The 121896-nt window shown below is 35.3% G+C and overlaps 6 protein-coding genes across 14 annotated transcripts; 4 read left to right on the top strand and 2 right to left on the bottom strand.

Annotated features, from left to right (window-relative positions):
• The first annotated feature begins 201 nt into the window (after window positions 1-201).
• LOC100255737 (geranylgeranyl transferase type-2 subunit beta 1) lies at window positions 202-8344 on the top strand. Of its 2 annotated transcripts, XM_002275825.5 has the most exons (10): window positions 202-427; window positions 3679-3779; window positions 3870-4020; window positions 4123-4239; window positions 4614-4680; window positions 4784-4932; window positions 6920-7053; window positions 7176-7274; window positions 7399-7474; window positions 8044-8344. In XM_002275825.5, the coding sequence occupies exons 2-10, from the start codon at window positions 3714-3716 to the stop codon at window positions 8136-8138; spliced, it is 954 nt and encodes a 317-aa protein (XP_002275861.1). In that variant the 5' UTR covers window positions 202-427; window positions 3679-3713; the 3' UTR covers window positions 8139-8344. The 2 variants fall into 2 exon arrangements, with proteins under 2 accessions (XP_002275861.1, XP_010661194.1); XM_010662892.2 differs by lacking the exon at window positions 202-427 and having other exon boundaries at window positions 3851-4020.
• A 15630-nt stretch (window positions 8345-23974) lies between these two features.
• Window positions 23975-34680, top strand: LOC100259124 (probable methylenetetrahydrofolate reductase (NADH)). The gene is made up of 11 exons (XM_002272694.4): window positions 23975-24672; window positions 25201-25261; window positions 25334-25413; window positions 26091-26264; window positions 28525-28698; window positions 28814-28914; window positions 29047-29158; window positions 33071-33151; window positions 33253-33430; window positions 33833-34167; window positions 34279-34680. The coding sequence occupies exons 1-11, from the start codon at window positions 24268-24270 to the stop codon at window positions 34360-34362; spliced, it is 1785 nt and encodes a 594-aa protein (XP_002272730.1). The 5' UTR covers window positions 23975-24267; the 3' UTR covers window positions 34363-34680.
• A 1369-nt stretch (window positions 34681-36049) lies between these two features.
• Window positions 36050-58284, top strand: LOC100267748 (uncharacterized). Of its 7 annotated transcripts, XM_010662894.3 has the most exons (10): window positions 48750-49103; window positions 49869-49935; window positions 50710-50945; window positions 51034-51107; window positions 51235-51316; window positions 53619-53669; window positions 54995-55095; window positions 56541-56694; window positions 56795-57022; window positions 57966-58284. In XM_010662894.3, the coding sequence occupies exons 3-10, from the start codon at window positions 50811-50813 to the stop codon at window positions 58083-58085; spliced, it is 945 nt and encodes a 314-aa protein (XP_010661196.1). In that variant the 5' UTR covers window positions 48750-49103; window positions 49869-49935; window positions 50710-50810; the 3' UTR covers window positions 58086-58284. The 7 variants fall into 7 exon arrangements, with proteins under 7 accessions (XP_010661197.1, XP_059599278.1, XP_010661196.1 ...); XM_010662895.3 differs by lacking the exons at window positions 48750-49103; window positions 49869-49935 and adding an exon at window positions 36050-36366; XM_059743295.1 differs by lacking the exon at window positions 49869-49935 and having other exon boundaries at window positions 48743-49103; window positions 53619-53701.
• Window positions 58285-58676: 392 nt separating this feature from the next.
• On the bottom strand, window positions 58677-60037 carry LOC100232927 (photosystem I chlorophyll a/b-binding protein 3-1, chloroplastic). The gene is made up of 3 exons (XM_002273165.5): window positions 59709-60037; window positions 59536-59597; window positions 58677-59458 (listed from the first exon to the last, which is right to left on the bottom strand). Exons 1-3 carry the CDS (start codon window positions 59850-59852, stop codon window positions 58840-58842), a joined length of 825 nt encoding a protein of 274 aa, XP_002273201.1. The 5' UTR covers window positions 59853-60037; the 3' UTR covers window positions 58677-58839.
• Window positions 60038-80772: 20735 nt separating this feature from the next.
• On the top strand, window positions 80773-86361 carry LOC100262587 (pentatricopeptide repeat-containing protein At5g15010, mitochondrial). Of its 2 annotated transcripts, XM_002275916.4 has the most exons (3): window positions 80773-82846; window positions 85640-85712; window positions 85787-86361. In XM_002275916.4, the coding sequence occupies exon 1, from the start codon at window positions 81080-81082 to the stop codon at window positions 82778-82780; it is 1701 nt and encodes a 566-aa protein (XP_002275952.1). In that variant the 5' UTR covers window positions 80773-81079; the 3' UTR covers window positions 82781-82846; window positions 85640-85712; window positions 85787-86361. The 2 variants fall into 2 exon arrangements, with proteins under 2 accessions (XP_002275952.1, XP_059599153.1); XM_059743170.1 differs by having other exon boundaries at window positions 85640-86361.
• Window positions 84312-86654, bottom strand: LOC100257462 (endoglucanase 1-like). The gene is made up of 5 exons (XM_059743276.1): window positions 86553-86654; window positions 85939-86214; window positions 85734-85868; window positions 85389-85565; window positions 84312-84650 (listed from the first exon to the last, which is right to left on the bottom strand). The coding sequence occupies exons 1-5, from the start codon at window positions 86652-86654 to the stop codon at window positions 84312-84314; spliced, it is 1029 nt and encodes a 342-aa protein (XP_059599259.1).
• Between the last annotated feature and the right edge of the window lie 35242 nt (window positions 86655-121896).

Below are 121896 nucleotides of genomic sequence, written 5' to 3'. Positions count from 1 at the left end.
ATATCAAATATAAAAATAAAATAATATTAAAAATTTTAATTATATGTATTTTAAATTTCTTATAAATATTTTTTATTTTATATAATATATAAATTATATATTTATGATGTCACCGATTTGACCATGGTTAGTCCGTGGTCCGACTAGTAAATTGTCCATGAAATAACTCTTTTAGTTCAACGACGGTTCGATTATGAAAACATTTGTTTTTTGCTCTCATTTGTGTGCAAGAAATCAACCCACTTACGCTCTGAGACGGCCCAAAGCTCAGCCCATTGTCACCGACTCACTCCTAAATGCCTAAAACACACACTGGTCACGACTTTTACGCCATGTTTGCTTGCAGAAGGCCCGGTCTCACTTTTCACATAAGCGTTTAATCATTTCTTCTCCAAAAGCTGCTTTTTGATCGATCTCTCAGTTTAAGGTACTTCTGCGTTCTCCATTCCCAAATTATTGAATCGGCTTTTAGGTTAGATGGATGCTGAGAAAATGACGACAAAATGAAAGAAAGTGAGAGAGATAACACAGGAATCTAAGTGTGGTTTCTCTTATTTTTCTTCGTTTTCTTGTTAACCAAACAGAGGGCTCGGATTTCACTGAGTGAGTTTTGAATTATGGGGTTTCTTTTTGAACAACTGTGGAACTTTTGCGAGTTCGGACAACAGCTCGGACTGAAATTTTGTTCTTGTTATAGATGGGCAGTCTTTGTTATCTGGGAATGTTTTCTTGTATAAAAAGGAATTAAAAGTTTGAATTGTAAAATTTTCATCAGCGAGGATTTGGAAATACAGAAAAATGTCATTTTACCGTTTGACTTAGTTGACCCGAGGGTTGTTTTTTGGGAAGCAAAAGATTAGAAATAACATGGGTCATTGCCCCATTTTCTTGGAAATCGAACAGGGGGCTAGGGTTTCTCTTTGAATGCTTCTAACTTGTCAATGCTTTTTTTTTGAACATCTTTCCAACTTTGTTTGGTTTCCCATTCCTCTTAAGGTTTTTGGGTGCGAGGCTGTCGTTCATGTTCGTGAGTCATAATCGGAGCAAAAAGGATATAAATGCTTCCGTCTTCCTTGCAAAAAATACTTTGTTTCTATGGATGTCACCTTCTTTGAAGACAAATCATACTTTATCCGAACTTCTCTTCAAGGGGAGAAGAGTAGAAGATCAGTTTTGGTTTGTTCTACCTATGCCTGTGCCCGAGAGTCCCTTGCTTGTGAGTCTTATATCTTTGCTACCAAAGAGTCAAAAGAAGGAGAGTGTGCTTGAGAAAAATGTCAGTGTCAATTGTGAGAGGAAGAGTGTGCCTATTCCCAGTGAACCACTGCAGATGTACACTAGAAGGAAGAAAATGGCTAAAAATCTTCCTCAACATGGCCAATCCTCTACTCTTGACATGGTGGAATTGAACCGTAGTGAGTCACAATTTGATTCTTTCATCAATAAGTGTGATCTTGATGTGCCAATATCCTTTAGAAAGGGTTTTAGATCTTGTACTCAACACCATATTGCCAAGTTTATCTCTTATCATAGATTGAATTCAACTTTCAAGGCCTTTACCACTAACCTTTCCAATATGAATACTCTTAAAACTATTAAGGATGCTTTGGAAAGTCCAAAGTTGGAAGAGACAATGATGGGGGCTTTGCACAAGAATCAGACATGAGATCTTGTAGAACTACCCCATGGTAAGAAGGTAGTGGGTTGTAAATGGGTGTTTGCAACAAAATTCAAAGCAAATGGAAGTATCAATAGATATAAAGCCAAACTAGTGGCAACAAGGTTTACTCAAACCTATGGGATTGACTATTAGGAGACATTTGCATCAATGTCCAAGATGAATATAATGTGGGTGCTCTTGTCTCTTGCATCCAATTTGGAGTGGCCACTACGCAAGTTAGATATAAAGAATGCTTTCCTCCTTGGTGATCTTGAAGAGGAAGTGTACATGGAACTCCCTCTAGGCCTTGAAGAAACCTTCGGAAGAAAAATAGTTTGCAAACTAAAGAAATCACTATGGTTTGAAACAGTTTCCAAGGGCATGGTTTGTAAAATACACTAAATCAATTTGTAAGATAGGATATGTTCGAAGTCAAGGTGACCATACTTTGTTCTACAAGCATGTGGAGGGAGATAAATTTACAATCCTCATCATGTATGCTGATGACATAATATTAATTGGTAATGGCATGGTTGAAATGGAGCGGTTAAAGCGGCTACTTGCACAGAGTTTGAAATTAAAAGTTTAGTTAACCTTATATATTTCCTTGGAATTGAAGTTGCTAGATCAAGAAACAGAATTTTTTTTATCACATCGAAAATATATTTTAAACCTCTTGAAATATACTAGCATGTTGGGATGCAAGCCTAGTGATACATCAATAGATGCAGACCACAAAATTGGAACATCAACAGCATGTACTGCAGTTAATAAAAAAAGCTGTTAGAGGCTAGTTGGTAAGTTAAGTTACTTGTCACACACAAGATCCGATATTGCATTTATTGTGAGTGTTGTTAGTTAATTCATGCATGCTCCAAATGAAGAACACATGAATGCAATGGTGAAGATATTGAGGTATTAAAAGGGGATTGTTGGGGAGGGTCTTCTATTCTCTAAGAATGATATCTAGAGGTTGAAGCCTATTCCGATGCAAATTGGGTAGACTCTATAATTGATAGAAGATCTACTTCTGGGTATTGTCGGTTTATTGGAGGTAATTTGGTGACTTGGAGAAGCAAAAAACAAGTTTTGCCTAGATCAAGTGTGGAGGCAAAGTTTAGGTGTATGGAACAAGGAATTTGTGAACTAATGTGGCGAAGTTCTCAAATGAAGGAACTCAAAATAGCCAATGGAGGGTCTATGATGTTGTATTGTAACAATAAAGCAGCTGTTAGCATTGCTCACAATGCGGTTTAGCATGATAGAACAAAACACGTTGAGATAGATTGACGTTTCATCAAGGAGAAGCTGGGTAATGGTCTGATTTTTAAACCATTATTCTCAATGAAAGAACAATTAGCAGGCATTTTTACTAAAGACCTTCCAAGACAATTATTTCAATCCATGATTAGCGACCTGGGAGTGATAGATATATTTGAACCAGCTTGAGGGGGAGTGTTGAGGATATTATGCTTATTCTGTTGAGAGGACTATGTTATTTCCTGCTGTAAATGAGACTTAATTGTCGATACTTTGTTAATGTACTCTTAGAGATCAGAATGTTATTAGGTTAGGCTTGCTGCTAGCTGTTTTTCCTTATTGAGCTCTACTCAGTCATACTATTTTGTATTATTTTTAAAGTATTCTACTCATTCAGAAAAGTAAGAAAGAAATTTTCCAAAGCTCTCTTCAGCTTTCTTCAACATATATATATGTATGTATTTAAAAATTTTCATGCTTTGTCTTGTTTTGGTAGGTGAAAATGGATTATCCTCTTGAAAGCAAAATTGTGTCTTGTGTTGGTTTGGTTGGTGAGAAAGTTTAGAGTTTGTAATTAGTTGCCAATAAATTGGAGGAAATGCTCAGAAAGGGTAATCTACTCTAACATATGTGTTAATGTAAAATTGCTAAGTGAGAAGAATTTATGTGAATAAAAAAATCTCTTATTTGAATCCCTTTGTATTTCCCTGTTTCTTCTTCTGATAGATTATGGATGATCTAACAAACTCCAATTGTAGGTAACTTGTAATCTTGGAGTAAGATCAAATTCACAATGGAAGGACAAATAGGAGACTTGGAAGTTGAGAAACATGTTCAATACATTTTATCAGTTGAAAAGGTGCGTTTTGTTTTATTAGCAATCAATTATTCTTTTCTTTTTTGGTCATGCCATATTTAGTTGAATTTCAGATGATTTTGTTGTACTCAGAGGAAGGACAATTTTGAATCAGTGGTGATGGAACATCTAAGAATGAATGGGGCATACTGGGGACTGACTACTCTAGATCTTCTAGGAAAGCTGGACATGGTTGATGAAGATGAAATCATTTCGTGGGTAATGGAGTGCCAACATGAATCTGGTTTGTGAAGCTGCTATCATGGTTCCCTCATGGTATCTCTTTTTACTAAATTTTATTATAAAAGTGGATCACATGATAAGATCACACATTTTGTTTATGTAGGTGGTTTTGGGGGTAATGTTGGACATGATCCACATATATTGTATACTCTCAGTGCAGTACAAGTTTTAGCTCTTTTTGACAAGCTAAATGTTCTTGATATTGATAAGGTCTCAAATTGTATCCTTGGGTATATACAGTGGTGTGTTTTGAAATTTTATTCTAAATATGATGCTACGCAATGTTATTGTCTTTTTTACATTGCCAACAATTCTTACTAACAAAAGCTCGTGTCACTACTGTTATCCATCTTCAATTTTCAACTACTGGACTTTGTTGATGGAACTATGAGCAGGTCAACTTGCAGATCTTTTTTTTTTTTTTTTCCTTTTTTCCTTTTTTCTTTTTGCAGATCTTTTGCCCAAATATTGGCCATAAACAGACATTAACAAGCAGGTCTAAGAAATTTATATGTTGGTAAAATTGAAAATTTTGGTTTGCAATGTAAAACAGGGTAATTTCAGTCATTTTGTTGTTCTTGACCCTTGAGTTAGATATTGCGGGGCTGCAGAATGAAGATGGGTCATTTTCAGGTGACATGTGGGGCGAAATTGATACGCGGTATTTCTTTTGCCTCAGATCCTTTGTTATTGTGGCTCCATGCATCCTTTGAATTTAGTTTCCTTAAGTTGAGGAAGTCTTTAACTATATAAATTTTCTGTAGGTTCTCTTATATTGCAATCTGTTCTCTTTCTCTGTTACAACGTTTGGATAAAATTAATGTTGAGAAGGCAGTGAACTACATTGTGAGTTGCAAAAATCTGGATGGTGGATTTGGATGTACACCTGGTGCGGAGTCCCATGCAGGGCAAAGTATGTCATACATGTTACAATGGAGTTTTATTTTTCAAGTCTTCAATTTTTTTCTAGTATTGAACAATTCCAGCCTTTTTTTAGTGCTCCAGTGTCAGTTTTCTTTGTTTATTATCCTCTTAAGGGTAGGAAAATCTTTCCATATAAGCAATTGCTAAACTCTTGCTAACGTGTCAAATTGATTGCCACTTTAATGTTATCATCATTTCATCTTGGTAGCATAAATGCCTATCCAGGAAAAAAAAAAGTCAAAATCTGGGTAGCATAAACTTAGTCGAATGAATGTTCTGCAGATAATCGTTTTAGCTTCTTAATTAGATTTATTTTCCCTTAAACATCCTTCCATTTTTCAACTCTCAAAGTACCCTATAAGACTATATGTCTTTGTGGCAACCAGATTCCAAATCAGAATATATTTTTTCTTCTAGGATCAATATTCCCAGTGCCCAAAACATCCTTCCATTTTTCAACTCTCAAAGTACCCTTTAAGACTACATACCTGTGTGGCACCCAGATTCCAAATCAGAATACATTTCTTCTTCTAGGATCAATTTTCCAGTGCCCAACCAATACTGATTAATGTATTCCAAATCCGCTTTATGCATTTATACGAAGTCCTATTTCACAACCAAAGGATTTGCATTTCAACCAAACAAAAATGTGACATTTTCTGATAAGAAACGTGACTTTGATGAAACTATTGAAGAGCAACCTTCCTTGAATTTTGAAAAAAGTCTTGCAAAGTTACGTGTTATTTAAATTTAGTGGAAACTTCTTTACTCTTGGATGATACTGATGTATGCATCCCACTCCTTACAAGGAATTTGGTAATTTTCCCTGTGAACTTGCAGTAAGTAGTACCAAATTCTAACACCATTCTAACACATTTGCAAGAGCTATTCAGACTGTACCTGCACCCACTAATGATCTAAAATGGTGAGCTCTCCCAGTCGGAGAACCAACAAGCTGGAGTGAAAATTAGAAACCCAGTGTGAGCCTAAATAGTCTGTACGAAGTTGTTTAGTCAGCCAGATGCATGACTGATATTTTAATCATCTGAATCATGTAAAACATAATTGCACACAATAAGGGTAGGGGTTGTTGGCTTTTGGGAATGAGGTGCTTTCACTCCAAAGGCTGAAACATTATTTTGTATGTAATCTTTGGTCTTGGGTTAGGGTATTTATTGTTTTGAGCCCTTTTTCTCTTGTTAGCTTTTTTGAGTGGCTAGGCTCCAAGTAAGGGTAGGAGTTGTTGTTTCTTTCCCCTTGGTTTCGAGTCTGTGGGCTGCTTTTGTATACTCCTTGTATACCTAGAGGGCACGAGTTCGGTGTTTCCTCTTTCTGTTTATTATAATTCTCTTTAGCTATCAAAAAATAAATAAATTGCACACAATAGACTTTTTATATTAAGATCTGAGATGTTGCTCCTTTCTGAGGCAGGTTTTGGTTCTGGGATGTTTTTATTGCCTTTATTTTACTATTTTCTTCCCTTGTTTCCATTTGGGGTATCTTGCATAGTGCATACTTTGTGTATCCAGGTTGAGCTCCACTTTTGCACCTTTTCTAATGCTGTTATTAGTTGCTGCTTATTAAAGAAAATGAAGAACTTGTCAATCCAATGAATTAAGTTTGCAACTTCATTTGCTTATTTTTTGACCTTATCAAAATTAGCAAATTATCTGTTGATTTCTCATGTTACCCTTAGAATTCATTTTCATTGCTAATAAAGAACTTGCACAATGGAAAAAAATGGTCCCTAGAACCAACTGTTATTTAGAGTAATTTATTTGATTGTGCTACTACATCATGTCTATATGTTCAAGTGGTTGAGAAAAGTCATCAATGGTTTCAAAAGCATCTACATGTGTAATGTTATGTTTTCAAACTAATCAATAGGTTTGGCTTGAACATTACAAATTTCTACTGCCTGTCCAAACTAGACTATAAAATTTGCTGTAAGTTTTATTTTGCCCCCATGATTGCAGTATTCTGTTGTGTGAGTGCTCTTGCTTTGACGGGTTCTTTGCATCATGTCGACAAGGACCTCCTTGGGTGGTGGTTATGTGAACGACAAGTTAAATCTGGAGCACTAAATGGTCGTCCAGAGAAGCTTCCTGATGTATGATTCTTTTTTTCTTCCATATATTTATTTATTTGTTATTTATTTTAGAGAAGCCATAATTTCCTATAAAAATCATTTTTATAGTTTTCTTACTATAAGTTCCTATTGTATCACTTCAGGTCTGTTACTCATGGTGGGTGCTATCAAGCCTGATCATGATTGACAGAGCTCATTGGATTGACAAGGAAAAGCTCATTAAATTCATCTTAGATTGTCAGGTCAGTTCTAAACTAAGTGAGCTGTTATTTAGATTCAGATAACTTACACAGAAATCCTAGCCCTTATTTAGATTTAGTTTAACTTAAAAAGGTGGTTAAAATTCTCAGTTTGTGGAAAATGCAGGATAAGGAAAATGGAGGAATTTCAGATAGGCCTGACGATGCTGTTGATGTCTTCCATACATACTTTGGAGTCGCTGGTATCTAGCAAGCTCTCTCCCTCTCTCTCCCCTCCCCCCCAATACACCTTCCATCTTTGGTCTGTGCTAATTATTTATATAAATAAATGCCCATGGAAGTGTGAGACAGGAAGTGTCCATCGTGTTCCCTTGATTCATCTAGAGCTATTTGGACTTGACTTTGAATGTGATTCATCTAATATTTACTCATTCATAACTTTATAGGAGTGAGATAGTGTGGGGTTCCACCAGAGAGGTGGGTGGGAATTGGAGTGAAAAAGAAAAATTTTGAGATCAAGAAGTTGGACCTCAGATGAAATTTGCATTTAGCCTCTATTTTTTACCCTGCTATTTCAGCAATGGGTGGAGTTTACTCTTTCTATTTTTTGTTCCCATAGTCTAGTTCGTGGTCTGAAGCCCCCATCCTTGCTATTCCACATGCAGTGCTGGCAGGCAATGGTCTCAGACATCCTATTATGAAATGAGCTTGGTCTTGTGTCGAGGAATGGAGAAAAATAGATATATATTTGTTTGACATGCTGTTACAAATATGATTATTTTCCCCTCTTCTCTGTTTGGTGTTAATGCAGGACTTGCACATCTTGAATATCCGGGACTGAAAGCTGTAGATCCAGCTTATGCTTTGCCAGTTGATGTGGTGAATAGGATTTTCTTCAGCAGATAATATGAGTTAATATACGTCCCATTTTTTAGCAGTGGTAAACCTTCAAACTTCTGCTTTTTATATTTTAGGAAGGTAAATTATTCATGTTACCAAAATAAAACTCACTTGGTTCTTCAGATATGAAGTTATCATTGTCACATTAGTTGTTCCCTAACTAGTATTGATTAATATCTTTTACCTTTTTAATGGAGGTATAAGTTTCTTCATTTGGTCCTTGTTCAATGAGGTTCTTTGGTAGTTCCTACTTTAATGAAACTGGTTCTGTCTTACTTTCTACAGACTACACTTATTGAGATCTCCCTCATATGTTAGTTATAAGTAGTGACCATCTTTTCTCTAAGAGAAGTTTTGGGTGAAAGGTTGAATATTTTGTAACTTCTTCAAAGATCCAGCCATAAAAATTTCAATTGTGGGAGAGGAGTGTTTTACTGTGCCAACATCCAATGCAAATAGTGATTGTGCTTTTAGGAAATGATAATTCTTTCTTAGAACTTGGAACAAAACAACTTTTTTAAGTTTTTAAATTTTACATTGAAATCAGTATGAAAAACTGTTGAAAGAAATAGAAAGAAGTGGCATCTGGGTAAAAGAAACACCACTATTCATATTTATGCCACACACATTTCATGTGCCCACAAATCCATTTGAGGTTTATGGGTTTGTTTAGTGGTGAGTTCTTTTACAGGACACATAGAAAATGTTTTGTAGTCTGCTACACCAAAATGTTATCCACATTCAATGGCATGTTTGTGGCTCACAAAGTTATGCTTATTTGATATCTTATATCTATTTAGAGAATTTAAATTTTTTTAGAAAAATGTAAAAATCAAGAGGCAGATTGACCTTTAGCAGCTGCTGAAACCGGCCCAAAAAGGCTTCCATTCCCTAAGAATTATTCCAGAAAGTCATAAGGAGCTCTTATTCCATCCAGCCATGCACTGGATAGACAGACGAGGAAGTGGTTCACATTATTTCAACTCTTCTTTGAGACCTCCATAACCATTAGGGAATTAGCATGAATGAGAAGTCAGAGCAAACCTCCAATACGGAGCAAAGAAAACAAACCAATGCTGAAGCATAGGCAACCCTACCCTTGTAGATATTCAAAAGCTGGTGATCATGGATGCAATGGTTGCTAAATTTGAGGCTCTCCATATCACGGGAAAAGGGGTTGGCACTAATTTAGGGTTGGGCAGAAGATACGCTACTGAGGCTGATGAAGCTGTTGATTTATCTAAACTGCCAATGGTTGTCTGAGGGAGGGGAAAGAGAAACTGTTGGAAGATAATGAACTATTCATTTAGTGCCTAATGTCACAGGATGCTTCAAATGAGCCTCCTCATGGGTTTATATAGAGCCCAGGAAGCTTCTGGAGACTCCTGGAGCCATCTATACTAAGCCATTGGAGGGAAGAGTGTGGAAGGTTCTAGAGATGCCTAGAGATGTCCATACATCTCTACACTATGGTGAAAGGCATGAGAGGAGTCCAAGGCTTTCTAGAGAATTCTAGAGATCTCTTGTACATAGGGTTGTACATAGAATTGTGTAGGGTATTCTAGAATTTTCTTGATTTGTAAGGAACCCTCCAAGGTTCCAGAGAGTTTCATTGGTGCCTATAAATAGGTGAGGCCTCATTTGGCCAAGGCACCACCCAAATCACTTCCTAACCAAGCAAGTGAGTTCCTAAAGCACTTGTAAAGGTTTCCTTGAGTAATAAAGCTTCCATTCCTTAAGAATTGCCTACTACGCCTTCTTAAGCTTTCGAGTCGTGAGCATCTTAGCCTGGCAAGCTAAGCGTTGGGAGTAAGGCCGACTTAGTAAGATCAAGTGTCTTGACTTGTCTAAGTGCCGCACGAGCTTAGGAAACGACTAAGTTCGTGACACTAAGGTGAAAACAACGAGTCTTAAGAGGAAAGGAAAGCTCAAACATGTACCTCTCCACAAGCAATTTCAGAGAGGTGATCCAACAACAAAGTCAGGAAGGCATAGGAAAGGAAGAACACTGCTCCACGCATGATTAGGATGACCATTGGGGAGATTCTTAGAAAAATTTCACCTGCTAAACCTATAAGATTCTATCAAACAGTAGGTAAGCATGGATATAAAGCATCAGAAGGATGATAATGAAACAAGACAAGGATCAGACTCATCGTTCAGCATGGGGAGGATTCAAATGCTACTTCTGAAAATCCTGAACTCAAAACATGTGAATGAAGAAAAAAAAAATGTAGAGCCTGAAACTACAGGGAGCTGACTGTGTTGGCTGAAGAGTTTGCCAGGAGAGATTTGAGCCCTGAGATTACATTTCTCACTGATGAGCTGGAGCTGCTACATCACCCTAAGACCTGTGGGCATCTGAACACCCTCCTGCTCAGCACTAATTCTCAAATGTTAAAGCTACAAGCAGTAGTGTAGGCTCGGCTGGTTACAGAACTTAACTCTTCACCCAACTGATGGACTCAAGCAGCTCTTCAGCATTTGTATGCTCCCCTTTGAGCTATGAGAGGAGTTATTCACAACAGTCCTTCAATTACAGCATCCCTATGGTGGATCTTCGTCCCAATGAGGTTCCTAGTGACTATAGCTTGAGGGAAGTTTCAAGAGCTCTCTATCTCAGTTATGCAGAAGGGTAGAAATCTGAGCAGAGATAGACAATTTTAAAACATCCCTGGTGAGCAGATCTTAGGGAATTTGGCATTTGCATGAAACATTTTTCCTTGGGGGAGGCAGCAGAGACAAGTAGTGAAGAATAATTTTTTTTTTCCATTTTACTTGTTGCTCACTTGCACAACCTGGTTATCGTGTTAATACATATGAGATACGACAAACAAATAAGCATAATGCTGTCAACTAATCTATAGTAAAATAAAAGATGATGCAGCCATCAAAGCAGGAAGAGGGAAATATATTTCAGATGGCAGATCTGAATTAAAAAACAGAGCACAAGTCCTTAATGCATTAGCCATCTAGTGGATATGAACTTCTGGGACATGAGAAATCTTTAGGCTAATCCAAGACCTATTTCTTTTTGGCAGTGACTTTAAGGTAGGGCAATGAATGGTTGCAGGTCGTGATTTCAAGTTTGGCCAAATAGCAAGACAAACATAATCCTCAAAAAATTTCATGCCTACATCATCCTCATTATGTAACAAAATAAATTCCTCCTGCAACAAAAGAAGAAATCTAACTTTGTAGCACAGCAAAATGTTCAATTCCCTGACACAGATGTAACTCTCCACATCCATAAATAAAAATATAAATACACAAACAATTTATATTTTTTCAACACTTTTTCAACAGATTGATTGCAAAATGATAAATGACCGAGAGATCAAAAGCAAAAAGAAAGGCATATTAAGTTAACCCTTTCCACATCTAAATTTTATTCTACTAACATGTGGGCATAAAGCAGAAGGAAGCAGGCGATGTAGAAAAATTCTTTCTTCATCTGTGCTAATGCATGAGAATCAGGTTCAAAGAACTGCAAATAGAGTATAACACTTGTAGGAAATCGACTTAAATGATTAAGAAAAAAATATTGCATTACAAACCCAAAATATATGGTACATAGCATGCTTGAAGTAAAGAGCAGAAGTCCTTTTGACTAGCATGCCATCATCATCCTCATGATCTACAAATGAAGCTCTTTGTACCATTTATTCTAAGGTCTCAAGGGAGTTAAGATGTTGAATCCATTAGGCTATCGCACCTTAGGAGTTTCAAATATTTCAGAGAAACAAGGTGTGACAGCCACTAATACAAAGACATTAGTTGATGACTACCCTCAACTTTTAGCTGGTCAAGAGACGAAGGTGCCTAAGCCCCATCATTGTCCCTTTTTGCATTGACTTGGCAACAATTACACTTGCAATATAATAGTCAACCTAATAAAGTTTCCATAGATGAACAATGATAACACAAAGTAACAAGATCACTTTGGTAAACAATTAACAATCACTGATAATAACTCTAAAAGTACATAACACTAGCAATTGACTAAGATACCAATTTCAAACTTTGCTAATCTTTGAGGTTTTATAAAATAGGTGAAGGAAAAGGAATGACATAATTACTTTGTCTAACAACAACTCATTAACATTATTACAAGTACAATTTCGAACCAAAATGTTTAGCTAAAGTATAATTCATAACAATAAAGAGGATTGACGTACTAAGGGAAAATATGAAAAAATTTCTATTAATATGACTCACTAAATTGTGTACATGGTTGCTACTAAATATATACATGAGTAAGGCTAGGATCAATGCTAAAAACTAGGAAGAAAATTTGGGAAAACATTTGTAACATTTTATAGATAATTTATAGCTATAGAATAATCTAAATATAAGAACAAAATCAGCCTAATAAATCCCAACATTTTAGGCTATTCTACTAAATTTTGCTATAGAATAATCTAAATATAAGAACAAATCAGCCTAATAAATCCCACAATTTTAGGTTATTCAACTAAATTTGACTTCTTATCTTAGACAGCAAACTCCTCCAAGTCGTATGATCTAATTTGATTTCGAATTTTCAACACTCCCCATCAAGCTAGTTCCCATTGAAAATTCCCAGCTTGCCAAGGATTCCTTGGAATTATAGCTTCTATAAACCCTTTGTTAGCACATCTACTAATTGTTTTCAAGTTTACATGAATGGTGTCCAAATCGGCATGTTATCTATTTTTTCTTTAATGAAATGTCAATCAACTTCAATATGTTTCATTTTATCACGTTGCACTGAATTGTGAGCTATACTTATGGTAGCCTTGTTGTCGTAGTTCAACTTCATAGGTCTATCATTCTCCATCCTTAGTTCTTTTATGAGAGATTTTAAACATAGGAGTTCAAAAATTACCAAGGCCAATGATCTAAACTTAGCTTCTGCACTAGATCTCTCCAAAATTGATTGTTTTTGCTTCTTCATGTCACCAAATTGCCTCTAACAAATGTGTAGTACCTAGAAGTAGATTGTTTCTCATTGTTACAACCTGCTTAAATAGCATCTATGTACGCCTCTACCTCTAGGTTGCTAGTTTTTGAAAATAGAAGTCCTCTCCTCGGTGCTCCTTTGGGACATCTCAAAATTCTGATCACTGCATTCATATGTTGATTTGGTGAATGCATAAATTGATTGACAATTTCAAACGCAAAGACAATATTTGGTCTAGTATGGAACAAACAAATTAACTTGCCCACTAACATTTGGTAACTCTTTTTATTCACAATGGGGCTTATTTCCAATGTTCCCACTTTGTGATTGACATCAATTGGGTGTCCATTGGTTTCCACCTAAGCATTTCGATTTCCTTTAATAGGTTTAGAGTATACTTTCTTTGTGAAAAGAAGATTCCTTTCTTTGTGATAAGATCCTTTTCTTTGATCTAACTACCTCAATGCCTAGAAAGTATCCTAAGTCCCCTAAGTTCTTAATTTCGAATTCTTTAGCAAGGGAATCCTTCATATTTCTAATTTCAGCTAGGTTTTTTCTAGTCACAAATATATTATTTACATATACAATTAGAATAGTCACCTTACCTCCTTCATGTTTGTGAAACATTGTGTTGTTAGCTTAGCTTTGCAAATATTGATTGACTTGGTAAAATTTTCAAACCAAACATGTGGTGACTACTTCAATCCGTGGAGATAATCTTTAGACTTTCCTTCTCCTAAATTTTTCCTCAAATCTAGATGAAAATTCCATGTATACTTCTTCCTCTAAATCTCTATGAAGTAAAACATTCTTTACATCTCATTGGTGTAGAGGCCAGTCTTGAGTGGCAGCAAGTGAGAGTGGAACTAGAATAGTGCTCATCTTTGCAACTGGTGCAAAGGTTTCTTGGTAGTTGATCCTGTAAGTTTGTGTGAATCCTTTTGCAACTGGCCTGGCCTTGTATTAATCCATTGTCCCATTTGACTTGAATTTTACTATGAACACTCACTTGCATCCTATAACCTTCTTTCCACTTGGAAATTCCACAAAGTCCCATGTCCCATTTTTGTGTAGGGCTCTCATTTCTTCTTCAACTACTTCTATCCATTGTGGATCCAACAAAGCTTCCTAAATATAACTTAGGATAGTCACCTTAAAAAGATTAGCAGAAAAGACTTTAAAGGATGGGTTAAGCCGACTATAGGAAACAAAAATAAAGATATGGTTTTGAGTGCGAGTTAGGACCCCTTTTCTAAGAGCAATAGGAATATTCAAATAAGATTAAGATTCAAACAAATTCAAAACTTGGGAAATTTGGGGAAGTTGGTGAATTTGGGAGACTCACTCGAGTTTTTTAAGTTTTCCATGTTTTGTTTTGGGGGATTGGCAGTGAGAAGAATTGTTAGCTCCTTTATTCCTTCTCAAATATACTTTTATCTCTACTTGTTTTCCTAGTTTGTTCTCCAAATCTTCCCCTCTTATTTGATCTTCCTCGTTTAGTATTTCAGAATCCGAGGTTAAGTTAGGAATGGTAAGGCCAATGGAAGTGGAGTTTTAAAGAATGGTAATTGGTAGGACTTCCTAAAATCAATCTTTCTCTCTAAAACTCTCCCTTTGGAGTTTGGAGTAGTAAGGTTGGTTTTCAAAGAATGTGACATCCATTGTTACATAGAATTTTTGAGACTTTCGGTGAAAGCATTTGTATCCCTTTTAGGTCGGTGAGTACCCTCCAAAGATACATTTAAGGGCTTTTGGATCCAATTTACTTTTGGCATGGTTATAGTTACAAACAAAAGCAGCATGACAAAAAACCTTTGGTGTAAGGGAGGAAACAATGTGGCCAGCAATAGGGAATAATTTCCTAAGCATGTTCATGGATGTTTCAAATGCAAAAGTGCGGGATGACATTATGTTAATATGATATGAGACTGTCAAAATGGCTTCTCCCTAATATTGTTCAAGAACCCCCATTTGAAACATTAGAGACCTTAGTCACCTCAAGGAGATGCTTTTTTTTTTTTTGGCCACTTCATTTTCTTGAGGTGTTTTGACACATGATGACTGGCGTATAATCCCATTGACATCAAGATATTTTCCCAAACTCTTTGAAAAATATTATGTCCCATTGTCAGTTCTAAGGATCATAATTTTGGTTTGAAATTGATTTTAAATTGTTTTTGTAGAAGGTTTGGAAAACAGTTACAACATCTGATTTTTTCTTTAAAAAATAGGTTTAATACACCCGAGTATGATCATCAATAAAAGTAATGAATCACCTAGCTTAGATAGAGAGGTTACACAAAAGGGACCCCAAACATCACTATATATAAAGGAAAATAGATTAGATGGATAATAAGCATGGATAGGTTACTTAGCTCGATGATGCTCTGAAAAATCACACACTTCACATTGATAAGCAACACCACTTTTATTTAGAAATAGAGAAGGGAACAATTTTTGTAGGTAAGCAAAGCTTGGATGCCCTAGTGTAGAAGACCATAACATAATCTCATTGCAAAAGGAGCTTTCACAGTGTAATGCCTTTGGAATTTTCAAAGCCTCTTCCTCTAAAATAAATAAGCCTTCCAACTCATTAGCATTGCTAATCCTCTTCCTGAACACAACTTTTGAAATACACACCAAGTTGGAGAGAATTTAGTGTAACAATTTAGATCATGAGTGAGTTTATTGATGGATATTAAATTGTAAGACAAATTGGGAACATGCAAAACTAAACTTAGGATAATTTTTTTTTAGATAACAATAGTTCCTTTTCCAACAATAGATGAAAGAGACTCATTTGCTATTTTAACCTTTTGATGTCTCAAACATGGAGTATAAATGGAGAAAAGATTTGACAAACTTGTCATATGATCTAAAACCCCAAAGTCTATGATCCATGGGTTGGATATTTTTTTGTGTAGTTGACCGGAATTTCTCTATTGTACCAAAATACTTAGCCTTTTTACGTAGTAACTCTGGTCAAGAAAAACTAGAGAAAGAGTCACTACGACTTTTGTAGTATTCCGGGTATCGTTCTCAAGGACTGGCTTATGAAAATTGCCAATACTAGAATAAATGAATTGTTTTTGTTTAAATCCTTAAGTGAAAAACAATATGTGAATAATGTGAAACTAAGTAAAAGAAATTAAATTAATAAGAGAAAATGAATATTGATTTTAAATTCAATTGATTCAAGTTTGGGGTTTTCCACAATCCAACCTAGGGTATAAAAATGATAGAAAACAAAGGTATTTTAAGTAATATGATCTTAGGGTTTTGGGATCCTTGGCTACTCGCGATTAAGTTGGGTTCTATAATTCAAAATTGCATCCGAAACCTAATTTTTCCTTTTTAAAACAGATTCTTAAAACCATCAAATGAATGAGATTGATTATCAATTTAAGATTTGGCTTTTTAACCATTCCTACTCCTTATAGCTTTGTTTAGGGGCAAATAACGGTAGGTAAGATGAGGATAACTAATGATCAAGAATTACCAAAAATCACTAGTATCAAGTAATAACCTACCGTATCATTCCCTAAACGAACTCACAAGGATAGGATAAAAAAATTGATAAATTGTCACTCAACCAATAATTAATCTCATTGTTATAATAATTCACCCATTGTCCCTATAGGTTTCCTAGACCTTAGGTTTTCATGCTTCAAGCCCCAAGTTGGATCTTAACCTCTCATGGGGGTGATGTCACATTCACAATCCATAGTAGGGTAAAAATCCATAATTTGAATCAAAAGAAACTAAAAACAATATATTCAATAAAGAAGAAAAAGAAAACAAACCAAAGTTCTCGTCTTTTTCCTCCTTCAATGTCAAAAACTCCAGAAAAAAATCCAAGATCCCTAAAACCTAGAATTGAGAGAGTTTATATAATATCCTCAATTACCTAACATGTGGCACACTCTCATTGGCCACTTATTACAAAATAATTTCCTAAAAATGATTAAAAAATAAAAAAATGGTGATTTCTGGTCGTGTGGGGTCCACCTAGGGCAGATGGAGTGCTTTAGATGCAATTCCCGAGGTAGAAGAGGCGGAACATCAAAGTGGCAGTGGGTGAATTCGAAATTGGTGTCATTTCGAAGTGGATATCGAATTCATAAGTTGAATAGATGCAATTCCCGGGGTAGAGGAGGCGGAACATCAAAGTGGCAGTGGGTGAATTCGAAATTGGTGTCATTTCGAAGTGGATTTCGAATTCATAAGTTGAATTTCGAAATCATAAGTTGAATTTCGAAATCATTTCGAAATGACCCTCCAGCTTGGTGCAGTTGTCTTCAAATGGCCATAACTTCTTCATTTTAGCTCCGATTTGCAAACTGTTTGAAGCGTTGGACTCCTGACTTCCTGAGCTTCGAAATGATATATATTATGTATATAATGGACTCCATAAAGTGCTCCAAATTTGTCCTCAAAGTCAAAGTATATAATGTCATCAGATTTTTGAGTTCTAAATTTTCATGCAGCTAAATCTTGCTTCATGCCTCATTTCCCATGCTTCCTTGCCTTCTTTCTTACTCCATAATGGTCATTTATCATCCTCCAACCTCATGATATCCTTGTTTTGCCTTTCCTTACATTCAATGAATCTTGACTCACTTATTTCCTCATTTAGCCCTTTCTTGATCTTTCAAAATCTAAAGTCATTCAATTTGCACAATTTTCTTCCCTTGAACCTGAGATAAATCTCCAAAGTATAGATTAAACTCATGGCTAGGGCCTTAGCATTGATTTAGGTCAAGTTGGGTGATTTGAATGTCCTTTGGTGCACAAATCATATCGAATATGTGCCATTAGAGCACATATTTTGGCTCCGATCAGTAGTGTAAAGAGAAAATTACTAGCTTAAGCTACATTTTTGCATATGGAGAAGGGGTCATGAATTTTTGGAGAAACTTCAGTTGTTCCTTACTGAAAACTTGAGATTTTAGATATAGTAGGCTGTCCAATCTTCTATTGGTCAACCACTTGAAATCCTTTATATTTCCATTTGTTGGTTTGTTTCCTTTCCCCTATCCTTATAGCTTCCCATGGAGTTTTCAACACATATCCTTAGTGTGGCATGATTTATTGCAATGATCACACCACAACTTTTCCTTGTCATCATTCTTCTTACTAAAATTTCATTGGTTATTGACAAGTGCACTTTCTCATTTCAACGTCGAACCTTCTCTTATTCGATTTTATTTTGTCATCATAACCATAAACCAACTCTTTTCTCTTCTCTTCTTAATGCCGAGTAAACTTCTCTTATTGATGGAATAAGCTTTGTCTCCAAAAGTTTCCCTCTAACTTGATCAAATTTTGCATTCAAAATAGAACGAAAATCAAACACTCATTCTTTTCAAGTACCTTTTTATACATTGTACTATCCTCAATGTCTTTCAATCAAGGTCTTAATGTTTGGAGACCTCGGATTTCTTCATTCTCATACCTTGGATTGTTAGGGTGCATGAAAATCTATCTTAGACTCTCTAAATCTATTGCAATGGAAAACTTGGTTTTCAAAAAACAATATTGATACCACAAAAAACATAGATTTAGAGAATAATGTCACATACCTTTGATCCAAATGTTCTCAAATCGATTATAGTCGGTGTAGAATACTCCAAAGTCATAGTAGATCTCGAAAACACCATGATCTTCCATTTGATGACTCTTCCTTGAGTTTAGGTATTGAGATGATGGAGATCTCAGGGCTAGAGGCTAGGGTTTTCTCCTTAGACTGTAGGAAGAGAGTGGCAAAATTTAGAAACCCAACCCTTAAAGGGGTATTTATAAAATTCTTATTGGGTTTAAGTGACTTTTGAGCCAACCATGAGCCTAGGCTACTTAATTTAGCCCAAAAGGTTGCTAATTGATTGATTAACCAATAAGGCTTCAATTAATCAATTAGTTCAGTCTAGAGATACTGTTCACTTACCCTTGTACAACCTTGCGTAATCACCAAAACACTCTTATGCAAAAAAGTGAACTAAAAACCCATCTAACCCTCATAGTCCATGTTATTAAGGAATATGAGTTTGAGTAGGGACCTATAGGAAAGTACTAGCTCCCTCGGAATTCAATTATGAAGTTGACTTAACATCTCACTATAAAGAGTCAACTAAACTCTAATACCATATGTATGTTACAAGAAGACACCATGTGCTTGGGTTGTTGACTTGCTATTTACTATATACAATCTCCCAATGAACTGGTCGTCTATAGTCTAACAAGGTGAAAACTATTAGCCTTTCAAGACTACCTCAACAATATTTGAGTTACAAATCCTCCTTTTATGTGATTAAATGACATACTATAGCTCATTAAGAGCATATGTCAAATTCCACTAAAGGAATTATTACATGCCCATAGATTTCATGATCACAAGCCCTTAGGGTCACCCAAGGGGACTCACTGTCTCAAAGTTCATGAGATATTGTGGTACCTCTATTGAGAATATCTATTTTTATTGGCTTCAATTAACAATGATCCAATTCATAGTGAATATATGGTCTAACTTACAATCTTACACGTAAGTCAAAATCACTGCTAACTTTTGCACAAAGTTAATATTCTCTTAAGGTTAAGAGACTTGATTGAACATTTTCCAACTTTCGAGTTGGAATATCCATTGTTTGCTCATTTTTCACATTTTAATCATTGTGTTTCTTCATAAGAACTCCCACGACCCTCTATTATCATGAGGATGACCAAGTTCAGTTTGTTCGGAATCATGACTTCTCCGTAAGAACCACATCCATTAGCTCTGGCAAAGGACCAACCAAATTGCAATTTACTAATGATAACTTCTCGGTTGAGCTGAATTTTGCGATGCAATTCCAATGAGCCAATGAGAGATGACTAGTAGTCACTAAATTGATCCTTTTGAAGGTCATGGCTTATGGGCATTGAGAGCTATTTTCTACGAGAACACGAAGGCAAGTTGCAACCTTCTCCTCATCGCATGAGGACTGTCACCACAATCCAACTCTGTTCCTAGAACATAACCAGTTTTGATTTGAGCAAAACACGCTTCTTTCCAATAAGTTTTCCTTTCATCTCCATAAACTCTTTCAGTGCTCGCTTTGGTGATCAAGCACTTCGTTTGAGGTTCTGAAATGCAGGAACAACAAATCATAAGCACAATAGTTATACATTTTTCGCTTTTCCGATCTTAAGGTGTGCTTTATGTTTTGAGGTGCTCCTAGATGGTAGTTGTTGAGCTTCATGGGAATATCCATAGTCATTCTCCACATACTGCGCAATCTTTGGATCTGGGATGGTGTCGGAGCACTTGTTGTACATGCATGAGATTTGAAGCAAGAACCCATGTGTAGGCAATCATCAACCGTAGATCAATCAAAGTAATGCGAGCCATCTGATTTATCTTCATACAAGTCGAGTAATGATCTACTGGTGGAGTAGACGAATCTCCTTCCTCACTTCTCTCATTGTAGAAAAGTACCTCATCTGCAAGTTTGACAACACCAAACGACATAATGGTGTGGGCATCATGTCTGCAACCATACATTCTCCCATCAACCCTGCTTTTGTGCTCCGTGAAATCCAATTTCCACTAGGTTACCTTCCAAGATGACCAAATGAACTAGCCTCATAAGTGAACAAGAAACCAGTGTCTGAAACAAAGCTAGAGTGGCTCCACACAACAAAAATATGAGTTATGACAAAACTCTTCAACTTAACATGCTTGGGTTGCAAGTTGCTAACCATGTCCTCATGACCTAGTTGACACTAGTGATGCTGGAATGGCTTGCATTATCCCTTTATAACTGCTAAATGGTTTCTTCTTCACCATGCCCATAATTGAATTCCAACAAATCTCAAAAGGAACCTGCGAGGGGGAAGTTGTGGAAGCCTCAGTGTGTGGGCTACATGGCAGTATAGGCATCCAAATTTTTTTTTTCTATGTGAAAAGTGGTCTATACAAGGTTCTCTTAGGAACATCCCAATCAAGATGGCCAACCTAGCTAGCCGAGATACTCATATTCCCAAACACAAAAAAAAAAAAAAAAAAAAAAGGAATACAGAGGAGAGCATAGACCAAAACAGAGTATAAATAAACGAACCAAAGACCATTTCATAGTTTGTCAATGAGCTTGCAATCTGATTGGCGGTGGCCAAAATGGACTTTAAATATAAATTAAAAAAAACATGGTTGCAGGCATCTTACAGAGAAACCAAAATAGAGCAAAGAAACAAAGCATGATTTTAGATTCTATATAAATAAAAGGAACAAATAGAAAGTGTATGCAAATGATTTCAAGTATGCATGTTTTCTAATGCCCATACTCAATCATCAAAGACAAACACAAATATTTGCAAGAAACATAGCAAAATGGTGTGAAAATAGGAGAGTACAGAGTATACAACGACTATACCTACACGACTCCCTTTGAGCAAGGATTGCTTGGTTGCAAGCACTTGATTCCTTAGCTTCTTCAAACTTAGCAAAAGTCTCTATCTGCTTCCCCTCCCCAACTCTCCTTCCAATCGCCCTCCTATCTTACGTCCCCGAGCTCATTTTCTTCCCCTCCAAACCTCCACCAGCTCTACTACTTTGCACCTTCCTCTAACAGTTGCACCATGCTGAGGTAGTAGTGTCCTTGGCTACGCGTCCCATGCAACCTACTCACTTGTGGAAGTCACCCCCCACTCCCCTCTGTAGAGATGGTGTTTCACCATCTTGCCCCAAAAAGAACCAAGCTTCCTGGGCAGTAAGAAAGTGGTGACAAAAAATCCCATAAAATGCAATCAATAAAAGTAATTAAAAAACAAATGTCCATTGGTCCAAAAGAGGGGTCCACAATTTGGTTCTCAAAAAATTTGTGGGAGAACAGGAGGTAAGAAAAAAAGAAGAGAAAGAGTAAAAAAAAATAAAAAATAGATTTAAAGTCCATAGATTAGTTTTATATGTCACTCCAAACCCATTTCACTTATTATTATTATTTTTTTTTATGTAAAAGTTAAATAATTTAAAAATAAATAAATTTATAATTAATCTTAATTATATGCAATCTTCTTTGGTATTTTCTTAATGAAACCAAAAATGAGAAAAATATTTTTCTCAACATTTTTTTTCTTTTGTACTTTTCGATAACCAAACATAATTATAATATTTATATAAAAAAATTAAAATAAGGAAACAATTTTGAAGTAGTATATAGAAATAAGTTATTGACTTCAAATATTTTCTTTTCTTTTATTTTCTTTCCCATAATTTTTTTTAGAATCAATTATAGTCTTGATAATTTGAAAATATATAAATTTCTAATCAATTTTAATTATATTTAATTTTCTTTAATATAAGAAAATATGGTGAATCAATCATATTTTTTCTTTAAGTGAATCAAATACAATTACAATGATTTAGAAGCTTATATATTTTTAAATTATTTAATTTTTATATAAAAGAAAAAAATTCTTCATTGAATTTGAATAAATATATAAAAATAATTTATTAATTTTTATATTATTTTGCTTTTTTAAAAAAATAATTTTTTTATTTCATGTACACGATTGCAACAAATAGTCCACTTAGGCCGGTATTGAAAACAACATCATTAATAATGGTGTCACATTTACATCTTCACATCCCGATTATATTTATTTGTTCATATCTTTATAATTTTAATTTTATTTATTTGTATCTTTAATAGAGGATTATGTTAAAACATGGGTGGGTGTATTGTCTACAAGACGTTTTGTGCATAACTGATAGAGCAAAAGAAGTCATAAAGAAAGAGAAGTTAAGGCCATTTCCTCACATTAGTCAATGGATGTAGCTGTCCGAGGTTGGTGTGAATGCATCCAAACACCGCAAAGATCTACCCATTTTTTTGAAAATAGTCATTTCATAAATATTTTTATGAAAAATAAATAAGAAAATTATTATTTTTAAATAAAATTTAGAAGAGTTTACTAAAAAGATGTAAATTATTGTTCTATGAAAGATTAGCCATGATTTTTTTTTTTTTTTTTAATATTAACAGAAAAATATTAGTTGAAATCAAATTAATAATTAATAAAAATAAAAAAAACAAACCAGAGAGAAAGGGTGGGTTTGGGTTGGTGGGTGAAGCCTTGCCAAACATGTCATGTGTCAGTGTCCCACTCCCACCATAACCAAGAATGGCGAAAAAGGAAGGTTTGGGGTTGGTGACTGGGACCCACAAAACCTACCCGTGAAAGTCTACGTACACGTATGGCTTACTTCATCGTATGCCCATTCAACAATTTATTTTTTTTATTGCTGTGTGTACAAGGACTTCAATATAGTTGGAATGGAAGTGATATAATTAATATTTAAAATTTAATCGTGGGAACTTTATTATTTTAATTATTATAATTTTAAGTTATATTTGATTCTAACAAAATGCTAAAAACAAAAAATATTAAAATTAATTATTTTAATTTATTACAAAAGTATAAAAAAATTAGATTTACTTAAAATTAATTAAATATATATCTTGTATTTAATATTCTTAGATCTGATAATATTTTTATTTGAAGTATTTTTAGTTAAAAAGTTTTATCTAAAAACGTTTTTAAAAAAAATCATGTATCAAGTGCTTTTTTAAAAAGTGGTCTTTTAGGTTTTTAAAAATATTTCATAAATTTTATCAAAACGGTTTAATGTTTTTTTTTTTCCAAAAACACTTTTTAAGACTAAAAACGTTTTTTCATATAAAAAAAAAAGTTATAATTTTCAATGTAAAATTAAAAGCCCGTCTGATAATGATTTTAAGAAGCGTTTTTAATAATTTTAATATTTACAAATTTTTATCATTTAGGTGTTTGAAATATTAGAAACATTTTTTATAATCACTCCCAAATGCATTTTAAAATAACACCAAGATTTCATGGATCATGATCCATGACCTTTCATGATTTTTATTGTTATGTGAAATTTTCATTGTTGGTATTTAGAAAAACTTTATGTTATAGCGTCGGATTTGTAATCCGTATGGTAGTGACATCCAACAACCCCCAACAAAAACAGGACCATCGTTTTGTGTGTGGAAGTGCCAACCCAAAATCACATTTCTTCGTAATGTAATCACATTCCATTCCGCCCATATATAAATACAGTGGGAGTGTAAGATTCGTTCATATCTTGTATCTTTCATTTATCTCACCTTCCCCGTGTCGGTAGTGAAGGAGAGGAAAATGAAGGTGATTGAGAAGATCCGCGATGCGGCCACTGAGGAAGGAAAGGTGGTCTTCTCCTTCGAATTCTTTCCTCCCAAGACGGAGGATGGAGTCGACAACCTCTTCGAGAGGATGGATCGGATGGTGGCGCACGGCCCCGCCTTCTGCGACATCACCTGGGGAGCTGGTGGCTCCACGGCGGATCTCACTCTGGAGATCTCCAACAAGATGCAGAACATGATCTGCGTGGAGACAATGATGCATCTCACTTGTACCAACATGCCTGTGGAGAAGATCGACCATGCTCTCGACACCATCAAGTCCAATGGCATCCAGAATGTGCTCGCCCTCCGCGGCGACCCCCCTCATGGCCAGGACAAGTTCGTCCAGATCCAAGGCGGCTTCGCTTGTGCTCTAGATCTGGTTTGTGTTTGTTCTCTTGCAATTCCATTCTAACCGAGATCTACTAGTTTTGCGTCGTTGCTCCATTTCCTGACAGTTTAACATGAATCAATTTCTGGTTAATTGGTCGTTTAACATAGAATTTGTGGGTTAATGCAGTATCCCTAGTTTAATGGGAGTACATTGTGGGTTGATTGATAGTTTAACACAGTATGTACAAATCGGTTAAATGTGCATTGTTATCCATTATTTTATGCTATGTTTGGCTTTTGGAAATTAAGGGAAAAAAACAAAAAGAAAAAGAAAAATGATTTTATCATTCATGTATTTTCAAATTATTTCATTCTTATATAAAAAGTTAAAATAATTAACATAAATTGGAGGGACTTTAAATCTAGTTTTTCTACTTTTCTTCTTTATATCTATTTTTTTTTTCTGCCATTCCTCTCTATTTTCTTTCCCTTCCACTTTTTCTCAAATTTTCCGGAACCACACAGAGCCTCCAGATAGCTTATCACATTCTAAGAATGTGTTTGTTTGTTTACACAGGTGCAGCACATCCGGGCGAAATATGGAGATTACTTTGGAATAACTGTTGCGGGTTATCCAGGTTGCGATTTTGCTCTGTTTCTCTTTTCATTGGATCTGTTTTGCCATCATTATGACTGAATTTTCTTCTCAGAGGCACATCCTGATGTGATACTAAATGGTGTGGCTACTTCGGAAGCATACCAGAGTGATTTGGCTTATTTGAAGAGAAAGGTATTGTGCTTCTACCTATTAAATGTTTCATGCTTATGTCCTACATTAATCCGAAGAACCCGTGTTTTCAACTGCCTAATTTTAGAGTGTCTGTACTTTTTAGGTCGTGAAAACATTGGAATTGTTGTTTTGATGGGTTCTGCTTTGTTTGAACATGATTCTTAGCCCTTCTTTCTCTAGAAAATGCTTGTTAAACTTATGGCCTCTGGTAAGGGAGCTAAACCTCATTATTCCAGTTCAGAGCTTGGTGCGTCATCCATTGAAGGACCATGCTGTCCTGCATTTTCCTTTGATGTTTATGAATTCCGAAACATAATTTTAACTCACTACATTCTCTTATTCCTTGATTTTGGACATCATTGAGAAGCTGAAAATCTTTTTGCTCTGAGTAGATTGTAATCCCATCCATGACAAATAAGAGTTATATGAGAGAGGAAAGGCATGTAACCAGGTTTCTTACGTTTTTTTCTTTCAAATTAAGAGAACATGCCTCCATAAAAGATTATTTTATTATTCATGATAAACAATAAAAATTAAGAAATTTGCTGTTAAGGATGGATGGAATAAACACGAAAGACCTGGTTGCATCATTCTTGTGGAATTCCTTTGTTTTGGTTGTTCTTTTTTGTCTTGTTTTTACCTTTTCTTCATTTACTCATGTTGTATGCATTTGATAGGTTGATGCAGGAGCAGATCTTATTGTCACGCAATTATTCTATGATACTGATATTTTCCTCAAATTTGTGAATGACTGTCGGCAAATTGGAATAACCTGCCCCATTGTCCCAGGAATTATGCCCATTAATAACTACAAAGGATTCTTACGTATGACTGGTTTTTGCAAAACAAAGGTATGCAATTTCCTGTTGATTCACATTTCAGTATATTTGGGTTGAAAATCTTGCAAATGTTTAAGGATAATAGGTAGAGTGTATCATTTGTTTGAATGGACCATTTCTTAAGTCTTTAGTTCTTAAAACATTCAACAAACTTCAACTAGCCTGTTTTTGGTTGAATCTGTCAAACCAGGAGTTAAATAAGTTAGTTTCATAAACATTGTCCTACAATACATCATAATTAAGAGAATGATAAGAAGATGAAACTTGGATGAATCATGAATCAGTTAGTCGAAGAGAAACATGAGTAGCTTATTCATATGAAAGTTTCAAACTGCTCTGCCATGCTCATGGGAGATTTATGTCAACTTGCCAAGGACATGGCGCAGAATTTGCTAGCATCAGATTTGTTCAATGAGCTAGACCCTGAAGGTCCTATACTTCTTATCCTCACAAGTAGCCCATTCAATAGCAAGTGGATGCTTATCCCTAATAAAGAGCTGAATCCTGAATGCTTCTGAAAGTTAGCCAACTTCCTGAAGATCGTCATCAACACCAAATTGGGTATAAGGCAATCCTAATTATTTATAGTAGCTAGAATAGAGAAGCAGACGAGATTCCAACCATAAGGAACAGGTGCTACATGAGAATCCCATCCATTGCTATTAATGTCATATTATTTTTGTAGTTTTTCTTTCTCCAGAGGCTATTGACTTTCCCCAGTATGGTTTAAACCTCTCCTTTGCCTGGTTTATATCTCCTAAAAAGGGCAGCATCATTTTTTTTCCTTTTCTTTTTTCCCTTTTGGTCCTTAAGGGGATTTGAACCTTGAACTTCTATACCATTGCCACTGAGAAAAGGGCACCACCACTGGAAACATCTTGAAGGCACATATCTTGTTTGGGCACTACCACCTCTAGAGCTAGTCACCACAGACCAACCACTTTTGATTGTACAAGTTATATGTTTTATCACCACTTTGTGGATAATCATTAGATCTGAATATTTTAGATGCATGTGACTCGATTGTTCAAATACTATCTCTTAAAAAAAGGCATTCTTTTACCACTTTACAAAGAAAATATTTTCTTGCTAAGGAACAATGTTTAGGAGTTGTCCACACATAAAATCATAATTACTGATATGAGCTGTTTCTACAAATTTTTGTTGCAATAGAAGCAGAACTTATGTTGATTATTCAAGAGTCAAAGTTGATTTGTTATATATATATATAAGAAGATATCAATGAACTTCTATGAAATGGTTTTATGGGATTCTGCCAATTGATAAGTCCATTCCAATTCTATCAATCTATAGCACCATCTTGGCTGCCTTGCATTTTTTTGGGTAGTGAGTGGCAAATTTGAAGGACATTATGATACAATTTTTTATGAAAATTGTCTTTCAAAAAAAAAAAAAAAAAAAAAAAGAAAATTAAAAAATAATAATACATATGATGTAGCACCTGGAGATTGTTTTGATCCTTCTTTCTTTCTGGGATTGGGGTGGCGTGGTGGGGGGCAGTTTGGTGTTGGTGACACATCATTATCATGTAATTAGATGCCAATATCAGAAATTTGGAAGAATCCAAATTAATGTGATTCTAGCTCTAACCATTTTGTTTTGGGACCTCTATAATTAACTTGTATCTAGCACCTAGTCATATCTTTATTTTGGCAATTTGAGTTGAATATTTCATAACTGGTAATTTTGTTGGTAGATATGATGGTAATTTTTAATAGGTAATAAGCATTGAGTAGTAGTAAATTCTGTGGTGTAATGCAATAAAATGAGTTTGTGCATATATGGAGAAAGAAGCTTTTAATTATTCCTCTTACCATTTCTCTCCTAATGTCAAAAATATTTTTCTTGAGTATTTTACTTTTCCCTTTTTCATCTTTTGTTGGTTGTTTCCAAACCCAGAAGAATCATAATTGTGTCAGATTTTGATAGCTGAACTATGCAACATAATCTGTTAATTATCAACAGCTATCGAAATGTTCGGAAATTGCATAAAAAGTTAGGGAAGTACTTGAGTTAAAAGTCTGGTCTCAAGCATGCTTATTATCTATCTATCTATCTATCTATATATATATATATATATATATATATATATATATATATATATATATTAATTTTTCTTCTAGCAGAGACAAAATATTTATGTTTAGCTTTTCTGTTACCATAAGAAAAGTGGTCTCTCAAATATTTTTTTCATGGTGTGCAATTTATGTTAACATTTGATGTAATATTTGCATCTAATGACATGTTGTAGATACCATCTGAGGTTACTGCTGCCTTGGAGCCTATTAAGGACAATGATGAAGCTGTCAAAGCCTACGGAATTCACCTTGGAACGGAAATGTGCAAGAAGATTTTAGCTCATGGGATTAAGACAGTGCATCTTTATACACTGAACATGGAGAAATCAGCATTGGCTATATTAATGGTAATTTATTTATTTATTTATATCCTTGTCTATTTTGGCTTGAGAATGTGCAATCTTGTTTTCATGGTAGCTTCTGTGATCTAAGTTTGGCCTTACTATGGACTTGCCTTGGCAGAATCTTGGGTTAATTGAAGAATCCAAAATATCAAGGCCCTTCCCATGGAGACGCCCGACAAATGTCTTCCGTGTTAAAGAGGATGTTCGCCCAATATTTTGGTATGCAGAATCTATGAAAATCTAATATCTCTGTCTACAATTTAATTATTGATCTGGGTTGCCTCATTATAATCATATGAAAGTGTGTACATCTTTCTGAAATATCTATTCTTTTTGGATCAATGATTATAGGGCTAATCGTCCTAGAAGTTATATATCAAGGACCATAGGATGGGACCAATATCCACATGGACGATGGAGTGATTCTTGTAATCCATCATATGGAGGATTAACCGACTATCAGGTAGACTTATGGCTTCTCTTTTTAGACTTACTAAAAAGGTTCATCAAGTTCCTAGTCTCTTTGTTTAAGAGATATTTTTTGTGGTTATATTTTCTTTGGAATATAATCTGACATGTTTAATGGCTTGCCATGTTCTTCTTTCAAAATAAAAACTGAAAAAGAAAAATGAAAATTGTGCATCAGATGATTTGACTTCACATACTGCTTGTGTTTGGGCCTGTCAAAATGTAAAGGTTTTTTCCACCTGCATTGCCACTGTTCACTATGAAAAAAATGTGAGAGCATAGAAAACGGAAAAAGAAAGTTGATATGGAAGAAAGAAATAGAAATGACCAAGTTCCCAAAGAATGTGAATGCCTAATGTAATTTTGCTCTATATATTAAAATACCTCTTAGTTTTTGCACTACTTTGGTTTATCATAGAATATAACAAAACATTAATTGTCATACAATTACAAAAAAGCAAGGGGATTGTCTCTCTCCTTGTTTTAGCAATGGAGGCCTTGAGTTGCTTCATGTTGAAGGTGGTGGGTGGTTACAGCCAAGGCATTAAGGGATTTTGGTTAGGTTTGGTTTAGGTGTGTGAGGGGAGAACGAATCATGAGTTGGAGATTTCACATCTGCATTTTGATGATGATCTACCATTGTTTTATGATTCAAATGCCAACTTAGCATTGTAAAGGGGGACTTATGCTCAAGAAGAGGACCCTCTGTAGCTTGCTGGTGTAGTTAATTCCTCTCTGATGTCAATCTCAAATCAAGCTATGTTACAGCAGCTTCCAAGAGATCTTTTCTAGGAACAGGGTTGCTGTGATAGGAAAGTGCATTTAAGCAACTGTTTGTTCTGCCAAGGACAAAGGTGGTTTAGGCATCCAAAGTTTAGTAATCATAAATAAATTTTCTTAGGGAGTTGGCTGTGGAGATTTGCTGTTGATGGAGTTGGGTTGTGGATGAAGGTCATTGTGGGGAAAGTTGGTAAGGGACATGGTGTTGGGTCTTTGGAAAACTATTAGAGAAGTTCATAATGCTTTTCTCTCTTTGGTTCTGATTTTTATGGGATGGGCTTGAAGTAAAAAACAGTATCATATGTGGTGAGGAAATATTTCTCATAGGAAACGTTTCTAGATCTATTCTCCATTGGAATGAATCATGAAACTATGGTGGCGGACTATTGGAAAGTGTCATTGGAGCTCAACCTTCATTAGAAGCTCCCATGATTAGGAATAAGAGATGGTGTAAATGTTCCTGACTTGTGGTGCTGCTTGTTGGTGGGAAATATGTTGCATGGAAGATATATAAAGATGGTTGCCTTTTAGTGAAATCCTTGTGGAAGACTCTATGTCCAAATCTTAGCATCCCTTTCTCACCAATGATTTGGGTGTCACTCAGGCCTTCCGAAATTGGTTTCTTTGCCTCATAAGCTATTTGAGAGATGATACTCGCTTGGGACTAGCTTAGGAGAAGGTTTATTATTCTAGAAAATTGGTGTTGCTTATGCAAAAGGACAATGGATCAAACTATCGGTTGCTTAGGCATTGTGGAGGCTTGAAGGTTGTGATCTCTATTGCTCCCATTTTCCAGTATTCTTTGGCCACTGCCTAAGTCAATCAAGGAAACTTTGATTAATTTGCAAGGTAGGTTGGTTTTTAATGTGAAGAGAAACATATAGAATGTAGTTCCACTTGCTTATTTTGGTTTTCATGGAAGAAATGAAATAGATGAATCTTTAATGATTTAGAGCAGTTTGATTTGCAACTGAAAATCTGCTTATTTTAGATTTGCAATGGAAAAATCTGCTTGTGAAATCTCTGTTTGTGGGTTGAACTCCCTTTTACTGGGAACCTATTAGTTTAATCTCTTATTTGCCTATGAAAAAGAAAGTACAATTACAAGAAATACCTTAAAAACTTTAATGGTTTTTGTCAACAATTCCTTGATGCTTTAATAATAAAATTGTGTGCTTTTGTGTGTGTGTTTCATAGAATCCTAGGAATAAGCAATCCATTGAAAATAAGAATAAAGGCAAGAAGAATGAGTTATCCTTACCTATCAAAAAAGAAAAAAAGAATAAAAACGAAGAATGAGTTATCCTACAAAACAGGGAAAAAAAAATGTACAGTTAAGAAGGGGTATGTGTTTGTCCGAGTGTAGAATCACAGGAAATAAGTGATTAATTGAAAAAAAAGAATAGATACTAGAAGAATGAGTTATTCTTCAGGATAAAAAGAAATAGAGCTCATTCAAGAAGCAAAGTAGTTACACCGAAACCAATACTTGCATAGATGCCAACCTAAAACTCTAGAACAAAATGTAGTTCAAGGAGGCATAAAATCCCCATGAAACATTGCTAACATCTAAGCTGCCAGTTTAGCTAATGAATTTTCTACCTGGTTGGCTGATCCAGGAAACCAGGAGAAAGAACACCTCATAAACCTTGACATGTCTATAAATTTTCAAATTAGCATATCCTTCTTCCATGGACCTCTCTTAGGCTTAGAAACCAATTTGAGAATGATTGCTGAGTCCCATTCCATTAGCAGATTATTAGTCTCTCGCAAAGTCACTACCAACAACCCTTCTGATAGAGCTAAAATCTTTGCTTCACTATCTAGCCTTGAATTGACTGGTCTAGAAAAATGTGTGCTTTAAGTAACCTTCAATTTTTTATTTATGTTATGGACAAATCTCATTTAATACAAAGGATATATTTTTAAAAGTTCTGTAAAACCCCTAAAAGCCTGTAGAAGAATAATAAAATTCTTTTTAATTAATCATCTGCCCATCGAGTTTTCATTGTTTTGATTATGCTAATAATTCAACCTACTTGGTGTTGAGTACAATTTGCTGCTTGTTCAACGTTTTTTCATCCGGTTTCACTACAGGGCAATGCCCTAAGACTTGTAATTGAATGGTTTGGATTTTCCAAATGGTGCAAGTTTTGCCTAGATGGCTGATCAATGGATGGTAAAGTAAATGGATTAGTGGCATTATATGGAGTTTGGCCTTGTTGGGTTCACTTGTCAAGGCTCTTGATTCTTCTTGAGTACTTGTCTTTTATTTTATTCTATTCTTCGGATGAATGAAATAAAATTCACAAAGAGGAGGGAGGATGATGTCTCATGAGAGATGAGGGGAAATATGCAAAATTTGTGGTTGGGTAGGTTTTAAGAGAGATGGGGGTTCATATGGAAGGGTTTTCAAAGAGTACAAATAAGGAGTGGGTAATTTCTTAACATTTGTTCACTCTACAATCAGAGGTGGTGAGAGAATAAGATTTTTTTCCTGTTTTTGGTGTGGCGAATCTCCATAGGATTGGTATCTGATCTGTTATTTTGTTAGTAGACAATAAAGACAGAATTGCAGGCTATTGGGATTGATCCGTAACAGGGGCCACTGGAATCCAGTTCTATGATTGGAAGTTGGATATGGTGGAGTCTCTATTAGATGTTTCTTCATGCACTCTAAATTGTGTTGCAGAGTTATACTATCCTAAGTGTTACTGGGAATGGGGTAAGACTAGGAGGCATAAGTAATTTGTGTTTGTTTGATATTGCTGTAAACTATTTGGGATACTGTGTTGGAGCAGAGGGCTAAAATGCATTAAGAGGCACCCTTTTTTTTTATTTTTTTCAATTATCCTGATCTTTGATTGGGATATGCTTTTCTGGCTGCCAAATAGAACTCTATATATATATATATATATATATATATATATATATATATATATTTTCAAATTTAATTTTTTAAAATCAACTGTAGTAACTAGTAACCACAAGCTTGTTTAAATGACATCCCTCAAATAATTTTTGTTAAAAGTTCAAATCATTTTTTCAGTTGAAATGCTCTCCTTTTTGTTGATATCTTTCTTATTAATAGTGGTCTTATGTGACCTAAATTTGATTCTCTTAACAGTTTATGAGACCACGTGCTCGTGACAAGAAACTTCAAGACGAATGGGTTGTGCCCTTGAAAAGCATTGAAGATGTTCAAGAGGTGCGGTTTCCAACTTATAATTTATTCTCTTTATTTTTGAAAGACAATTAAATATAGTTTCACACATAAAATGTGCCTGTTTTGGAATTGTTGAATATCAGAGATTTATAAAGTTCTGCCTTGGAAAACTGAAAAGTAGTCCCTGGTCAGAATTAGATGGGCTTCAGCCAGAGTCAAAGATCATCAATGAACTTCTGGGCAACATCAATTCAAAGGGTTTCCTCACCATCAATAGCCAACCTGCAGTTAATGGGGAAAAATCTGACTCCCTGTCTGTTGGTAAGTGCAGGCTGTCCCATATGCATGCCCTCTAACTTATATTCTTGTAAAAAGTTATTTTTTATGAAAATTTGTGTTTATTATTTTCCTTCTACAGTGGAAAATGCCAAAATTTGTGATGATATACATCTTGCAAAGTTTTACATTAACTAAGAGAAGATACAAATTTCTGAGAATATGACAACAAATGGCTTAGTTCTCCATTCTATAGAGTAGTTTGAAGAACATGCCTTCAGTTCATGATTGTTATGTTCCTTGTATGGTATGTCAGGCTTGTCAAGATAATCGAGTGAAAAATTCTGTGTTAGAACATGATTCTAAGTGATGACACTAACAACATAATGACACTAACTACAGAATTTTGCTTTACTAATTTCTTGGCATAACTGATATGGTTTGCAGGATGGGGTGGGCCAGGTGGGTATGTTTATCAGAAGGCCTATCTGGAGTTCTTCTGCTCAAGGGAAAAGCTGAATGCTCTTGTTGACAAATGCAAGGGTCACACATCTCTGACATACATGGCTGTGAACAAAGAAGGGACCTGGATGTCTAATGTTGGCCCAGGTGAGGTGAATGCGGTGACATGGGGAGTATTCCCAGCAAGGGAGATCATCCAACCTACTGTTGTGGATCCTTCCAGCTTTATGGTGTGGAAGGACGAGGCATTTGAAATCTGGTCAAGAGGATGGGCTCTCTTATACCCAGAGGATGACCCATCCAGAAAATTGCTTGAAGAGGTTGGTTCTCGGGTTTTTTCTTATTCGTTTTATACTCTCTACTCTCTAGTCTCTCTGCCAAGGATGGAGTTCTCTAATGGTGAACAATATGGCACTCTCGTTATTTTACAGGTACAGAACAGCCATTTCTTGGTCAGCCTGGTGGATAATGATTACATCAACGGCGATTTGTTTGCCATTTTTATGGAGTTCTGAGACATGCACACTCCTCCCTCTCCCTTTGAGGCTTGCTAAAGACATTGAAATTGATTCGTTGTCTCAAGTTGGATTAGAATTTCATTTCCATGGGATTTTGTTGGTTATAACTTGAATCATAATTCTATAATCTTACTATTATGTAATAATTGTTATTCATTGAGCTTTGTATCCCCCCACCTCATGCTGCAAAATGCATTTGAAGTGGGAGCTGATTTACTGAAGCAATTGCATACTGCTGTATTCTGCAGTAGCGTAATTCTTACTGAGATATTTCTGGTCCAAGAATCCCATAATGAATGGTCATGATTTTCCCTATGTTTGGTTGTCTGAGAATTTTACAAAAGAAGACACAAGGAAAATAAAAAATAAATTTATTTAACGTTGCTTAACTAATTTTTTTTTAAAAACTTATTTTATTTTTCTTTCTTTTATATAAAATTAAATAATTACCAATTGTATAAATTTTAAATTACTTTTGACTATGTTTGATGATAAACTAAATATAAGAAAATTAATTTTCTTACATTGCGTTTATTTTCCAAAAAATTTAGACTATGTTTGGTTCTTTGAAAGTATTAAGAAAAAAAAAATACTAAGTAAAACGATTACTTTCTGTTTGGTTTTATTATGAAAAGTATAAAAGAAAATTAAATATAATTAAGGTTAGTTAGAAATTTATATATTTTAAAATCATTTAATCTTTATATAATTGAAGAAAATAAGTAAAATGAGTTTAAAAAAACATAAAAATAATTTATTAACTTTGAATTTATTTTTATTTTTCTTCACTTTTTCTTTCCTTTCACTTTTCCTCCTTATTTTCTTTCCTTTACTTTTCCCTCAAATTTTTAGGGAACCAAACATAGTCTTAAGGAAAAGAGAGAGAGAGAAATAAAAATAAAAGAAAATAGAAAGGGACTTAAATTGGACAAAATATTTTTCAACACATTTTTATCTTTCCTTAATTATAGGTCCTTCTAGTTGGGCCTGATAATTAGCCCAAGGTCTTCCTATTACCCATATTTAAACTCAAAGCCCAAAGAAAGAGTAAAAATTGGAATGAAGGATATTCCCTAAAATACCTTTGGCTATTAAATAGAAAAGCCATACATTTTTCTCATTCTTTTTTTCACTCTTTCACCTTCTTTCACCTATTTATTAATGGGGCCAAGTTGAATGATTTCCCAATCATTTTTTTTCTAACAAATTGAACATGAGAAATAAATGGTTAAAAACTATTATTGCCAAATACATTTTGATGTAAATAACTTTTAAATACCTCATCAAATATTATTCTTTTTTTTTAAAAACTTACATAATATATAATAAATACCTTGAAAAATTACATAATATATAATAAATATTATTATTTATTTCAAACTTACATTATTTCTCATATATATTAAACACCTCATAAAATATTAAGATTCTTTGTTTGTTCTAACTTGTAAATTAGACATCATCAATTTTTTTTTTCAAACTTATAGAATATATAATAAATATTTTTTAAATACCTTAGCGAATATTTTTTTGTTTCTTACTTACAAAATAATAAATATATGTAGACCCCTCTTTTGGACTGGAGGGTAGAGGTATTCTTTATAAAGGGGAATAAGAGACCTACAGTTGGAGGAATATTATGCAAAAGGTGGTTTTTTCTCTTTTTGGGTTGGTTAGGGAGAGAGAAGGTAGGCAAATGGTAGGGCGACACATAGAAAGGATATTCTATAGGCCATTGGTAGCTTGAGAGGAAAGAAAGAGGGGGAGATGAGTTGAGTATGGTAAAGGAGTTTTTTGAGATTCAAGGGTTTGAGTGAGAACTAAGAAAATGTGTGAAATAGAGATAGTGAATTGGTAGAGAGGGGATTTCGGCTTCAGTGAAGGCCATTCTAGAGAGAGTTAGAGAGAAAAAGGGGGCGTTTGGAACAACAAAGACGAGAAGAGAAAGAGAGTAGCAAAAGAGAAGTAGAGAAGTAGCTCGTCGTTCTTTTTCTTGCCCGAGTATGATTACAACATATCTTACATTTTCCTATTTTGGAATATTCTCTCCCGCTTCCTGCTAATTTTGGGTTCATCTTGATGCTTGAATGTGGACTTTAGATATTGTGCATATTTGTAAAATCTAAGACCGATTTTTATGCATTTTTGTCTGGTTCTAGTCTGACTCTTTTAGCTATGTTTATGAATAACTTGTGCATATCTCTGCTCATGAATAACTTGAATATGAATCCATCACTTACTTTGATTGTTAAAGATCATGCTCTTGCTTCCTTTTGATTCCACCTATATCAAGCCCATTGACACTTACGAAATGGAGCTAGGTTTAACCGTTTTTTTCTTGTTTTTGTATGCTTTGTTTCTATTTTTACTCTCTTCTCTGTTTATGTTTTTGCGTGCTTGGGGGTGTTGAGTATTTCATTGGGGATGACCATCTTGTTTGGGGGGCTTCTGAGAGAGCCTTATGCGAGCCACTTTGCATACAGTTGGAAATTTTAGGGTGCTTGTAAAACCATGTGAACCACTGCAATGGAGATAGATTTAGAAGGTGAAGAAAATGATGGTCATTAGTGTCGGGTTGGTTTAATAGATTCAGCTGCAAAAGGCATCGATAATGCACCATGGTCTTTGAGATTCAACATCATTTAGCTCCACTGGTACGTGTGATTCATCCCCAATTGGTGTACCTTTGATTTAGTCCTCAGACGGGAGTTATCAACAAAATTTATAAACCTAATTCACCATATACTAGGGTAGCATAGCTAGCATAGCATAGTGGTTCTAGGATTGTCCACAGAGATGGGTTTTCATTTCACACCTGATATTAATTTAAAGAATTGGATTGGTGCTTTTTCTTTTACAAGTTAGCTTTAGAAGAAAACATAATCTTTGGTTGAAAAAGGTTGGTTTTAAGCTAACCAAAAATAGTAATTGATTTTAATTACAAAGAAAATGTTTCTTGGATTTTCAGGTCACTAGGTTTAGGCTCCTTATACAAAAGGAAAGATTCCGAATCTTTTCCTCGCATTGGGGATTTAACCTATAGTTATCTTCCCAACCGGTGTGTTACAGCTGCTTCCCATTAATGGTTTCAACGCTAAATCCCTCTCACTGATGCATCTTGCAATGGCTCATACCTCTCACCTAACATTTTCTATTCAAGGTGATCCTTAACCTTGGATTACCCTTCAAAAGCTCGTAGGAGATAACTAATGGATGTCTCCAGGGAGTCTAAAAGCTTACCAAGTGTTGGCTATTCTAAATAATCCTACCTTTAAACCACCTCCCAGAGGCTCGCAAGAGATAACTAATGGATCTCTATGGATTGAGTCTGAAAAGTTTACCAAGTGTTGGCCCAGGCGATTATAAGGGATTTTAAGTTAACTAAAAATATAAAACCATTACCGAGTCATAACTTCCTCTTCATTAAAAACTGAAACAAGGAAAACTTCCACTTTTGTATTCGGGTCCTTTACCTAGCTTCCTTCCGTCCAAGAAACAAAAAGTCTAGCCACTCATCATTTGAGAAAACATCCTCAGAGGTTGTTTGGCTAGAAAGAAAAATACAATCAAAGTGAGTAGGTAAGATAGAGCAAAGCTCTGTATATTTCTTACTAAAAAATGTACAAGTGATCTCCAAGAATGTCTTCCGAGATTCTGAGATGATATTACAAAGAGATATCTTAAGATATATATAGAGAGATATTTTCAACCCCTCAATTAGATATCCTAAATATCTAAAAAGATCTTCAACTGATTACAAGGAGAGAATAGATAATTATACAAAATATCTTGAGGTAAAAATCTAACGAAGTCGATGCAAAAATATCTGAAGATTACATGAAGATTTCGCAATTGAGATATGGAGCTATGAAAATTTCGCAAGAGGAAAAGGAGATGCGAAAATTTTGCAAGTGGTAAAAAGTGGCTGCGAAATTTCCTTCTATCTTGCGAAAATTTCGCAAGTGGTTGCGAAATTCTTCAGTGTTAGATTCCTTCTCTGATTCTCTTCCTTGCACACTTGATTGATTTGGAAAAGGCTTTGAAGCTCTCCAAAACTTGGATTCTTCATGTAATTTAGCTTCAATCTTGCTTTGTCATGGATTATACCAAGTTCTCCCTCATTCTTGGCTTGTTTTAATGATAAAAAAGCTATCAAAAACATCAAAACTTGCCAAAAATTGATTAGCAACACTTGTAAGGGTCCTTAATGTGCCAATTGAGTTAAAAGGTAATAAATATTACTCAAAAGTGTTTAAAAGAGTTTATAAGAAGCTATAAAAGAGCACTTTTTGAGTAGTAATCACTCTCCCCAACCGACATATTGCTAGTCCCTTAGCAATGAAGGAGAGAAAAACAAAAATAAAAACAGTAAAATAATTTACAAAATCATGTTAATCACTCCAAAAAATCATAAGTGGCATGATTGTAAAGCATACTCTCACATGGAACATTAAAGAAGCAAAACTCATCCTTCAATAAGAGGATATCAAAAATCTTACCTGATCATAATTCATACAGAGTAGGCATTATACAAATTTAAGCAATAAGAGGATTTCCACTCTCCTAGGCTCAATCATTACTCTTCCACAAAGATCTATGTTTTAAGCTTATTAGTTTCCGAATATAGTACTCTGAACTAATCTCTCTCTCTCTCTCTCTCCCCCTCCCCCCCCCTCCCCCTCCCCCAACCTAGTTCTTTCTCAGACTGTAGCAAACTGACGACTTCCAATAGGCTAAGAACACACCTCTTTTATTTCACAATTTTTTTCTTGTAGGCATGCAATGCTTAAGGTATTGTTTTCTAAAGTGTCCATGTAACGGGGATCCATTGATGACTCCCAACCAATAAAGGTTTAGGGCATCAAGCTTTAAGGATCTTTTGACTACTAACTCCTTGGATTTTGCCCTGAACTTTTGAGATTGGAATTGAATACCCAAGCACCTATAATATGTTAAACTCCACCTTTTTACCCTTGCAATGAGCATTGAGGTCGGTGACTCCCAACCAATAAAGGCTCAGGGCACCGGGCTTTAAAGATTTTCACCATATATTCCTCGGACCTTGCTCGGGTTTCAAAGCAAGTATAACACTTTGTTTTTTTTTTTTTTTTTTTCAAAAGCTCACTGGCCTTTTATTAGATGTCTCAACACTATTAAAATGAGGTCAAAGGTACCAAGTCTACATTTTCCTAAGTTCAGGAGGTGAGATAGTTTTTCATCTTATAATCAGAACCTAATGTGTATAGTGTGTGGTAAGATTAAAGTGGAAGAAATAAGGTTGAATTCAATAGGAGTTTCAACAATTCATCAACTTTAGTAAGCATAATACAAACTCTAATATTTAAATAAAAAAGTAGGAATTCAATTTCTCCCATTTCATTTTGAGAATTTTTCCTTAATAACCATGGAAAGTAGAGTAAAAACTTTTAAAATTAAGAAAAAATTTTAAAATTAAGCAAAAAGTACTAAATTAACAAAATAACTTAGCATTATTAACAACTTCCTTCCTTTACTCTCCCCCCAACCAAGGTCAAATTGCCCTCAATGTGGCAAGAACGTAAATAAAGGGAGGAAGTGGTACCTCCTGAGTGACATGGAGTCTGAGTCGTGTAGGAGAAACCACATGATTAAAAAAAAACAAAAGATTAATGAGTAAGGGAGATAGAAAAGAAAATGCCAAGTATAAACCAAAATGATATGTATATATTACTTTGAGAAAGTACAATGAAATGATCATGTAATACATCCAATCCCAGAATATAAAATATCAACACAAGTAATAATGTTTACTAATATACTAAGTAAATACAAAATAAAGAAATGATCAAGGAGCGGTCTGGTGGAGATGATGGCTTTGTGGCTGCCTCGTGAGTGGCCTGGGACGGGACATCAGCTTTGATGGTCCCGGAATGTCAGTTTGAGGTAGTCTCAGATGCTGCTAAATCTAACCAAGGATAGCAATATGTTGGTCCTACTAAGCACGTATGTCTCTCATCTGCCGGAATAGAACATTGTGCATAGCGGTTAGTGTCTTGAACAACTGTATCATGGCACGAAACTTCGTGGCAGTTATGGTCATAGGGGCCTCCGATGTAGGAGGTGCAGTTGGTGGAATAGGAGATGTAGCAGGAGGATCAGTAGAGGTGGCCTAAGGCATGGATGGTGTAGCAGGGATGGGTGGATAAAACTCTGTGGGATGCTCGTCCTGCTGTGCCTGCTCTATCTGTGTTGGCATTGGAGATGCTGGCCTGGGTGAGGCTGCTTGAGGTGTTGATTTCGTTAGATTCTTACCTGCCAGTTGTGTCCATTGGTCGAGAGTGAAATGCTCTTGACAATGGTGGCGGCGCTCAAGATGGGGCTCAGTAGGATAGCCCATATGCTCCAATATATGGCAAAGCAGCCTCGGAAATAGTAATGGGATAGTGTCGGCTCGCTGTAGCTTCTTCCTGTAAACTTTCTCCTTAAAGTATAGGAGAATGGCCATAATAAGGTGATGTGGCCCAAAATAGAAGCCCTCAGATATCCTGAATAACGCGTCCAAGATGGGTCCTCGCCTCTGCACTGAATGCTGAAGAGGGAAAATGTTGGACCGCAACAATACATCTACCAGGAGCATCCTAGATGGAAGCTCCTTACGTAGAAGGTATGAATCTCCAGAGGTCCCTCTCGATAGAATGCAGACTATGTCTTGCTGAGATATAGGGGACCACTGTCTGAAATGTGTTGGATCCTCTGACTGAAATGGAATATGGAGAGTCTCAGCAATGTGCCTAGCCTCTAAGATCCCCTAGCGTCTGTCTATGCTGAAACGAATGGCTGTGGGACTTTGGGCGCCCTGAGTAGTCATGGACTAATAGAAATCCATTGCCACTATGGGGTAGAAAAACTCCTTGGGAGTCATCAGGCACTCAAGATGGTACCTTTGGAGCAGTCCAAATGAATCCCTAAGGTTCGGCTGCTGTCACATAGCCTCAATGTCGAAGTAAAGCTCAGAATGAAATGACCTAGCTCTACAATCTGAATTGCCCTCAATGGGCGGTGTAGTAACCATAGGCCTCTTGATGATGGCTTCCGGAGCAATGCCGGAAGGATGCTGAGAATCCCCTAGGCCTTGAGTATCAGGCTGCACATGCCTAGATGTCTCTCTGGGGCCTGAGGTCTTGGCTCTCTTTGGCGAAATTCGGTGTACTGATGGCTCTGAGGGTGGAGAAGTTGGCGGTCTCTGTGTTGAGTATCGACGCTGAGGAGGGTTAGAGGGCACTCCACCCTCAAAAGATGGAACAGTCGGGGCTTGAGAAGCCTGAGATGAATCCTGAGGGGCGGAGGCACTTGGCCGAGCCTCGCGAGATGCAGACGGGTTTGTATGGCCCCCTTTGATGCGCGCCATGGCTGAAATAGGCAAGAGACAGAGGTGTCTTCTTATTCTTGGTGGCTGCGGGGCGTGGGATGGCGAGGAAATTGCTTCGCAAGGTGGCGGTAAGCTTCTCGCAACAGAGGATGGGTCGTGCGAAATAAACAGAAGCTTTGGAGGTCTTAAAATAGGAATTTTAAGTGACCTTTAGTTTCCCTCTTGACTGTTGGAAGTTCGCATAAGTGACCGTTGGCATTTCGCAAGGCAAAAATGGGTTGCGAAATTGTTGGCAGCCCTTGCGAAAATTTTCGCAAGTGAATTTGGTGCTGCGAAAATTTCCCATTTGGACTTGGCTGGTGCGAAATTTTCCCATTTGAATTTGGCTGGTGCAAAATTTTCGCATTTGAATTTGGCTGGTGCAAAATTTTCGCATTTGGATTTGGTTGGTGCAAAATTTTTGCATTTGACTTTTTTTCCTGCGAAATGCTTTGTTTTCCTCTATTTTGGAATTCCCTTGTATTTGATCATCAAAAATTAAATTAAGTCATAATAAAATACTCCTCAAGCATGGAGTATTTGTTTGCTTGCTTGAATAAATCATCCATAGTTGTTGGAGGCTTCTTGGCGATAGATTCAAAGAAGGGTGTACTCAGGCAGATACTCCTTTTAAAGATTTGTAGGACGACATCCATGTTGTAAGATTCCACTTGGAGTACTATCTACCCGAACCGCTTCACAAATTCCCTCAGTGATTCATTTTCCTGCATTTTTATGTTTTTCAGGGTATTGATGTTTTGCTTATGCCATGTTGAGCACAAATATTATCCCACAAAGGCCTCCGATAGATCCTGAAAATTATTCACGGAATTCATCGAGAGGCGGTGGAACCATGAAAGAGTCTGGCCGTGGAGGCTAGCTGGAAAGACCTTGCACAATAGTGCGTCATTCCTTATGTCAAGGGTCATGAGTTGCCTATAATGTATGATATGGTCAAATGGATCGTTGGTTCCATCGTATGTGGAGAACTTTAGGACCATGAACCCTCTTGGGGGCTTGTAGTTGATGATGTAAGGGATGAAAGGCGTGAAGAGCATGTCATCCAGCAGCCTGCCAACAGAGTCGGGGGACCTTGGTTGGTCAGATCCCCCGCTAGTTGTTGTGTTAGCAGATGGGGGAGCCAGCTTGTCATGGCTAGTATAGTAGAGAGACCACGATATGCCTCCTAGAGCATTACTACATGTGGTTTTCCGCTCATACTAGGCACCTGAGGCCCTAGCCTAGCACGCATTGCACCTAACAACTGCGACCTTTTATCATGTCTTCTTTTTGTCGAGACACGAGTGGAATCGGAACTTTCATCTAGAGGCGCATGGTAGGCTGATGGGGATCTTTCTTCAGGCTGCATTCCTTGTTCCTCAGAGGGAAACTTTGCGTTCCCAAGATACGATACCTCATCATTTTGCTTGGAGTTCGTTCGCTGACTTTTAGGTTGTCGGCTACAAGGAGGGCCTGATGAAGACACCTACATACACAACACCTCATTCTCTTCCTTGAGTCTCTTTGCCTCATGGAGTAAGGCTAGCACTTGACGCTCGCTTTTTCACTGGCGTCTCTCCATACTTTCACGCCAGTCGAAGTAGCCCTCACTACCATGGTTGATGATTGGCTTCTTAAGGGTGTTGACATCTTTATTTCGTTCCCACATACAGCGCCAATGTTGATACCAGATCAACTGAGGATGGGTTCCTCTCTAGGTTGGGAGAATGAAGACTTGTGTCCAGCTACTAGAGTCTGATGCTCTCCCCTTTCCTGCACGAAAGATGCCCGGACGGGTTATTTGGACATACCCTCCGAAGCTTATGTCAAACACTTAAGTGAGTAAAAACCCTTTAAGAGAGAGTAGATAAGAGAACTCACAGTGTTGCCTCCCCCTGAATTCTACTTCAATGGGGTTTTTATAGGGCTCGATGGGGGAAAAGCACAGTAATGCTGAGCTGGCCCTTGACTTAATGTTGTAGTGATGATTATGCAGTAGTGACAAGGCAATCATCGCAACTGCAAGGTGGCTAGCGATTGTGTCAAGCAGCGTGTCATGACACAACTTGTCGTCCCTTCAATCCTGTTGAAGGTATGGTATTGGACGTGCTAGTCTACTGATGCAGAAGTAAGGATGGAAAGAGTCCCATCAGTCATTCCGGTGTCAAATAGCCATTGTCTTGCATATCAGAGAGGATTTGGGGCTGTCAAGAAGATGTGGTCTGAGCAGTGGCCCAAATGGTCCGGATATAATGTTTTTGAGTGCTTTGAAGGTTGCCCGATCAGTGATGAAAGGAGTGACACGTGGTCCAGCTAGGGTTCTACCATGTGGAAAGATGCGTAGAGGCACATGTGGGCAAATACGTGGGAGAAGGTCCCCACAGTTATCTCTTACCACACTATGGCTTCATGGGTTCACGTTCAATGGGCCAATTCCTAAGAACATTGGAGAATTAACTTCTTTAAAGGATCTGTATGGAGCTGGTAAGTCAAATTAGGCAATCCGAAGCTACTACACTAGGCTACTCAACAAATCTTCAACCTGCAAGTACTCAAGTATATGATTTGGAGACACGGGTGAGATTAATGGAGAAATGAGATTGATGGAAAAGGAAAGGAATATACTAGAAGCTATATGTTTTTTATATTCTCTAGATCGAATAACCATAATGAAGCTGATATTGGACCCCACTTGTAAAAACTTCAGCACTGTGACAAACCTTGAATAAAGATGTGTTTCTTAAAGACCTCAATGAATTCGTTGGTACCATTTCGAATGAGCAATGTTCTGATGACGACACCATGCATGATTGGAATGATACCGATAGTTGCTAGTGTTATATAGAATAGTATGATTCATGGAACAAGGCAAGTACAGGAAGATCCATAAAGGTTAAAAAGACAGTTTAGAACCTCTATTTTTTTAAAGGTGTAGACCCTTAATTTTGTCCTTTGACACTTGCATTTATCTTAAGGGTGTCACATGCACCCATTTTTTTTCCATATGGCACCGCCATGACCCCTTTTTAGGCTTGATCGGTGTTCAAGCCTTGTGTAGGTTCATCTGCGGTCCAATGTAGTGCGAGTGTGTAGTTCATTTTGGAGTGTTGTCATGGCCAATTCCCTAGTTGTTCACATCATGCTAAAGAAGGGAAGTGAGGTCTCCCCAAAACTTCAGTTCAGTTGGAGTTCATAGGAGCAGGTTTGAATACGGAGCACTTGGGCTTGTTTTGATCATATCTCTTTCATTCAAACTCAGAATTGCACACCATTTTTTTTAGATTCCTTATTCTTCAAGGAATATTGTATAAAAATTTGAGAATTTTTCTCAACCGGTTGATCGACTGGTTTGTCAAGTTTTTTTGAGGCGGTCGACTAGTTGCCAACCGGTCGACTGGTTCGTCGGGGCTACTAGTAAATGACACTGTTTTTGGCTCTTTTGATGCCCTGTTTCTGAATGGTTTGAGCCCGTGTGCTCCAGATAGGTTTGGGGAATAGTTTTAGGTCCGATTTGGGCCATTTTGTGGAGAGATTGTAACCCACGTTGAATCCATGTGGATTCTTGGTGAGTAAGGCATGTTAAAGTTACGAGGGGCAGCTGCCCACCTTGGGAAAAGGAGAACTAAATGTGTTGGGGGTTCCAAAGCTGAAGGGGTGGATTTCCAGAGCTAAAGGAGGAGGAAAATGGTGTGGTGCAGATGCTGAGAAAGAAAGTCTGAGAGGTTTTTGAAGGGGAACTAAGAAAGAGGGGGGGGGGGGGGGGGGAGAAAAAAAGAATCCTAAGAAAAGACACTACAGAAGGGGAACTAAGAGAAACGTGGGGAAAAAATTCCTAAGAATCTCTGAGGATTTGGGTGACCTGAAGAAAAATAGGAAGAAGGAAAAAAGAGAGGTTTGAGGGAAAAATTGGGGAAATTTTTTAAAGAAAAACAGAGATAATGAGAAAGGAAAGAAAAAAAAATCTTGAAAAAAAAAATGAGAGAGCCAATTTTTAATTAAAAAAGATTTGAAATCCTTCAACATCGGTACCCTTGTACACCCTTGTACAGTTACCATATTTCACTTATACACTTAGTGTAAATAGCTTGTACAATGCCATAAATTGGACATAACAACACCTGAACGTCTGCTCATACACGGGTTAACCATATTTGTGATGTCTTGGTTAATTGAATAGGGGAAAACTGAAGTCTAAATTTGTTCCCCAACTACTAGTCATCATATTATTCAAAAACAACTACTAGTCCATGAGTCTTACATAATAATCATACAAATAGATCAGTGAATGATGCACATGAAAAACCATTCTACTGACTTCCTACATGCAAAACATTTAATATTCACAAACAATTTTCCCTATTATTATTGTCCTACTCAAACATAAAGGAGTTTCAATCATACAATTAATGGGGTCTTAAACATAAAGATTTTTTTAACAAAGATGGATGTGACAATTCATCCCTAAAACTAATAAAAACACTCTCAATCCTCCACAAACCTGGGTTCCAATTCCACAAATTGTACTAACCCGAAAACCCCTACTAGTGTTGCAGTGGCTTTAGATCTTCAAGGGAATTCTTGCTTTTCAAATCCGTTTGACCTGAAGGAATTGTCAAGACATTGCATGATCTTCACACAATCTTCTTCCCTAAACTTTACCATTTCACTCTATGAACCATACTCAAATCCTCTCTTTGAATTTATTATATTGAACAATAGACCTAGGTCATAGCCACATACACATTTTTAAGATATCTAACATGGCAACTTCAATTGACCACATATGAAACCCAAAATTTACAAACATTTAGTATGGAAATTTGAAGGGTATATTTGTTTATTGATATTTTATATCCTCTCTCTCAATTATGCAACTTATATGGACAAAAGGTTAATTTTTCATTGGAAATGAGTGTGTGAGTTCTTCAAAAGCATTTGAAAACCTTCAAGATAGGTAGACGTGTACACCCTTGTACAGTTAGCACATTTGCCTTGTACACTTAGTGTAAATGCCTTGTACAGTTGTAGAAATTCCACATAGGTACAACTAAAAAAGTGCTTAAGAGTGGGTAAACAATGTTTCCATTCTCATGGATCAAGAAAAATGAGGAAAAATTTGACCCTAATTTTGGTTCATATTCATGATTAGTGGAGGAGCTAATAGAATGAATGAACATGGTGGACATCAAATAAAATGCATGCAATGGGTGTGTGGTCAAGCAATGTGTGTGAGGAATGTCCCCCATGATTGGAAATAGTAAATGAGTAAGTTTTTGAAAATCATTTCAAATCCCTTAAGATAGTCACCCTTGTACACTCTTGTACAATTAGTATATTTGCCTTGTACACTTAGTGTAAATGTCTTGTATAGTGGTAGAAATTCGACATAACTACAACTGAATAAGTGCATATAGGTGGGTTAACCACATTCCAATGTCATGGCTGAGCGAATAGGAGGAAAATGAAACCCAATTTAGGTACCTATTCATCATTACTACAGTAGCTCATCCAATGAATGTATACAAAGAGAAATGAAGAATGTATCCTTAGAAAAAGGGAAATGAGCAAGCCGGTTTTTCAAAAGGATTTGAAATTCTTCAACATAGGTACCCTTGTACACCCTTGTACAATAAGCACATTTATCTTGTACACTTGTTGTACATGCCTTGTACAGTGGCAAACATTTGACATAGCTACAACTAAACGCATGCATATGGGTGGGCTAACCATATTCCAGTGTGATGCCTAAGGGAAAAAAGGGAAATGAAACCCAATATAGGTTCCTATTCATCATTAGTGTGGGAAGTCATCCAATGAATATGTATGAAGTAATAAAATTGAATGGGATGAGTGCGTGATCAAGAAATGTGTCTGATGAATGTCCCTCATCCTTACAAAATGGAAATGATTTTAAATGGATTTGAAATTCTTTAATATAGGTACCTTTGTACACCCTTGTACAATTAGCACATTTACCTTGTACATTTAGTGTAAATGTCTTGTATCGAGGAAGAAATTCCACACTACTACTGAATATCTGCTCATACATAGGTTAATCATGTTTGTAATGTTTTGGTTCATAAAATAAGGAAAAACTGAAGTATTATTTTTTTCCCCAACTACTAGTCATAATATTATTAATTTTCAACTCAAACATAAAGGAGTTTCAATCACACAATTAATGGGGTTGTGCTTTGGATCGTAGTAGAATAATTTTCAAAAATATGAATGTCACAATTCATCCCTAAATCTAATAAAAACACACTCAATCCTCCATAAACCTAGGTTGGAATTCCATAAAATATACTTACCCCATATATCTACTCCAAAAGGCCATACACCCTATTTAACATATTTTCATCTTCATAGGATGTTGTTGGGTCACTGCTATCATCATGACCACACTTGTAGCCGCTTTAGATCTTCATCGAAGTTCTTCATTTTCTCCATTTTGTGTGGTGGACCAACCTCACAATCGTGACAACCATCTTCTCTGCTTTCAAGATACGTTTGATCCGAAGAATAGCTATTATGGAGGAATTGCATCATCATCGGAGAATCTTCTTCCCCAAGCTCACTGTCTCTCTCCGTCGACCATACCCATTTGTTCTCTCTGGACAATTAACCCAGCAAGCAGATTCTAAAGTCGGATTTCTAAGACAGATGACATGCCATTTTTTAGGAGATCTTCTCCATTTTTGAGTTGTTTACAATCCTTAGTTGCTGAAGGAACAAATTGGAAGACGTTGGAGTTGAGGGAGAGAAAGGGGTAGGGGGTGGTGATTGGCCTTTATTTCAAATTTTAAAGACTAGTGACATGACATTTTTTATTTAACAAGTATGAAACCCATTAATTTAAAAGCATTTGAGTTGGAAATTTGACGGGTATATTGATCTTTTCATATTTTATATTTTTTCCATCAATTATGGAATTTACATGAACTAAATCTTAATTTTTGGGCCCACTTAGGCCCAAAACACAATTTTCCTAAAGTTCAATAGGTATTTTAGTTTATCACTATTTTATATCCTTTAAATCAATTAGAGATGATATATGTATTTTTGATCAATTTTGCCTCAAAGCGCAATTCTCCTTTGAGAAAAAGTGGGCGACTGGCCAAAATCCTCAGAATTTATCAACGCGTCATTCCCAGAACACGCCAGAGCCACGCCCCCTAGTCCCTACCTTCCATGTGTTGTGTCATCAGCCGTGATGTCCACACTCGCAGGGAATTAAAGCTCAAACGTCTCCAGGTCTATTAAAAAATCCCAACTTCTGATCCAACCACCATCCTCCCCTTCTTCACCACCCAAAACATGGATGATTCATAGAAATTAAGCTCCATCCGAGGTAAACCCAGTTGCGTTTTTCAACTTTCTTGATTTCAGGGTTCAGATTTCTATTTCTCAAAATGTATTGCTGCAATTTGTACTCATATCTATCTGGGTTTCACAGTCCTTGAGTCTTGCCTTGTCATGGAGATTAATACCGTTTCATAGAGTCAGCAGAATTCTGTTCTGTTCTACCTTATTTTTATTTGAATCCGCACACATATGTATAATTTCCTGTTTCCATACCGTTAGTCGAAAAATCAGCAATTGGGATTTACTGTAATAGCTATGCTATTCAACTTCTGTAACTTGACATTTTAGTGGTTAACCTCCACTACTCATTATTACTGAGGATGAATGCATGCTTGTCTTTCTGGCACTTAAGGAACTTCCTTGAAATTGTTATGAATTGTTTAACTACTTCATTCCTCGAATGCACATGTGTTTATGTGCCTTTATGGCTGGTCTGGTTCTGTGCCAGAAATAAAATTTATTTTCTATTTAATAGGAATTAGTGACATTAGATAATGCAAATATGATTTTGATCAAATGAAAAGGCTTGGGCCTTTTTTTTTTTTTTTTTTTTTTTTTTTGTGAATGAAAAACCTTCTTTAAAGCTTGAGAATTGGTGACTACTTTCAGAATTAGTGACAATTGTGGTCAATTAAGCTCCTATCTCTCTTCATATGCAATAAAAAATGACAAAGAAAGACCCTATTGGCCTAAGTCAGAGTCTTGATAATTTTTCCCAAGAGAATAACAAGATGACATTTTACTGTAATAGATGCCACTCATTGTTGGGTGTCATAGAGACTCCAGAGGAAGATGGAAAACACAGATGACCCTTGGAGGTATACTGGATTTTCTCACTATGAAAATGTTGTTAGCCACCAAGATGTTGGATGATGGTATCAATGCATGGCAGGCTCACTGTAGATGGACAATTAGTTTTTTGAGGATGTGTTGTGATCAGGGTGCCTATTTTTAGTGAACCTATTTGCTCAATATTTAAGTTATGATTATGGGTGTGGTTTTAAATATTATTACCACTGTTGTTATTATTATCAAATACAAATTAAAATGATGAATTCAAATAATTCTTATATCATGCCTGCATGATAGTGATTAACAATTTTCCATGACATGATTAAATAACGATACACTAACCTGCTTTCGGTGCATACGTGTTTATATTGATGATAAAACCACTTGTGTGCTTCTTGTATTCTTCATGTGTACATGAGTTGTATCTCTTTTTTTGTTAGACTCTTATTCTAATACATTTATCTTAATTTCCCTATATAAAATAATAATAATAATAATAATAATAATAATAATAATAATATTCAAGGAATGTGGTTTTGTTTCACTGATTTTGATAAGAACTGCATTGAGCATGTGAATTTCTCAATTGAAGAAAGATGTGGGCCTGCCCACAAAACTGACGGACCAAAATGTGGTTTTTACCTAGCTATTTTGGTTCTTATAGGCAGGTATCAATGTATCCAAGATTTTTTCTAGATGTATTATTTTGGAAGGGCACTTGCTTTTCTTACCATTATCTGTTGTTAAAATGACTTTGATGGAGCAGTGATGCTAGGAAGTTAAATTAATGGGCTTGACAGGGTGATATCCTTGGAATATGAAGAAGAATTCTACATGGAGTTGCAAATTTTCACAGGGTAACCTATAAAAGGTGGAGAACTTAATTAATAAGGGAAGAAACATGTGTGACACCATGAAGCTCTTTGATTCTCATTGTCACCTCCAAGATCCAAGAATCTTGAACATGGCACCACAACTGATTGAAACAGCCCTTAATTCTGGCATAAGACATTTTGCTGTTAATGGAGTATCTGAGGTAGTATATCAGTTGAATATCATCATTAAAATTCTTCATCTGACAGATACAGATAGTTAGTTGACAAGTTTTGTTGTTGTTGTTGCAGAATGATTGGCATTTGGTGAAACAAATGAGTGACACCTATCAATGTGTAGTTCCATGCTTTGGGCTTCATCCTTGGTAAAATCAATTCTTCTTGTAATCATTTTCAGATAGACTACTAATAAGTAGGTACTTATTAGTAGAGTGAGTCACTTAGTCTGAGGAGGGTGGCAATGTGATGCTTCTGTTATGGTTGTATTTGCAGGTACGTTGCAGAGAGGACTCCCTTCTGGTTCAATACTTTGAAGGATTTCTTTCATGCTACTCCTGCTGCTACTGTTGGAGAGGTTTTTTTTTCTTCCTCGTCTGATTCTTATTATTTTTGAATTACCCAACTTGTATGCCTTTTATCATAAAGGAGAGATTGATGCAAAAGATTCGAATGTGAACCTTTCCTTTCAAAATCTTTACCTGGCTGATCCATCCATGTCACCTCTTTGTTAGTCATAAATCAATATTTAAACTAGTGGTCCTACTTTGAAAATTAGCCTGAGTGCAAGAGTTTGGTGGTGCATCCAAGATTTAGATTCTATGATCTTCATGTTCATATTCATCTCTTGTTTTCAGATCTTAGATCACACAACAAGACAAGGAAAAAAGTGACATTGTGACACAATGCTTTATGATATTACAACTATAAAGCAAGGTTGTAGAGGAATTAGGAACATAAAGTATACACATTTTAGGTATAAGTTGGGAGAATCATTAGCATCTCTTATTATAAAAAATTGATCAAAATACTCTTACTAGAAATAGGTGATAAAGAACTATTAGAAACTGTACTTTTATCCTTGTTGGAACAAACAAAATGTGGAAAAGAGAGAGGATACTTCATAAATCTGTCATGTGATGGGATGCTTGTGACTTGAGGTAGAGGATAAAGGGACAGAAGGACTAGGAGCAAAGGGCTGCATTATGTCATTTGTGTGGATGGCTAATAGAAAGGGCCTATTGCAGCTATATTTGCTACTGTTTGAATCATTCTCTTCCATAGACAACATGACCTCTGGAGCAGACTGATGAGTTGGACTTAAAATTGGTGGTTGAATAGAGTTGCTATGAGTGATTATTCCCCAGAAGGAACACCCATGTAGATATGGATGTAAATGCGAATTGAAGCTTTGGTGGTAAATTCAACTGTTTCCCTTTGCGTGGTTAGCCATTAGGTTAATTGTAATGTTCCCATCATATGAGTTTATCCAATGTCCATGAGTAGCTATGAATTACTTACCACCTTACTTTTCTCCCCTTTTGTTAGATATAAACATAAGCCCCTTGAATCTTAGAAGAAGGGACCTTTCCTAATGGTTTATCTGCTGGCTTGTTCTTATTTAGGATTCAAAATCATGCATAAATTTCTTTAAGGGAAACCCTCTTAGTCAAGAATCTTCCAATAATTTATATATCTTCATTATAAATCAAAGATAGATGGATACTTAAGGTAGATCAATCTCTTCTAACAAACACAGGCTGGAGAAGTAGACTGATAACAATTAATCCATTTGTTCACACTAACAATCAAGCAATAGTTCTTGCTTAGGAACAAAGCTCAGTAATAACATGCTGTACTTCCTTATTAGTCCTTGGAAACATAAAGGCATTGCTTTTCTCTGGTTGCATGTACCAAAGTATCCATCGCATGGATCTATTTCAAACTCCCATCTCTCATACAAAGGAGCAGATCCTTCTGCCTTGATGGTTTGACGCTATCAATTTAGTTAATTCTTTTACTTGTTCTTCTTCTTAACATAGCCAAGGTCCCTCTCTCCATAAGGCAATCATTCTGATTTACTTCATATTAAATATTCAGTCACCCTTAGTTTTACGGATGTCAGCTGAACATGCTCACACTCCAAACCAATTTTGACCACATTTGAATTCCAATTGATGGATGTAAAATGCTTGAATACTACTACTAGACATATTTCCCCTTGTATCAGGAATTACAAATCAGAAAAGGAATTACTCTCACCCAAAGTCACAAATTTATGACTGAACAAGAGAGATCCAAGCACTTTGACTGCATGAGGGCTACCAAACCTCAACCTGAAGGATGATAACTAATTCTTTTTACATTTAAGTAGTCTAAACAAGTTATAAGTAGGTTCACACTATGAAAAAGAAAAAGTAGCAGTTCCTAATCAGCAGTGCCAAAAAGCAGAAAGATGAGGAAATTGAGGAGAAAACTTGCAAATGCTTTCCAACCCCAAAATAAAAGCCTCTCAAGGAAAACCTGACCACATAGCAGTGATCTGTGGGCCAAAAAAATTTCTACAATAGGAAGGTGTACCCCCATGTTCAAAAAAGATCTTGTTTGGTTTTGGTTTTATTATTATTATTATTATTATTTTTAAGCAAGCATACAAATTCCACACAAACACACACACATAGAGCTTCCCTCTCTCTCTCTCTCTCACACACACACACACACACTCATGCACACACATGAAGAGAAAAGAGAAATTACAATTATGACCCTTGTTTATTAATCGGCTACACTCTTAACAACTAACATTTATAACATAAGTATGGACATATTGCATGATTAAAGTGAAGTCTAATGTAAAACTTACATATGAATTTTTTCAGATTGGTCTGGACAAGGGCTCACGTGGAAGGGAAATCAATTTTGTGAATCAGGTTTCACTAACTTTCCCAACCTTTTGTTAGTGGTATGAGTTTTTATGTTATTTTTCTTCATGATCTTGACACTTGAAACCACTTCGAGCTATGTGAACATTTCCATGTGTAATGCATTTGAAGCTCAAATTATTCTGTCTTATCTATTTGTAATTTTATGCACCCTGATTTCTAGATTGTTGAGAAATTTTATTGTAGTATGCATAACTGCATTTGGTGTTAACAATAGTTCCATTTGGTGCACCTCTAGTCAATTGCGTGAAAATTGTTACATTTAGCTTTTCCAACATTTCTTGTTTGCTTGCTAGTTGATATTTTTCTTTGGTCGTTTGACTGTGTGTTGAAAGAGTCCTTAAAAGGCAACTGTTAAAGGATCTCTTGAATTTGATTATCTCAAATGTGGACCTGAGCAAGATTCTATTACTCATTCGTACATAAATCAAAAGGAGGTGTTTGGAAATATTAGTTGACGATAGACAAAATTTCATCATTTATTCATATATTGATTTCTAAAGGATTAAATACTCTTACTAATGAGGCTACAACTAAGCTTAATAAATCATAATATAATAATTTTTCCTGGAAATCAAAACTCTCCCAAATATTTGGGCCTTTGCTGGGTTAGTGGTTAATAGAATAGTAAATATTAATGATCTGCTTCAACTAAGGCAATCCTATAAAGAAACCAATAATAAAAAAAAGAATATCCCATAAAATCATTACCCTGTATCGCTCCCAGGATCGTTTAAATTATGATGGTTATTTCTTCCCTCTGTTTTAAAGTTGTGGCAGAGACTATTCTTATGCATTCCTGCTATGATGGTTACTTTCTGGGCATGATTTATAAATGAAACCTGCTACTCTTTAATCTGAGTTTTGTGCTCTTAGCTAGGGTCTGTTATCACTAATGGAGCATAACTAAGTCACGTATTGCTAGCATCTCTGGTTCACTTACCATGCTTAAATTTGCTTGTTAATGTGCTGTAAAAAATCAGTAATTGAACTGGGAATTCAACTAGGCAAAAAAGTTATATAATGGAATTTGCAGATACTTAACTCCCTAACAAAAAGGAAGAGTACCACAACCCTTCCCTATCGAAAATCTCACAAACCTGATATTTGATTCTTTTCCAACCTGATGAGGGAAATTCTGATTACCCTGTAAAATGCCTTTCTTTGGCAAAAAAGAAAGGTTCTCACCACTAAAATGGCATCCAATCCTTTCTCCTACTCTCCTACTTGCTTCTGATAATAGAATGCTAAAGAGATGTTTTCCTTGAAGATGTTTTGTGAAACAGTTTTATTTGTTTAATTTTCTGTTCCAGGTTGAAGTTTTCCAGCAACAGCTTGAACTTGCCAAAGAGTTGAAAAGACCAGTTTCTGTCCATTGCGTTCGTGCTTTTGGTGATCTTCTTCAGATAATGCAGTATGGGTCTAAATGTTATTTGTATTTCACTTAATAGTTATTGTACTAACATGAAAATTCTTAGAAAGATAGTTGAATTAGATTTCATGACAGAAATTGATAATTACAGGCGCTTTACGATTCAATCAAGGGAAACAGAGAACTTTATTGTGGCTGGAACATAGAAGTTTAGAAAATATGCTGACATCAGTGGGTAATATCAATATTAATATAGAAGCACGATGGAAACAGTAGCAAACATAGAAATCTTCTATGAATGTATGAGAAACACTGAAATAGAGTTGAAAATAAACTGCATGGACAATGCATAAGTGTGTGGTGTAAAAATGCTAGAATGAACCTGACTAAATATTAATGTTCATTACAAAAAAAAGGCTACAATGTTCATCTTTCTTTTATTTAATACAACACAAGTGTTTTTTCTTATTAAAAACACTATAGTGAACCTTAATGAATATTGCATTTGTTCACCTTCTTTTGTAAATATATCATGTTAATGCACAAATCTTTTAGAGGTGAGATGTTTAATCAACTACTTCATGCAGTGGCTGGCAGTTAATAATAAAAGATTTAGGGAATTTAAAATATTTCTTTTGGAGCGAAAATCTTAAATGTAAGAAGGGGATTTTTGTTTCTTTGTGGAACTATGTACCAGCCATACTGAAAGGCAAGAAGTGTTTAGATGTAAAACATCTAAAATGGCAATCAAACAAAAATCATCCCTGATGAACTCCACTATTGCAACTGTTGCCATAATTTCCACCTCCATAACAAGGCCATTGCTGCCATCGCCGCCATCACCATTATTGCTACCACTAACAATGTACATCCTTCTTCTCCCTCCTGGGCCACCGTTCAATCTATGCTACATGGAATTCAGGTTGGGTGTCTTGTTTGAGTGCATCTCTCTGGGTGTTTCAGGTTCCATAGCCACACACATCATGTTTGATGTGGATACTTCGTACCTTTGGAAATATGAACGTAATGTTACCTGTTGATGATTAACATCACCATTTTCATCACCAGTTCCACCACCATTGCCATTAAGTCCACAACTAGAACCATTATTCTCCTCTTTGTCACCACTATCATGATTGACATGTTCTGTTATTTTCAATGTTGCCCACTACCTTCACCCCACTTTTTAGAAACTCTTTTTCAAATTGTTGATGCACCAATATTTGGCATAATCTTTCAGTTGCGACGTAGTTCATGTCAAAATCCTTTTGAAGCACAAACTTAATGTGTAGGTCCCAACCTCATGAATTTTTTAGCTGTATATTTCTGGGTTTTACATCTGGACCCCACCCCATATTTTTGTAATTTGTTAACTGTAAGTTGTGACCATGAAAAGGTGTACCCCAGTTATTTCATTTATTATTATGTTGTGGTTGCATAATTGTATGTTATACATGCTTACTTATTATAAGTACATATTTCCTCAGACATGTTGGACCTTTTCCTGCTGGTGTGATTCTTCATTCTTACCTAGGATCCGCTGAAATGGTTCCTGAATTTGCCAAACTTGGTGCTTACTTCTCATTTTCTGGGTATCTTATGTCCATGAAAGAACAGAAGGCAAAGAAAATGTTAAGGACGGTTAGTTCATCAATGCCATTGTTATGTGGTAATGTTAAAATGTAAAATGTTTCTATTTTCAAATGTAAATCCATTATATGCACTTGAATTCATTTTGTAGATACCTGTGGAAAGGATTTTATTGGAGTCAGATGCACCTGATGCTCTACCAAAATCAGATTTGGATTCTCTGTTTTGGGTTGAAAGAGACTCTTATGCTTCTAAAGAGCTTCAGACCAAGGACATAAACCCAGCTTCAAGTTCAGGCAATCTTTCTGATAATCCTGCTGCGAGAAATAAATCAGTACTGCCACAAGAAACACTTAATCATCCGGCTAACATTCATAGTGTATGTCTCTAGTTGTCACCCTTTTTCTTTCACTTTTTCCTTCTATATTTTACTTTATTTTATTACCTGTTCTGGAATCAATTATTCAACTATATTTAGTAAAGCATGGAATATTTCATCTTTTGCAGACACAATACTGATCGAGTCCCTTGCTTTCATGTTTTACTTGTGACAAGTTTAGATTGAAATTTCTAAAGGAACAAGAGACCCTCATACCATTTTCTAAGGAATAGAAATATTTTGATTTGCTAGACAAAGAAGCCACCATCATAATTTCCGAACAAAATACCCTCCCAACCTACTGTGGCCATCCCATCTTGAATATGTGCCAGAAAAGAATCTAACATTCACAACTCCCAGTATTGAAATCTTCTAATCAACCTAGGATTCCAATGACCACTAATCCCTTCTACAAACTTACAGAGGGTTACAACAGCATCAGAGTATACTGCTATGTTAGTGGCTCTAACCATAACATTTTTCTATTTTCTATTTTTTTTCTGTCTGTTCATGTTTTGTTTTGTTCTAGTTGAATATGTGGGTTTTGGTTATGGGTACTCTAAATGGGTTTGGGGAACACTTGACTGCAATCTTCATTCATTAAAGCTCTTTGCTTGTCCTTTCCCGTAGCTTTATTTTGCTATCTTCTCCTTTACATGAACAGCTGAATTTTGCTTGCCTCTGAGTTCCTATCTGGGTCTTTCTGCCAACGCTGGAGTATGGGCATTATACAACACAATCATCTTTTAGTAGTTTATATATTAAAGCGTATTGTGTCTCTCTAACCACCATATCTGAAATTTCATTTCCCCCCACCCCAAAAAAATTGGAAAAAAAAAATCATCTTATAATGAAAACAACATAAGGTCCTGCCTCGTGCATTCTTACAGCTGTTATTGGTATGCTATATTGAACATTTTTAATGTTGTTTCCTATATTCCAGGTGCTCCTTTATGTCGCATCTTTGCTTGAGATGAGTAAGGAGGAGCTTGCAGAAATAAGTTACAGGAATGCCGTACGCCTGTTCTCTTTTGAGGGTTCAAAAATATCCCTTGAAGCTTAGTTTTTGTTTTTAATTTCTTTACCAAATCTATATGCAGATTTGGAGTAAAAATCTTTACCTCTGCTTTAATGTGTAATGTTTTTCCATGAATATTTGTAAAACAGTAATAGTGCAATGCTTAAATCCCGTTGAGGCCACTAGATCTGAAAACCAAATACAAACTATTTATATTCATCAATGCAGTTTGAGCATTTGAGCATCTCTCAACATAGTATGAATTTCATTTAGGTTTTTGTAACTATAATTTCTTTGAGAAAACAAGAGATTTGAGTGTATGAGCATCTGCAGTTTGGAATTTGAATGTGTATCATGGGTCATATGGCCTACCAATATTCTGCTATTGATGCCTTTTAGCTTACTGATATTATAGCTAATTGTCGCCGTTTGTCTACGAGTCTTGTGGTAGTATCACTTATTCTATAGTTTTCCTAAGAGCCATGGAAGATCCTGGTCTGTGCCCAGAACGGTGTGTGATAATGTTTCCTTTGAAATCATGTTACTGATTAATAAATACCCTTGACCAACAGTTTTTTGATATGATTAAAGCGCAGAGGGTAAGTGAGTGTTAATATGCAGTAGCATGAATGTATGTTTTGAGTCTTTAAACAGTGATTTTGTTACTGATTGATTGATTAAAATTTAAGGCCAAGTCTTCACATAATAATATTACAAATATGAGGGAGAGAGAGAGGTGACAGCTGAGAGGACATAGAGAGAGTGAATCGTGAAGCAAATCAACAAGAGGATGAGACTCCTAGTTGTGGAACTTGAGGCTGGTTATGATATTGTTGTTGACAGGGTCTGCCAAATGGTCCAGCAGGTTTTGGAGGGGCCCGACTCCTGTCACAGGCCCTTGTGCAAAGTAGCCCAATATGGCCAACATAGCCAATCTCCCATTCTTAACCTCTTTGAGCTTCAGATCCTTGAGGGATTTCTCATCTTTACCAAACCCGAGAGGGTTGAACAGTGGGCCTCCTGGGTAGGCTGGGTCGCCAGACCCTCCCAAGTATTTTTCAAGCCCGAGGAAGTACTGCTTCCCCATTGACCCTGGGTTGGCCCAGTCTTGGAATCTCCTGTGCTCTGCAAATCCCATCAGTGCCATCTCGAATACAAACAGTGTGTAAGGGTCTGCCCAGTAGTTGTATGTCCCCGCTGGGGGGAATACCCCGGTTTTGAACCAAGGCAGGGCGGTCTCCGGTGGGATGAGGCCCAGCTTCCCCAGTATCTCAGGCGCAATCGCACCAACAGCACCCAGCATGGCATACCGCCCGTTGATGACCTCCCCGTAGGCTAACCATCTTGGCTCGATGAACCCTCCTGTGCCTTCAGGGTCTGAAAGTCCCAGTGGATCGAACCCATAGTCACCTGGAAGACTGTGACATGAAAAACCACCCAATCAGTAAAAGTAGTTTTGTTTTGTATACCATCAGTTATATGGAAAAATGTATACCTGCCATCCAAGTAAGTAAGGCTCTGCTTGGATGCAAACCAGAGGGGCCTGTCAGCTCCTTGCTGAAAATGAGCGCCACCAACACAACCCAACCCAGAGTTTAGAGAGTTTGTTGAGTAAATTGGAATTCGGGATTTAAGAGTAGTGAGTCAGTTAGTCAGATAGTCAGTTACCTTGACTGGTGGAGTAGAAGCTGCCCTGACCACAAAGGAAGAAGACTTCCTTGATGGAGATTGCAGAGGCCTTGACCCAAGTATCTGTCTGGCAGTCTCCACTGAGGAAGTAAGAGAAGATGAAACCAAGGCCTGAGCAGCCATTTCTTGTTGTTTCTGATTGAGTTTTGAGTTTGGACGATGAAGAAGAAGAAGAAGAATAAGACCAAATAGCCCTGGATAGAACACAAAACACAGGGCTTAAGAGAAGTCAGTGGCCACTAGTACTTGTGGTGGTGGATGATGAGAGGGTGTTCCGAGTGTTGGAGATTAGATTAGGATCCCATTGTCCAACAAGGAGTGCGCACCTGGCATGAGTAGCTGGATAAGGAACCTCTCACACTGCTCCATTGCCACATGGATGCCTTACAGCCACTACTCCTTCCCTGCTTGCCTCAAAAGATCTCGGATTCTATCAAGGGGAGACACACATATGTCATTTAGCTCAATCCTCCACACCCCAAAATCTGACCGTGTCCCATTTGCTTTTCATCACACCCACTGTCCCACACACACCCACCATCCTTGCATAACCCAATGCAACATTTTAACACACGTGATAACAAGCATAAATTATAAGATTCATCCTTCCATTTTATCTCAATCTAGCCCACACGTTTTTCTATTAAGCAATACCCACTCTATATTATGTCTGAATATCAAATAAATCATTATATTAAGATTTTTTTCATGAAACACAGACAAGGAAACCCATATGAGATTTTTCATTAAATTCTGGTAAAATTTTAATACAAGGACATATGAAATTGAGACACACCCAACACTATAAGAGTGATTTTTAAAAATATACCTTTCGTAAATGCTTGCTCTCTGTCATGATTTTTTGACTTGCTGGCCAGCAAATCATGTAAGTGGTGTACCCCGGTAATAAAGTGGTAATACCTTAATTACAATCAAGGAGGAAAATATCGTGATATGTCGGTCCGACAAAATTTCGGGAGAAATCCCTAAAATCCTTTTGCTGTTGAGGAGATTTGAACCCCAAACCAAAAGGTTTGAAGTTCAAACCATTGAACTTTCGAGTAAACTTACCCATATTATATGATATGTACTAAACATATATTTACTTAAAAAAATATTTTAAAGAGCAAATTAATTATAATTATTGTATAATTAAATGCAAAATTTTCTTTTAATTGATTACCAAAAATATAAAAATTATATAATTTTCTTTATAATATTTTTAATATCACTAATAATTAATTAAATATTAAAAAATTATACATATATCATAATTTATTTTATATTGTTTAATATAATTGAATTAAATGGATCATAATTTTAATATTAATATATATTTTAAAATTAGACATATTATAATCAAATATCATAATATTAAATGTAATTTAATAATAAATGTACACTTATAAAATTCATATTTTTATCGATGCATACGATATTATTATCAAATATGATAAATCATATTATACATATATCAAATTATTTAATAAAACAACTTAAAAATATCATTATATTTCTAATTACATTTTTATGAAGTTTTTCTTATATTTTTATAAATTTTGATCAATTTTAGGCTTATCGAATTTTTTTTTCCAAAATATCCGCAGATATATTTCCGATATATCCGTAAAATCGAAATACCGATATATTCGTGATTACCGATATTTTCATCCTTGATTACAACCAATGTTGTCTTTCTAAGAAACAAAATCCATCAAATCCCATCCATAACCTTCCATGTCAGAATGGACCTTCAAAATATTTTTGAAAGGCTACAAACAAAACAAGTAGAGATTGCTAGAATAGAATGAGGGTAAAACTAAAAACCCAGCCTCTAATGGCCTGTACATTTTTTCAGCCTATTTAAGTGATAGTAGGCTAATAGCCAGAGAAAACAAGACAAGAGAAAAAGGATACTGAGAGAGAGAGAGAGAGAGAGAGAATGTAAAATTGTTTTTTTGAATAAATTTCTATTAATTTTGGTATCCTATTTGTTAGAACTTAATTTTTAAATTATCTTCCTTGGGCTCCTTACCTTTTAGAGTGAGTCCATTAGATATTTGCAGGCCTATGAATGTAAAGACGCACCATGATGCCTCTTATTTACTCAAATTCATTAATGATTACTCATGTTTCGGTTATGTATATTTGATCTCTAATTTCTTTAAAGCATTAGATTGTTTCAAGTGCTTTTTAGCAGAGGTGGAGAATCAGAAAAAAAAAAAAAAAAAAGAATTTAAAGATTCTTCAAATTGATAGAGGTTGTGAATACTTGTCACATAAGTTTCAAAAACTATATAAGGAGAAAGGGATATCTAGACGGTTAACAATTCTTGGCACTCCATAATAACATGGTGTAGCATAAAGAAATGATCATACTTTACTAGATATGGTTAGATCAATGATGGTGCAAGCCACCCTCTTAATATCTTTTTGGGGGGATGCTTGATTAATTGCTACCTACATCCTTAACTAAGTGCTTTCTAAGTCAATCCCTACAACTCCATATGAGTGATGAAATGGTGCAAAACCAAATTTAGAGAATTTGCGACCTTGGGGTTGTATAGGTTATGTTCGTAACACTTCTCTCAAATATAGGAAGTTAGGCCTTAGAGCAAATAGGGATGTCTTTTATAAGATATTTTGACTATTCAAATGTGTTAGAAATATGAGGCTAATCCAACATATGGTAATCACCTTAAGGGGGGGGGGGGGGGGTGAATAGGGTAATGGTCTCCTTTTGCAAATTTAAACTATGTGAATGTAAGAGACAGTTATATGCAAGTTATATAATAAGCAATATAAAGACAATTGCATATAAATTAAAGAGTAGGGAAGAGAGAATGCAAACACAAGAGTTTATAGTGGTTCGGCGCAACCCGACCTACATCCACTCTCCTCTAGCTTCAATCCCAAGCTTGAGGTTCCACTAATTCAAGGCTTCCAAACCAAGCCTTCAAGCAATACAATTGGATTATGGTTCCAATTCACCCTCTTGGACTTTTGGCTCCAAGCACCCTTTACACTGCTCAAGAGATATCCCACTCTTGAACAACCCTTCTCAAGGATTTACAAATGAATGATCTCACAAAAATCCTAGCACAAAAACTTTAAGCTTAATTGATACAAGAAAACTAGGATTGAATGGTGCACTAAAGATATGCAAGTTTTAGAACAATGGTGCACTCAGAAACACTCTTCCAAGGCTCAAATATAATCAAGAAAGGTTTGGGAAGGTTAAGCTTTTTAAACAATGAAGATTGAAGCCCTTTTATAGAAGAGAAAAACCAAACTAGCCGTTTGGGGGTTCGACCGGTTGACTAGTCGTTAGCATTTAATGCTTGGTAGGTGACCGTTGGATCTCGACCGGACCTCAACCGGTTGAGGTTCAACCTTGACCGGTTGAACAACCGTTCTGGAATAAAGAGAAAGTTTTTTGCACCCTCGACCGGTTGAGCTGGGGGTCTACTCGGGCCTCGACTGGTTGAGCTATGGGTCGACCCGGACCTCGACCGGTTGAGGTGGGGGTCGACCCGGATCTCGACCGGTTAAGCTTGCGGTCGACCAGTTCCTCACCCTGTTCAACCGGTTGAGCCATTTTTTGGCTCAACAACCAACGTTTTCAACTTAAAACCTTTTAAAACAAGATTGAAAGACATTTAACACAAGGTTTTAGTTGAAAACATGAAATCATCCAATTCTTAAAATATTTAAAACAAAATAACTCTTGGATGATTTTGGTGCATAAGTAAAAAATGTAATGCATGAAAATCCTAGTGTACCAACAACCTTACAAAGAGATCTTATGAAGCTTGGGTCTTGAAAAACACTTATCTTTGAAGTGGTCTTCTTCTTCATGATTTCTCTTAGGCTTGATTTGTTTTTGTGATTGCCACTTTGGAAATCGTCTTGCCTAATCACACTTGAAATATAATCATTAGTTCTAAACCTTGTTTTGTTATCATCAAAATCAAGATTAACCAAACCTTGGTTTCACAAAATGGTTATGTAATGTATGATGAACATCCTAATGAAAGACTAACTGAAATAAAGTCATGTAATATTGATTTTATAGAAAATGATTTTCTGAGTATTGGTGAAGTAAAGAAGAGTCTTGAACTCTATGAGTTGCAAAAGGAAGCAATACAATCTTTGAATAAGGGTAGAGAATTACAAGCCCATTTTGAAATTGCTAATGATAGTAGGAGAGACTTGCCTCCTAGTGGGAATATGCCACTAGATGACTTTTCACAAGGTCTTGAGTTATGTAAAAGCAAACAAAGCCAAATTTCCCATCGTCATTTTTAGATTAAAGGGGAATTTTATGTGTACTCTATTAGACCTTGATGAGCTTGCTTCTTGTGAAGAAGCTTTGACTTCACTTAAAATCAACAAAATAGAAGGCTACAATGAGGGAGGAAATGAGTTCCATAGCAAGGAATCATGTTTGGGAATTAGTTGATCTTCTGCTTAAGCATAAGACCATTGGACATAATGAGTTTTGAAATTTAAAGGCAATGTCAATGGTTCATTCAACAAATATAAGGCTCTTTTAGTGGCGAAGGATGTACCTAAAGAGAGGTATATATTATGAAGAGACATTCTGCTTGGTGGTGAGATTTGCCTCTATTTGCCATATTCTGGCTATAGTTGCACATTTAGACTAGGAGCTTTTCCAAATGGATGTGAAAACTGCATTTCTCAATGGAAAACTAGATGAGGAGATCTATATGGATCAACCTATTCATTTTGAGGTCGAGGGACAAGAACTCAAAGTATGTTGTCTCAAACATTCCATTTATAGCCTAAAACAATCATCTAGGTCATGGTACTTTAGATTTTATAAGGCATATTATTTCTATTGGTTTTCAAATGTTAGAAGAAGACCACTATGTGTAGGCCAAAGGATTAGAGAGAGACTTCTCATTTTATCTCTGTATGTTGATAACATTCTATTAGCTGGAAATGACATGGACATGATTGTCACCACCAAAGGGTGGTTGTTCTCTAGTTTTTATATGAAGGACATAGAGGAAGCAAATTTTATGCTTAGAGTTAAGATCTTAAGGGATTACTCAAGAAGGCTTATTGGTTTGTCTCAGGAGACTTATATTAAGAAGATTTTATAGTGGTTTTAGATGAAAAATTACAAACCTATTAACACTCCTATTGAGAAGGGTTACACCCTGAGTTTCTTATGATATTGCAATTGAAATTTGTTAGCCCAAGGGTTCTCTTAATCAGGTTTTGATGATAACAAACCATGGTTAAGTGACTAATTGTTTTAAATTGTTAAGAATCTCAGGCATAATCTCAAAAATTCATCAAGGACCAAACGAATACAGGATCGAGATCATTTGGAAGACTTGTGATCGTAGGAAATGAATGTAAGATGATAGCATGAGTGCACTTAGGATGTTCATACCTTTTCATGCATCTTAGAAAACTCGGTTTATTCTTTAAAACTTGATTTTCTTTAAAACCCGAGTTTTATCAAATATATCTTAGGCAAATTGATTCAAAATTGGAATATTAACTCACCTAAAGACCTTGCCTAAGTATTGGAAAAGAAAGAAATAAAAAAAGATAGGTTTTCGGGGCCAAAAGGCTCAACCGGTCGAGGCTATGGCCAACCGACTCAACCGGTTTTAGAACCGATCGACCGGTTTCCCTTGTCCGGTCGAGGTTAGGTCGAGGGAGGCACAAAAACCTTCTCTCTCTCATAGTAGCTTTCTCTTCCCGGTCGAGCCTCACCCTTGTCCGGTCTAGGTCCGGTCGAGGCAACAGTAACCTGTCATGCATTAAATGCTCCAACGGCTAGTGATCCGGTCGACTCTTTGCTCGTCTGGTCGAGGCTACTTTATGCTGTTTTTGTCTCTCGAGCTTAGAAACCTATAAATTGAGAGCTCCACTTCATTTATGACTAAGAGAACCTTTACAATCAATTGTCTACCTACCTGTTCTTGATAAAAAAGATCTCATTTCTTTCTTAGTGCATTAAACCATCACTTGCATATTCTTAGTGCACTCTTGTAAATCATCCTAGCTTTCTCTTGTACTTGAGCCATCCTTAAGCTAGGTTGAGAGTTTCATCTTTGTGTAAACTGAGTGTGAAAGCCTTCACGTGGTTCAAATCTTGAAGAGATTGTGTAAGAGCCCATTAGAGTCGGAATCCAAGTGTAAGAAGATTGAAAGCTTGATTGAAGCTTCAAGTTAGTGGAACCCTCACTCGGTTAGGAGATTGAGAAGAGTGGACGTAGGCAAGGGAGTGCCGAACCACTATAAACCCGAGTTTGAATTCTCTAACTTTATCTATTTCCTTTATTTATTTTGTGCATATATTATTGTGTGGAAAAAGATTTTGAAAAACCCAATTCACCCCCCCCCCCCCCTTTTGGGTATTTTCCTTAATTATTCATAGCCTTTGTTTTATCAAAAGTCTAATGTATGCTATGTTGTGTACTTGACTTAACATATGCTTTGCAATTAGGTTTGTTAGTTGTTACCAAAGTAACCCAGACCTTATTCATTGATGAGAGACTAAGAGGATTTTTTGTTATCTCCAAGGGATTAGAGATTTTACCCTCTATCATTAAGGTGGGGACTTGAGATTAAAAATATACTATGATGTGGACTGGGTTAGTGATAGAGATGAACATAAATCCACCACAAGATATGCTTTCTTACTTAATGGTGCCACTATTAATTGGTGTGGTAAGAAGCAATCCTGCATTGTTCTATCCATTAGAGAGTTAGAGTATGTCACTTGTTCAACAATCAAACAAGAGGTTGCCTGGTTGAAGAGATTCTTCTAACATCAAAAAGTCACAACTCTAGCCAAAGAGCCCATCATTATTTTTAGTGATATCATGGTTATTCTAGCATGTAGTAAGGATCTTAGATATCATGGTAGAACCAAACACATAGATATTCATTTTCACTACATTTGAGACATTGTTGCACAAAAAAAGGTAGTCCTAAAACATATCTTGACTAGTAGAATGATGGTTGATCCACTTACTAAAACCACTATTGTTGGGAACCCTGGATTACTCTGTTCCCATGCCATGGATCTCACAGGGTGCATGCATCTATCCTTAGGTCTCTTTAGATATAACATAATAGAAAATAATGACTTTAAAAACCATTAAAGAATAAAGATGTAGAGAAAAAGTGATCATACTTCGATCTGGGTATTCTCGGATCAATTCCTTACAGTGAAGAATATGCCTAGAAAAATTGGAGAATCTCTCCTCATGTTGCTACCCAAGTGAGCGTCTCGTACAAGTCCCGTGCACACAACTTGTGTGCATTCCGTGTAGTTCTCATGCATGCAGCTTGTGTGATTCCAATGTGTTTATTATATACCTAAGATCTTTTACTTGATGACTCTTCATTATGTTTAGGTATTGAGATGGTAGAGATCTCAAGGGTGGAGGCTAGGGTTTTCTCTTTGGACTGAAAAAGGAGAATGGTAAGACATAGGGACCCTAACCCGTAAAAGGATATTTATTGGCTTCCTATTGAGTTTAAGTAACTTAAGCCCACCATTAGCTTGAGTCACTTAATCTAACCCAAAAATGTTGCTAATTGATTAATTAACCATACAAGACCCTAATTAATCAATTATTCTAGTCTAGACATACCACTCACTTATCCTTGTCCAACCTTGCATAATTACCAAAATGCCCTTATGCACAAAAGTGAACTAAAAACCCATCCAATCCTCATAAACCCTACTATCAAGGAATATGAGCTAAGAGCAAGGACCATTAGGACTCATAGGAGTACTGACTCCCTTGGAATCAAATTCTGAAATTAACTCAATATCCCGCTATAGAGAGTAAATTGCACTCTAGTACCATATGTATATTACAACGAGACACCAAGTGCTTGGGTCCGTGACCTACTATCCACTGTATGTAGACTCCCCATGAACTGGTATCTATAATCTAACAAGCTAATGCTATCACCTATCAAAATTACCTCTCAAACCCTTGAGTTACAAATCTCACTTATTATGTGATCAATTGACATACTCTAACTCCAAGGATAATATGTCAAATTTCACTAAAGGAATTATTGTGGCCATAGATTTCATGATCACATGTCTTTTGGATCACCCAAGGGGACACATTGTCTCAATCCCATAAGATATCATGGTGTTAATATTGAGAATACATGTTGCCACTAGCCTCCATCAATAATGAATCTATAGGGATATATGACCACTTTAAGGTCTCACCCATAGGTCAAAGCCTCATGTTGATTTTGGCACAGACTCAATATCCTCTCAAGGTTGAGAGTCCATGCAGTATAGTAGCTTGGTGAATCATGACAATTGATAGTCTTGTGTCATGATTCACCATAGGTCATGTCCAGAGTGCATCATGTTAGGATAAAGCCCTTAAAATTATGACATGATGTAATAAATTTGGAATTCATTATTTATTTAATGATGTTGCAATTTCACTTTTATCTATCCTTATTCCATGTATTATACTTTATGAACATTCTTGCCTACATCTTTTGCATTATTTGGGACTTAGGTGCATTAGGAGTTGTATAAAAGATCTAAGTCATAGTTCCTTGAAAATAGATGACTTGTTCACAGTCGGTTCATGGGCCTAGGCAACTCATTAGAGGTTGTAGTGCACCACCTCTTAATTGGAAGGATGACTGGTCTTGGCTATTGGGATGGGTTTCCCATGGTGAGTGCACTAGTGTATATGGTTGCACATTGGATAAGACCTATACTGAGTTATGACTTAAGGCTATCAAGTAGTCATGACTCCACCAAGTTGCTTCATTGTATTGTCTCTCAACCTTGAGAGAATATTGAGCTAATATTGAAGTTAGCAATGGCTTTAACCTATGGGTGAGATCGTAAGCTGATCATATATTCCTTATGGATTGGGTCACTATTGGTGGAAATCAGTAGGAATGGGTATTCTCAATAAAGGCACCATGATATCTCTTAGGATTAAGACAGTGTGTCCCCTTGGGTGATCCTAAGGAGGTGTGTTCATGGAAACCATGGTTATAGTAGTTCCTTAAGTGGAACTTGACATAAGCTCTTTAAGAGCTAAGATATGTTAATTGAACACACAATAGGAGGATCTATAACTCAAGGATTGTAGAGGTAGTCTTGAAAGGCTGATAGCTTTCACCTTATTAGACTACGAACACCAGTTCATGGAGAGACTAAACACAATGGATAGCAGGTCACAGACTTGAGCACTTGGTGTCTCGTTGTTATTTACATAGGATTCTAGAGTTCAGTTGATTCCTAGTGGTCCCTGCTTTGAGCTCATATACCTTGTTGGCATGGGTTATGAGGGTCGGATTGACTTTAGGTTCACTTTTGTGCATAAGGGCGTTTTGGTAATTACATAAGGTTGCATAAGGGTAAGTGAACAAGGTCTGTGGATTGTGCTAATTGATTAATTAGTAAGCCTTATTGGGTTAATGAATTAATTAGAACCCATTTTAGGCTAGATTAAGTGACCCAAGCCCATGTGGGCTCAAGTCACTTAAGCCCACTTAGGAACCCTATAAATACCCCATAGGGGTTAGGGTTTCCATACCTTTTGTCTTCCACCATCCAGAGAGGTAGAAAGCAATAGCCTCCATCATCTTTTCCTCCCCACCGAAAGTGTGCTAAGATCAAGGTTCGAGTCATCGAGTGGAAGACTTCGGGTTTACGAGACTTTTATGATTTCGATCTTCATTTTCACCGTGTGGATTTGATTTGTGAACATCCGAATTTGAGGTATGGTTTTCGTTAGCACTTTCTAAATCCTTTTAAAGTATAAAAATGTTATTTTTCCATTGTGCATAGGATTTATAAAAATCCTAGGATAGTTATGCATGTTCTTAACCTATTCTGGTCTTGGGAAACGGAGAGATCTAAGTTTTTCCCATCACATCACATACACTAGTGCACTCACCATGGGAAACCCATCCCGAAAGCTAAGGCAATCCATCCCTCTAATTAGAAGGTGGTATTGTACAATCTCTATTGGATTGCCAAATCCATGAACCAATTGTGGACAACTTATCTACTTACAAGGAATCCATGACTTGTATCTTCTACGCAACTCTTAATGCACCTAAGTCATGTACATTGTAAGAAAGATGAACTGAATACTCAAACCAATGTCAATACACCAAAAGGATCGCAATGGGATAGTTAAGTCTAATTTTGTTACATCATGTCTTACTTTTAGGGGCTCAATCCCAACAAGAACACCTTGAGGATGAGTGAATGGGTGATTTAAAAATTTTCAATAAAGATTTACATGTTATATCCAGAGGAGGCTCAATCATTTAGTGATCTTTAACCCTCAAGGAGTTAAAAGAGAGATATTTATAGGCAAAAAAGGCCTAAGAGTTTTGGTTCTGGAAGAATTCTAAATCAAATTTACGTGATAAATCTCAATAAAATTTGCACGATCGCTCGAGCCAACTCACTCACCACTTGAGTGGCTCAAGCACTTGAGTAATCCTAAACGCTTGAGCGCTCCAGAATGCTTGAGTGGTCCTGCCCTATTTCAAAAGTTAAATTTTAAATTATTTTAAGTTCAAAACAAAACTGATCCTCTTAATACCTCAACAAAACCTAATTTTCCACAAGCCAAATCTTTTTAGACATACTTGTGATTTCCTGGTTGGACGAACAAGAACTTTTGACCTTCAATGGAGAGTAAGTCATTATCTAAAAAGACTTCTATGGCCAAACATAAAAAGAACAAAATTTCCAACATATAAACAAGACTCAATGTCTTAACATCTTTCAAACTCATGTGAGGAGTTTAGGACTTTGTAGACTTTGATATGTATTTTATTTTTAGACACCTCTTGTGTTAACATTTTGTGGGTATCTTATGTATTTATTCCTCATAGATGTGGATTTTTTTTAAGTTTGATTAATATCACCAACATACATTATTTGATTGTCACTAAGCTTAAATTGGTCCATTCACATGGACAATCACATTGGCGCTTAGATGACAAGTATGATGAGACAATATTTATTTTGGTGCTAAGAAAATGAACAAAATAAACTATATATTTAGAACGTCGCTTTAGCTAGGCTAAGATGAGACATAAAATTCAAATATGAAATTATTTTGTAAATTCATATTGGCGTAAACAAAGTTGAATGTGAAATCTTAGGCAGGTGCTTGATGAGTGACTATGCTAAGAAGCTTAGGTTAGGCGCATAGGGAGACTACTAGGCTAAGATTTGTATAATGTGAGAAAGTGACACACTCGCTCTTATGGGAGCTCCGCCATAACATACATATGATACTATGTGAGCTATTTGTGACTATTAGAGGGAGTGGTTGGATGGATCTCTACTTCAACATTGTGTGAACCCTTATAAACTACTGTAAAGTTTACTCTATACCCTTGAACCTAGGACTATGCCATGAAGTAAGGGTAAGATGTCAATACTTTAATATGTAACCTAAGGTTCATGATTGATATGTTTTAGTGGAATATGTTTGAAAAGCAATCAAACCTAAATGAATTGACGTGGGTGGTCAGGGAAGATTGTTAGTAACACACTACTATTTGTAGCTCATAGTCTGAAAAATTATATCAACTTTGTGTTCAATATAATTATGAGTACAAATATGTATATAAGTTGGGATTAAGAATTTTTAATTGAGATATAACTCATTGAGGGGTTTTTAAAGGTGCTCGAACTAGTGTGATTAACAAGTCTAAGAATTTTTATTTTGAGTGATGTGTTCTGCTACTGAGATGGACACTTAGCATAAGCACTCCTACTTTACAAATTCTCTTCATATCACATGCTTTATTTTTTGTATGAATTAAAGGACTTGATGCAAGATTAAGAGAAAAATGAGAGAGATTTTATCCATTGTAGATGAGTGAGAGATGTTAGAATTTATTTTTTTGTGTTTTTTAAATTCATCGTCCGCATGTGGGTTAAATAAAAGAAAGATGAATAAGCAGATAAGATTCCATGAAATTCAATTTTTTTTTTTGAATTAAATTGGTTCAAAACAAAATGGAGATAATTATCCATTAAATTTGGAATCCTTATCTTTCACCAATAAGGTTGCCTATAAATAGTCAGCTCATTAGTGAGTCCAACAATATTTTCTCTATAAAGTTTGAGCTTCTCCATATCTCTTATATTTTCTTTCGATCAAGTTTTTCCTGGTATCCATCTACACTTAAAATTTAGAGAATAGAGCAATAAAATTTTTTAATAGTTTCTTTAAATAAGGAAGTTACCAACATTAGAAACTATAATTCAAGCTACAAAGATCTTTCGCAGGTATTTATTTAGACTATGGTTTTAATTTTTATCTTACATTAATTATCCATTCAATTTGGAATCCTTATCTTTCACCAATAAGGTTGCTTATAAATAGTTGACTCATTGGTGAGTCCAACAATCTTTTCTCCAAAAGGTTTGAATTTCTCCATATCTCTTCTATTTTCTCTATATCAAGTTCTTCTTGATGTCCATCTACACCTTAAATCTGGAGGGTGGAGTAATAAGAAACTCTAGTAGTTTATTGGAAGAAATAAGTTACCAATAGAGATCCATCTTTTCTCCCGAAGGTTTGAGTTTTTCTATATCTCTTCTATTTTCTCCGGATCAAGTTCTTCTTGGTGTCCATCTACACCTTGAATCTGGAGGTTGAAGTAATAAGAAACTCTAGTAGCTTCTTTGAAGAAGGAAGTTACCAACGTTAGGGATTATAATTCAAACTACAAAGATCTTTCATAGGTATTTATCTAAACTATGGTTTTAATTTTTATCTTACATTATTTATTAGCTTTGAGTTGAAGTTTTAAATTAAATTGCATTAAATTCTTCATCAATAATCCAAAGGTAACATGTGTAACTATACTAAGAATAATTTTGTTGGTAAACTGCCATGACCATACTTTTTTCAATAGTATCCTTTACAAGATTTTAAGCTAAGATATTTTATTTTATTTATGAACTTTTTTCAATATAATAGATGGTAATATTTTTGTGAATAAATTTGTTAGATTATAACATAATAGTATATGTTGAATATCAATTTCATTACACTTTTAAGAACTCATGAATCTAAAAGAAAAAAAATCTAGTAATGTATGATTGCTTCTTTCGCTTTTGTCATACCTTCTTTAATTCATGTAAATTCATTTTCATACAAAGTTTGTTGAGATAATTTTGATAGAAGACAACACAATCCAAAATATGTTAATCCATAAATCTCAACTACATGTATCATGAATTGTTTCATGGATTATGAATATCCTTAAATGATTTTTAAAACGTTGTTTCATTTCTAGACATACATATTATAATACTATTGTCGCACATAAATACATATTCTATTTGAGATTATGTTTTGTGGCAAGGGATAACCGAATTCTGCTTATCGAAATAATTGAGTTTTTACTCCATTTAAATAAAATAAACTTGTATTAATTGTAGCACAAGGTATATTTGCCACCATTCCAATGTCTTTTAGTTGTCCAAATTAGGTTGTATTTTGCTAGTAGATTAATAGAGAATGAACTATTTGATTATTTATTATTTATTATTTAAAAGACATATAAGGATGGAAATGATATTTATATGTTTTAAGTGAATGAACAATCCTTAGGAAACTTGCTAGGTGTGCTTTATCTATGTAAAAACGTTTTAAGGTTTTATTTTGTATTTGCTAATGTATAGACAAATACTTTATTTTAATAGTATTCCAAGTCAAGAATTTTTTTTTCTAAATCTTTCCTTTTCAAATTTCTCTTTTAAATCATTAATGAGCTCTTTTAAAATTCCAAATGCCAAAATCCACTTTTACAATCTAGCTGAGAAAAAAGTATTTACATCATTGAATGAAATTCATTAAAGAATCTTTATTTGGAATTTCATAGGAATCGCCATATGTATTATCATTTAATATTTTATAATTAATAACCATCCTAGTTTTTCCTCTTTTTTCTTCATTATGGTTTCTTACTAAAAAGGCTAAAGATCTATGGGAACTAAAGCTTGGTCTAATGAGGTTATTCTGAAATAGTTATTCTATTTGAATTTTGAATTCCTTTGTATCTATAAGGTTACATGCTATATCTTTCGTTTTTATTGCTAAATCTGGTTTTTAATTGGTATTTTACAAGTTGTTTTATTTATATGCCAATGTTTTTGTGGGTTTTATCCTATAATTCCTATTTTTTTTGCTTCTAATATAAGGTTTTATAACTTATTTGCATTCCTTAGTTGTTCTTAATAATCATTTATTATACTATCCTTTTGTGCTTCTATTTTGTTAATCTGATGAGAGGTTACATTATGATTTTTATTTGATGTATTTTCTATGTTTGTATAAACAATTGTTGTGGTTTTAGGATGAAAACTAACTTGGTTATTTTGTATTGTTATCCCTTCTTGTAAAGAATGTACAAAATTTAATCCTAAAATGAAATGATATAAACTTATAGTGGGTACAAGATAAGTTTGAGGTAACACTAAGGTTATGTTGTTAATTATGATTGGTACATTTGAAATATACTAGTAAAATTGGTTTTTGTTGATTATATTGGACTAATTCTATTGGTTGAACTAGTATTTGCTAGTCTTCTTGAGGTACTAAGGTTTCAAATAAAAGGTTTTTACTGGCTCCAATATCTAACATTGCAAATGAACCTTAGGCAAAACGTTTCAAAATTGACATATAATTTTACTTAAAGACCTTGCCCAAGTGCTAGAAGTAAAAAGACCATAAAAGATAGGTTTTCGAGCTAAAAATGATGAACCAATCGAGGCATTGGCCAAATAGGCTAGTGTACCGGTCGACCAATTACCCCTTCCTGGTCGAGGTCCAGTCGAGAGGTGCAAAAAAACTCTCTCTCTTCCAGTAGCATTTCTTTCTTGGTCGAGGGATTTGCCTTCCCGGTCGAGGTCCAATCGAGGGTAACAATCACTTACCAAGCATTCAATACTCCGACGACTAGTGAACCAGTTGAGACTGCTTTTTGGTATTTTTGGCTCCCGAGGTTAGAAACCTATAAATAGAGAGCTCCACTTCATTTATGAGCAAGAGAACACCTGCATTTATTTGTTTACCTACTTGTTCTTAACTTAAAAGTTGTCATTCTTTTCTTGGTGCATTAAATCTCCATTTGCATACTCTTTAGTGCACCTTTGTGATTCATCCTAGCCTTGAGTTGTATTTGAGCCACTGTTGAGTTAGGTTGAGAGACTTAAACTTCTTATTTGAGTGACAAAGCCTTCAAGTGAGTTGAGACTTGAAGAGATTGTGTAAGAGCCCATTGGAGCAGGAATCCAAGTGTAAAGGTGATTAGAAGCTTGGTTGAAGCTTCAAGTTAATGGAACCCTCACTCGATTAGGAGCTTGAGGAGAGTGGGCGTAGGTAAGGAAGTGTCAAACCACTATAAAATTTGAGTTCGATTTCTCTTACCTTATCTTTTTATATTTGCTCCTCTCGTGCTTAAATTTTTTTTTTTTTAAACCCCAATTCACCCCCCTTATTGGGTGTTTTCTCTTTTAAGATTAGCTTTATTTTCTCAATGGCTCATGTGGTTAAATTTTATATATATTCTTTACTTGATACATGAATTATTTACATTTTGTTGCAAACATTGTTATAACCAACAATAAAATACTTTGTTGTTTCTTTCTTTGTGTTTGTGTTGCAAATTAGTTTCTCATAATTGGAAATCGAAAACTAAATTATATTGTTTGTTATAATTGAGGCATTTGAAAAACAAAAGTGTTTATATATATATATATATATATATATATATATATATATATATATATATGCACAATAGTCAGTATACAAATATGACTCTTGAAAAAGGAAACGAATACGTGATCAAACATAGGGGGATGACTACTAAACCTGAAATAACAAAGAATAAAAGCAAAGGAGTAAAGTTTTCTGTCAAATACAATGCCCGAGGTACACCTATTGGGAAGTATTTTGCAAATCTAACAAACTACTTAGGTGTTTTGGCACGTACAATGGTTCTTATTAATTGTTATATATAACATATTGAACACTATAATGAAAGTTTTGCCCTCATTGCAAAAAACTTGTTGAGTTTCCTATTAATTTCTTACTTTTATATCATTGATAAATTTTCCTTTATTATTGTCTTAAATTGCACTACTTCCTTGATAATGCAAAGAATTACCTAGCAAATTCTTAGTGTCATTGAAAGTCATAGGTTTCATATGCTGTGTAGAGTAGATTGTTTATCAAGCAAAATCATGGGCTATAAGAGATTTTTTAACTTTGTTTATAGATCAATCCTTTTGTTATATATGGATACGTTTTGTACATATTCAAAATACTGTAATTGCAAACCAAGGACAACATATTTTATAAATTTATTATTAATTACTTGTATATATGTTTTGTTGGTTTTAAAGTTTGTCAATGTTCAATAATTGTTTTTTCCTCTCATTATCATATTATATTTAGTTGAATTAAAAATAAGAGTGATATACCACAGTTGAAATTAAACAAGTTCGCAATAACATTGTAACAGGTCTCCAATAACATTGCAATAGGTTATAATATTTTATTTATTTATTTAAAATTAACTTTTTTATCATAATTTTTCATAGTAATTAGCAAATGCATAAAACAAAGTACAAATAATTATTTTCAAAATACTCATTGTATAATTATAGTGATTAAGGAAAAAAATATTAGGTCAACATGAAAATAGTCATCAATGAATAAAAATGACAGGTCAAAATAAACATTATTAAGAGTAGATGTAGGAAGAGATAGACATTATTAAGAAAAGATGATAGAAATAAACAATCAACAAATGAAATAATGATAGTTAAAAATATACATTATTAACAAAAGATGATTGGAAAGAATAGACATCATTAAGAAAACATGACTTGAAGCAATTGTCAATAAATGACCCCCAATTGATGACCGCTAGAAAGATGATTTATTTTCCCTGTCATTGTCTCATTTTTTCCTTGTAGTGATTGCAATTAGTTTGATTATTGAAATAGTTTTTAGTTATTCCACACTTACAAATCAAATGTGTGAGATATTTAAGAAATATATAACTTTTAATTATCTTTTTCATATTTGTTTTGTTATGTTATATCTGTTATCGTTGCTTTTACACAACTTATTAAGCTAAGTCATCATTAATGGCTAATATTTTTCTATTGATTTTAACTCTTCCTTTATAATAAGATTTCTTCAATTCTATAAGAGTGAGGTCTTTATGATGTGTTTTATGACTTGTTATTTTGATGAAACTCTTTCTCATTAATTGCACAACATTGATAACAAACTATATTAATCCTATATCAAGTAATAGAAACCTAATTAAAATTTTTATAACAGCTTATTGTCACAGACTTAATCTTTTCCTAAGCTCATGCGACACTTAGACAAGTCAAGACCTTTGATCTTGCTAAGTCAGCCTTACTCTCAATGCTTAGCTTGCTAGGCTAAGACTCTCACGACTCAAAAGCTTTAGAAGGCATAATAGGCAACTCTTAAAGAATGAAAGCTTTATTGCTTTCAAAGGAAGCTATACAATGCTTGGAAGCTCACTTGCTTGGTTAGGAAGTGATTTGGGTGGTGCCTTGGCCAAATGAGGCCCTCACCTATTTATAGGCACCAATGGAACTCTTTGAAACCTTGGAGGGTTCCTTACAAATCAAAAATATTCTAGAACACCCTACACCATTCTATGTACAAGCCTATGTACAAGAATATACAAGAAATCTCTAGAATTCTTTAGAAAGCTTTGGACTCCTCTCATGCATTCCACCATAGTGTAGAGATGTGTAGACATTTCTAGAACCTTCCACATTCTTCCCACCAATGGCTTAGTGTAGATGACTCTAGGAGTCTCCAGAAACTTCCCACCTCCTATATAAGCCCATGGGAAGGGTCATTTGAAGCATCTTGTGACATTATACTAGGTTACTAGTAGTATTTGATTCCATATGAATGACACTTATACTTATTGGGATTGAGTCCCTAAAAACAAGATATGATGTAACAAAGTTAGACTTAACTATCCATCCTTTTGGTGTATTGACATTGATTTTAACATTTAGTCTATGTCTCTTATAATATAAACTGAATTATTATTATTTTATTTTATAAAATCAAAATATAAAAATCATATTTAAAACAAATTAAAACTAATTTATATCAAAGAGTTTTTTTTTTTTTTTTGAAAACTGTTTTTAAAAGCAATTTGTGAAACCCCTTAAATTTAAAGGACAAAAAAAAAAAATTGTCTACTTTTTGGTTTTTAGCAAAGGGAGAATTGTGTTTTGGGCCCAAAAATTAACATTTGGTCCATATATCATGCAGTTAAGCCCAAGACTTAAACAAAGTATGAAAATTAAGATGAATAATATTGTCCTTCATTAATCTCTAAAATACCCTTAACCCTTACATAGGCACAAGTGAGTCTAAATTTCAATTTTTTTTGTGTTTTTTCCCCTTTTCTATTCCCTATTAAGTATTACTCATTTCTAACTTTTTTTTTTCTTCCAATCTATATTTCTATTTTATGTCAAATAAAAAGTAATAATGTTTTTTTTGTTTTTCATTTTTAAAGATATTGAATCTTTTTGCTCTTATTATAAGCATTGATAAAAATTTTGGGATTTTTCATCCAAATATTTTTTTTTTCTTTTTGTATTTATATTTTAGTTTAATTTTTCATTTTTTATTTTAAATTTATATTACCCTTTCATTTATATTTTTCTTTTATTTTTAATTATTTTTTATATTTTCTACATTAACCATATTTAAAAAAATTTAAAAATGGACTATCACTTCACTTTATTATATATATATATATGTCCTTTTAGCTTTTTAATTTTTAATGTTTTTATTTTATAATTTTTAAAAAGATAAATTTATTGAAAAAAATAACTAAGATATGAAGTTCTAATATTATATTAATAATTTTTCTTATCTAGATAGACTAATGCCAAATATTTTGATTCACAACAACAAAATTGTCAATACAATTTTTTAGTGAAACTTTAGAAATTAAATTTCAAATAAAATATATTATATAAAATTTTATCTAAAAATTATTGAAAGTGGTATTTAATTTTTTTTATTGACTTTCAAACTTAGTTAATTTTTTACTTGAAAGGTAATAGAACATGTTTACAAAAAAAATTAGTTTTTCATTTTCTAAATAAATGAGTATAAATATATTAAAAGAATTAAAGATAATCTTAGTAAAAATTTTGATAAATATGATTATAATTTTAAATGTAGATTCATTTGGATAAAATTTCACAAAGAAAAAAAAAATAGTGGAAAGAAAGAACATTGCTAAAACTACAAAAACAAAATATGCAATTACAAAAATTTGATGATGAAATTTAAAAATAAAATTCGAAAAAATTCTTGAGTGAGAGAATTTGAGTGAGGGAAAAAATCTTTGAGTGGAAAAAAATGGGAAAGTTTTTCAAAATCACTTGAAATCTTTAACAAAAAAATAGTCTTGTATACCTTTGTACAATTAGTAAATTTGTCTTGTACAGTGTAATACCCTTATACGATAACTCAAATTTCATACATCATCTCATGAATATATGACAATAAGTTGGTTAACCATGTTTGCATTGGTTTGGTTTTAAAAAAGAAGAAAAAATGTTGTATAATTTTGTTTTACAATTATCAAAAGTGAGGTACCTATTCAAATGACCATATACAAGTTAGATAAAGTGCATGAAATGAATGTATGTTTAACCAATGTGTGTAAATAATGTCATTTATCCTCGATTAGGGGAAATAAACAAAACAAGTTTTTCAAAATCACTTAAAATCCTTCACAAATAATAGTCTTGTACACCCTTGTACAGTTAGTATATTTGTTATGTACATTTAATGTAAATACCTTGTATAGTGACTCAAATAAAAAGTTATTTTATTTTATTTTCAATGCAAAATGTAATTAAAAATAAAACAAAAAAATTACTTAAAAACTATTATTTGAGCCAAGTTTATTTATTTGTTTCCTTTTATTTTTGGAAATAAAGAAAAAAGAATAAAAAATTTATTTAACCATAAGAAATATGAATATAAGATCAGTTGGAATATACCAAATTTATTTATTTATTTCATTTTATTTTTGGAATTAAAGAAATAAAAAATAAAAACATTATTTAACCATAAAAAATATTGATATAAGATATGTTAAAAAATAGAAATAACACCAAATTTATTTACTTATTTCATTTTATTTATTTAAATTAGAAAGTAATTTATTTTAATAGATTAAAATGTGTACAATTGATTTATTACTTTGTTAATTATGGATATATTAAAATTTTCTATTAGACAAAAAATAAATAAAGAAAATAAAATTAAAAAGAGTAATAAATATATATAATTTAGTTATTTTGATTATTTTTCATGTAAAAGATAGTCCCACAAAAAACACATAATTTATCAATTTCTTTGTTTGATTGTAAACATCCTATATTTTTTTTATTATTAATATAACTAATGGAAAAAAAAATAAAAATGGATAATCAATTAATGAAATTTAATTTTTTTTATTATTTTCATATAAAAAAATAGTACTAAACAAGGTTTTCAATTTTTATTTTTAAAAATAGTTTTCATTTTTTAATTAAATGTTTTTTCAAAAAGAAAATATAAAAAATATAAATCTTATTACCATTTTTTTAGAAAGTATTTTTTAAAATAGTTTTTGAACATAATTTTTCTTTATTTATAATTTAAAATAGAAAATAATGCTGATTTTCAATTATTTATAATTTTTTTTTAAAAAAAACAATGAAAAATCCAAATTGTTAAAATAGAATTATTATGGTTGCATGAATAGTGGTACAATAAAGACAAAAAAACTTATGTAAAAGGTCATTGGGTATTTTAGTTCATTATTATTTTATATTCTTAAAAGTTAATATATAGAAATTTGAAAGATATATTGGTCTTTTAACATCTTATATCATTTTTAATTATGAAAGTTATATGGATGAAATGTTAATTTTTAGGCCGATTGAGCTCAAAACACAATTCTCCCTTTAGCAAACAAGATGAAACAGCCCTCCCTCTCCGGTCTCGATTCTCCATCCTAGACTCCAGAGCACTTACCTTGACACCTGCGAGTAGATTTCTCAGTGCCCCGTTTTCCTTGTACAGAGTTGTTTCTGAGATCTCCTACTGGTTGCAAGTTGCGACTCGGATCATATTCTTTCAGTCATTTTCACAAACACCTTCTGCTCCCAAGTCCCTGTGCAAGTCTAACTGCTCCTCTTCCAATTCCAACAAATTCAATCCCTACAAATGTGGAAAATATCAACAAGGCCGCCTACCAGGCTTGTCGCTTTCTCTCTTCTGCTTCGTTCCCATGTTCCCATTCAATCTCCCAAGCCCATCCTCGTTTCTATTGATTTTTGGCCTTCTCCCACTCAAACCCGCACCCCAACTCAACCTCTCCCGAGTGCCCCAACCCTCTTCTCTTCTCTCCGTTATTGCTCCAACAATGTAAATGGGAATTCAGACACCAACAATGGAGAAAACGGGGAATTCGTGAGGAGGATTGTGGACATATTACAGGAACCAGGGAGCAGTATGTCCTTGGTGAAACATAAGCTTGAGAGCTGCGGCGTTGCTGCCTCATCGGAATTGGTGGTGGAGGTCCTTTCCCGGGTCCGCAATCACTGGGAAGCAGCATTTACCTTTTTTCTGTGGGCTGCCAAGCAGCCTGGTTATGCGCATTCCCTGCGCGCATACCACTCAATGATTTCCATTTTGGGCAAAATGAGAAAGTTCGACACTGCTTGGGCCTTGATTGATGAGATGAGAGGAGGTAGGACCGGCACTTCTCTTGTCACTCCGCACACCCTCTCCATCATGATCAGGAGATACTGCGCTGTCCATGATGTCGGAAAGGCTATAAACACTTTTTATGCTCACAAGCAGTTTAAGTTTGGTGTTGGGATCGAAGAATTCCAAAACCTTTTGTCCGCCCTTTGCCGATACAAAAACGTTCAAGATGCTGAGCAGCTGCTATTTTGCAACAGAAATGTTTTCCCCTTTGATACCAAGAGCTTCAACATTATTCTTAATGGATGGTGCAATGTGATTGGTAGCATGCGTGAGGCTGAGAGATTTTGGAGGGAGATGAGCAACAGAGGAATCCAAAGGGATGTAGTCTCATACTCCAGTATCATATCTTGCTACTCTAAAGTCACTAACCTTAATAAGGTGCTCAAGCTTTTCAACCAGATGAAGGAAATGGAAATTGCTCCAGACAGGAAAGTTTATAATGCAGTTGTTCATGCTCTTGCTAAAGCTAGTTTTGTGAAAGAAGCTCTCAATCTCATGAAAGCAATGGAAGGCAAGGGTATTGCTCCAGACTCTGTTACTTATAACTCATTGATCAAGCCTCTGTCTAGGGCCAGGAAAATAAATGAAGCCAAAGAGGTGTTTGATGAGATGTTGCAGCGGGGCCTTTCCCCCACAATTAGGACTTACCATGCCTTCTTTCGGATTCTAAAGTCAGGAGAAGAAGTGTTTATGCTCTTGGAGAAGATGAAAGAGACAGGCTGCCACCCAGATAAAGATACTTACATCATGTTGATCAGAAGATTTTGTCGATGGCGCCAACTTGATAATGTCTTTAAGCTGTGGAGTGAGATGAGTGAGAATGGAGTTGGTCCTGATCGTAGCTCATATATTGTGCTGATACATGGGCTGTTTTTGAATGGAAAGCTGGAAGAAGCATACAAGTATTATATAGAGATGAAGGAAAAGCAATTTTTGCCAGAACCAAAGACAGAAGATATGCTTCAGGCTTGGATTTCAGGTAAGGAAACTGCAGATGTGCGGATGATAGATTTAAAAGACAATCAATCAGATCATGGCCAGTCTAGCAAAAAAACCCTAGTCACCTCCAAGAATGTTGATTTGGGAAGAGATTTTCGCCAACAACCTGAGACCCGAAAAGTTACAAGAGAGAGAGGCTTTTCATTCTGGGAATAGTGTATGAATATGAATAAGGCAACTCAATGATCTGCAGCAGTAAGGTGCATGCAGGACTCCATACAGGTGCATAAGATTTTCTGTAATCACTTTGTTTGCCGGATGCCCTCTTATATATCTAACCCTTCCATTTCATTATTTACTACTGATAGTGAAAAAAATGAGATTGTGGAATCAATAAAGCCTTAGAAATCCCAACTAGCTAATGTTAGAAATGCTACTATTCAGTTGAGATTCTTGAGGCATAGCCCAAAGTACATAGGATGTATCAAATTTAGTAAATATAGGAGAAGCTAGCAGTTCTCTGGACCTTCTGATCCAACTGCTGCATTTTTTAATTTTTGGACGGTTATCTGTAAATATTTTGGAACTTGCATATTAGGTTCAATAACACATCGCTGTTCAAATGAGTCTGACTTTAAATTAGGTTTTTTTTTTTTTTTAAATAAAAAATTATAATTCCATATGATATCATTACTTAATGACATGATGTTGCTCCTAGTAATTATAAAATCTAACCAACATCTGCAGACTTTACATGCTTGACTTGGAACTTGTAATTTAACAGTTCTGGCTAGACTACCACATTTCATATTGCATAACAGGTTCAATTTTTTTTTGATCAAATTGCCATACTTTCAAGTTCTGACACAGCTCAAACCTGAACGCAGCTCAGTTCTTTCATAAGAAACTAGGATTTCCTTTTTCCTTCTTTGTGCTGTCCATGAAAGGTAGAAGAAGAAAAATGGGATTGACACAAGAATCTCAGGCTACCTGAAAATTTTTGGGGTGAAAAACTCAATGGTAATGGTGTAAAAACATTTTATGAAAGAGGTGATTAGTGTGAAGATATTGGGCAGTAGCCAAACAAACTCAAGAAAATGTTTGAACTCTCTCTTCACCTATTCTTTTCCCCCATTCATTTTCAGTAATCTTCTTTTGCGGTGTTGCACTTGGGCACTCCCAAAGCCCCAAAAATGGAAAATTAGGCATCTGACCAGTGTGGTGGTTCATTTTCTCTAAACGTAGTTCCCACTGAAGCTACTTGAGCTTGCAATTAAAACAGTATAAACAATTGGATGGTTAGAGAACACGGGCTCCCCATCAAACAGCTGCTTGCATTGTCACACTTAACTTGGGCCCTAGGGCAACGACAGTCTTCATGTGCAATGAGTCTGAAGGTCCAACATGGAAATGATGCTTAAAACAATTGCAAGTAGTAAATCAAACAAGCTATTATTTGTTTTAAGCATAATTTTCATGTTGGGTCTTCTGATTGATATAAAATGACGGTCATGCCCTTGGATTCCTGAGTTCAAGGAATGATATATCAAATTTGAAATCAAATTTATTTTAAGCAAAAAACTGGTCACTAGCATGATTCTTGACTTTAGCATGCATGCATGCCTGTCTCCTTAGTGAGCGAAAAAGAGATCAATGTAGAGAAAAAATAGAAGCATAGGTAAATTGAATCAAAGACCTAGATTTCATCAGTGTAGCAATATTATAGAAACCATAAAGTTGCACAGGTCTAGGATCCAAAGCTTGCAGCCAAGTATGCTAAGCTTCCAACTAGAGGTGCATTGATGTATGTTGCAGGCTCTGATTGGGCATAGTTATCTCGATCATCGCAGAACTCGTCATCATGGTTGGCCCCCCCAACAACTGCTCCAATTAAGATTAAGATGTTAGGATTTGGTTCAGAAGTGTAGTAGTAGGACTGGAAAGCATCGCCACAACCAAAGGGCTTAGATTTCTGTTGAAGACTAGGCAAGGAAGAGCCTCTATGGTGGATCCTCTGAGGATATTTCTCCCCATACCCGACCATGTATGACATTCCTTTTGGGTTGTCACCAAGTATGTAATTTATCTGTAGGTAACCACAAGAATAAGATGGAAACATACACAATAGAAACATGAGTTTCTACCATCTGAAACACAAAAGGTAGCTCATTCTCCATGCCATCAATATAACATTGTGAATTTGAATGATAAGGGAAATGTGAGCCTGTACCATCTAAAACAACGAGAACTTTTTAAGAAGCATTAGAGCTGTTCACAAACAAATAACCCTTCAAGTGTGCGCTGAAGTGAAGCAGCACATCAACCAACTCTAATAATAGAATGTAGTTTGCTCAAGCCATCCAAAAGTATGTTTTGAAGCTCAGTTCATTTGACAAAATAGAAGAGGTGTGTTTGAAACTAACACATTATTCATTTGACATTGCAAGTGTCAAAGAGCTCTTCTTAAATTGCTAACTGATTTTTATATGAATGATAACCTTTCCCTCACAGATTTGTATATGATTAATGACCTATACAATTGGACACCACACACACACACACACACACATGTGAAGCATCATTTTTCAATGTTTAAAGATCAAGTGGCAACATGCACAGTGAGAAATATTTTCAATTGTATTATATATGCACAGGCTTATTGTTTGTATATCATATTTCTATACAATTTTCTTTTCCATTCTCATTCTTTTGCAATTAGTTTACAAAAACATATCTGCCTCTTTGCATGATGCCTCAACAGCGATGGCGTAATTACCATACTACCCACAGCTAAAGGTTTCTTTGGAAGTCTTCAAGTACTTACATAGGCAGTGAATAGAAAAGTTGAGGTTGTCACATACTGTAAATTGGTGGCATTCATCTTGTACATAAGTCCACCTGGTGTATATTGCAAGTTGGGTAACACGCTGCATATATACCTCTTTGCTTCCTCACCGAATCTGGCAGCAGATTTATCTCCCCCATCTGCTACCAATGAATACTGCAATAACAGTAATTATATGTTGATCAATTTGCTATACAGTTTAATTACTCTTACCTCTTCTGTTACTGTAGGTTGATTGATTACTTCAAAAATTGAATGGAAAAATGGGGAGTTAGTTTCCAAATTAGTGAAAAAACAATGAAGGTATACTCGTGATAATAGCACCCTAGTTCCTGGCAGCTTGTTATCCCAACTGAACGCGTCACAATCGTTTTCAGCTGCTGTGGAAATGGCATACTGGAGGTAGGAAGAATTTTTGGTAGCCTGATAAAGCCATGCTGCAGCCCATTGTAGTTCATCCTGGAAATTCCATAAAGACAAGTTAATAATGAAGAACGGTTTATTGCTGTTATGGAGAATGAGAACTTACAAGGTAGCCAGAGTATGAGCAGTAGAAAAGACAGACAGCAGAGTGGAGGGAGTCACTGTATTTGGCCCTATGCCTGTTGGCAAAATTGAAAGCCTTCTCTGCAGTTTCTAAGAGTGTCTTAGAGTAGTGAGCGTCAAGATGTTTGAAGACGCAAGAAGAAGCAGCAAGTGCAGCAGCTGTTTCACCCGCAACATCTGATCCAGGATCTGATGGTGACCTTGTACACCGTTCGTGGAGTGTCCATATCCTCTGGCCGTACCCAGCACTTGTGGTCGGCTACCGGGTCACCTACCTGCCGAAGAATTGATTGTTTTTTCTTAAATCCATTCGTTAGATCTGTCTGCCTCCTATTTCTGTATTAGGATACGACTTTCTTACTGAAGTTTTAATTTTTAATTTTTTTTAATTTGTTTTGGATCGTAATTACTTGCGCTCTCTGATACCTAAACAATAGGATTTGATCTTGTAAATTAGGTTAAACGAACAACTGCATAATCTTAATGCCAAGTGGTTGGCTAATTTTTTTCAGAATCGAATCCAATTTGATCATTGACCCGAAAAATTTATTGGGTCAGGGTTCAATAACTTAACCAAATCAATAGTTCCAAGCCCACCTGAACATAGAGAGCGTGTGGCAGCTGAGCAGAGGCCTTGAGGAGGTAATCAGTAGCCCAACGTATGGCTTCATGCACGTTGTCCACCACCTGGTTAGGCATTTTTTATGGTGGTGGTGAAGGCCATGGGCTTGCAAATTTTTTTTCTTCTCACTAACTAGTCCCACATCGAAAATGAATAATATAAGGATTGTGGGGTATAAAAGGCATGCAAGAATCATTAACTTGTAAGATAAAAGCTCATTGGGCTTGATGACAAATGGGTTGGATGAGCTCCTTATAGAGTGATCCAGTTCCCTTAGGAAACGTCATTTTGGTGCAAAATGCATAAAAATGTTTTTTTGGCTTAAAAAAAAAGTTTTTTTAGCTTAAAAATAAAAATAAAAATTGAATCGATCGGTTCGTTCGGTTCCAACCATCGGTTCAACCGATTCGATCGTCGGTTCAACCGGTTCGACCACCGGTTCAACCGGTCCGATCGTCGGTTCAACTGGTCCAATCGTTGATTCAACCCTTGGGAGACTCAATTAGTCGGACCAAACCAAAACCATGACCGATCGGTCTAGTCTGATTTTGAAAACCATGGTTTTTCCTATTTTCTTTCTCTTTCATCATTTCTTCACTTCACATATATCATATAAATAGTAACTTAACTTATCTTCTTTTCAAAATTGATTATTTTTTTAAATATTAAAAGTGATTCTAATGAATACTATTTAATTAAAATTGTTCTCCTCTTATATCTTATCTTTAATGTGTATTTTTTTGTTAGACACAATATGCAAACATTTTGTAGACATTGGAATTACATGACACGCCATAATGTTTGCAAATAGATAGTCTAAAAGAACTAATGACATTTACCAAGTGAATATGGATACAAGTGTTGGAAAAAGGGGATGAATGAAATTAAGTAAATCCATTGAATTAAGTAAATTCATTCATTTTTCCAGAATTCTAAGAGTCTCAAGAAGCCAAATTCATTTTGGCTTTCTGAACCTGTCTGTGTTCTTCCCTCCTTGAAGTCTATAAATAGTGGTAGACTTTCTTCCAAAAAAAAAAGAGAGTACAGAAGAAAAAACTTTGGAGTATTGTCAGAGTGTTGAAGAGTTCCTTCCTTCCGTGTCCGTGATAGAGTTGAACAATTTCCAGTTCGCCGGAGTGGCTGCAGAGTGCTGTTGCTGCCATTCGAAGATCGTTTTATCTTGGGAGACAGACGCCTTGCGATTCTCAAAGCACCTGTGGAGAAGGCGAATCTGTTTTAAGGAGATTGTGTTTTCCACAAGACTCGGTCTAATCTTCTTCCTTAATTCTCTTTTTTTTTTCTTCCAGTTTTTCTTTTATTTTCTTATGAAATAACCAGTGTGTGCAGTGTGGTAGTCTAACATTCTTAAAACAGATTTTTTCAAAGGAAAACCAATGGTTGGTGAAAAGGAAACAAGTTATCAGGAAGAAGAAGAAGAAAAAAAAAACCAGTGGAAAAAAAAAAAAAACCTGCAAGTTTCTAGAAAAGAAAAAAAAAATAGATAATTTTTGAAAAAAAAAAAATTTTGCAAGTTTTTCGGAAAAAAAAAAAACAACCATTTGTTACAAAAAGAAGTTTCGAACTCTTAACCTGAGCCCTTTTTCTCATGCTCAACTCAGTAAGACACCATTGGACTGTGACTCATATTTTTTTTATTATGGGAAAAATACCTTCTTATAAAGTTTGTACCAAGTCTTTTAAAAATTTGGAAATTATGATACAAAGAACTGAATATTCTGTCTAAGGAAGCTAGTCCTGGTCTGGGTCATTATACCCCACTAGTCTTTCTTGGGAATACTCTGTAAAATGATTTTCAGTTTTTTTTTTTGAAGTTTTTTTTTTTGGAAAAAAAAAAAAAAAAAGGAAAAAAGAAATTGACACATTTTCTTGGATGTTTCAGAAAAATGACAACTGAATCCGATAACGTTGTTGTAACTGAATTAGCCCCAGTGGCAACCCCTACTGTGGCCCAAGTGCCAGCGATGCCTACTGCTGTACCAATCTCTGTCTCACCAGGAGAAAAACCAGAGAAGTTCAGTGGACTAAATTTTAAAAGGTGGCAACAAAAGATGTTATTCTATTTGACCACGTTGAATCTTGCAAGATTCTTGACTGAGGATGCTCCTAAGCTCAAAGAAGACGAGCACGATATCCAAGTCATCAGTGCTATAGATGCTTGGAAACATTCTGACTTCTTGTGTAGAAATTATGTCATGAATGGTTTAGCTGATTCGTTGTACAATGTTTATTCTGACATGAAAACAGCTAAGGAGCTATGGGAATCTCTAGACCGGAAATATAAAACTGAGGATGCTGGGGCTAAGAAATTTGTTGTGGGTCGCTTCCTCGACTATAAGATGGTAGATTCCAAGACTGTGGTAAGTCAAGTCCAAGAACTTCAAGTAATCTTGCATGAGATACATGCTGAGGGAATGATGTTGAGTGAAACTTTCCAAGTAGCAGTTATTATTGAGAAACTACCCCCTGCTTGGAAAGATTTTAAGAATTACCTCAAGCACAAAAGAAAGGAAATGAGCATCGAGGATCTAATTATTAGACTTCGCATTGAAGAAGATAATAGAAGATCTGAAAAGAAAGGGGCGCACACTCTAAATGAGGCCAAGGCTAACTTTGTGGAACATGGTCAAAGTTCCAAGGCAAAGACGAACAACAACAAAGGGAAAGGATCTAAGTTGGGACCTAAAGGAGGGATCTCAAAGAAGCCGAAATTTCAAGGGAAATGCTTCAATTGTGGTAAGCAAGGTCACAAGTCTGTTGATTGTAGACTGCCTAAAAAGAATAAACCTAAGGAAGCTAATGTGATTGACGACATCACTAAAAATGTTTCTGACATTGACCTCACAGCAGTAGTCTCTGAGGTGAACTTGGTGGGTTCTAACCCAAAGGAATGGTGGATTGATACTGGTGCTACTCGCCATGTATGCTTTGATAAGAAAATGTTCTCCACTTTTGAACCAATTGAGAATGGGGAAAAAGTGTTCATGGGGAACTCTGCCACCTCTGAGATCAAGGGTCAAGGTAAAGTAATCTTGAAGATGACTTCTGGGAAAGAGTTGACTCTGACCAATGTTTTATATGTACCGGAAATTCGCAAGAACTTGGTGTCTGGTTCATTGCTGAATAATCATGGATTTCGGTTGGTCTTTGAGTCAAACAAATTTGTTTTGTCCAAGAGTGGAATGTATGTTGGGAAAGGGTATATGAGTGATGGAATGTGGAAACTCAATGTAATGACTATTATTAAGTCAAATATGAATAAAGCTAGTACTTCTACTTACATGCTTGAGTCTTCTAATCTATGGCATGGTAGATTAGGACATGTTAATTATGATACATTACGTAGATTAATTAACTTAAATCATATACCAACATTCCAAATTAATTCCAACCATAAATGTGAAACTTGTGTTGAGGCAAAACTAACAAGGTCATCTTTTCAAAGTGTTGAAAGAAACACTGAACCCCTTGATTTGATCCATAGTGATATCTGTGATTTGAAATTTGTACAAACAAGAGGTGGTAATAAATATTTTATTACTTTTGTTGACGATAGCACCAAATACTGTGATGTGTATTTACTAAAAAGCAAGGATGAAGCTATAGAGAAATTTGTTCTCTATAAAAACGAAGTTGAGAATCAACTCAACAAGAAAATTAAGGTACTAAGAAGTGATCGAGGTGGTGAGTATGAATCGCCATTTATTGACATTTGTGCTCAACATGGGATTATACACGAAACAACAACACCTTATTCGCCTCAATCCAATGGAGTGGCTGAGCGAAAGAATCGTACCTTAAAGGAAATGATGAATGCAATGTTAATAAGTTCTAGTTTGCCACAAAACATGTGGGGAGAAGCCATTTTAACTGCTAATTACCTTTTGAATAAGGTACCCAAAAAGAAAGCAGAAAAGACTCCATATGAGTTATGGAAAGGAAGAAAGCCATCCTACACATACTTACGAATATGGGGATGTCTTGCTAAAGTGGCAGTTCCTCCACCTAAAAAGGTGAAAATAGGACCTAAGACTATTGATTGCGTTTTCATTGGCTATGCACATAATAGTAATGCTTATCGGTTTCTTGTTTATGAATCAAATATCCCAGATATTCATAAGAACACGATAATGGAATCAAGGAATGCATCATTCTTTGAAGATGTATTTCCATGTAAATCCAAAGAAGAGCCAAGTTCATAAAAAAGAATGCTTGAGAGTCAGGATCAAAATGAAGAAGTTGAGGTAGAACCTAGACGTAGCAAAAGGGTAAGGATAGAAAAGTCTTTTGGTCCAGATTTTCTAACTTTTATGCTTGAAGGCGAACCTCAAACTTTTAAAGAGGCAGTGAACTCTACAGAAGGTCTTATGTGGAAAGAGGCCATTAAGAGTGAAATTGATTCCATATTGCAAAACCATACTTGGGAACTAGTGGATCTTCCACCAGGTTGTAAACCTTTAAGTTCCAAGTGGATTTTCAAGAGAAAGATGAAAGTAGATGGATCAATTGACAAGTATAAAGCAAGACTTGTAATCAAAGGCTACAGACAAACTGAAGGCCTAGATTATTTTGACACATATTCTCCTGTGACGAGAATAAATTCCATAAGGATGGTACTTGCAATTGCTGCATTGAGAAATCTTGAAATACATCAAATGGATGTAAAAACAGCCTTTCTAAATGGAGATTTAGATGAAGAAATCTATATGGAGCAACCTGAGGGTTTTTCAGCTCCAGGACAAGAAAAGAAAGTTTGTAAACTGGTGAAATCTTTGTATGGCTTAAAACAAGCACAGAAACAATGGCATGAAAAATTTGACAATGTTATGCTGTCACATGGCTTCAAAATCAATGAATGTGACAAGTGTGTTTATGTCAAGGATACAGAACATGGATATGTCATTGTATGTTTGTATGTAGATGACATGCTTATTGTTGGTAGTGATGATAAGATGATCACATCTACAAAGAACATGTTGAATTCAAGGTTTGACATGAAAGACATGGGACTTGCTGATGTTATATTGGGAATAAAAATCAAAAGAACATCAGATGAACTCATATTAAGTCAGTCACATTATGTAGACAAAAATCTTGGAAAGTTTGATAAAGATAATTCTGGAATTGCTAGAACACTGGTGGATGTAACTCTACATTTGTCCAAGAATAAAGGTGAGAGTGTTTCTCAAGTAGAATACTCTAGAGTAATAGGCAGTCTAATGTACTTAATGAGTTGTACAAGACCAGACATAGCCTATGCGGTTAGTAAACTGAGTAGATATACGAGTAATCCCGGAGCCAAGCATTGGCAAGGAATTATAAGAGTACTAAAGTACTTACGGTTTACTCGTGATTATGGGCTGCACTATACGAGATATCCTGCTGTACTTGAAGGATATAGTGATGCGAATTGGATATCTAATGTTAAAGACTCAAAATCCCATAGTGGTTATGTGTTTACACTAGGAGGTGCAGCAGTGTCGTGGAAATCCTCAAAACAAACGATTATTGCCAGATCCACAATGGAATCTGAATTTATAACACTAGATAAATGTGGGGAAGAGGCTGAGTGGTTACGCCACTTCCTAGAGGATATTCCAAGGTGGTCAAAGCCTGTGCCTCCAATTTGCATACATTGTGATAGTCAATCTGCAATTGGTAGAGCACAGAGTAATATGTATAATGGTAAGTCTAGACACATTCGTCGTAGACACAATACCATTAGACAACTACTCTCAACTGGGGTTATCTCTGTGGACTATGTGAAATCCAAAGATAACATTGCGGATCCACTAACCAAAGGGTTAAATAGAGAGTTAGTTGAAAAGTCATCAAGGGGAATGGGACTAAAGCCCATAAAAGAATAAGTCAATACAGTGGATACCCAACCTAGTTGACTGGAGATCCCGAGATCTAGGTTCAAAAGGGACAACTAAACTGTAAAGACTTTGTTAAATCACTGTGGGGATCTTCCCTAGTCCATTCCTATGATAAAATAGTGATGCCCGTAAGAGGAAAGGGTAAGCTATGCTTTTAATGATCCTTATGCTTCGAAAATCCGAACAGAGTAATGCGGGTTACTCGTGATTAAGAGATCACCTATGTAAGAGTGAAGTGGGGCCGCTTCTAAGGGAATTGAATAGGGCACAATTCTTATTAAACTCTTACAGAACCAGGCGTATGTTCATGGCCAAAATGAACATAAAAGTGAGAACTGAAATTTTTTAGGAAGATTCCTGTGTGAGATATGTCATCTTCTACATAAATGGCAGAACAGTTCAAGGACATCGTGTCTACTGTTTAGCTAGTAGAGTAAACATATTTCTATAAGGGAAGGTTCAAAGGGTAACACCTACCTCTCCTATGCAGGTTTCAACCGTTGTACTCTATCACAAAGTTCATCGTGTCTTAATTTCTTTCATGTGGGGAATTGTTGGAAAAAGGGGATGAATGAAATTAAGTAAATCCATTGAATTAAGTAAATTCATTCATTTTTCCAAAATTCTAAGAGTCTCAAGAAGCCAAATTCATTTTGGCTTTCTGAACCTGTCTGTGTTCTTCCCTCCTTGAAGTCTATAAATAGTGGTAGACTTTCTTCCAAAAAAAAAAGAGAGTACAGAAGAAAAAACTTTGGAGTATTGTCAGAGTGTTGAAGAGTTCCTTCCTTCCGTGTCTATGATAGAGTTGAACAATTTCCAGTTCGCCGGAGTGGCTGCAGAGTGCTGTTGCTGCCATTCGAAGATCGTTTTATCCTGGGAGACAGACGCCTTGCGATTCTCAAAGCACCTGTGGAGAAGGCGAATCTGTTTTAAGGAGATTGTGTTTTCCACAAGACTCGGTCTAATCTTCTTCCTTAATTCTTTTTTTTTTTTCTTCTAGTTTTTCTTTTATTTTCTTATGAAATAACCAGTGTGTGCAGTGTGGTAGTCTAACAACAAGTACATGAAAGTTAAAAAAGAAAAATTATATTTATAAAGAGGATAAATGAATTGTTTGACCCAAATTATTTATTATTTTTTAAAAAGTCAATATTTATAGAGTTTAGGTTTGGATAAATTAATTTTTTGAATTTGATTACGATTATAAAACTATTAGTTTAGGATTAACCTATAGGATTTCTAAAGAGAGTGAAAAAGTAAGGCGTCGAAAAAGTGAAGAGAGATAAACAAAGAGTATATCAGGTCTTAGATAGAGAAAGATTGAGAGAGTTTTATTGTGTATTTTTAAATTTTATTAATAAATTTGATCTTTCTCTTCCATGAATGTAGGTTATTACGTCAAACCATGTAAATATTTTTCTTCTCTATTTCACTTTATTTTTCTTATTGCGCTTGAGTGTTGCGATTTCCAACGAGTGGTATCAAAGTCATAGTGTAAAAATAGTGGAAAAATTATTTGAAGATGATGTCTAACATAAAATATTATATTAAGCACTTTGATGGAAAGAATAATTTTAGTACTTGACAAAGTACCGATGAAGATGTTTTAGTGCAAGGAGTACATCTCAAAGCATTATAAGACAAGAAACCAAAGAATATGAAGGACGAAGATTTGGAAAAATTAGAAGCAAGAGTGGTAAAAATTTTTGGTTTAAGTCTAGTTTTTGAAATAAAAATATAGTATTTTAAATAAGAAATTTACTTTTGATTTATAAAAAAAATTAGAAAAAATTTATATGTTGAAGTTCTTAGCAAATAGGCTATATTTGAAGAGGCATTTATAAGAATTAAAGATAGATGAAGGAATAAATTTTAGGGATCATATAAATAAATTCAATAATCACATAACTCAATTATCGAGTGTAGAGCTCAAAATTGATAAGGAAGATTAAGTTATTATTTTATTATCGTCCTTAACAAATTCATATTAGACTTTGGTGACTACATTATTAGTTGAAAAGATAACACTGAGTATGGATGAGGTCTCAACTACTTTTTTAGAGATAGAAAATATTTGGCAACCTAGTAGTTAGCCTCATATTGAAGAAACACTTGCACTGGAGTTTGAATAACTTCATTGTAGGAGTAAATGGTACAAGAGATATTATGATAAGAGACATGATTGACCCTAATAACACTTTTGAAGGGATGTGGAGTGTTATCACTACCATAGCAAGGGAAATACCAAGAAGTATAGTAAAAAATTGATGAAGCACCTAAAACAAAGAGAAAATCTAAATTACAAGAGAATTTAGATTTTACTAATATTACTAATGAAAGTTTGGTAAGGATGATATTTTTATTTCTATTATAGTTGATGACAATTTTTCTGACTATTGTATTTTAGATTTCAAATGTTCTTTTTGTATGTGTTTGTATAAGGAGTGGTTTGATATTAGTAATGAAGCTACTAAAACTTACTTGAATTGTTTTGCTATTTTATTTTATTTTTTGGCAGTAGGATAAGGAAACTCTTTTCTTGACGTCTTTCTTGCCTTAAAGGCCCTTTTATAGCATTTCTTTACATGGAAAGGATAGGGTTTATTCTACGCTATCCTTAAGCCTTTTTCCACAAATAGCTAAAGGTGGTTGAAGATATTTTTTCAACATCAGTGGTTCAATGTGATTTTCGCTAGTTTAAAACAAAAAGAACAAAATATGAAAATGATTTGACAATAAAATTTTATTAGAGCAAAGTTTAAACTAGCTTAGTCATTGAAACTTTTAGTTCTTGAACCAAATAAATAAAAAAGAACTAATAGTTGTATAGCAGTTAGATCATCTTTATAGAGAACTTAGGATTAATAATACTAGAGGTAGGAATCTAGGTGTGAGTGCAAGGAATGAAACATATTTTTGGTAATTTTTGGGAGAGGTAGGAAACCTAGAAACTAAAAAAGAAAAAGAACATAAGCTTCCAAAGAGGAAAGTCACTGAAATTCCTTCTCTCAAACTCAATTCACTCACTTGGTCTTGACCTAGTGCTTATGGCTTTTGGATTAAACCAAGGTGTTGGCCTCTTAGATCTAAGCAACAGAAGCAATACCAATATTTCAAAAATTGATCTTTTAGGGTTAAAGTACTAACCTCGAGGTATGGATGTTCCCAAACCTTAAATTCCAAGTGTTGAAGATGACTTTGAAGTTGTTGGAAGTCTCGTAAACCCACGATCTTCCACTCGATGACTCAACCTTATTCTTAGCACACTTTCGATAGGAAGGAAAGAAGGGTGGAGGTTGTGGTTATCTTTTTCCCTCTGGATGGTGGAAGACAAAAGTGATGAAAACCCTAATCACTAGGAGGTATTTATAGGGTTCTTAATTGGGCTTAAGTGACTTGAGCCTACATAGGCTTCGGTCACTTAATCTAGCCCAAATTGGATCCTAATTGATTAATTAATCCAACAAAACCTACTAATTAATCAATTAAGTCAATCTAGAGAACTTGCTCACTTACCCCTTTGCAACCTTGCATAATTACCAAAATGTCCTTATGCATAAAAGTGAACCTAAAGCCAATCCGACCCTCATAACTTATGCTAATAAGGTATATGAACTCAAAGCGAGGACCACTAAGACCATAGGAGTACTGGCTCCCTTAGAATCCAATTCTGAAGTTGTTTCGACATCCCACTACAAAGAATCAATTGAACTCCAATATCTTATGTAAATAACAATGAGACAATATGTGTTCAAGTCCCTATGAATTGGTGTCCATAGTATAACAAGGTGAAAGCTACTAGCCTTTCAATACTATCTCTACTTTCATTGAGTTACAGATCCTCATATTGTGTGTTCAATTGACATGTCTTAACTTCTCAAAGAGCCTATGTCAAGTTCCACTTTAAGAACTACTATGACCATAGTTTCCATGAACTCCTCCTTAGGATCACCCAAGGGGACACTCTATGAGATTTCATGGTGCCTTTATTGAGAATACTTATTGCTACTAACTTCCATTAGTAGTGACCTAATCCATAGTGAATATATGATTAGCTTATGATGTCACTCGTAGGTCAAATCCATTGTTAACTTTAGCACAAACTCAATATTCTCTTAAGGTTGAGAGACAACATAATGAAGCAGCTTGGTGAGGTTATGACTACTTGATAGCCTTAAGTTATGACTCACTGTAGTTGTTATCCAATGTGTAACCATACACACTAGTGCACACACCATGGGAAACCCATCTTGATAGTCAAGACTAGCCATCCCTCCAATTAAGATGTGGTGCACTACAACCTTTAATGGGTTGCCTAGACCCATAAACCAACTAAGATCAAGTCATTTAATTGCAAGGAATCCATGACTTGGATCTTCCATGCAACTCTTAATGCATCTAAGTCACATATAATACAAAAGATGCAAACAAGAATGCTCATAAAATCTAATGCATGGAACAACTATAGATAAAAGTGAAACTAGAATATCATTAAATAATAAATTCCAAATTTTGTTACATCATGTTATGCCATTAAGGGCTTTATCCTAACATTCTATCACTAGCCCTCAAATCATAGTGCTATCAAAGCATACTAGATACTCATCCGAAACCTATGTTATCCTTATGACCCATAAAGACTCTCCTTATTAATGTCTTGGTGAAGGGATCTGTCAAGTTCTCCATAGAAAGTATCTTGTCAACCATTATGTCACCCCTCTATACTATCTCAACACTTTAGAACACAAGCACATAATCCTTCATTCTTCTAAGATACTTGGGTATATGCTTGACATAGCACAATTTTCCTATTCTTATAATCCCTAAGGACTTTAAACCCAAGAATATATTACGTCCCTTCTAGAACTAAATAGAAAAACTAATCTTGATTGATGATAATATTTCTACATCATTCCCAGTGAGTAGATTTTCATCTATCTACAAGATCTTAGAGCACCACCACACTTCCCCCTTCTTGTACACACAAGGCCCTTTGATATGAAAATATCTAGTTACATCATGTAGATGTTAATATCAAGATAATCATTTAAGAACACTATCTTAACATCTTATTACAATATCTCATAAATGAGATACACCAAAATGGATAGGAGTACTCTAATGAATTTGAGTATGGCTATTGTTGAAAAGGTTTCTAATAGTTGAAACAATGTTTTGAGTTATAACCTTTAGCTACAACCTAGTCACATAAATCTCAATCGTTCCATCTACTCCTTTGTTCCTCTTGTAGACTAACTTACACCTATGGGTTTATCCCTTCAAGTGATTCTATAGGAACCCAGACTATATTAGAATCACAAGGACTATAACTATCATTTCATAGCTCATTGTCGAGTTATGAGCACCAACACGCTCATTGCTTCATCATAATCTGTGGGGTATAAACCTCTCACTATGATGAGGTACTTATGTACTAGAAGTAATAGGAATAGTGTGTCTCTATACCTTTAGATCCATAGTGTCTTGTGTATAGTGGGACTATCTTCTAGTATTCTCCAATCTATGTCATTGTTTGCCTTATTACATATCATATAGTTTTCATAAAAAAATCTGGTATTTGTAGCAACAAACACCTTTTGATATTCATGACCATAAAGTAATAATCCTAAAATCCTCTTGGATATCCTATAAATTAATATATTTCTTACTGTTAGCCCAAGGGTTCTCCTAATAATGTTTTTATGATAACAAACCATGGTTCAGTTACTAATTGGTTTGAATTATAAAGAATTTCAAGTGTTAGCTTGGAAATTCATCAAATGACCTAATGGATGCAAGATCAAGACTTTTGGAAGACCTTTAATCATAGGAAACATATGTAAGACGAATGCATGGGTGCACTTAGGATTTACATATCATTTCATGCATCTTTGAAAAACTCGATTTATGCTTTAAAGTTACATTTCCATCAAATCCGAGATCTATCAAATGAACCTTAGGCAAAAAATTTCAAAATTGACATATAATTCTACCTAAATACCTTGCCTAAGTGCTAGAAGAAAAAAGACTAGAAAAAGATAGGTTTTTGGGCCAAAAATGGTGAATCGGTCGAGGCATTGGCCAAACCGGCTCAACCGAGTAGGGTACCGGTCAACCGGTTCCCCCTTCCTAATCGAGGTTCGATTGAGAGATGCAAAAAATACTCTCTCTCTTCCAATAGCAATTCTTCCTTGGACACATTAAATATGATTGCCCTCTCTACAAAAGTGAAGCCAAGAAAAGAAATAAGAAGGCAATTATGGCCACTTGGAGTGAAAGTGAAGATGAATCCTCCGAAGAAGAAAAAAAGAAAGAAGTGGCAAACATGTGCTTCATGACAATGAATGAACTTGATGAGGTAAACTCTAACCTTAGTGATGAAGATATACATGATGCATTTGAATAATTGTATGAGGATTTTGAAAAACTTAGCTTGAAAAATATTTCTCTTAAAAAGAAAGTTCAAGAACTTGAAAAAGTACTTGGAGAAGTAAAAGAAAAATTTTCAAAATTTAAAATTTCTAAAACTCATCTTGAAAAAGAGAATGAGATTCTAAAAAAGAAAAATGAATGGTTGATCTCCTCTCTTTCAATATTTTCTTGTGGACAAAAATCTTTTGAAATGATTCTAGCTAGCCAAAAATGTGTTTTTGAAAAACAAGGGCTAGGATTCAAATCTTCAAAAAATCAAAAGTATTTTAAAAACTATTTTGTAAAGGAATCCACAAGTGCAAGTCCTTCCACTACTTTCAACTTTTATGGAAGATGAGGGCACATTAGTAGTACATGTCCTTTAAGAAATGGTTCTCAAAAGAATTCAAATGCAAAAGTAAAAAAGATTTGGATTGAAAAATCCAAGGTCACTAACCCTTAAGGACCCAAAAGGATATGGGTACCTAAATCAACTTGAGTTTTATGTTGTAGGGTTCAAAAAAGGATAAGTGGTTATTGGATAGTGGATTCTCAAGACACATGACCGGAGATGAATCCAAGTTTGCTTTTCTTACAAAGAAAAAGGGAGGATATGTTACCTTTGGAGACAATGCAAAATGAAGGATCATTGGTCAATGCAACATTGGTAATGGCACATTCTCTCTCATTGAAAGTTTTTTATTAGTAGATGATTTAAAACATAATATTTTAAGCATTAGTCAAATTTGTGACAAAGGTTTTAAAGTGATTTTTGAAGCATCTCATTGCATTATCAAGGATATTCAAAATGATAAAACCATCTCATGGGTCATAGATGTGATAATGTTTATGATATAAATATTTCAAAATATGATGGCCATGATAGATGCTTTTCAACCATGCATGATCAAAGTTAGTTGTGGCATAGGAGGTTGGGACATGCTAACATGGACCTCATTTCCCAACTCAACAAAGATGAACTTGTTAGAGGCCTTCCCAAAATAAATTTTCAAAAAGATAAATTTGTGAATCTTGTCAAGTGGGAAAGCAAATAAAAAACTCTTTTAAAAGCAAAAACTTTATTTCCACATCTAGGCCACTTGAGTTGTTACATATGGATTTATTTGGTCCCTCTAGGACACCAAGTCTTGGAGGAAAGTCTTATGCATATGTTATTGTGGATGACTTCTCTAGATACACATGGGTCTTGTTTTTAAGTCAAAAGAATGAAGCCTTTTATGAGTTTTCAAAGTTTTGCAATAAGGTTCAAAATGAAAAAGGTTTTTCAATTACTTGTATAAGAAGTGATCATGGGAGAGAATTCGAAAATATTGATTTTGAAGATTATTGCAATGAGCATAGAATTGACCACAATTTTTCGGCCCCTAGAACTCCTCAACAAAATGGGGTAGTTGAAAGGAAAAAATAGAACTCTTCAAGAGATGACAAGAACCATGATAAATGAAAACAACCTACCAAAATATTTTTGGGCCGAAGCAGTTAACACTTTTTGTTATGTTTTAAATAGAGTATTATTGAGGTCCATTCTTAAGAAAACTCCTAATGAGATTTGGAAAAACAATAAACCCAACATTATCTATTTCAAAGTCTTTGGATGCAAATGTTTTATATTAAACACCAAAGACAATCTTGGAAAATTTGATGCAAATCGGATGTTGGAATTTTCCTTGTTTACTCAACTTCAAGTAAAGCTTTTAGAGTTTTTAACAAAAGAACCATGATTGTAGAGGAGTCCATCCATGTTATTTTTTATGAATCTAACAATTCTCTCTAAGAAAGAGAGAGTGTTGATGATGATTTAGGTTTAAACCTCCATGGGAAGATTGCAAATTGAAGATAGAAGACAATAAGAAGAGAATGGAGAGGATCTCAAGAAAGAAGGATCACCATTGGCATTACCCCCTCCTCAACAAGTGCAAGGTGAATCAAGCCAAAACCTTCCTAAAGAATGGAAGTTTGCCATCAATCACCCACAAGATCAAATTATAGGTAATCCATCTAGTGGGGTAAGAAATAGATCCTCTCTTAGAAACATTTGCAATAATCTAGATTTTATCTCTCAAATTGAGCCTAAAAATATAAATGATGATTTAGATGATGAAAATGGGATGATTGCTATGTAAGAAGAGTTAAATCAATTTGAAAGAAGTGAAGTATGGGAATTAGTACTAAGACCTTCATATCAAAGTGTTATTGGAACTAGATGGGTCTTTAGAAATAAAATGGATGAAAATGGCACAATTGTTAGAAACAAAGCAAGGTTGGTAGCCCAAGGTTTTAATCAAGAAGAAGGGATAGATTATGAAGAAACCTTTGCCCTCGTAGATAGGTTGGAAGCCACTAGGATGCTACTTGCCTTTGCATGTTTTAAACACTCTGTTTTATGTCAAATGGATGTGAAAAGTGCTTTTTTAAATGGATTTATAAATGAAGAAGTATATGTTGAACAACCACTTGGCTTTCAAAGTTTAAATTTTCCTAACCATGTTTTTAAACTTAAAAAATGCACTTTATGGTTTGAAACAAGCACCTAGAGCATTGTATGAAAGATTGAGTAAATTTAATTTGGAAAAAGATTTTAAAATGGGAAAAATTGACACAACTCTTTTCATAAAAACCAAAGAAAATGATATGCTCTTAGTTCAAATATATGTTGATGATGTCATTTTTGGTGCTACTAATGTCTCTCTTTGTGAAGAATTTTCTAAATGCATGCATAGTGAGTTTGAAATAAGCATGATGGGAGAACTCAACTTCTTCCTTGGACTTCAAACCAAGCAACTAAAGGAAGGACCCTTCACCAATCAAGCAAAGTATATAAGAGATCTTCTCAAAAGGTTCAACATGGAGGAAGCCAAAACAATGAAGACTCCAATGAGCTCATCCATCAAGCTTGATAAGGTTGAGAAAGGTAAATCCATTGACTCTACTATGTATAGAGGCATGATAGGTTTTTTGCTATACTTGACTGCTAGTAGACCCGACATTATGTATAGTGTATGCTTATGTGCTAGATTTCAATCTTGTTCTAAAGAATCTCACTTAAGTGTCGTAAAAAGAATCCTCAAATATTTGAAAGGGACAATGGACATAGGCTTATGGTATCCTAAGAGTGATAACTTTGAATTAATTGGTTTTTCGGATGCCAATTTTGCCGGTTGTAGGGTTAAAAGAAAAAGAACTAGTGGCACTTGTAATTTCTTAGGACACTCACTTGTCTCATGGCATAGTAAGAAGCAAAATTCGGTAGCTTTGTTAGCTGTGGAAGCCGAATACATAGCAACCGGTTTATGTTGTGTACAAATCCTTTGGATGAAACAAACACTTAGTGATTTTGATTTATCTTTTGAGCATGTGCCTATTAAATGCGATAATACTAGTACCATAAGTATATAAAAAAATCCCATGCAACACTCTAGGAATAAGCATATAGAGATTAGACACCATTTTCATAGAAATCATGCACAAAAGGGTGACATAACACTTGAATTTGTAAGCACTAAAGATCAACTTCTTGACATATTTACAAAACCTCTAAGTGAAGAACAATTTATTAATATTAGAAGACAACTAGGGGTGATTTCTTTATGATCTAATGTTTGCTTAATGAATTCTTGATAAATATACCTTATGATTGCATGAATTTATGTCATATGCATCATATAGACATATACTTAGATAATGGTCAAATTTCGACCAAAAATCAAAATTCCCTTGGCATTGGGCATAAAAAATTGGGGATTTCAACTGAAAAGGGCAGGAGGAGGATCACAGAATGAAAAAGTGCACAAAATTGAAAATCCAAAATCGTTGACCACATTGACCATGCGGTCAATCGGACTAGGATCGGTCAATCAGTTCTTCGGGATTTGAGGATATTAAGAGACTCCCACGCTTCATTTTTTGCACCGTTCTCCTCCGTTTCTTTAGGGTTTTTTGGTTTTGGCTTCTAGAGACTGATTTTAGTGTGTTTTGGACTAATTGACCTAATTTTGGGAGAGTTTTAAAGACTTTGAAGGTCAGGGCTTCCGTTTTGGGTGGTCTTCTCTTCCTTAGGCATGTCACCGTTAGCTTTAGCACTGTTCTCTCTCTATTTCTACATGCCCAAGGTTTTAGGTGTGAGCCTCTCTCTCTACCGCCACTACTCCCTTCCTTGCTTGAGCTTCATCTTCCATATAGCTTCTAGATGAGAGCTTATTGCCTCTAGAGCACAAGGCCAGAGCCTAGCTGAGCCGTCTCAATCGGAGGCATGTCGAAAGGTGAGGTTTGACACTATCTTGTTCAGTTTCATGGAGGACTACCAGCGGTATAAACAACACTTTGCTTAGAGATGAGTAGTTCCCAGGGAAAAATATTAATTTTCCCCAACTTCAGCACTTCGGATTCGAGGGTCTATTCACTAGGATGGGCTGGTTGCCTGTGGTTACTATTTCTAAGCCGATTTTCCTGACTTTAGTGTGAGCTTTTTACTCGAGGGTGACTTATGGCATGGGTGGCCCTATCATTTCTACTGTTAGAGGTGTTGAGATTCATCTGGACTCGGAGGGCATCTGTCGTATCTTTGATATTCCTCTGGTTGGACTCAGAGTATATGAGTCCAAGATGTGGTCCATTGTGCTAGGATTTGAGCCTAGAAAGGCCATTCAAAGGATTTGTGGACTTCTAAACGACCAAGGGATGGGAAAACCCTCTACACATAGCTTGACGGTCATCAGTAGAGTACTACACCATATGTTGTGCTCTATCTTTTTACCACGAGGAGAATAATGAGATGAGGTCTCTCATTATGAGGCATTCCTTATTGACTCCATTTTGACTGGGAGACAGATCCATTTGAGGTATTTGATGATGATGCACATGATCTCATGTTACGAGAGCATGACTCGTGTACTCCCCTATGGCCGCTTCCTTACCAAAGTATTCAAGGATGCCAACGTTTACTTGAGCAGAGAGACGGACTTTGAGGCCCCCAACACTTATGATACGTATGATGATTAGTCCATGGGGAGGATGAAATTTGAGAAGGCCCCAGATGGTTCTTGGATAAGGAAAGCATAGAGAACACTAGCATAGGCCCGGGGACAAGGACAGGCACATCCCGAAGTTGAAGAGGAGGCAAAGATATGAGAGATGGAGGGTGGAGTAAACCCTCAGAGTGGCTATCAACAAAGAGAGCCCGAGCCTAACATTCCTCCACTCCAGTCAGAGAGTGTTCAGTTTGAAGCTACCTTCTCTGAGCCGATGTTGTCTGAGCCAACTTTTATAGTGGGTCCATCTACTCAGTCATCATTCACCGAGCCTCATCACACTGAGATACCATCTCCTTAGGCACCTCTCGCTCTTGACCATGCTCCATGGATGGATTTATATGCTTAGATCAGCTTTCTTGGCACTCGTATGGAGGAGCTTGCTATGGTTAGTGATACTCAGTTATACTCAATGGAGGATCGTATGGATTAGTATTAGGCTAGCTTCACTTCACAGTTTGAGTATCTCCAGTAGAGGATTGAGTGTATTAAGGATCGCTTGGAACATCAGCATAAGGAAGTGATGGCTTATCTATGCTCTATGTTTCCACCTCCACCTCCTCAGCCTTTATTCATTAAAGACCCTCTTTTTTCCTTTTTGATGTTGCCAAAAAAGGGAGATATATTATAGGATCTAGGAGACTATAGGAGACTTACATGCATATCATTATTGGGATCGTACATATTGGACATTGATACATTTGACTTATATATGATATGCCTATATGTTTGATGAGTTACATTGTTTCTTATTGCAAATTCTCTCTAGCATGTCTTGATTATCTTGGTTTAACTTCATAAATTTTGATTGTTGATCCATGATTGGTTTGAGGGGGAGATTCTTCTTCTCCTAGATAACTAAGGTTTGTCATAAAAAAAAAGGGAAATTGTTAGCCCAAGGGTTCTCCTAATCATGTTTTGATGATAACAAACCATGATTAAGTTACTAATTGGTTTGAATTATAAAGAATTTTAGGTGTTAGTTTGGAAATTCATCAAAGGACCTAATGAATGCAAGATCTAGACTTTTAGAAGACCTTTAATCATAGGAAACACATGTAAGATGAATGCATAGGTGCACTTAGGATTTACATATCATTTCATGCATCTTTGAAAAACTCGGTTTATGCTTTAAAGTTACATTTCCATCAAAATCCGAGATCTATCAAATGAACCTTAGGCAAAATGTTTCAAAATTGGCATATAATTCTACCTAAAGATCTTGCCTAAGTGCTAGAAGCAAAAAGACTAGAAAAAGATAGGTTTTCGGGCCAAAAAAGGGGAACTGGTTGAGGCATTGGCCAAACCGACTCAACCGGGTAGGGTACTGGTTGACCGGTTTCCCCTTCTTAATGGAGGTCCGGTCGAGAGATGCAAAAAACATGATCTCTCTCTTCTAGTAGCATTTCTTTCTTGATCGAGGGATTTTTCTTCTTGGTCGAGGTCCAATCGAGGTTCAGTCGAGGGTAACAGTCACTTGTCAAACATTAAATGCTCTAATGACTAGTGAACTGGTCGACCCCTAGCTCGACCGGTCAAGGCTGATTTTTGGTTTTTTGGCTCCCGAGGTTAGAACCTATAATTAGAGAGCTCCACTTCATTTATAAGTAAGAGAACACCTGCATTTATTTGTTTACCTACTTGTTCTTGCCTTAAAAGCTCTCATTCCTTTCTTGGGGTATTAAATATTGTTTCTTCTAGTCGCTCCTTCTAGGTGACCAGGTTTGGTCAGTCATTTCAAATCACCTCTTTATCAGTCATACATGTACTTAACATGCCTAAACTTGATGCGTGTCTTCCTTCTTTCTTTCCAAAGGTTTAGTCTCTCACTCCTGGAGAGCTTCTTTCTATTCCTATTTCATTGTATGGTGTTCCTCAAAAGCTTCTTGCTTATATTCCATAGGCTAGCTTTTCCAAGCCAGCTTGGATTCTAGCTACTTTCTTGACATATTCCTTTTACCCTTCTTCCCATTGTGCCAAGATTCATCGATCGACTACTCATCAATCCATGTCATTCTATTTGGACAACAGTTCAATATTGGTTAAGTGATCATCAATACCATCACCCTTTATCAAGACTTTTCCTTCTGTTGTGATGCACTCCCTTTCACCTCATCTCTAAATTATTAAAGCATATTGGCTTTAAGATTGCTATTACACATAAGGCCTATGCCACTTATGCCTTTTTGGATGAGAGCTCTTGGGCCAAACACGATAGTCATGTGTATAGTCCCATGGCTCTTTCGGTTCCTAATGGCCCCCAAGATGTTGCACCATATTAGCAGGCTACTCAAGAGGCACTTGCTAAGGAGGATGAGATTTGAGCTATGGAGCAGGATACACCCATTCTTGAGGTTGCTCTAAGGACTCACTCTAGTCAAGGACATGCCAGATCATCTAGAGCTGCTCATGGAACATCATCTTCCGCACCCCCAACCTCTCAGGAGATGGATCCCTTGTCTATAATGCTTCAAAGGTTAGATTCACAAGACACTCAACTCTATGAGATTTAGGGTTAGTTAACCTACATCATTTCGTGGATCCTTGCTCAAAGTGGTCTAAGCCCCTTTCCTCTTCCACCTCCTCCTGATGTTTAGCTATTTGTTTATTTTTATCTTTTGTTGATCTGGATGTTTATTTCATGCTTATTTTATGTATCCAGAATCATATTTTTGATATGTGTATATATATATATATATATATATATATATATATATATCAACTCATCTTTCTCCTTATCTCTTGCGTGCTTTCTTGTGTTTATATTTCTATTACTTTGTTATTTTGTGACAAAAAAAGGAGATAATTGCATATTTAACTCTCTTAAATTAAGATAAAGGGGAGAGAACATTGAATATTTAATTCACTTAAAAAGGGGAAGTTAAAAGGTTGAAAATAAAAACTTCTTAATTTAGGAGGAGTTAGTTAATTTTTGAATTCTTTAATTAAGAGAATTTAAATTAAATATCGAAGAAAACTAAACATGAGACATTGGAGTAAACCAAATCAACCTTCAAAAGCATGACTTTAGAGTTCAAGAGAGATACCTGACAGAGATGCTTCGTGCAAAATACTACTATTAGAATTGTCTCTCTCTAGAACAAATCTCAGTCATAGAAGTTTCTTCCTAGGGCTTTCACTGCTTATGTTATGGTTAGTGAACGCCCCTGACACTTTACTGTTAAATTATTGGGTCTTATCTAGATTTTATTCTATTGAGTTTATTTGCATACATCTATTTTCCTCCCGAGCTTTGCTTTGTACCTTGGTGTCATTATAGGAATTTGTTTTTTTTTTCATGCTTACACAATGCATCAAGCTAAGTCTCTAACTATTCTGTTTTGCTTTCTGATTCGTGCCCACTTGGTGTCTCAACTGATTCATGTCCAGCTGGTGCTCCTTGATTGAGGGAGTAATCAACAAAATTTATAACCTATAACACCATATACTAGGGTAGCAAAGACAAAGCTACTATAGCATAGTGGCTCTAGGATCGTTCACTGGGATGGGTTTTCACTTCACAAATGATATTAATTCAAAGTTGAATTGGTGCCTTTTCATTTCAAGGTTAGCTTTAAAAGAAAACATAAAGATGTTTGAATGAAAAAGGTTTGGTTTTAAACTAACCAAAAATAGTAACTGATTTTACTTACAAAGAAAAGTGTTTCTTGGAGTTTCAGATCACTAGGCTCAGATTCCTCATACAAAAAGAGAGTTCTGGTCACTTGTTTCTTTTCCTCGCATTAGAGAATTAACATATAGTTCCTTCTCCAACCGGTGTTGTACAGATGCTTCCCATTAATGGGTTCAAACACTAAATCCCTCTCACTGATGCACCTTGCAATGGCTCGTGCCTCTCACCTAGCATTTGCCATTCAAGGTGATCTTTAACCTTGGATTACCCGTCAAAAGCTCGCAAGAGATAACTAATGGATGTCTCCTTGGAGTCCAAAAGCTTACCAAGTGTTGGCAATTCTAGAAAATCCTACCTTCAAGTCACCTTCCAAAGGCTCGCAAGAGATAAACTAGTGAATCTCCATGGACGAAGATCACTTGCCTTATCTAGTCTTGGCTCAGGTGAATTAAAGGCGTTTTAAGTTAACTAAAAAGATAAAAACCGTTAACGGGTCACACTTTCTCTTCATTAAAAACTAAAACAACAAAACTTCCAATTTATGCATGTGGAAACTTACCCGTCTTTCTTCACTCCAAGAGACAAAGAGCCTAGCCTCTCATCCTCTGAGGAAAAATCCTCATAGTTTGGTTAGCAAGAAAATAAAAATGAAAGAGAAGGAAAAACAGAGCAAGGCTCTGTATATTCTATATATTTATATATCTATATCTCGTTGGATTACATCCTTTTTTTTTTTTAGAACAAGCTCCCGAGAGCTATATATAAAGAAAATTACAAAACAAAATATCTGAGGTTATTCACCTCTTTTCCCAACTTAATAACTAAGGAATCCTATAATTGGTGGCTTACAAGGAGAAGAATGGAAATTTATACAAAAATATCTGAAGAAAAATATCCAAAAGTGTCGGTCATAACTATCGGGAAGCTTCAGGAGAACAACCGTGCACTGTGCAAAATGGCTGCGAAATTCTCGCAGCAAAAGGCTGATTTCGCAGCCGTGCAAAAATCTTCCTTCAGCTTGGAGTGATCTGCTTGCAATGGCTGTAACTCCTTCGTTTCAACTCCGAATCGTGCACCGTTTAAAGCATTGGATTATTGACTTCCTAAGATTTGAAATGGTATATAGCATGTAGAAAATGGACTTCGGAAAGTGCTCCAAAAGTGCAAAAGAAGACTGTAGCTGCTGTCCTTTGTTTTCTTCACTCTGTTTTTCCTCTCTCCGTTGTTCTTTCCTTGCATACTTTGAACGACTTTGGCAAAGGGCTATGGAGCTCCAAAGCTTGGTTCTTCATGAATTTGAGCTTTCCATTGCTTTGCCATGTATTCCAAATAACTCTCCTCAATCTCGGATTGCTTTGGTGATCAAAAAGCTATCAAAACACCAAAACTTAACACAATTTGATTAGAATTGATTGCAAGGGTCCTTAACATATCAATTGAGTTAAAAGGTAATAATTACTACTCAATAGTGTTTAAAAGAGTTAATTATAAGCCATGAAATAGCACTTTTTGAGTAGTAATCACTTTCACAATATTATTTTATCCCTCACACTATTTTACTTTTGGTATAGTTTTTTGTATGTGTACAAGTTAGAAGATTAGAACATAAGTACTACAAAGTGTTGCAAAGCTTCCCCTTAGTTTATTTTTAAGTGAGCATTAATGTGTGTTATGTAAACTCCTTTATGAGATTATCGATGGGTTTATGTAATGATGTTTTGTCACAAATTTTCCAAAATGGGAGATTGTTAAGACATTGAGTCTTGTTTATATGTTGGCATTTTTGTTCCAATTTATGTTTAGCCATAGAAGCCCTTTTAGATAATGACTTGCTCTCCATTGAAGATCAAGGGTTGTTGTTCGTCCAACCAGAAAGTCACAGGTACGTCTAAAAAGGTTTGGTTATGGCATACAAGGCTTATTTGAGGTATAAAAGGTTCGATATCATTTTTGAGCTTAAAATGTTTTTAAAATATTTTTTTCCAAAAAGCGAAGACCACTCAAGTGGTTAATCCCGCTCAAGTGGTTAACCCTTCTCAAATGGTTAATCTCACTCAAGAGATTAGAGCGTTAAAGCAATTAGAGCGCTCAAGCAGCCTAAGTCCGTTCAAGCAATCATGATAGTCCTGCCAAGTTTAAAAACGTATTTTGAATGAATTTCAATCAAACTCTAATTTGGAAACTTGAGATATCGAAATCATTATGCCTTTTGCCTATAAATACCTCCCTTGCAATCCTTTGAGGGTTAGAGATCAAAGATTCAAAAGATCATAGAGATCTTAGAGATTGTTGAAAGACCTCTCATTCTTTAAAGAGGGACTCCTTATGAGAAAAGTCTTCTTGCCACACCATTCCCATTCTCTCATTCAAGGATTTGAATATTTGAATTATTAGTTGAAAACCGTAGTACCTTCGAAGGGACCGAAGGATCTAATAAGGAACAATAGGTGATTGTTGCGTTGCAAACGTGGATCAAGTTGTAGGTACTAGAGAGTAACTCTTTAGGGTAAAGCGGTCAGGTAAATTTGTGTCACTTGATTTTGAATAGTGGATTTAGATTGATAGGTCTTAGACCTCATGGTTTTTTATCTCCACAGTTTATGGGGGGTTTTCCACATAAAAAATCTTATGCCTCATTGTCTGTCTCTTTATACTTGATATTACATTTGAACTATCTAAAATAGGATAATTTGATTTTTCCTACTATCTTACAGGGAAATCCTAAAAGGTTCATATTTATTTATTCCTACTTAGATTATGATTGAAGATATTGAATATATTATATTGATGGTTATGGTTGTTATACCTATAATCAATAATTGATTTGTTGAAATTATTGTTGAGTTTGTTAGGTTGGTTATTTTGGTGGTTATTGTTATCCCTAACATATCTCAACATGTATTCATCTTTATCCCTAACCAACTACAGGGCATCCCTAAAAGTCAAAAATCATATTTTTATATTCCTAAATATTTTAGGTATAATAATTTATTTAGAATATCTTTGATATCTATTGGAGTAAGAAAAGTTGGTTGTAATTTATAAATATTTATTTAAAATTTCAAAGTCACCTATTCACCCCCCCTCCCTCCCCCTCCCCCCTCCTTTCCCCCTTCTAGGTTTTCCCTATTGGACTTTCGGTTATTATTAATGGTATTTAGAGCAATACCCATTTTTTCAAGGCCTTTTTCAACCATAAACAATGAAACCATGGTGAATTAAACTAAGATTGGGGACCTCAACCCCTTCACATATTGAGAAGCAAACACACCAAAACAAAGGAAAAGACTAAAAAACACAAAGATAGAAACATAAAACTTTATTGAAATTAAAACAAATGATAAGAGAAGTAAGAAAAGAAAACTAACTTATTCTCCTAACATCTTTACTTTAGAGGAAGAGAATGAGTCTCCCCTTTAAGAAATAGAGTGTCATCTCTAAGAGAGTTCTCCTCGAAAAAAGAGAGTTACTATTTACAATTCCCGTATTTATAAAAGAAAAATATCTCTCTTCATTATTGCTTTAAAGTTATCCTCTTTGAGTTTTGCCTCTTGCCCATGTTGGTGATGTATTGGCATGACCATCTTAATTGATGTTGTCAGCATGGTGTAGATGTTGTCCACACTTCTTGTTGTTTTAGTGTTGAAACATGGTGATGTGAATGATGGAACATTTAGCAGCCATAAGGGCGTTAATTGGTGTATAGCTTGATAAAGGTGCAATGTTTGGAAGATGTAACTTATGTGCAGGTGAAGAGATCAAGGCAATGCATTGAGATGAGCTCCAAGGTGCACTTCTTTGATGGGAGAGAGAGAGCACTTTATTATGAGGCAAGTGAACTGAGTTATTAATGACAAAATTGTGCACTAATGATGTGGGGAATCTTGGATCTCTTTTTTCCCTATACTTAGATTAGGTTAGGTACATGTGAATCTTCATAGGCTTTCTTTAAATCCTAAGCATAATAGAAACATGCATATAAGAAATAGATTTAGATAATACTGCTAGAACGTTTTACCTTGATTTAGATGTTCCCAAATCAAACCCATGTGATAAAGAATCTGAATGAAGTCCTAGGAAGTCTTATAAACCCATGATCTTCCACTTGATGGCTCTTCCTTGATCTTGGCACACAACCAATAGGAAGGTTTCTCTCTTTTCTCTTTAGTTGGTTGAAGATAACTAACTTGAAAGCCCTAACCCTTAAATTGGATATTTATAGATTGGGAATTAAATTCATTATTCATTATAGGGATTATTGTATCTCTTTTAGAAGATTCCATGTGACTTGAGCCCACCAAGGGCTTAGGTCACTTAATCTAGCCCAAAATGGGTCCTATTTGATTGATTAAACCAATAGGGTTGTCTTATTAATCAATTTGCTCAATATAAAGACTTTATCACTAACCCTTTTGCAACCTTGCATAATTACCAAATGCCCTCATGCACAAAAGTGAACCAAGAGCCAATCCAACCCTCATTATCATGTCATCAAGGTGTATGAGCCTTAGTGGGGATCATTAGGACCCATAGGATAATACTAGCTCCTTCATAATCCAATTCTAAAGTTGATTCAACATCACACTATAAAGAATCAACTACACTTCAATACCCTATGTAAATAACAAGAAGACATTAAGTGCTTGAGTTTGTGTCCTGCTATCCATTATGTTTAGTCTCCCCATGAACTAGTGTCTATAGTCTAACAAGGTAAAATATATTAGCATTTCAAGACTACCTCTACTATCCTTAAGTTATGGATCCTCTTATTGTGTGTTCAATTGACTTATCTTAGCTCTCCAATAGCTTATGTCAAATTCCACTTAAGAAACTACTAGGGTCATAATTTACATGAACACACCTCCTTAAGATCACCCAAAGGAACATTCTATCCCAAATCCATGAGAAGCCATGGTATCTCTATTGAGAATACCTATTACTATTAGTTTCCATCAACACTGGCCCAATAAGGAATATATGATTGTTTTATGATCTCATTTGTAAGTCAAAAGTCATTACAAACTTTAGCACAAGCTTAATATTTTCTCAAGGTTAAGAAACAACATAATGAAGCAACTTGATAAAGTCATGACAACTTGATAGCCTTATGTCATGACTCATCATAGGTCCTATTTAATGTGTAACCATACACACCAGTACACTTACCATAAGGAGCCCATTTCGATGGCCAAGACCAGCCATCCCTCCAATTAGGAGGTAGTACCTTACACTTTCTAATGGGTTGCCTAGGCCCATAAACTTTTTGTGAATAAGTCATTTCTTACAAGAAACCCGTGACTTAGATCTTTTATGGAATTCCTAATGTACCCAAATCACGTATAATACAAGAGATGCAAACTAGAATGCTTACAAGGTATAATGCATGGAATGAAGATAGATAAAAGTGAATTGAAAATTTTATTAATAAATAATAAAATCCAAATTTTTATTACATCTTGTCATGCTTTTAAGGGCTCTATCATAATAGATGAATGTTGATGTGTGCTTGATTTATTGTTAAATGAATAACACACTTATGATTGTTGGTTTTGTGAGAACTACGCATTCAGATGAAGTGTACTTCCCTTTTAGCATGCTCAAGTGGTGCACACTTTGTCGAGGTCCCTTTAGTGTGTAATAGGAGGAGCACTATGTGACCTGACTTCTAAGTGCACTATCCAAACCATTACTCAAGGGTGCACACTTTAAGTGCACTTTTCTAAGTATATAATGTGGATTGGTGCCTTTAGCGTGCACAGCCTACAAAAGGTTCACTTGTGTCCAGTGCACCATCGTTGGAATGCTTAAGGAAGGTACAATATTTAACCTTAGCACAATATAAGAAGAGTCCTCTAAGTGTGCAATGTGATGGTCCCTTGAATGCATCATCCACACCACCACTCAAAGCTGCGCTAGTGTAATGTTTCTCCTAGTATGTAATATGGTTTGTTGCCCTCAAGGTGTACTATTCTCATTAGACTTGGCTCAGTGCATAATTTAAGGTTGTTAATTAGTGTGCTATTGGTGATAGTTGTAGGCAATCCCAAATCTCCCCGTTCTCTATCCTAGGTTAATATTAGGTGCATAAAACTTTTCCAAGGCCTCTAGATATCAAGTAATGAAAGAAAATATAATATTTTTAACAATCAAAGGATCTAAATGCGTGTAATAGAAAACTTTACCTTTGATTTGGGTGTTCCTAAATCATTTCCTTTCGATGAAGATGAAAATTAAAGAGTTGAATGCCTCATAACCAACAATCTTTTGCCCAATGATTAAATCTCAAAACGGTGGTGTTTAGGAGAGTAGGGGTTAAAGCTCTCTTTCTACTCTTTGGAGGTGGAAAGAGTATTTATAGGGAAACCCTAACCTATAAGGAGGTATTTATAGGGTTGCACATTGGGCTTAGGTGACTTGAACCCCCATCAAGGCTTAGGTTACTTAATCTAGCCTAAAACAGGTCCTAATTGATTAATTAACCACATAAGGTCATCTAATTAATCAATTAGCCCAAACTAGAGACCTTATCCATTATCCCCTATGCAACCTTGTGAAATTACCAAAACACTCTTATGCACAAGAATGAACCTAGAGTTATCCAACTCTCATAAACCATGTCATCATGGTATACGAGCTTAGATCGGGGACCACTAAGACCTGTAGGAGTACTAGCTCTCTCAGAATCCAATTATGAAGTTAATTCAACATTCCACTGAAGAGAATCAACTATAGTTAAGTACCTTATGTAAATAACAATGAGACAAAGCTTGGGTTCATGACCCATTATCCACTGCATGTAAGAGAATCAACTATAGTTGAGTACCCTTTTGTTGATTTTGGAAGAGGCTCAACATCCTCTTAAGGTTGAGAGTCCATGCGGTATAGCATCTTAGTGAATCATGAAAATTGATAGCCTTGTGTCACAATTCACCATAGGTCCTGTCCATTGTGCATCACATACACTAGTGCACTTACCATGGGAAACCCATCCCGATGGCTAATTTCCCAATACGAAATGAGTACCAACTCATTGCAAAGACTCACAAACATATAATCCTTCATTCTCCTAAGATACTAGAGTATATGTTCTCCATATTTGAAATAAAGTTTCAAACTATAAACTTTAACTACAGTCTTAACCATATAAAACTTAAGTTTTCCATCTACTCCTATGGTCCTCTTGTAGACCAACTTACACCTATGGGTTTTATCCCTTTAAGTGCTTCTATAGGAACCCAAACTATGTTAGAATACTAAGATACTAACTAATTCTTCATAGCTCCTTGCCTTAAGTGAGCACAAACACTACTTACCGTTTCATCATAATATGTGGGATATAAACCTCCCACTATGATGAGGCACTGGTGTACTAGAAATCATAAGAATGGTATGTTTTTAACCCTCTGGATCCATAGTATCTTATGTAATGTGAGACTATCTTCTATATATCCTCCAATTTGTATCACTCTTTGTTTTATTCCTTATCATATAGTCTTCATAAAAAAATTTGACATTTATGTCAACAAATATCAACTAGTGATCTTGATGTTGGGATTGAGCCTCTAAAAGCAAGACATGATGCAACAAAGTTAGACTTAACTATCCCCTTGTTATCCCTCTAGTGTATTGACATTGATTTGAGCATTCAACCCATGTCTCTTAATTATACATGACTTTGGTGCATTAGGAGGTACATAAGGTACAAGTCATGGGTTCCTTGTAAGTAAATAATTTGTCCACAATCTGTTCATGGATTTGGGCAATCCAGTAGAGATTGTAGTGCACCACCTCCTAATTGGAGGGATGACTTGTCTTGGCTATTAGGATGGGTTTTCCATGGTGAGTGCACTACTATATGTGATGCACACTCAATAGGACCTATGGTGAATCATGACGCAAGGCTATCAATTGTCATGGTTCACCAAGCTACTATACTGCATGGACTCTCAACCTTGAGAGGATATCGAGCCTGTGCCAAAATCAACAGGAGGCTTTGACCTATGGGTGAGACCCTAAAGTGGTCATATATCCCTATGGATTGGGTCACTGTTGATGGAGGCTAGTGGCAATAGGTATTCTCAATAGAGGCACCATGATATCTCATGGGATTGAGACAGTGTGTCCCCTTGGGTGATCCAAAGGACATGTGATCATGAAATCTGTGGCCACAATAATTCCTTTAGTGGAATTTGACATATGCTCCTAGAAGCTAGTATGTCAATTGATCACATAATAAGTAGAGTCTGTAACTCAAGGATTGGAAAGGTAATCTTGATAGGTGATAACACTACCTAGTTAGACTACGAACACCAGTACATAAGGAGTTTGCATGAAATGAATAGTATGTCATGAACCCAAGCTTCAACTCGTTGTTATTTACATAGGGTATTGGAGTGCAATTGATTCTCTTTAGTGAAATGTTGAATCAACTTCAAAATTAGATTCTAAGAGAGCCACTGCTCTTATGAGTCCTAGTGGTCCCCGCTCTGAGCTCATATACCATGATGACATAGTTTATGAGGGTTGGATTAACTCTAGGTTCATTCTTGTGTATAAGGGCATTTTGGTAATTTTGAATGGTTGCATAGAAGATAATGAACAAGGTCTCTGGTTTGGGCTAATTGATTAATTAGATGACTCTACGTGGTTAATTAATTAATTAAGACCCATTTTAGGCTAGATTAAGTGACCCAAACCTTGATGGACTTAAGTCACTTAAGCCTAATGAGCAACCCTATAAATACCCCTTTAATGGTTAGGGTTTCCTAATGACTTTTAGTGAGAGTTATCTTCCACCTCTAGAAAGAGAGAGAGAGGAGAGAGGAGAGAGTCGTAGCCTCCTCCCTTCCAAAACCCACACTTTGGAGTGCCAAGATCATGATTCGAGTTGTCAGGCGAAAGATCTTGGGTGTACGAGACCTCCTTGGATGCAAGGCTATAGCACACGTGAACCGCACAAGACACACACAGGCCTTGTGCATGGGAACCATATGGGATGCGCACTTGGGAAACAACATAAGAGAGAGACTCTCCAATTTTTCAAGCATATTCTTTAATAGATGAATTTTGATATGGGAATATCCATATCACAAGTATGAGTTTCAAATCTCTAAATCTTTCTTCTATAATCGCTTTTGAAGCCATTATTTTATATCGTGTTAGATCTAGAGAGCCTTACGGATAGATACATACACCATATGAGATCCAGGGCATGAGAACAAAGTAATTCAGGGTTCCCAACACTTGACTATGAAGGTAATAACCCAAAAATCCTTTTAGATATCCTATAAACTGATATACCTCTTAAGAACGAGAGGTATTACACAGTTTATAGTACATATACCTAAAAGAATCTAGAAAAAAATGAGAAACCTATCCACGATCTCACTATGTCCATCTAAGTTTGATATCTTTTTTCCACCTCTCCATTTTGCAATAAAGACCCTAGTGCACATAACTAGGAAATAATCTTATGCTCCATCAGAAAGAATCAAACTTATTAGACATAATACCTTGATCTAATTGAAGTGACTTAGTAGTATACCCAATAGGATATCTGATCCCGCCTTAAATTCAATGAATGTATGCTAGGCATTGGATTTCCTATGTACATATTCAAACCTAGAATTTTCCATACCCTCCCCATGCATTGACATTAAAAGTTACATACATGTCAATATGCATTAACTCCAAACATTCCTTGGTTATAGTCCTCTTGGTCATTTTACAATCTAAATAGGATTCGTAGACTAGAAAATCTTCTGAAAACAAAGAGTCTGTACTTTACCAGTCTTTAGATCCTATTTAGATTAATATAACCTAGGTTTAGAAACCAAATGTTTAATTATTGCTAGGTTTAATCTTGAGATCTAACTATTCTCATTAGTTGGCAAAGTGATAATGGAATACATATAAAAGAAGAAGATATTAACTCCCACTAACCTGCATAACTAACCTTGCAATTGAAGCTAAAGTAAGTAATCCCATCATTTAACCTTTTCATTTGATGAATATCCTATAAGTACTTACAAACAGTGGGCTTGGAATCTATCCACCATAAATGGTGAAATCCACCACTAAATACTCAACGATGAGAAAATAATGTATACTTTCCTTTTTCCTTTAGGTAAAGTATACATTCCTTTTCTAATGTCCTAAAAGGTCACAAAGGAATCACTTGCCCCTAAGCTTGCTCTCTTATTGCTTCTCTTGAACTTTCCTTATTTGGTGTTAAGAAGAACTTGAAGAACCTTTGACTTTCATATGAATACCCTATAATCTTTAAGAATCTCCTTAGCCATCTCGAAGGAAAATGGCAAGGTCTTTAAGATCATATGAATATTGGTGTTCATAACAGTCTTAACAGTAGCTTGTCAAAGCTTACCTACCCTTATCACCAAATAACCATTGCAAACTAGAAATAGAATATTAAAGTCTCTAGTAATAGACATGTGTTGCTATTGCAACACATTATCCAAAGTATTAGACACTTGGTCTTCTAATCCGTTTAATACCATCTTGATAAACCACTCTTTCTTTTTGCTAGGTTAGTTCATAAGGAATAGCTAGCTCTACCTAAACTAGCTTCTATGAAATTAGTTACTATATCTAGAATAAAATTAAGTCCAAATGATTAGTTGGGCTTAGTCCAAAGTGAGAAAGAGAGTGATTATCAATAATTACTAACATGATATTTGTAATAAAGAATATAACCAAGCATATGACATAATTGAGCATTCAAGGCAATTGGCAAGTAATTTAGCAAAAATGTAGTGCTCTCAAACTACATGTCCTTTTGTAAGATATCCTAGTATCATAAGAATCAAGCCTACATGGGGCAGGTCATGACCTTATAACTAGTTAGAGACCCTCTTAGATTGATCTCCCTGTCTTAACCTTGAAGGTATTTAAAGGCAAGATCAACATACCTTTTATTTAGCCTATGGACTATGCAAGTGGGACCACGTGGGGCAATTCTACCACTTCATATACAATGTTAAGTGTATAACCATTGCCCTTGAACTATCAATGTCACCAAGTAAAGAACCCCATCGTGGGGGTAGTCACTCCTACTATAGACATATCTAGTCTCGTCCATGTGGAGAGTCCATATCTCCTCATTCTTAGGGCTAACCCACCATAGGAGTGGTGATGAACCCAAATCAAGATGGGCTTGACAATGGAGGACATGGGCTTGCCCAAGGCCCTCTCCCACTTAATCTTTTGAGATATATAAGAGCATTTTAAAACCATTAGTAATTTCCCTAATGAATAAATTATCCACTATGGGAATTTCCAAAAATATTTATTTCCTAATTGGAAATCTAGTATAATAGGAGAATACCAACATGAAAAATTTAAAATTTGCATGAGTAATTTTCAGAAAAGAATTTTGATAAAATATCCACTCTTAAAATTTTAAAATCTATTTTCATAAAATTCTCCTTCTATACACAATTCCAATTAATAAATATTTTTATCTAGGAAATGTTTCAAAGAAATTTATTTCCATCAAATTACTAAGTCTTTTGACAATAATCTTTTAATGATAAATTATCTCTAATGAAAATTTCCAAAATATTTATTTTCCAAATTGGAAACTCTTGTGTAATAAGGAAATTACCAATTTATGAGATTTTGAATAATCTTGAGAGCACCTTATCTAAGAAAGGAACTTTTGTTTTTCATATTAAAAAATCCTCATAAGATTTACTTTCCTTATTCCTTACACTTTCCCAACTTAATAAATATTTCCATGGAAATTTCATAATAATTTATTCAATTAAATACTACCAAGAATAGAACTTTTAAGTTATTCCTTAATGGATAAAATATTCTCCATGAAAAACTCCCAAAAATGTTTATTTCCAAAAAAACACTAAACAATCTATTTTGGAAAGTACTTTCAAAATATTTTTATCTCCATTAAATTACTAAAACTTTCCAAAGTTATTTTGGTAACCCTTCTTATCATAAATTATCTATCATGAGATTTTCAAAATCGCTCTTGTGCTAAAAGAATTGCTCTCTTATTCTTTATCGTTGAACTATCCAAACAGAACGGTTTCCTCCTTTTCTTTGGGGTGGAGAGCTTGGAGGACCAACTATAGGTATAGTTTTCCTTCTCTCACCAAGAAAGAAAAGGTAAACCTCCTAAAATTTAATAAACTTGATAAACAGATAGTTATACAGAAATAACAATCTTCTTGGCAATAACCAATTTAAATAAATAATCTTGAAAAATATATTCTCATGAAAGTTTACTAAGAATACCAAAAAAAAAAAATACTTCTTTAGGTTCTAATACTTATTTTGGTAACCATTCTTAATTATAAATTATCTTGAATCTCTAAAATTAACTTATTTTCTCTAAATTGGAATCCTGTGCAAAATACAAAAAATACTATTTTATAAAGATTTGGAAAAATAAGAGTTTTTCCTTAAAAGAAGGATTTTATTCTTAGAGATCTTAAAGATTTGAGAAGATTTTAAATAAAATTAAAATCTCTAAGAATTTATTTAAAAAAAAAAAATTAAGAAAGCTCTTAAACCTTTTCCAACTTATCTTTTCTTTAAAATAGAATTTCCTAACCATGTACATTCCAATTTAAATAAGTTCTCCAATTTTCAAAAATGCATGAAAATTGGTTTCTAATTAAGAATACCAAAATATCTTGAGGCCGCATATGCAATTAATCAAGAGTATATAATAACAACAAGGGAATAAATAAATAGGAAATTTTCCCATGGCCTTTAAAGATCTTGTTGCATATTTGGTAATTAAAATTTGCATAAAATCCAAATTACCAAAAATAGCCTTGCAACAAAAATGAAGGTCAGTAAAAATAGAAAGCCCAAAAGGCCCAATTGCCACAAAAAATTGAGCCTAATAGCATGCTCTTTGTGTAGCATTGCTTCGATTAGCCATATCTCCCTCGTTTCAACTCCAAATTGCAATCCGTTTAAAGCGTTAGATTCATGACCTCCTAAGCTTCAAAATATGTGATTTTCCCTTAGAAAATTTATATAAGTAGTCCTGATTTTGAGTTAAAGTTTATGTCATTGTGTTGCCATGGAATGCTTCTTTTTTCTTTAATCACCATAGAATCTCAAAAAGAACCTTCAAGATTATTTCTTTTCTCTTGAGTCACCATAGATGAATATAAAAAACTGAAATTTTTACAATAATAAAAATTCCTATGCTCCTATAATGGAGCTTACAACCTATCTATGGAAAAGAAAAGATTTTTACAACCAAATAAAAATCTTATACCCCTTATGGGTGTACAACCAAATCTAGAGAATCAAAAAGCATAGATGATATCCAATCATATTCATTCATTCAATTGAATCAATAACAATCAATTAGATTCAATATATGAATAATTAATAAAATTCATTCATCCCCTAGGTCCATGAGAATTAAAAAAATAAAAAATACCCTGTAAAACAGAATTAACAACCTAGAACATATTTAGCACACCCTAAAACAGATCTAACATGTTAGAACTTACCTAAGGCTTTAATACCAATTGTTGGGAACCCTAGATTACTCTGTTCCCATGCCTTGAATCATGCATGGTGCATACATTTATCCTTAGGGTTGTCTAAATCTAACGCAATAGAAAATAATGGCTTCAAAAACCATTACAGAATAAAGAAATAGAGATTTGAAACTCATACCTGTGATCTAGATGTTCCCAGATCAAAATCCATCCACTGAAGAACATGCTAGAAAAAATGAGGAGTCTTTCTCCTTATGCAACTGCCTGCGTTTGTGTGCCACGTGATTCCTGCACACGTAGCCTATGCCTGTCTAGTGCAATTCTCATGCACATGTCCTATGCACGTCTCATGCGCTATAGCCCTACATCCAAGAAGGTCTCATACACTCAAGATCTTCTACCCAATTACTCGAACCATGATCTTGGTATTCCAAAGTATGGGCTTTGGAAGAGAGGAGGTTATGACTCTCTTTCTCTTTAGAGGTGGAATATGACTAACTAAAAGTCATTAGGAAACCCTAACCTATAAGGAGGTATTTATACGATTACCCTATCAAGGCTTGGGTCACTTAATCTAGCCCAAAACGAGTCTTAATTGATTAATTAACTACGTAAGGTCATCTAATTAATCAATTAGCCCAAACTAGAGAACTTGTTCATTATCCTTTGTGCAACCTTGCTAAATTGCCAAAACACTCTTATGCACAAGAATGAACTTAGAGCCAATCCAACCCTCATAAACTATGTCATCATGGTATATGAGCTCAAAGCAAAGACCATTGGGACCCATTAGAGTATTGGCTCCCTCAAAATCTAATTCTGAA

This window comes from Vitis vinifera, chromosome 15 (assembly GCF_030704535.1).
Source record: "Vitis vinifera cultivar Pinot Noir 40024 chromosome 15, ASM3070453v1".
Taxonomy (NCBI): domain Eukaryota; kingdom Viridiplantae; phylum Streptophyta; class Magnoliopsida; order Vitales; family Vitaceae; genus Vitis; species Vitis vinifera.
The sequence above is the reverse complement of the archived record's forward strand: the minus strand, read 5'-3'. Positions and strand labels throughout refer to the sequence as shown.

What these genes read in the sequence shown, in the direction of transcription:
- LOC100232927 (XM_002273165.5), bottom strand. Translation starts at nt 59,852, where the DNA reads ATGGCTGCTCAGGCCTTGGTTTCATCTTCTCTTACTTCCTCAGTGGAG. An exon ending in CTTCTACTCCACCAGTCAAG is followed by an intron (nt 59,598 to 59,708) that starts GTAACTGACTAT and finishes GCTCATTTTCAG; the next exon opens with CAAGGAGCTGACAGGCCCCT. An exon ending in CTTACTTACTTGGATGGCAG is followed by an intron (nt 59,459 to 59,535) that starts GTATACATTTTT and finishes TTCATGTCACAG; the next exon opens with TCTTCCAGGTGACTATGGGT.
- LOC100257462 (XM_059743276.1), bottom strand. Translation starts at nt 86,654, where the DNA reads ATGCCTAACCAGGTGGTGGACAACGTGCATGAAGCCATACGTTGGGCT. An exon ending in ACAAGCTGCCAGGAACTAGG is followed by an intron (nt 85,566 to 85,733) that starts GTGCTATTATCA and finishes CTGTTATTGCAG; the next exon opens with TATTCATTGGTAGCAGATGG. An exon ending in CTTTTCTATTCACTGCCTAT is followed by an intron (nt 84,651 to 85,388) that starts GTAAGTACTTGA and finishes GGTTACCTACAG; the next exon opens with ATAAATTACATACTTGGTGA.
- LOC100259124 (XM_002272694.4), top strand. Translation starts at nt 24,268, where the DNA reads ATGAAGGTGATTGAGAAGATCCGCGATGCGGCCACTGAGGAAGGAAAG. An exon ending in ATCTGACTCCCTGTCTGTTG is followed by an intron (nt 33,431 to 33,832) that starts GTAAGTGCAGGC and finishes TATGGTTTGCAG; the next exon opens with GATGGGGTGGGCCAGGTGGG. An exon ending in CCAGAAAATTGCTTGAAGAG is followed by an intron (nt 34,168 to 34,278) that starts GTTGGTTCTCGG and finishes GTTATTTTACAG; the next exon opens with GTACAGAACAGCCATTTCTT.
- LOC100262587 (XM_002275916.4), top strand. Translation starts at nt 81,080, where the DNA reads ATGTGGAAAATATCAACAAGGCCGCCTACCAGGCTTGTCGCTTTCTCT.
- LOC100267748 (XM_010662895.3), top strand. Translation starts at nt 50,811, where the DNA reads ATGTGTGACACCATGAAGCTCTTTGATTCTCATTGTCACCTCCAAGAT. An exon ending in CTGCTGCTACTGTTGGAGAG is followed by an intron (nt 51,317 to 53,618) that starts GTTTTTTTTTCT and finishes GAATTTTTTCAG; the next exon opens with ATTGGTCTGGACAAGGGCTC. An exon ending in ATCCGGCTAACATTCATAGT is followed by an intron (nt 57,023 to 57,965) that starts GTATGTCTCTAG and finishes CCTATATTCCAG; the next exon opens with GTGCTCCTTTATGTCGCATC.
- LOC100255737 (XM_002275825.5), top strand. Translation starts at nt 3,714, where the DNA reads ATGGAAGGACAAATAGGAGACTTGGAAGTTGAGAAACATGTTCAATAC. An exon ending in GTCCAGAGAAGCTTCCTGAT is followed by an intron (nt 7,054 to 7,175) that starts GTATGATTCTTT and finishes GTATCACTTCAG; the next exon opens with GTCTGTTACTCATGGTGGGT. An exon ending in AATTCATCTTAGATTGTCAG is followed by an intron (nt 7,275 to 7,398) that starts GTCAGTTCTAAA and finishes TGGAAAATGCAG; the next exon opens with GATAAGGAAAATGGAGGAAT.